The 144,179-nt window shown below is 36.3% G+C and overlaps 7 protein-coding genes, 1 long non-coding RNA gene, 3 other non-coding genes and 1 pseudogene across 12 annotated transcripts; 9 read left to right on the top strand and 3 right to left on the bottom strand.

Moving 5' to 3' along the window:
• The first annotated feature begins 1,280 nt into the window (after positions 1 to 1,280).
• Positions 1,281 to 1,353, top strand: TRNAF-GAA (transfer RNA phenylalanine (anticodon GAA)). Its single transcript has one exon. It is a non-coding gene; the product is annotated as a tRNA-Phe (tRNA).
• A 25,282-nt stretch (positions 1,354 to 26,635) lies between these two features.
• On the bottom strand, positions 26,636 to 28,279 carry LOC105172243 (stemmadenine O-acetyltransferase-like). Its single transcript, XM_011093616.3, has one exon. It carries the CDS (start codon positions 28,122 to 28,124, stop codon positions 26,796 to 26,798), a length of 1,329 nt encoding a protein of 442 aa, XP_011091918.1. The 5' UTR covers positions 28,125 to 28,279; the 3' UTR covers positions 26,636 to 26,795.
• A 2,265-nt stretch (positions 28,280 to 30,544) lies between these two features.
• LOC105172193 (LYR family of Fe/S cluster biogenesis protein) lies at positions 30,545 to 35,962 on the bottom strand. Its single transcript, XM_011093556.3, has 2 exons — positions 35,634 to 35,962; positions 30,545 to 30,916 (listed from the first exon to the last, which is right to left on the bottom strand). Exons 1-2 carry the CDS (start codon positions 35,844 to 35,846, stop codon positions 30,737 to 30,739), a joined length of 393 nt encoding a protein of 130 aa, XP_011091858.1. The 5' UTR covers positions 35,847 to 35,962; the 3' UTR covers positions 30,545 to 30,736.
• LOC148786689 (uncharacterized) lies at positions 34,629 to 35,622 on the bottom strand. The gene is made up of 2 exons (XR_016067988.1): positions 35,374 to 35,622; positions 34,629 to 35,110 (listed from the first exon to the last, which is right to left on the bottom strand). It is a non-coding gene; the product is annotated as an uncharacterized LOC148786689 (long non-coding RNA).
• A 2,776-nt stretch (positions 35,963 to 38,738) lies between the features above and the next one.
• LOC148786688 (uncharacterized) lies at positions 38,739 to 40,088 on the top strand (annotated as a pseudogene).
• A 1,635-nt stretch (positions 40,089 to 41,723) lies between these two features.
• On the top strand, positions 41,724 to 45,312 carry LOC148786687 (uncharacterized; the record flags this gene model as incomplete). Its single annotated transcript, XM_088886232.1, has 5 exons — positions 41,724 to 44,027; positions 44,130 to 44,496; positions 44,567 to 44,647; positions 44,727 to 44,798; positions 44,879 to 45,312. Coding segments are annotated over 2 exons (2,433 nt in total), but the record flags the coding sequence as incomplete, so codon positions are not given.
• Positions 45,313 to 80,045: 34,733 nt separating this feature from the next.
• On the top strand, positions 80,046 to 82,633 carry LOC148786686 (uncharacterized). Its single transcript, XM_088886231.1, has 7 exons — positions 80,046 to 80,495; positions 80,586 to 80,679; positions 80,811 to 80,947; positions 81,260 to 81,382; positions 81,483 to 81,614; positions 81,676 to 81,811; positions 81,996 to 82,633. The coding sequence occupies exons 1-7, from the start codon at positions 80,046 to 80,048 to the stop codon at positions 82,631 to 82,633; spliced, it is 1,710 nt and encodes a 569-aa protein (XP_088742357.1).
• A 1,039-nt stretch (positions 82,634 to 83,672) lies between these two features.
• On the top strand, positions 83,673 to 87,765 carry LOC105172195 (Cyclophilin-like peptidyl-prolyl cis-trans isomerase family protein). 2 transcript variants are annotated; one of them, XM_011093557.3, is made up of 7 exons: positions 83,673 to 83,959; positions 85,462 to 85,485; positions 85,714 to 85,804; positions 86,207 to 86,299; positions 86,970 to 87,002; positions 87,241 to 87,297; positions 87,459 to 87,765. In XM_011093557.3, exons 1-7 carry the CDS (start codon positions 83,781 to 83,783, stop codon positions 87,567 to 87,569), a joined length of 588 nt encoding a protein of 195 aa, XP_011091859.1. In that variant the 5' UTR covers positions 83,673 to 83,780; the 3' UTR covers positions 87,570 to 87,765. The 2 variants fall into 2 exon arrangements, with proteins under 2 accessions (XP_011091859.1, XP_011091860.1); XM_011093558.3 differs by having other exon boundaries at positions 83,674 to 83,959; positions 85,717 to 85,804.
• A 14,984-nt stretch (positions 87,766 to 102,749) lies between these two features.
• On the top strand, positions 102,750 to 111,164 carry LOC105172198 (uncharacterized). The gene is made up of 9 exons (XM_011093559.3): positions 102,750 to 102,939; positions 103,353 to 105,064; positions 105,226 to 105,452; positions 105,536 to 105,868; positions 107,310 to 107,556; positions 109,470 to 109,598; positions 109,676 to 109,891; positions 110,171 to 110,294; positions 110,691 to 111,164. The coding sequence occupies exons 2-9, from the start codon at positions 103,514 to 103,516 to the stop codon at positions 110,918 to 110,920; spliced, it is 3,057 nt and encodes a 1,018-aa protein (XP_011091861.1). The 5' UTR covers positions 102,750 to 102,939; positions 103,353 to 103,513; the 3' UTR covers positions 110,921 to 111,164.
• A 10,497-nt stretch (positions 111,165 to 121,661) lies between these two features.
• On the top strand, positions 121,662 to 126,430 carry LOC105172199 (putative exonuclease domain-containing protein At3g15140). Its single transcript, XM_011093560.3, has 5 exons — positions 121,662 to 122,014; positions 122,146 to 122,231; positions 124,396 to 124,988; positions 125,470 to 125,645; positions 125,771 to 126,430. Exons 2-5 carry the CDS (start codon positions 122,207 to 122,209, stop codon positions 126,222 to 126,224), a joined length of 1,248 nt encoding a protein of 415 aa, XP_011091862.1. The 5' UTR covers positions 121,662 to 122,014; positions 122,146 to 122,206; the 3' UTR covers positions 126,225 to 126,430.
• A 1,847-nt stretch (positions 126,431 to 128,277) lies between these two features.
• On the top strand, positions 128,278 to 128,361 carry TRNAL-CAA (transfer RNA leucine (anticodon CAA)). The gene has a single exon. It is a non-coding gene; the product is annotated as a tRNA-Leu (tRNA).
• Positions 128,362 to 139,674: 11,313 nt separating this feature from the next.
• On the top strand, positions 139,675 to 139,758 carry TRNAL-CAA (transfer RNA leucine (anticodon CAA)). Its single transcript has one exon. It is a non-coding gene; the product is annotated as a tRNA-Leu (tRNA).
• Positions 139,759 to 144,179: the final 4,421 nt, after the last annotated feature.

Below are 144,179 nucleotides of genomic sequence, written 5' to 3'. Positions count from 1 at the left end.
AAGGTCCCATTTGCCTCAGATCTGAGATGTGGCAAACGCTTCCTTACGATCCCCTAGATTCTCTACCGTCCAGCCCGTGTTCTTGCTGAACTTCCCTACTACCCATCTTCTTGTCCTTATCCTGATCTATTGGTTGCCCCTGAGCTACGATTGCAGTCCCCCCTTGCCCTGAGAAACCCGTCCCCTAACCTAAACCTTGTGCCGGCACGAAATTCCCAAAGGCAGTAGACCCTCTATGTTGTGCGTGTAGTGGTTGCTAATATGGAGTTGTTGTTCCGTTAGCCTGTTCTGGTGTTGAGAATCTGCCCATACCTTTGGTAAACAAGGACGCAGGCAGTCATGGACTATACAGTGTGTCTACTCTAGGGTTTTAGAAGTCATCGGCAAATTGCATCTCACAATATTCCGCAATGTGTCCCAAACACCCATAGATATAGTAGAAGTTAAACAGTCACTCATAAGTGAAAGTAACGAGATGTTCATCCCCCATCTATGTTCGATCTTTAAAGCACGTTTAAGCGGGACGTTGACGTTTTGATCTCCACCCTGATTCGTAGTGTCCCACCCCAGGGGCATCCTAACGAATCCATCTCCAAGTCTCTAAGTTTACCCAATTTATTCACAATGAACTTGGCTATGCCCAGGTTCATTTTACTTAGCGGCAACTCATGGACATGGAGAAAAAATTTGCAACAGTTTATATCCACACGCATGGGATTTTCTTTCCCTCCAATACCGTTGAGAAAGAGGATGTTTCTTTCAAAACTCCATAGGCACTCCTCTAGTGCTCTATTCCTATCAATCACGTGGTTGAACCGCATCAGAGACATCTTTAAAGCTATTTGATCTTCATGCCATGCACCAGCTGATTCATACTCTTGATAGATGCACATAGGCCTGCGAAGTTCACCAGACGACTGGACAAGAGTCGGCCAACAAGGCAAAGCTGATATCCCTCTGACTCCGAGTGCCATAACCCATCCAGGATCACCAACCCTGCTTTCTCATCCTCCCTCAAATGCAGCAAACCTCACAACTTACTAATATCCTTCTCCATCCCCCTTCCAATTCGGCGATACGTGAAAGAAGACACGCACAAAACTGTACCTTGGAAGGAGGTGAAAATGGCCCAACTCCAGCCCATAACCCTTGGGCGAAGCAGGCCACCCAGAAGGAAAACACAACCCTGCAAAACAAAACCTAAATTGCAGTAGTATGACAAATTCTCTTGAGTAAAATTCTATTTAACATTTGTTTACTAGTTCGACACAGGTCAACACGCGGGGATAGCTCAGTTGGGAGAGCGTCAGACTGAAGATCTGAAGGTCGCGTGTTCGATCCACGCTCACCGCATTTTCTTTCATATTTTGAACGCTGATCTTAGCTCTCAGTTAGCCATAGGATGCGAACGGTTGTCGATTCTCTTTCGTTACTAAACTCTACTCATTCATACCAACAGCCTTAGACTAAATTCAAGTTCATAAGTTTAATACAGAAACAAGTTATCAAGTGAAAAATTATACAAGATTAATTAGTTTAATGTTCAGCTGATAGTTTTTCAATCATAGAGGTGTGAAACTTTATCCAATAATAATTATCAGGTGTTTATGCAAATTCATCGGAATAAATTTATATATATATATATCTATATATATATGTCAAGTTGTGCCCATATCCATCCCATGTTCGCTTAGGACTGGGCTAGTCCTAGTCGGTCAGATATTGGTACCTAGGACCTCCCTAGGCCAGTAACCAACCACCTGGTTTTGAGCCTCTTTCCATAGTGAAGGACATATAATTTTTATTAATATTATTTTAAATTAACTATTCTAATAGATTTTTTATTACTTTTAAAATTCTAAATCTTTTAAATTTATTATCTATTTCTAAATTTTTAATACATTAATTCATTAATACTCTTAGTTTATTTTTTTTCAAAATTTATTTTAATTCCTTTCTGGATTCATTATTATCTAAGCTTATATTGTAAATTTTATAGTCAAATTATCTTCTATGTGGATTATATAGTCTTACTATTTTTTTCTAGTCATAATCTTTTGTTTGATTTAATTTATTATTTATTTATCTCATATGACAATCATAAATTTATTTAATTGTTCAAAAGATTACTAAATCTTAATTAAAAAAAAAAAAATAGACACATTCAGACCTAGTTGGGTCTGGTCCAGGCCTCTACCTGGGCTATTTCATGGGTTGGGCCTAGATAATAAAAATAGACCCAATTAGATCCTGTTTAAAGGCCCAAAACCAGTTATGAACAATAATGTGCCGGGATTTTTTGGTTGGCATGTGCCAGTCTTAAGCCGACTTGACCTACTGTGCACCTTGATACCTGGATATAATCGTTTTGAATTCTATTATTCATTTAATTATTCATCATATATTTTTATTTAATTGAATAATTATATAATTAATCTAATATAAACTAAAATTTGTAGTGCTATGTATTATATCTTGAAATAGTAAAAATATTTGCAATGAAATAAGAAAGTTAAAAAAAAATGGATGTGGAGTAAATAATTTTGGAATAGAAAGATTTTTTTTTAATTTAATCTTGGAATCATGATATTTTGTTGAAAAAAAATAAGAGAAGTGATTCTATTAGATTATCGTATTTTCTTTTTCGTGTTTTGTCTTAAGCCATGCTAATTAATAAGATAAATAAAAAATTCAATTATTTATATTTCTTTGTTCTAATAAAATTTGAATTCACAAAAATTAATTATTATATATAAAATATATTATGTGGTGAAGATAATCAACATTCAATATTGTTTATATTTTCTTTTTACGTTGTTCAATTTTATTCATTTGGCTTTATTGATTAGCTAATGGTTGTCCTTAAGAACTATATATGTGATGGGTATACATATATCAGCCCTACAAAAAGACTGAAACACCCTTCATTAAGGGCATTATGGTCATTTCCGCGATCAGGATCCGCGTGTTTTGTAGCGGGCGGGTCGCAGAGGACCCGACCCGGGTCGCATAGACTAACGGAAGACCCGGACAATGACGACCGTTCGATCAGAATGTGAATCAGCAAGATAAGGCCACGTGGCCCAGTATTTGCCGTACAACTGTGTACTATAAATAGACCCCGATACGCCATAAATGAGGTAACTGTTATGCATTAATTGAGATCGAACTCTGAGATCGCATACATTTCTCTCGATTAACCTAACTTGAGCGTCAGAGGGTCATTGTCGGGGACGTGCCCGACGAGCTCACGGTTCGTGTTTTATTCTCAGCGGACCTAAAGTCTGTTCCGGAAGAGTTGGTCGACCAGCAGTGAGATTGTCTCAGGAGATCGAATAATTCGACCCGAATTAGTTGGCGCCGTCTGTGGGAACATCTGAGAATTCTTTATCGTTATGGAAGGTTCATCGAGGAGAAATGCTGCGGAAGAGGAGACGCCCAGGAAGGGAACAGGTGCCACCATTCAAATAACTCTGGACGAGTTGCAAAGAATGATAGAGGAGGCAAGCCGAAAAGCAATTGTGGAATACGAAAGGAGAACAGCGACTCCCCTGGTCAAGGAAACTGCTAGAAGGCAGTTATTCGAAAATGTGGAACCATTAAGAGAGTCAAGGGTGCAAGGGGAACAAGAACATCGCAGCAAGCGACCGGCGTCGTCCGATGCAGGTTCTAGTAGCCACGGACGCGCGAAAGAAGGGAACCGGTGATATCCAGGGCCGAAGTAGAAAGTGTGGGCAAACAGATACACAGCTTGAATAAGCAGATCGACGAGTTGAAGAAGCGAGGGGAGATCGTCTCGCAGAATAAAAATTCCCCTTTCTGTAACGACATCCTCATTCAAACAGTCGAGCTAGGGTTCAGGGTCCCCGACCTGAGGAGATATGATGGGATGAGAGACCCGCAGGAACATGTGGTTGCCTTTGAAATGGTAATGAACCTTTACGGACAATCAACCCCAATAATGGCAAAACTGTTTGCGACCACACTCACGGGGAAAGCTTAAGAGTGGTTTACGAACCTGCCTCGAGGAAGCATTGAATCCTACGAGCAGCTCGTGCAAAAGTTCAACTTCCATTTTGCGAGCAAGAAGAAGCAGAAGAGGTCCGCCACACATCTCTTCAACATCTGGCAGAGAGAGGATGAAACTTTGAAAAATTTCATGGGTCGGTTCAACAACGAAACCCTGAAGGTGCAAGAGTTAAGGATTGACATGCTCGTGAGCATCCTCATTCACGGGCTCAGGAAGAGCTCTTTCGCATCCGCCCTCGCACGAGATCCGCCCGTCGATGTCGAGCAGTTGATGGCGCTAGCACAGAAATATATCGACGAAAAGGAGAGAACGCGATGAAAGACTCAGAACGAAGGGAGCGAGAGTACGTCCCTAGGCGGCCTCAAGAGGGCAGGGGAGGAGGAAATGACAAACCTAAAACAGAGAAACGGAAGGAACCCAAGTATGTTTCGAAGTACCACAATTACACTCCTTTAGCCATGTCTCGAGAGAAGGCCCTGATGATGGTAGAGAATGTCGATGTGCTGAAGTGGCCAAGACACACGAGATACACCCCCTCCAAGAAAACTTCTAACAAATACTGCCGTTTCCACCGGGAGAGGGGACACAATACAAAAGAATGCTATCAGCTGAAGGATGAGATCGAAAGGCTTGTTAGGCAGGGGCATTTCAGAGATCGCGTGCCCCCAAATTGTAAAATCGGTGGGGAAGGAAGGAGGAGCAGATCGAGAAGCCGTGATCGCGACAGAAACCCGGGCCCATCAAAAACCGACAGGGCCCCGATAGGCGGGAACAACGCTCCCACCAAGGGCGTTATATACACGATTGCGGGAGGACCGACCGCGGGAGATTTGAGCCGAACATGAAAGAGATGCGCTCGAACGGCCGGCTCGGTTCGAGAAAAGGAATTCGTGCTGAAGGTGGAGGACGAAGAGGCTATCTCATTCAACAGTTCGGACAGATTGGAGGAGGGTGGAGAACAAAACGACCCCATGGTCGTCAAGCTAGATATTGCGAACTTCACCGTTCACAAAGTGTTGATTGATAGTGGGAGCTCAGCGGACATCATCTTCAAAAATGTGGTGGATCGGATGGGGCTGGAGAACGTGAGGCTCGAACCCGTAAAAACCACGTTCGTCGGCTTTGGGGGAAGTGAAGTGGCCTCACTAGGAACGATTGAGCTGCCAGTGTCTATGGGAGAGGAGCCAAAAAGAAAAACTTTGATGGTCAAATTCTTGGTGGTGGATACTCCTTTCACATAGAACGTCATATTGGGTCGGCCGGGACTGAACTCATTCTGGGCGGTCATCTCCACGTACCATATGAAGATGAAGTTCCCTACTGAATACGGAATCGGGGAAGTGTCATGCGACCAAAAGGAGGCTCGGAAATGCTACAACTTGTCGGTAAAAGGAGAGCCGAGGTCGAAGAAGCAGAAAGTCAGGGAGGACGCGGAGCCCCGACCGTATGAAGCCGAACACTTGAAGCCCAGTGAGGAATACAAGGCTGTACAGCTCGCAACAGAGGATCCCAGCAAAACGACTCGGATAGGGTCCAGCATGAACGAGGGAGAGATGGCCATGATTGACTTCCTGCGAAAGAACGCGGACATGTTCGCATGGAGTCCATCGGATTTCACCGGAATTGACCCGGAGGTCATTGTACACCGATTGAATGTGGACCCGATGGCTCGACCTGTGCAACAAAGGAAGAGGACTTTTAGTAGCGACAAGAACGAAGCTATCAGGCAAGAGGTCGAGAAGCTGCTGAAAGCCGGATATGAATCGGAAGTCCAGTACACGAATTGGCTTTCCAATGTAGTACTTGTCCCGAAATCTTCAGGAAAATGGCGAATGTGTGTAGATTTCACGGACCTAAACAAGGCCTGCCCGAAAGACCCGTATCCGCTACCTCGGATCGATACCATGGTGGATTCGACCGCGGGATTCGAGCTCTTCTCAATGATGGACGCATACCAAGGATATCACCAGATCCAAATGGCAGAGGAGGATAGAGACAAAACTTCTTTCGTCACAGATAAGGGGATTTATTGCTACAACATGATGCCGTTCGGACTGAAGAACGCGGGTGCGACCTACCAACGATTGGTTAATAAGATGTTCGGCGATTTGCTCGGAAAAACCATGGAGGTATATGTCGATGACATGCTGGTCAAGAGTAAGAGGTCACAGGACCACATCAAAGATCTCTCTCAGGCGTTCAGCATAATGAGGTCGCATGGAATGAAGCTCAATCCGGACAAGTGTACCTTTGGAGTGACAGGGGGAAAGTTTTTGGGGTACATGATCAGCGAACGAGGAATAGAGGCAAACCCAGAAAAAATTTAAGCTATAATAGGTCTGAGATCGCCCAATTCAATCAAGGAGGTGCAGAAGCTTACGGGAAAGATCCCATCCTTAAGCAGATTTATATCTCGATCGGCGGACAGGAGCTTACCGTTTTTCAAGGTCTTGAGGAAACCTAAAAACTTCACGTGGACACCAGAATGCGATCAGGCTCTGCAGGAGTTGAAGGAATACCTCACAAAGCCTCCACTGCTCGCGAACCCGAAGGAAGGTGAGACTTTATTCTTATACCTAGGGGTGTCCGAAAACGCGGTCAGCTCGGTATTGGTAAGGGAAGAGGCCAGCAATCAAAATTCGGTGTATTATGTCAGCAAAATGCTCTAGGGGGCCGAATCACGATATTCGGAGATGGAAAAACTCGCCCTCGCCTTAGTTGTAACAGCTCAAAAATTGCGACCATATTTCCAATCGCACAAAGTGGTGGTACTGACGAACCACCCTCTCAAACATGTGATGTCACGACCCGAAGCTTCCGGGAGACTAATTAAGTGGGCGGTAGAATTGGAACAGTGCGACATTAAGTATCAGCCCAAAACGGCCCAGAAAGCGCAGGTGCTAGCGAATTTCGTGACAGAATTAATCGGCGATCAGAAAAGGCCCGGAACGGTCGAACAGCCTTGTTCGAAATGGATGTTGCATGTCGATGGGTCCTCCAACGCGAATAATGGAGGAGCAGGCATATTGATCCAAGGACCCGAGGGAGTCGAGATAGAAGTGGCTGCTCGCCTATCATTCCCAGTAACAAACAATGAGGCGGAATACGAGGCATTGGTATTAGGACTGGAGCTCGCATATGAGGCAGGTGCTCGTGATCTGGAGGTTTTTACCGACTCACAGCTGATCGCTATGCAGATCGAAGGAGCATACGAGATGAGAGAGAGAACAATGACACAGTATAAAGAAATCGTGCAGCGATTGATGGGAAAGTTTAGTAGATGTTCCGTTTCGCAAGTTCCCCGAGCAGAAAACGACAAAGCGGATGCTCTGTCAAAATTTGGAGCGGCGATGGATGGAATTCGGGATCGCAAAATCACAGCCTTAGTACGCGACCAGTTGGCCCTCGCGAGTAGAACATAAGTCCAGGTCGTCTCAGCGGCGGGGTCTTGGATGAGCGAAATCGTAGGGTATCTTGAGGACCGTACCTTGCCTAGCGACCCGGTGGCAGCAAAAAGAGTCAAATTTCGGGCTGCTCGATTCACACTGTTGGAGGGCCAGTTATACAAAAGGACGGTGGACGGCCTCTCTTGAAATGCTTGGATGAAGAGAGGGCCACGTACGTGATGCGTGAAATACATGAAGGAAGCTGTGGCAATCATTCAGGAGCGAGATCGCTAGCTCATAAAGTGATGCGACAGGGGTATTTCTGGCCCACCCTAGTCGAAGATTCAAAGAACTTGGTGAGAAAATGTGAAAGCTGCCAGAAGTATGCTTCCTTAATACATCAACCCGCAACCCCCATGGAACCGATCAAGATAGCATGCCTGTTCGACCAGTGGGGAATTGACATCGTAGGACCCTTTCCACCCGCGCAAGCTCAGAAGAAGTTCATCATCGTGGCGGTCGAATATTTCTCCAAGTGGGTCGAAGCGGAAGTGGTAGCCAAAATATCTGAGAAGGAAGTTATCAACTTCATCTCGAAGAACATCATATGCAGATTTGGCATACCCCGGATACTGATATCTGATAATGGCACGCAATTCCAGGGCAGGAAGATCACGGAATGGTGCAAGGAGCTAAAGATTGCACAACACTTCACGGCAGTCGCGAACCCTCAGGCGAACGGACAGAACGAGGTGACGAATCGGACAATCTTGCAACACTTGAAGACGCGCCTCGACAATAGGGGATCGTGGGTTGACGAGCTGCCCGGGGTCTTGTGGGCTTACCGCACAACGCCGCGAACCGCTACGGGCGAGACCCCTTTCTGCCTAGTATACGGGACCGAAGCCATCATTCCGGCGGAGATCGGGGAGGAATCGCAAAGAGTCGGGCAATATGAACCCGAGACGAATCGAATCGAACGAAATTTCGACCTCACCGTCATCGAAGAGAAGAGGGAGGCTGCATACGCTCGAATTTTACACCACAAGGGCCTAATGATGAAGAGCCACAATCGCAGAATTCGATCACGCCAATTGCAGGTTGGAGATCTCGTGCTGAAGAAAGTGGAGGTCTCAAAACACGTGGGAAAGTTGGAGCCGCCCTGGGAGGGCCCTTACAAAGTGATCGAGATCAGAAAGAAGGGCACGTATAGATTGCAAGACATGCAAGGTCGCGAATTACCACGCCCTTGGAACATGCAGAACTTGAAGAAGTTCTATGCCTGAAACTAGGAGCCTGTGAAAGGCCATCAACTGACGGATCAAACAAGGAGCCTATGAAAGGCCATCAACTGAGGGATCGAACAAGGAGCCGGTGAAAGGCCATCAACTGAGGGATCGAACAGGGAGCCTGTGAAAGGCCATCAACAAGACGATCGAACAAGGAGCCTGTGAAAGGCCATCAAACGAACAAGTTGAACAACAAAAGACCCACCAGCAGAGAAACTGTACGCGAAAAGTTCTAGCAGATTACCAATTGTATATTTCTAAGGTTAGGAAGATTGTATCCATGTTAAACATTGCGTTGTTAAGCATTTGTACCCACTGCAATTTACCCAAAGGGATTCATAAAACCGTATTTGTTTTCGTGCGTATATCCGTGTATGTATTCACCTCTTTATTATTGCTCGTTACTTGAATCTTCTAAGTACAAAGCGCGAACTGAAAAAGACGCGTCCAAAATGCGATTTGAAAAAGACGCACTCAAGCAAAATGCGAACTGACAAAGACGCGTCCAAGATATGATCTGAAAAAGACGCACTCAAGTAAAGCGCGAACTGAAAAAGACGCGTCCAAAATGCGATCTGAAAAAGACGCACTCAAGCAAAATGTGAACTGAAAAAGACGCGTCCAAGATGCGATCTGAAAAAGACGCACTCAAGTAAAACGCGAACTGAAAAAGATGCGTCAAAAATGCGATCTGAAAAAGACGCACTCAAGCGAAACGCGAACTGAAAAAGACGCGTCCAAAATGCGAACTGAAAAAGACGCACTCAAGCAAAACGCGAACTGAAAAAGACGCGTCCAACATGCGTACTGAAAAAGACGTATTGATGTCACTCGTGAACTAAAAGAACGGTTGAAAAGAGGCAAGCTTCATACGATCAGAAAGACATGCAAGGGGCAAATAAAGAAGCAAAATATGCGAGCTGCCAAAAGTTATATTAATAAAGTGTCATGTACAGGGGTCGTCAAAATCCTCACCCCGACGTCCTGTTTACAAAAAATGAGGTTTCTAAGAATCTCTAGGATTTACATTTTGATCAGTTAGCTCAAATCCTATTACAAAAATAGATCGGGATAGATCAGGCATCAGCTTCCACCTCCAGCTCATCCCTCAGGACCATAAACTCATCATCATTCAGTTCAGGATCCGGGGGAAGGGGTTGGAGGTCGCCATCAAGCGAGATGTCTAACTTGCTGCGGTCAAAAGACTCACTAAATCCGCCAAGCTTTTCGAGCTGAGACAAGCAGGTCTCATAGCCTTTGGCGAATGAGTCCGCAGACTTGGTCTCGAGTGCGGTCGTGAAAGTATCAGTCTTCAGAAAGTCACGAACCGTGGACATCCTAGAGCCGGCCAAGATGCGTTGATGTTCTTCGATCGGAATGTGGCCGGCTTGGCCCTCCTCCACCCCGCGTTTGCGGCCCTCCTCGAGTCCAGCTTCATGTCCGGCCTCGAATGCTTCTTTCTTGGCCTCCGATAGAGCCACTTCGTGCTCAGAACGGAGGATCTCTTTATCCTTCTTGGAAGCATCGAGCTCGGCTCGCAGCTTTTGGACCTCGTCACTCAGCGCCAGCAGATTATCCTCCTGTTTACGCTCTTCCTCGTCTCGCTCGGCCAATTGAGCCTTAAGATTCTGCACCTTTTGGTCAGATTGAATGAAACTCCTCCGGTAATGGGTGCATTTAAGACTCAGGCTCCGGACGAAGGTCATGACCTGCAAGGTCGAAGACAGCGGATAAGAAGATCGAACTGACGGAAAACAGAGATTGATCAGCTGAGGTGTACCTGGACCAAGAGTGAGCCGCGAACTCCTCGAGCCGAATGGGGCTGTTCGTCACCAGCGCCCCTTGATCGCGAACGGAAACAAAGGAGTTATATACAGCAAAAGTATCATTTCCTGCTTCGCCATAAAGGGACGAGCTCGACATGTCATCCTATTCCGGGGGCGGCACGTTACCGCGAAGAGCCGCCCGGCTCTCTTCCCAGCATGAGGCGAGCTGCGCCACTCGCAAAAACTTATCCCGATCTTCTTCAGCTCCCGTCTTGTCTGCGGTTTCCTTAGCCATCCTGCTTAGCACACGCGGGCCTTGCGATTTGGGAGGAGGGGGGTGAGAAGGCTCTGCAGGCTCCTTGCCTTTGCCTTTGTCGCTAGGTCCTAACTTGGATTTAGAACCATGCCCCTTCTTCGGGGAGGATCGTTTCCTCTTCTTGGATCCTTCCTCGGAAGGAGGACCTTGGTTCCCCTGGTCACCACTAGCCTCGTCCAAATTCAATTCAAGCTCTGAGGAGTTGTAGCCAAGGTGACCATGGGCTGAAGGCGTCTCCTCGCTGTCGACCGGAATAGGCTGCTGAACAGCCGGGTCCATAACCGCCAAGGCTTTCGAGGGAACTGGGGCAGGCAGGTTAGGATTCGAAGAGCCTGCGACCCCTTTTCCTTTCTTCGTCGCATCCGAAGGGCCTGCGATCTCCCCCCCCCCCTTTCTCGCCTTATTCTGAGATGCGGTCCTCCGCAAAGCCGTGCGCGAGCTCATGATTATACTATCTACAAAAAGAGAAGTGAGTACGCGCAAGCATGACAGTAGCCGCAACAATAGAACCGAAAGGAGAATCACCTAGAGACTCTTCGATATGAAGGGAAGCTGGAGAGAGCCCAGATAATTGCAAAACCTTCTCAGTGAGAAGCTTCTTGGGATCGTACTTATAGAACGTTAAGCTCCTTATCTGATCGCCCTCCAGCCCCCCTCCACTTATTTTTGGGGCAGGTTTATACTTGGTCCACTCATTTCTAAAGGGCCAGACACCTCTAGGAGGTCGAACAAAAATGTAGCGATCTAACCAAGCTCCTACGTTCGACTTCAGGGCGCTCAAATACCCGCAATCGGGCTTGGCCGAGAGATAGAAAAAACCTCGACTACCAGACCGCTTCGAAGTGGTGAAAGAATACAAACTCCAAAAATTATCAAAACTGGGTTCTAAGCCTAGAAATTGCATCATCACCACAAAAAGAACGATGTGAGTGACAGAGTTAGGAGAGAGCTGCATAGGGCATAGCCCCAACTTCTTCAAAATTGCGGCTACCGGAGGAGCCAAGGGAAATCGTAACCCGGCATCAAGGTGTTTGATAGAAAAGGCGCTAAAACCTTCGGGAGGGCGATGCATGCGATCGAAAGTAGCAGGGATGACAACATCAAAATCGGAGGATATATGGTATTTCTCTCTAATCTTATGGACAGGAGTTCTAACTTTGCTAACTACAGCCTCCCAAGGGTTCTTGGCAAGTCGGTCTTGGAATTTTGCAAGGACAGAAGGGCCAGCCTGTTCGTCATTGAGTTTTTCGGCAGGAAACTTCTTATTTCTTTTGGGGGAGGCAGAATATGACCCGTGAGAAGACCCAGACACCAACCCAGACCCTAACCCCGACGATGAGCCAGACCCAAACCTAGAAGAAGACCCAGACCTAGAGGACTCAGACCCAGACTCGGAGCCGGTCGAAGAGGACTCAGAGCCAGGTCGTGACTTAGAATTCGAGCTAGAGCGAGGAGGCATCGTACCTTTAAGCAAGATGGCTCTGGAAGCAGTAGATCGAATGCGAACTTGAAATCAGGAGTCCTGGTCGCTCAAAGTTTATGCGTGCGGTAGGTTGGGTGTTCAAACGGATGGCGTATTTATAAGCAGACCGCTCTGGGGAAACGCGCCTAAGATTGACCGAGGAAATTCTGCCACGTGTGGGCGATCAACGGACGCGACGGTTGGACTTCCTCAAAGGCAACGAACTTGCACTTTGAAAAAGTGGGGGAGTAATGATGGGTATACATATATCATCCCTACAAAAAGACTGAAACGCCCTTCATTAAGGGCATTATGGTCATTTCCGCGACCAGGATCCGGCGTGTTTTGTAGCGGGCGGGTCGCATAGACTAACGGAAGACCCGGACAATGACGACCGTTCGATCAGAATGTGAATCAGCAAGATAAGGCCACGTGGCCCAGTATTTGCCATACAACTGTGTACTATAAATAGACCCCGATACGCCATAAATGAGGTAACTGTTATGCATTAATTGAGATCGAACTCTGAGATCGCATACATTTCTCTCGATTAACCTAACTTGAGCGTCGGAGGGTCATTGTCGGGGACGTGCCCGACGAGCTCACGGTTCGTGTTTTATTCTCAGGGGACCTAAAGTCTGTTCCGGAAGAGTTGGTCGACCAGCAGTGAGATTGTCTCAGGAGATCAAATAATTCGACCCGGATCAATATGTAATGTTTAGGGTCTCAATTCACTTGCACAATCAAATAGTTGTTGCACAATATATACAATATTTGTTCTAATGTAGTTCATTTTTTAGATATAAGAAAACTTCAATTATTAATATAAATAAGATTATAGTAATGAAAATAAGAAATATTGAAAAAAGCATGAGTATAATCATAAAAATATGCAAAATCAAATTTTAAATTTATTTGTACAAATGGAGCCTGTAGTAAAAGACGACGATTTTGTTATTGCTGTCATCTACAAAATTGATGTTAAGAAATCCAATTTTAGTAGCAAATACCCTTGTTACGGCTATAACCAGACAATCGCAGCGAAAAATAATGATTTTTGCCACTATTTTCACTACAAAAATGATGCCGTGACAAAAGTCAATTCTTTGTGGCAAATATCCTTTTGCTACAAATTTTATCCGTAGCAAATCATTTGCTACGCTAGTCTTCCCTAAGCTTATAATGGTCGGAAAAACGTTTTTACTACGAATTTCAGCCTTTTGCTAAGATTGTTGCATGGTGGCTATAAATCATTTTTCCTATAGTGTAATAAGACTCCTACATTAAAAGATCATCTTATATTTCATTGGAAAGTTTATTTAATTTAAGACTAGATTGTTCTAGAGTAGGGTAATGGTAGCAAGGATTATTATTTTAATTATACAAATGATTGTAAGTAATGATAGAGATTAATTTATATTATTGACAATTTTCTGAAAATATATGACACATATATTATACAATTAATAATTTAGTTTATTTTCTGAAAATTTATTGTGAAATTATTATATTTGGTAAATTATATTTCTGCATTACTTCTTTTATTTCTTTCCTAAGAACACGAAAAGATTGCACTAATCATCTTGAGAATATCATTATATAAACTCTTTTTACATAACTTGAACAATAATAAAACAATAATTTCACCATTCTTAGTAGAAATATTTGTTGAATTTATCATCTCTATATTCAAAATATCAATTGTTATTCGTATTAACAATATTGTATATGTGAAAATATTGAAAAATCATAAGTTACTTATAATTATAAGTTATTGTGCTAGGATTCATAGTGCATAAGTTCTAATTGCTATGTTATTAGAGTTTAAATTTGTCAAAATCTTTGGTCTTTATACAATTAGAAGCTTTTCCGAAAAAATGCAAGCAACCCCCTTATAATATCGCAAATGAGCAAATTACCCCCTTATGAAAAAATAAATAACGATTTACTTCTCTGTATTTTTTAAAATACAATAATTTACCCCCCTATGATTTTTAAAATGAAGCAATTTACAAGGAGGTAAATTGCTTCATTTTAAAAAAGTATAGAAGGGTAAACTGCTATATTTTTCTCATAAGGGGGTAATATACTCATTTTTAATATAATAGGGGGATCAATTGCTATTCACCCGAAGCATTTCACATGTCTAGTTTATACAATTTTAATCCTTCAACTATTTGTAATCTTTGAAGCGCATACTTGTATTTTCAAAACATGCTCGTAATTTTTAGTCATATTTCAAATTTTATGCGAATTTCTATTTTATTTGTATTATAATTGTTAGCAAAAAAAAAAAATATTTCGTTATATCTATATTTTTCCTTTTTGAAGTAATGGAACGTAAATTTTAAATGTATATAATTAAGTAATTTCTTATCTTTTAAGTATAAGCAAAATTTGATTTAATAAAGTTGGCCATATTTTTTTCATTTTGATTCTCAAAGCTACATATTTCTCAGTTTATAACGTAATTCCAAATATTATAGAGACATGTACTTATTAACTTTCAAAATAATATTTGTTACCTTATGACATATCTTATAATTATACTTAAATTAAATAAAAATATATATTATAATTATTCTATCAAAGTAATAAATATTACATGCAACATATGTAGTTTCTATTTAGTAAAAAAAATACAAATAGGAATAATGGAGGCTACGAAAAAAAAACTTACTCCAATCAAACCATGACACCATGAATTGGGATATGAGATTAAGGGAGATCGGATAGTTTAATGATAGTATTGGAATATTTGGTGAGGTGATAATTAATATTATGTTTATTTTGTATGAAGTATTGAATAGTTCTTGTGTGATAGTTTTATATTGCATTTATTTTTGTAATTGATATAAAAGAAAAGTGTGAAACTAAACAAATATTTTAAAATATTTATATTTTATTTATATGGATCTTATATCTACATCATTCTACCCATCATCAATGCATTTACGTTAGGCCCCGTTTACTATGATATATTAGCTTATATTAGAAAATTAGTATAGGTTAATAAGATCTTACTTTGTAGAATGGGGTGTTTGTACAAATTGAAAGTCCGGTATTAATTACCGTTTCGGTTATATAACTCATTACACCTCAGGAGGTGTGATAAATTTAGTACAAGATAAAATTAATACACTCTTCTTAAAACAAGTAATTAGTAAACAACTTACTATTAATATAGGGCTTTTTAATCATCCATTTAGTAAAGGGTAGTCCTATCACTTACTTAATTCCATCCTCAAAGTAAATGGGGCCTTAATATATAATAATATAATAAATACATATCTAAGAAAAGAATTAATAAATATGTATATATATATACTATTATAAAAGAGATCCTATCCTCATATCAAATTTTAAATATTTAAATATATTCTTAAATTTAATTCACACAATAAGAAAATAATTTGCTAGCAATGAAAAAAAATTAACGCTGATATAATTAATTAGCAAGTAAATATTCTTATTGTTAAATTATATTATTTAATACAAGAATTTACTTGCTAATATTTAGCAATGAAAATTTACTTGTTAAAAAATTTAACAACGAATTATTTACAATATATATTAAATAATGTAGATTAACAATAAAAATTTATTTGCTAATTAGCTCAACGGTAACATTAGCATCAATTTTTTTTTATAACTATTGAGTTAGTTATTTTCTTGTAGTGTCATTCCTTCAATAAATTTGGTTATAATAGTTCTTTTATTATTAATTTTATAATAAACCCACATTCACAATTTCTTCTTTTTACTGTCTCAGCCCAATTCACGTTTCTTTCTTCTCGTGTTTCTTTTTTTCAAAATATAATGTTAATATTATATACTTTTTTAAAATTTGAGCTGACACGTGTCAGTCTAAGAGGCTAGCATTCAGTGCTTTGAGAAATCTTTTAAATTTTTATTTTATCATAAAATATCTCTTGTCGTGGACATCATCCGCGACTTAACTTTTTTCTTTTTTTTTTAAATAATATTTTTTTCATCAAGTCATGGACACTGTCCATGATTTGCTATATTTATGTTATATAAATTTATTAATTATATTCATTGTAGTATTTGTAATGATTGATTGTAATTTTTTTAATTCATAAATTTTTGACATTAATTATAATTAAAAAATATATAAATTTATAATAAAATAATAATAACATACAATAATAATCGATGTGTGCGATTTTAGCATGGGTCAATGGAGTCGAACTTGAGCGATGGGCCTGGATTAACTAAGAAAGGATTCGAAAGAAACGGACCTACAAAATAAAACGTTAGAACTCCCACACCCAAGTTAGTACTGCATTTGAAGAATAATAATTTGAAAGAATGAAACATATTAGAAAATAAAGCGTGATGATGGAAAACAAGAAGTAAAGTCGCGTGTGAAAGTGCAATATAAATGCAACAGAATAATAGCCAGATTTCAGCGTGTTGAAGGTAGCCCTCGCCTGGGGATAGGATCCCTATTAATAGAGGAGTGTCCTCCTTCATTAAGGAACTGATTATGCTTCCTATTCCTGAGGTGAATGGATAAAATTAGTTGAAATAAGACATGATCGGGCCCTATCTTTTAGGAATTTTGCCCGTTAGTGTCATTATTTAGGTGAGGGAGAGAGTCCATGGCTGAGGAGAACCCTAGTCCATAGGGAGTCTGATGGACTCAAGAGTCCAAGTTCTTGAAAGAACCTCCCATACCACGCACACTCCATGCTGGTCAGAAGGGTATACATGGAGGATCCAAGTGTTTGCCACATGGGCTTTAGAGAGAGACGTGTACATGGTGGCTGGGCCAGCTGTTGGTGCTTGGGCCACGATATTAGGCTACGTTAAGCAGGATTCCTCCACCATAGTGGTTGTATTTAGGGAAGGAGGTATTGGGCCTCCTAGCTCGTTCTTGGGTCGTAATTTGCTAGGCCATACCCATCATCTAGTCCCCCCACTTTAAGGAGGAGGGAAATTTTCAACTCCTTCTTAGAGTAGGGGTTCATGTCCTCTTTGATTAGAAGGGGAGATCTCTCTACTAACTTAGAAAGGATGCCTTGAGATGACTCCCTTCTTTGTTTTCTTTCTCCTGCCTGTGAACCCTGAACATCCTTTCTGATGCCTGCACTCGAGTACTGTGCCCTACCAGTGCCATAAAAAGGAATGATGGCTAGGCCTATGCCTGGCCTCCTTGATTGACGAGCTTTGGTAATTGCCCCTACCACATGCAAGAGCGGTTACGGGACCGCCCCATCACAGACGGTTACAGGGGTATGTCCTTAACTTCCCTATCACGTCTTTAAGCAGGTATTATTACCTTGCTTCTGCTTCTTTCCTTTTTCTTGGAGCATCAAGGTTTCACCTCCAAAGATTTTGTAAGTATCCTGCCCCCTTTTCCTTTGAAATTTTCTAATTATTTTTCGCTCAAAACATGTCTTCCTCCAATGAGTCGGTTCATTTTGTGGGTGAGACCTTTGCAGGTGATGATCCCTTAGAGGTTACTTCAAAAGAAATAGGCAGTTTTTCGTCTAGTTTTCCTCGTGGCCGGAGGAGGAGTCTCCGCCAAACGGCTGCTGCAGCCCATCATCTTATAGTCGAGGAAGACATAAATTATGAAAGGGGGAGGGAGAAGGCGAGCGTTCTTGGGAGGAAGAAAGGGAAATCTCCCCTCCACCTCTGGAGAGGGGATCGTCTATTCTCAAAACCTCGGGGATAGACCAACTAATACGAGAGTATCATGTCCCTCCCACCTTCATCATCTATACCCCCTTCCCTAGGAGTCGTTCTCACCTTCCTCCTCTCAACTGCTTATATTTTTTCTTAGCTCAATTAAAATCAGGTTTATGTTTTCCCATTTCCTCCTTCTATTCTGATGTGGCCTGTCTTTTTAGTGTCCCCTTGAATCAGTTGGTTCCCAACTCCTTGAAGCTTTTGGCTAGCTTTTTTATTATCTTTTGCTTTCATTAATTCCCAATTTCTGCGAGTATCTTTGCACAGTGATATTGCCTAAAAAGGGTGGAAACAGGTTTCTCTATGTTCATTCCGCATTGTGGTGTTTCCTTCTTACCCTCTTCGAGTCCCCAAAAAAATTGGAAGACAACTTTATTCTTTGTTTTGCCCTCTCATCTTTGGTCATTTCCTGATCACTGAATTCAGAAAGCAATCTATTGGATTAGATACAAAATAGACATCTATAAGTTACTAAATAAGCAAATACCAGTAGAGGGTTCACAAGTCTAAGGACTTCTGGGAAGTTCGGAGAAATTAGACTTGAGGTGGAAAACCAAACTGGTTATGGAGACAAACCCTTCTATGGGATCGAGGTGGTGCGTATTTAGTGGGAGTTCTTGAAGCATCCAAAATGAGAATGAAATTTTCATTCAGTGAAATTCCTCCAGAAGAGATGATGTTGAATTGTTTCTGGTAAGGAAGATCGAGACCTCGATTGGACACAGTTTGATCGGTGCTTCACTGAATAGTTGGGCCGTTTGGATGTGGACTATCGAAAAAACCTTTCAGTTGTAAAATGTGGCGTTTTCTTAAGTCGCAATCCAGACACTATATTCGATATGGATTGGCAAATCTCGTCCTACAAAAGTCTTGAGTATGAGGTATGGTCTTGCATACGTCAAATGACTAGTGGGAGGAAAATTAGGCTCGAAGTCTACTTTATACAAGTTAGATATGGAATAATGCAAATAATCTGTGCCCTACAAAAGTCTTGAGTATGAGGAATGGTCATGCATACGTCAAAGGACTAGTGGGAGGAAAGTTAGACTCGGAGTCTGATTTATATAAGTTCATTATGGAATAATGCAAACATCAGTTATAATCAAAACTTTAACTGACTATGTATTAGTTCTCCAAAGGAACGATCAGAAAACTCCGGTTACCCGAGAGGTACGAGTTTCTAAAATCGGACAAGGAGAAGCGATGTAGGACATCGATCCAAGTAAATGGCTTGGAGCCATAAAAATCCGCTATGGAGTTCAAATTAGGTTTGACAGTCCCACATACTTATTTTGACAAGATCATGAGGTACATGACTTGGTCAAGAATAAGGTGGAAGGTCAATGGGAGCTCAGTTGTGTTTTAGATATTAGATGTCTTTGATAATTTGGAATGATAGAAAGATGTTATGGAAGTCCAAAACACGAAAGCCATTCATAAAATTCTCCTTAATAGCAATTGGATTCTTATCTGGGGATAAGCTGTCCAAGACTCAGTCATGGTAGACTGATGAGGAGCTTAGATACTTGACATCCCCTACGTCTTTGCTGTAAGCAGTATGGAATGTTGTTCGATGCACTGAAATCGATGTTGCTTATAATTTTTTACCATAACAATAAATATCGAGTGTGCATCGACGAGGCAACAGAGAGGTGTTGAGGGGCTATCTTTAATACCTGATTAAGGATTGAAGAAGAGCCCATGACGCACATAAATGGAGAGTTGATTCTGGAAGGCTATAACGATAGTAGCTTCCAGGATCATATGAATAATATTTAATCTCAAAACAAACGTACATTCGAGATTTATATATAATGTGGTAAAATTGGAAATATTTCAAATGGAATACCACAAGGAACCTTATCATAGAAATTGAATGTATGGCAATTTTCAAATTATATTTAAAAATGGTTGGGACTGAAGAACAACGCCCAAATTGTTGGATGTGCTACCTAGCATAACCGCGCCAGTATTCACCTTGGAGGATGACAACTAGGCTATGGCACAAGGTAAAAGACCCGAGATCTCATCACAGGTCCAGAAAAAAATTTTAGACACCATCATCTGCTTGGTGCGATGATGGAAAAATGTAAAAAGTAGACCCATAAGACCTAGTTGATATCGCAGACTGCTTATAATCAGTTTAGTTTGAAAGATATGACTAATTAGCTTTAAGGTCAAGTGGGAGATTGTTGGAATGGGTGATCAAAAGCCAATTGGATTGGCAGTTTCAAGAACCATTCAAGTAATCTTTATTTAAGCAATGTTGTCTTGATGAATGTGGTAAGAATTCATCATTGGCACACGTATCTATTGTGTGTACCAAATTAGGTAAAGTACTGCTTAGATGTATCAACAGATGCTCACAGATCACTATAACAACCGTACAACAGTTGGACTGCGCATTGAATGGCGGTCATGAAACCAACTATTTAGAATTGGATCTGAAATGTTCCAAGTCGAGGACCTCGAGACTGGACATGGAGAGTCCTACTGAGACTTGCATTAAGAGTCGCATTCATATGATAAGTGTCGTGTTTCATCTGCGACAGACTTGGGACGTTTATGTGATCTTAATGGGTCGATTGGCTAGGTGTCGAATCGACTAAATTGACTTGCGGGAGTTGTCATATGGAAACCTTGGAGGCTTGGTCCGTATAATTTGAGTCGCCGGCCCCGATAGTATGGGAATAGTCCTTAAACTTGAGAAATCACGACAGTCACATACATGCGATGACTGTATCTTAGATTTGTGCAAGAGGTGATCGTGTCTGAGACATGGTAATCATAAGCCTTGTCCAGTGTAGTCAAAGTATGTAGCGAGGACGGTGAATTCCAAGAAGAGGAACCGTCCCCTGTCAAAACGTGACACAGGTATCTCCTATGCACTTTGAGATGCGTCTACGCTCCTGTGGCCAAAGTCATTGGTCGAATAGGAAGAAGAGGTTCCTATGTCGAGCAATTAGGTATAATGTGATCTCAAGTATTAAGCATGGACGCTTAGTTCAAGATGGGAACCGATGTCCAATTTCCTGCCCTAGGCTAAGGCCGGGAGAGGAGAGATGGAAGGATCATACCCATATGGACTCGGGAGCCTAAATGTTCACATGGAAATTCACCTAGTCTCTAGTGCCATGGACCGTTGCTAGACGGCCACCCATGGTGACGGGCTTTCTTGATCAAGGGTTGATTGAGAATTATTAATTAAATTCGATGTAATTAATAATAGTGTTGGACACTAGCCAAGTCTAGTTGAAAGGTTAACCTAAAAAGTCACACATAAATCATCGAGAAGGGACGAGGTATTAATTGGGAATTAATTCCATAAGTAATTTGATTACTTATATATGAGAGGGATCCATTGGATGGATAATCCCAAGGATAAATTAATTGGATTAATTTATATTGGGCTTGCCTTTATTATTTGATAAATTGGACTTATTATTTAATAAAGGGTTATTGGACTCATATATATTTAATTGAATTAAATATATGATGGACTTAATTAAGTGAACTTTAATTAAATTGAATTTAATTAATTGGACCTTGTATTTTAATTAATTAAAATTGGCCCAAACCCATTAATTAAGTTGGTGGAAATAGTTAGAAAAGGAAATTATTGACTAACAAATTCACTTTTGGAAAGTGTCATATTAGTCATCTTTTATTTGGAATAAAGGATTTTATTACCTTATGGATGGTTAAATAAACCTAGACATATTTTAATGCATCCATTCAAGGTATATATATGTGTATAGTTATTTTGGAATAACTAATGAATGAATATACAAAAGAAAATAATTTCCTCTCCATTAAACGCCATTCGGCGGCCTCCTTCCTCTCATACACACTTGGTGTGTTTCTCCCTAATTTTCTTGTAACATAGAGAATTGAGGGATCCCAATGTCGGTGTAGTTTGGACGCAACTTTAGAGGGTATCTACCTTGAATCCTTGCGTGAACAGATCAAAATGAATGTGGTTTAAAGTAAATCAAAGAAAGAGGTACTTCTTGATTTACGTTTTAGTGCCTCTCGTATTTCATTCAACCAATAGCGCTATTAATTTTATTATTGTCGTTTATTATTATTAACTACATCGAATGCCCGACAACTCCAAGGGTATACTCCTTGGAACAATGATTTTATTGTGCTCTCATTTTAATTTACGCACGTTTATTATCACCGCTTCCGCATGCTGATTCCCGGGCCGATCCCCTCGCACCTCGTGGTGCCTTTCAGCTACATACTCCGATTGTATTGGACAAGGCTTATCATGATCATGTTTGTGAACACAATCACCTCACACACAGATCCAAGATACAACTATCGTATGCACGTGAGTGCCGTGATTTCTCAAGTTTGAGGACTACTCCTGTACTCCCGATAAAACACAACACTCATCCAATAAATGAAATACTCAGCGCAAGTCTCAATAGGACTCTCGATATCAAGTCTCGAGGTCCTCGACTTGGAATCTTTTATACCGACCCTCAAAAGTTGGTTTATAGCGTCAGCGAATGCGCAGTCGAACTATATGGGTTATGTAAATGTTCTGTGGACATTTGTTATGACGTTAAAGTGACGCTTAACGTAATAAGTAAGCACAACAGACACATGTACCAAATATGAATACTTACCATACTCATCAAGGTAATATACTTAAATAAAGATTGCTCTAATAGTTTTCAAAACCACCAATCCAATTGGCTTTTGCTCACTTATTCTAACATTAGCTTCATCTGGTACTTCCTAAGTGTGTTGAATGTCTCAGCTAGGTCAGTGAGGTGTTATTCCATCTGTCGGTTGTTTATCAGCATGTCGTCAATGTATACCTCCATATTACACCCTAACTATTCTCGAAAGATGCGATCCACTAATTGTTGATATGTACCACCTGGATTTTTAATATGAAAGGCATAACAACATAACAATAGGTTCCCCCTATTGTGATGAAGCAAACTCGCTTCTGATCATTGCGGTCAAGCATAATTCGATGACACCCCTGTGAAAAGCATCCATTAAACTCATCAATTCATGACTAGAGGTGGAATCCACCGGCTGGTCTATACGGGGTAAAGGGTAAAAATCTTTAGAGCATGCCTTATTAACATCTTGAAAATCAACATACATATGTCACTTATTACCTAGTTTAGGCACTAGCACCACATTGGATAATCATTCTGGAAAGTGGATTTCCTTAATATGACCTGCTGCCAACAATTTACTTCCCGCTTCTTATATAATGTTATCCTTCTCAGGCTCAAAATGCCTCTTCTTTTGCTTCATCGGGGGAAGGTTGGATCTAAGTTCAGGCTATGTTCTCCCATGCTGAGATCAATTCCTATGAGGTTGCTAGCTGATTAGGTAAAAACATCAACATTCTGCTGTGAAAAGGCGGTTAAGTGTCCAGCTAGTGTCGAACTCAGCTGGGAACCAATCTTAGTGAGTTTATCTGGCTCTTCAGGTACCAGCTGGATACTTATTAACTCTTTGTCCAGCTTAACATGACATGACACCTTTTTTATCATCCTACTGGATTGAACCTCGACTACTTTCTTTGTCAGGAAGGTCCACCTCCATTTTCCACTGCTGCCTCTTATCGCCTCCACATAACACTTTTGAGTTGTGTATTGGTCACCTTTGACTTCTCCTACCTTGGTCCCAACTGGGAATTTCAACTTCATATTGTACGGAAACAATTGCCTGGAAAGTTTTAGAGAAAATTGCCCTAGAGTCATGTTGTATGCTGATGGCATATCTACGACGAAGAAGTGAACCATCCTAGTCCTCTTGGTGGGTACCGTGCCTAAAGAAAGGGGAAGCAAGATTTGTCCCAGCGGGTGTACAACCTCTCCTACAAAGCCATACAACAAAGTATCCCACCGGCTCCAACGGGATGTCCCATAGCTCCATTTATGGGTATACCTTGTAAAACAGGACATCCATAGAGCTACCTAAGTCCATTAAGATGCATTGAATAGTATAATTAGCAACTACAACAGAAATAACAAGTGCATCATTATGAGGTAAATATATTCACTATGTGTCAGGGACCAAAGTGGATCATTGGTCCTCTTGCTGACGCTTTGTCATCTATTTCTATAATGGTTCTGACAGCCCGTGCATGGGCTCGTCTAGCTCGTCCTGGTTTTCCATCTGTAGGTCCTATTACTATCATATGGATTACACCTTTAGCGGGGATTTTCTTCAACTTGGGCTTCTTTCTTTCTATCTTCCCTTTTAAGAGGGTTTTCGACTTGCTGCTTACCCTTACGAAATCTGTGGTGGTGAGAACAATCTTCTTTCCATTCGTGTATTTTCTCTTTGTCCACATAATCATTCAGGTAGCCGGCTTGAATGAGTCTTATCTCTCTCTTGTCTTAGCTAGCGGTAGTAATTAATATCATGTTCATACTCTCTATGATATCTACAGAAATATTTGAATTTTGGGAATTGAGGGTCTTCCTCTGAGCCTTTAGGCCATTGTAAGGCTGGAAGTCGATCGATTGCCATAAGCATCCTAGCAGGACTATGAAAGTATGTAGTGTTCATTTTTTGGATCAAGGGGGTTGAAACGTCCCCATGGCTCTCTTCTAATTCTGCGAGTGGAAGATAATGCATTCTCTTTTCTTTTGTCACGACTGTTCTTTTTCACCATCCAGGCATCCTCCAAATCCATATATTTTTTTGCTCGATCTACCACATCCAAATTGGTAGTTGGTTTCTTGGCTAAATATTAATAAGGGCCCTCCACGAAGTCCCTGAGTAAATGCGCTGACCAGCACCACTTGGTGGGCTGTAACTACCTCTACGATGGCTATGTTAAAATGATGGATGTATGCCCCTAAGTTTTCCTTCTCTTCCTACTTGATCCCTAAAAGGCTAATGGCTGATTTTCGGTACTTCTTGTTGCTATCAAATTGGTGTTGAAAGAGGGAGCTAAATTCTGCAAAAGATCTAACTGGTCCAACTAGAAGCTGGTCAAACCATTGAGAATTTGTTAACATAATAAGAAAAACACAATATTTAATACCATTAGTATACCTGTGGCCCAGGGCTGAATTTTTTAACTTACAGATATGCTCAGGTGGATCAAAAGTACCGTCATAACCAGCTAGGTGTGAGGGTGCCTAAAAATGAGCATGAAGTTCTTCCGCCATGATATGCTCACTAAAGGGAATTTCACGCTCAACAGGCCTAATCTCCTTTGTCACCTGTTGGCGAAGTTCCATTATCTCTTTCTTCAGCAACTGTTAGATACTAGGGGGTTGATGTCCAACTGCCTCCTTGCTTGCAAAATCAGCGGGAGTAGATAGATCCTGTTGGAGCTTGCAGGAATCTGGTCGTCCATACCTTGACTTCATGTGTTCCTCCTCTTTTCAGTTGCGAAAAGGGTCTTGCTCCACTAGCTTGGGAACCGCAAAGGGTCGAATTGATGGTCTCAATGATGAATTGATGCAACTGCTCTCGCAGAAGAGCAGATTCATAGCAATAGCTCTAACTATTGAGTTGAGGGCTAGATGTAGGGTTAGAGCGTTGGCTCTTGAGGTTAGATCTAGAACAGGAGCATTAATAGCTCCCAAAGTGGGATCTATAGGTGGAACAACAGGTCCAGCTGTAACAGGGAAGGAAGAGTTTCTTTCATAGAATCCGTTATCACCTCCATTGTTGGAATTAGCCATTTCTCGCGTCAAAGGTCAAGTGTTCTCACAGACGTCGCCAATATGCATACCAGGTTTTTTGCCACGTCACAAGGGTCGAAGGATCTTTCGTGAAATTTTAAGATTAATAGAGATTAACATTCTGATGCTTAAGCCAGTAATAGATCAAAGAAGAAATAAAAAAAGAAAAACTTGAAATAAAATGAGAATAATGGTGAGATATGATTAAGAATGATGAATATTCGTGAGGAGTGTAAAATATAAGCTAAAAATAGCCTAAGAACGAGAGGAAAATTGAGAGAATAAGTGAGAGTTTGAGAGTGAAAAATGGTGTTACCAAATGATTGCACAAAGCCTCTATTTATAGGCTTGTATAGAGCATGACACGGAGGTGATTGTGAAGTGCCGCACATAATTGGAAAACCATTTGAATTGGCTATCATCCAGAACAAACCATTGGAGATTTGGACTAGATTTGGTTGAGATACACGAGCTAGACTGAACCCTACCACGTCAGCCTAAAAAATCTAGGAATTGGTTATTTATGGATTTTCCAGCTCATTTGCCACCGATTTACTTGGAACAACCTAGAGATATTTTAGGGTGATGTGTACAAATATGCTGGCAAGCTGTATGACGTGTCCACTAGCTGCATGATGATGTTTTCGATTGGTATGGACCTATTTTTTAGGCCTACAAGTTCAGTAAAGTAGAAGGCAAGACCATGGGTTTTTCCTTCCTGCTAATGAGCCTTGCCCTCCTGCTGATTGGGCCAACTGGGTTCTCAACCTGCTGGGCTGGTATACGTATTTTTGTAGGCTTTGCCTCCCTACTAGTGGGTTTGGTTCGATAATTTTAGGGGCATCATGAATGTATAAAAAGTAGAAATATTTCACAAGAGTTATTATTTTAAAAATTATATTTTAATAAATATTAAGAGATTTTTTTTATCTTTTGTAATTATTCTGAAGATACAATGCACGCTAAAATAAAAATAACTCAAAAAATAATATCCTTAATGATATTTTTACATTTAATCATATTTTTGTTATTTCTTCAACCAGATACGATATAATATTATTACATAAGATACCAAACATACATTACGTCAAACTAAATACCGTTCAATGGATTATGGGATTAGTTATGGTCTCATTTCTCATACCATCAAATCTCATCATGCCAAATCCTATCATAAGAACCAGATTCTTTAATGTTGAGGAGTTTTATTTGGCTTTCAAGAATTTCTACGTTGTCTTCAGGCAAGGTAACGAATGCTTCCACCCCATCTCCTGATCTACTCTTCACCAAAATTGAGCTATTTCTCAAGGGTAAGGATGAAGTGCAGAATGAAACTGGTTTTCCCCACCCGTAATCAATTTCATACACAGCAAACCCACACCAACTGCTGCAGGAATATATCTCTAACCCTCCCTCCACAAGCAGACAATTTAGATTCATGATATCGTTCAAATAACTGTCTCCATTCTGCGCTTCCCCGATGTAATCCCGGTCGATCCTTCTGAACCCGCTTCTCAGTCGACTCACCAACTCATGAAAGTCCTCAACATCCTCCAGATTCGAGGTCGCCATTGCTGGCATGATGCAGTTGCCGAAAATGTTCTCCAAATGCAGATGTGGGCTTGTTCTTGGCCTCAGATTGACCGGATGCGATGCAAGAAAAGTCCTTTTTCCCACCGGGTTTTCAAATTTGGCCACATCTATGAAATGTTTCCAGATAAAAGCTGAGACGACTTCCACTCTGGTTGGATCCTTCACAGAGGGGGAAGTAGCAGCTTCTTTAAGAGCTGCCAATTTTTCCTTATCAAACACAAACCTCTTCGTCACTAGGTTCTCTTTCGATGAGGGAAATGGCAAGTTTGAATCAGAGCCCGGGAAGTCCCTGGACGGGAAGTACGTAACCAGGTCAAAACTGACCAGTTGAGAAAACTCAGCTTCCCCTCGGCACGAGGCTGCCCAGGCATTCATGAACGCCATTATAGACACGCAGTCGGCTAATTTATGCGATACACAAACTCCGACAGCGATTCCTCCACAGTCAAAGAAAGTGATTTTCACGACGATAAGAGCCACCCCAAGTAGGCTGCCCGCGGTAGCGTCTGCTGGAAGGTACTTCAACTGCTGAATGATGGGCTCTTGTAGAGCATCCTTGAGCTGAGCTTGAACTCGAGCTTCAATGAACTCAGCACCGGCGTCATTGCAGTCAATGAGCGAGCTATCTTGAATCCTTCCTGCCAGTGGGTAGAATGAGGTTAAAGTGTTTGATAGGGATTGTTTGAGGCGTTGAGATAGCTGGAGATGGTTAGAGGTAGTGAGGCCTCTTGATTCATCGGCTTCGTAGAAGAAGATGAGGGGAACATAGACAGGGGGTGCTAATTGATCTAAGTATGAAAGTTTCAGCTTTCTGAGGTGGTGGGGAGTTTGAGATGAGGGTTTGATGATCTCTTTGGAGATTACTTGTAGAGGAGCTTCCATGTTTGGTTGTTCTTCACAGATTTTCAAACAGTATTTGTATAAGTCGAATTAGTGTCTCTGGTATGAAAGAAGGTAATCCAGCCAATAAGACTTAGTTCAGGTCGTGAAGTAGAGATTTCATAACCTTAGAGATTGAGTTTAAACCTCATCAATACGTTGGATATTATTTAACTGTATAATAAATATTGTTTAAATATATTTTATCTGACATTGTTAACGACGGTATGATTAATTGTCTTTATTAGATATAAATATTATATATGATTAATTGAGTACAATTAATGATTATGGCAAATGGCATATTGGATAAATTAATGAGAAAGATAAATCTAAGGTTTTTATATTGCAGGAAAGTGAACGATTACTGACATTGAAAATGACCAGATTTGACTATGCATGAATTAATATGTAATTAAGTAACAATCAATTTCAATTAAATAATTGTGAATTTAAGTTTCTCTATTATTTGATAATTGTCTTAGGACATGTTTATTTTATTAGACTAATATGTCGTAGACTTAATAATATAACATAGTCCAATGTTCATTTTATTAAGTTGAAAGCATTATTATAACAAAGGTCGACTGCTGTTCACACTATTATTATGACTAGAAATGCCACTTAAAAAGGTGGGTTTCACCCAATCACTCCTTCTGCAATTGAAGTAAGAAAATAATAATAATAATAATTTTGTTAAATAATTGCATCACACTTATAATTCTATTTCAATTTTGATTAATCACATTTAAGTAAATATGTTCTTAGTGAATAATCTTTAAATATCTTTGTAAACATTTTATGATCTTTAAATTGTGTACTAAAGTCGTTGAAGTTGAAACCATTCAATTTGTTTTATAATAATAAGAGAAAAAATAATCTAATTAAATTAATCAATGATTCCTTGGAAAGATCCCTAACTTAAAGAGGGGCACAAAAGTCGAGGCCGGCCAGTTAAATACACCGCCAGTCTTGTTTTATTATCTTCTTTTAAAATGGCAGGAGTTCCATAGTTTAGAAACTTATCCAACAATCTACAATTTACAATTTACAATTTACATCCAAAATTCCAAATTTACCAGTTTTTCACGGTTTAGGTGCAATTAAATACAAGAAGTTGAATAAATAGGGTTATATTATTTTTTTATAAATTAATTATATTTAATTAATTTTTAGAATTATATTAATTTTTAAAAATATAATGAAACATACAAATGTAATAGTGTATATTTTGTTGTACAATTCTAAAAAAATAAAATGAACTTTATATTTAAAATAGCAATTTATCTCTTTGTAATTTTTTAAAATAAAATAATTTGTTTTTTAAATATAAAATAAATTGCTTCATTTATTATTATATTTGGAAAAAATAAATGAAAGTAAATTGATAATTTTTTATATAAGATAATAATTTATACATTTATAGTATCACAAGAATCACTTGCATTTTTTTCTAAAATTCTAAATCTGGCATCGGGTTTCAGCCGAAGGGTTTCAACATTGACACGAACTTATCAGTATGGTTCATTGTATTTTTTTAGAATTGTATAGAAAAATATACTATTATATTTTTATGCTTTATTGTATTTTTAAAATTAATATAATTTTAAAACTTAATTAAATATAATTAATTTATAAAAAATAATATAATTTATGTATTGCAATTCAACCAAGTCGCGGTTTGAAGCCACGACTTGGTTAAAATTTATTTAAAAATTTTTTTTTTATTCGAGTCGCAGTTTGAAACCTTGACTCATAATATTAATATTAATATATTAAAATAAAATACATTAATATAATTTATTTATTTTTTATTAATAAAAAAATAATTAACCTATGAAGAACTCCCAAAATCCAAATCCGAATCCGGATGAAATGCATGTGTAACAAACACACACACACACATATATATAGGGTGAATAGTAATTTATCCCCTGTGCTATTAAAAATGAACACATTACACCCCTATGAAAAAAAATATAGCAATTTACCCCCCTATACGTTTTAAAATGAAGCAATTTACCTCCTTATACAGGGAGGTAAATTGTTTCATTTTAAAAAACATAGGGAGGTAAATTATTGTATTTAAAAAATATAGGAAGGTAGATCGTTATCTGTTTTTTTCATAAGATGGTAACGTGCTCATTTGCGATATAATAAAGGGGTTGCTTGCATGTTTCCTTATCTATATATATATATATATATATATATATGTGCGTCTGCAATAAACCCGATATTTTCATCAACATTTTCTACGTTTATGATATATTCGTATAGATATCCCAATAAAACCTAAAATTTTACAAGATTAAATCCAAATGAACTTATATATAGATATACTTAGTAATTAGTTTCACATTCTAATTCAGATCCCTAACGGCCACAAACTGGAATGAATTTGAAATGAAATCAATTCTACCAAATGAAAGCAAAAGAAATCAATTCCCCGTTTCTTGAGTAAACTCAGCGCTCTTTCATAACATGCATTGTAGTAAAATAGATAAAATCACAGCTTAGTGAAATTCGAGCAGAAAATAGTTGTTCAATAAACTAAGTTCTTTATTACCAGTTCTACTAGCAGCAGCAGGAGCAGGCATATCAACAGGGAAACGGAATCAGAAGTAGTTGCTCTTGTAGAAATTTTTCAGGAAATCGGACACACCCTGATCCTTGGTTCCTACATCTAAGCCTTGACGACCTAGAACATACTGACCAATAATGTGGTGTCGCTGCTTTGCATGCTCCACGATGTTACTCAGTTCCTCTGTTGCCTTGAAGAGCAGCATATCAATAACCTGCACAATCATTAACAGAGTGTTGGCAACAGTTTAGAGAAAGACCTGCCCACTTTTTGTTTAGGAAAAAAAATTGCAATATCTGCTTCAAATTTTGACACTCAAACAAAAAGAACAGCAATTTCGAGCCAAAGGCTTATTCGCTGTCCAATATTAGGTAGAGTGAAGTCCACCATGACAATGGAAATACATAGCTTAAAGTAGGTACAAAGAATTTGATCCATTGTAACTTGAAATTATTTAAATAAGTTCTTTGGATATGTTATAATGAATTTGAAAATCTTAGCTCCCAACGTTCTATCGAAATGTAACATCAGAGTTCTTTCATAAATTGCTACCTTAGTTCCAAAAATCACAACATAAAGCATCTTCCTTTGTATCATAAGATCACAAAAAAACTGAATTATTTGCAACAAAAATGATGTTCAAGTTCTAAAATTCATTAATTTAGCATGGGGATGGGGCATTTGACCTTTGAACAAACCACATAGGACAATAGGGATATATGTGAACAACTCTGAAGACAGAAGATGTCAACTCTTTTATCCTAGTTAAACAAAACCATGTTATACCAGAAAATATACAAAAGAGAAGGAAACTTCAGATTCTTTCACCCATATGTTCAGATAGGTCCTACGCGTCAAGGCATCCATAAAAGCAAAATATGACTAAGGATGCCAAAACGTATCGATTGCTGGTCCGGCTTTCTACAACAGCTTTTGTATAGACACTAGGCAGCTAACTGGCATTTAATGTTGTATTATGTGGTAGCTGATAGATTGCAACCTTGGCACAATAGTACTAATATAAGAATTGCAACGTCGCATAGAGCAGGTTTTAGTAACGCAACTTGTCATCTAATCAATTATCTGGTGAACTTTAGGTAGTCATTTTTACATGACATCACGCAACCATAAGTTTAAAATTGTTAGAGAATATTTTTGTATGATTAAGAATAAAACTATACGCTTATAAACTTTAGGATAAATAAACCCCTTCACCATGTAAAAGGTTATCCGCACTGATCAACTTCTTAAAATCACCACTTTTAGCATAGTTTGAGATTTAACATGTAAGCTTAGAGTATAAAATCTGATTAGCAGCAGTTGAGTAGCTTCAAGCCAGTTTTTCCTGATGCCCAGTGCCACTTCCAAGAAAATAGGTCAGAAGCAGCACCAAAGGAAATGCCCTACCTGCCAGTACATAGAATCTCACATCCCAGCCAGTTATAGGTACTTCTTGGTCCTGATTCACTTCAAGGCATATCTGTTCCTAGAAATAAAATTTTACGAGTAGTTTCTCTAATGCTTTTTCCTTGGTATTTAGCAATACTAAGGCACCTACTTTTAAGTATCCTCTCAGTAAAGCTATTTTCCCTACCAATTTCGCCACTTCTTCTACACAATGTTATAGAGAGTAAATAAACTTGCAAGGAGAACTGATATTAGAAAACGTTCTTCTGAACTTGATTTGAAAATCTTGAGGCTCTGTTTGGTTTTTGTTTGGAGGTCTGGTATAATGTTTGGAATATGAATTGTCTAAAGAGACTTTATACTGTTGATGTCTGTTCAGTTTTTATATGGCTACTTCTACCCCATCAAACTTTTATATTATCATACACTGTTATTATAACAATATATTGATATATAAACATATAAATGTTGATGATTTTTATTTGCTTAAAGATATATATGACAATATATCATAATTGGAATGTGTATGTCTGTAGATTAATTACTGAAGCTTTTTAGTAAAATTTAGGAGACATGATGAGTAAGAAGGGAAATACTTTATTGTATTTTTGGCCATGGAAGTTTTTTTGTTGAAGTAAACCAGACAGAGAGCGAAGATTCTTATGCCTTTGAATTAGAAGTAGCTATTGGGGATGGGAAAATTAATCATTTCTTGTTGGTGGTTTGTGTTTCTATATAAATGAAGTGAGGTCTTTCTGCAACCATGTTTACATCTATCACACAAATGTATTTTGTTCCAGTGTCTTGCGGATTGATAAATAGAAAAAAACGAGTCCGCAAATGCACGAATGTGATTATTTCCAAGATAGCAGGTAATCCCAAAAGGCTAACTATGGTTGCTCTAAGCATGGTTTCACCCATGTGTGTATGCCATACAATAATGAAAAAAGTAAAGATGTTAATAATCTAGATGACAACATGAACAAGAAAATATAAGCAGTGCCTAAAAGGGGGGAGCAAGTGATCATGCTCAAACAATTTTCCTAGTGCACAAGTCAGTGGGACTAAATCTAATTATACTAGTGACTTTTATGTTATGCCAACTTGTATTGTTACTATAAATGTATTAAATGTAATGATCATAGTAGAAAGAATTCATGATTGCCCAATTTAATCTTTATGTCAAAAAAGCTAGTATCATTATCACCTTACAAAGACGCATTTCCAAAATCATAAATCTTATACATACATCCATCACTATTTGAAACATCACAAGCACATCCCAATTAGTAGGGGCAATTACAATTACAGAAACTTACAAAGTTACCCCTTACCATTGCACAAACAAATCTCACCATAATAGATTGAACAGTCACTAACAAGAATGTAAAAGTTAATTTGTGTGCATACATGACAACATGAAAATAAAGAAAGAAAGAGTCTAGAAGATGTGGTTTTTCTACTCGTCTTAAACGTATAGAAATTCTCCAGACCAAATCCTCCACACATTGTCCCAAACAGCAGGGGGGGAAACAGTTGTTTTTATTCTATTTTCAACTACAAAGACATCCCTTCAATTAAACAACTTCACAATTCTCAGGAAACAAGCACTATCAACACTTCCAGAGATAGAATGGTCATCTAATAGAATTGTTATTTGATTATTTCTTTGAATTTTTTATATCAAGATTAAACGGCAATCGTGTAACTTCTATTTTAGATTTACAAATGAAACATTCTTAGAGGAGGTCTAGATGTAATTTCCAAATTCAACAAGAGCGGTACAATTTAGTCTTCTTGGAGTGAATGTACATGTAATCAACCTTATATATGTGTTTATATGTATACGCACATATATATACACACATAGAGAGAGCGAGGGAGCGAGGGAGGAGCAGTAAGCAAGGGCTACCATGGTTACATAAGCTACATAACTTACAATTGTAACTAAGATACAAACTACTATTCTGTTACTAATTAGACTTCAAAGCACAGCTCCTTTATCCTCTTGATCCTATATTTTTGTATACTAACTTTTGCCATAATCCATTATACTTTTACATTAATGAGAAGTGAGCTTCTCAAACAATAGCTATACCCAGTATTGCATTTGAGATACTAAATATTTTTCAAAGACAATCTCCACTAGAAAATATAGTTGAGAGCTAAATGTGACAGTATAATCGTGAGTCTTAGGACAAGTCCTTTGGGTCAAGGTCTTCTTTCTCATGCCACTCTCTCCAATCCACCTACCTACCTCCCTAAGCTTCATCTCTGAGTTACTACCATGAATTTGATTAGACCATATACAAATCACATTTTATATGGCAGCAACATACTAGCATCCCTGTTCGAAATAAATATATACAAGAAAGCATGATGCTAACCTAACACATGAAATGGAATTGGATCACAAATGATTAAACTTTTCTGCTCAAGTACAATTGGAAGACTTGAGGAACCAATATATTAGAGACCTGCAGCGGTACCCTATGTTCAAACAAAACTATATTTCAAAATATAGATACATACAGATATATATGTACTTCCAGAGATAGATATCAAAATTTGGTTTTGCAAACCATACAAAATCCAGAAATGATTGTAATTAGAAAAACTGAAGCTTTATGTAGATAAATCTCTGAACTCTTTGCTTTCTAGCCTATCTTCGCATCATGGATGTTTATGTATACTATCCACTACTAAACTTGGGCAACTATTAGGCACTCCCTTGTTCACTTATGAACAAATTGCTGAAATGTAACTTGTAATATCTCATTTATATATTACAGTGGGTAAACCCTATTCTCCTCGGACCTAGAAATCAAAGTCTGATAGTTCATAAATTCTCTGATCTCTACAAGCTTACTTTTTTCCAGGTCGTTTTTCAGCAGAGTGTAGCCATCCAACAGTCTAAGTTCTCCAAAAACATGACACATTACAGAGAACAAAATCCATGTCAGCTCTAGGCTTCTCCAACTGCTAGAAATTCCCTTTCCCACTATTCAGCAAAACAAGAAGAAACAAAACATCAGACTACTTTCCAATTTCTGCCTGTCATCATTGCAACGCTGAACTAGTCCGGTGATTCCAATGTTATTTTATGAACAAACTCAACCATACGTGTATATATAAATACACACACACACACGCACATACATACATATAAATTTCTTAACAACACCAAGAAAACAAAAGGTTAGCAGCAATTGGTTGAAATTTCTTAAGCTCAACAATTTAACCAATTATAAGCTGATTACAAACAATTTGGGAGCACTTGTTGTTGCATTCATCCAAGGTTTGGTATCAGATAGTTATCCCTTCCACAGAACTGAGCTTTTGGAGTGGATTGGACTAATGAAAAACAAAAAAATCGAACCGGATCTGAATTAGAAGTATTCCTGATTACACTTCAAACCTATCAACCGGATTATTGATAATTATAACGCGTCATCTAAATAAAACTCAAATAAAGAACTCAAAAGGTGCAACAGAAAATAAAATAAAACAAGTTGTAACATAACCTTAGTGTTAGTAACATGAGCGTTCTTCCGGATCTCGGAGGCGATGGTGGAGCGGAGGTGGGAGGGGGCAACGACGTCGTGCAGGGTGTAGATTTCCATGATGGATGGGATGGATCTGCACGCAGTCTTGAAAAACTCGAACACGCGCTGACGCGCCTCCGCCAGACTAGCCGAGTTCGGCGGCACGCGCACGTACTTCAGCGACGACGCCATTGGATTTTAGTTTCTTTTACTACTCTACGAAATGTAGGCTGTGAGGGGAGTGGAGATGGGCAATCGGTTTCGCAGGCTGTTTAGTTTCTTTTTTCCTCTTAATTTATTTATGGCAAAGTTACATTTTCAGACTCGAAATTACGACGAAATAGTAATTTTGATCCTCTAATTTATATACTCTTCACATATTTGATCTAAATTTTAATATATTTAACTTAGAACATCATATATTTGGTCCCCAACATCGCATATTTAGCTGTGAGTTGACAAATTTGGTTTCGATTCCCAAATTTTATCCTCCATAAATATTGTCAGGGTTTAAATATATTTTTGGTCATATAATTTTAATACTTTTAAATTTTTATTATTTATCTTTTTAAAATTATAAAAGAATCCTGTAATTCTTTTGTCATTTTGTACCCTTCGATATTTGTAAAAGTCGTCGAAATAAATTATGTGCGCCTCACGTGGTTCATTTAAATTGGAGTTTTTATTCTAATTAGTTCACTTTTACCAACATGGACGAAAAATTTAAAAAAAAAAGGGGAAAATTGCATAAAACTCCCTTGTGCTATGAAAACTTGGCAAAAAACCCCCCGTGTTATTTTTTTTTTGCAAAAAAAAACCCTATAATTATAAATATTTCTCACTTGCCCAATTCCATCTCTGCCATCTAACGGATTTAATTTTTTGCTTAAGTCCCCATTATGCCCTTATTATTTATTACCGCAGTAAAAAAAAAAATGGTGAATGCTTCGTTTTCTTTCTTCAAGCACCGCAAAGAAGTTGGGAGAAGAGGGGAAGACGACGCCATACAGGTTAGAGCTTGCAATTTTGGTTAAATCTTTCAAAATTCTCCATTATTTGTACAAGTTTAGTTGTTTTAGCCTTAAGATCGAGTTTTGTGAAGCTATTGATTGGGAAGACGAAGTAAAGTTTAGGGTTTGTGAATTCAAATTTCTGGAATAATTTTAGCCAGTTAGACAAGACAATGATCTGAAGAGATTCTCTAGTCACCAGTTTCTTTGCTTCCCTAATTTGTTAACATAAGAACTTTAATATTGATAAAAAGTTGCTTCAGAAGAGAATCTCTGTTCAGTCTAACCTTTAAATTAGCTTTACTCTCAAAGACCATTACATAAGAAATTCTACTTGCATAAAACTATAAATAAATACTTTTACTTAGAAGAAATACAGTTAATTGAACCCTGAAGTACAGAATCATATCACCCATAGAATCTCTGTCAAGCGAACAATTAAATGTACCCAACAACTCAAGTTAATCTTTGTATACAAAACAATTTACTATTAATCACTGTGGAATATTGCTTTTCCTAAGATTCCACCTGGCACATCAAAAAATATTAAATTGTTAATCCCAAAAAAAGTCAAAGGAATAGGACAATTTGAACACCTGATGTTTGCTCAAAACTGGTCCAAGTATTAAAAGGAACTAAATAAACAAGATTAAGATAATGGGAACTATAACAAAAAATCATAAAGTTCTATTAGGAACAGTAAAAAATAATCAGAGAATTCTACATGGGTAAATGTATGTGTAGGGTCAGTTTTACTATTTGAAATTCGCAGGATTTCCTTGTTGAAATAGGGGCAAGTTGGAGGGTTCAATGGCTTCTAATTTTGTTGCTCTTGAAATTCATTAACATACAAGCTGTAATTTGGAGTGCCCATGTTGTATATGCAAATTGGTATAATTTCTAACTAATTTGCTTGGAATGATTGTAAGAGCATCTAATGAAGACTGTACTCTTTGCATGCTCCAGTACCCTTGGATGCTCAAGAGTAATTCTTGGTCAAAATCAAGCTGTTGAGATAACACGTTTAGAGGCATAATAGTGCGAAAAAGGTATATTTTCCTACCTTTTTGATCGAATATTTATTGTAAATTTGCACCGAATGCTTCGAACAGTGAATTCTTCCACTGTTGTTCCCCACACCGTAACCCCATTTGCTTCAAAAGTTGTATTTTATATTTGTTCATTTAATTATGCAAAGGGTTATCTGCAAAGGGTTGTGTCCCCACTTGCTTATTTAATTAACAGTTATTTGCAAAGGGGTTGTGTCCCCAATTGTATATGTTGGTTGCTGAATTTTTTATTTGTATATTTAATTGCAGAATGGTGTTGGCTGATTATGCTGATTTTGATATATGGCTTGGTGGTGTAATTGAATGGGTGCCTATAATTAAACATGTAGGTGGTTGTAGAGTATGGTTTCCAAATGTGGATAAGGAGAGATTATATTATGGGAACTTAATAGAAAAGTATGCTAAAGCAGGGGGTAAGGGGCTAAATGTGATTGTTTATTATTGCCTACCTGGACACACTTTAGATAAGGGGGTGAGGGGGAGCAGGGAGTTGAAGAGGGGGATGGGAATGGTTCCAATTATGGGGATTCAACGGCATCTGAATGTCTTTCTTGGATGTTGGAAGATCTAGAGGGTCCTCTAGATGATGATATATTTGAAAATAGACCACCTGGCCATGCAAGAAAAATATTTAGAATAATAAGAGCATTTGTGAGAGAACAAAAAAAAAGGAAAAGGGCAACAGAGCAACAGAGGCAGGAGGATGAGAGGAATATGGGGGCAGATGGTTGGTTTACTGATGCATCGGAAGAGGATGAGTTAGTTTCACTTCGGGGTTCAGATGACGAGGGACCTAGTTACCTAGTGTGGAATGAGAGGACAGACTTGGGGAATGAGGATTTAATAGTTGGAATGAAGTTTCCAACTAAAGAAAAGTACAAGGAGGTGTTGAGGGATTGGGCCGTTAGAAGGGGTTGGGACTTAATATTCCAACATAATGAAACAAAAAAGATAACAACCACTTGCAAGCGGGATGTGATTGGAGGATCCATGCATCTGAAGTGATGAAAACAACCACATTTCAGATCAAAACAATCAAAGGCAAACACACTTGTGCACACTTGACTGAAAACAAACAGGCAAATTACAAGTACTTGGGTAAGAGGATTGAGAATATCATTCGTGACAATCCTAATGAAGGCTTAATCTCATTAAAAAACAAAATAAGGAGAGATGTTCAAATTGATTGCAGTTTGCACAAAGTGTACAGAGCTAAAAGATATGCACTCCAATTGATCAAAGGTAACATAAAGCTGCAATTTGAAAGGTTGTATGATTATTGTGCCACTGTAGATAAGTACAATCCTGGAAGTTCTTTGGTATTGAAGGTGGATAGACAATTATGTCCACCTGTACTCCAAAGGATGTACTTCTGTCTGTCTGGTCTTAAAGAGGGGTTTTTAGATGAATGTAGGCCAATCATTGGCCTTGATGGGTGTTTCTTAAAGAGTATTTACAGGGGGCAATTGTTGACAGCAGTAGGCAGAGATGGAAATGATAATATTTACCCAATTGTTATGGCTTATGTTGAAATAGAAAAGTATGATTCTTGGGAATGGTTTTTGAATTTTTTGTTAAGGGATATAGGATCACTTGATGAGAAAGGATGGGCTTTCATTTATGACAGACAAAAGGGAGTACTTGAGGCAGTCAGTTCTCTGGCACCAAATGCAGAGTACAGATTTTGCTTAAGGCACATGTACAATAATTTCAAAGCAAAATTTTAGGGTCAACAGTTGAAAAAAATTTTCTGGAAAGCAGCCTCAACTTATAATGTGAAGCAACATTTTAGAATAATGTCAGAAATTGAAAGAGTGTCTCCAAATGTAGGATCACTTCAGACTGCTTATGAGTGGTTGTCTGAGGTGCCTACTCAACATTGGGCAAGATGTTTCTTTCCATCAAGAACTAAGTGTGACATAGTAGTGAACAACTTGTCTGAGTCTTTCAACAGCTACATTCTTGAGGCAAGAGAACAGCCAATAATTGATATGTTTGAAACTATAAGAAGAAAATGTATGGCTAGACTTCAAATTAAGAGAACAGGCATGGAAAAATATGATGGTGATGTGTGTCCAAACATCCGTAGAAAAATTGAGAGGCAAAGGCTTGAAAGCACACATTGTTTCCCCACTTAGGCTGGTCAAGATAAGTATGAAGTCATGCACTTTATGAAGAATCATATAGTGTACTTGAATGACAAACATTGCAGCTGTGGTATGTTTCAATTGGTGGGATATCCATGTTGTCATGTAATTGCAGCAGCCCAAAATCTGAAGGACAAAATGCATAAAACTCCCCTGTGTTTTAAAAAGTATGCAAAAAGCACCCCCCCTGTTTTCAAAATAGGCTAAAACCCCCCTCCTGTTTTATTTTAGTCAGCTCACGTGCCCTTTTTTAAAACGAGTACTAACGGCGTTATTTTTCTTCCTAACTTGATTGTTATAGCCCTGCTATCTTTACTGCTCTTTGACTACAGTCAAAGAGTGAATTCGAAGAGAGAGAAAAGAGTTACAGCGAGACCAAAGAACTACCAAAGTAAAAAAATTAGGGTTTCGTGGGTCTGCGATTGTGAGGGAGAAAACGAGGGAATTTGATCCAAAAATTTGTGTTTGTTTACCCTAAATAGAACGAAAAACACTGATTTTAGATTTCGTAGGTTAGATTTAGGGTTTGTGGTCGAGGAGAGGAGAGGTCGTTCGTGGTTGAAGAAGAACTGGTAAGTTTAAATTTTTTTTATGTTTTTTGAGAAATTTTTGTAATTCTTGCAGAGATGATGATGATGAAATTTTTACACTTGTATATATAGAAAAATTCTTGCGCTCGGTTCATCTTTTTAGCTGTTTATGATTTTTTTTAATCTGGGTTTGTCGCAATTTCATTTCCCTGTCTGTAGAAAGTGTCTCGCGCTGTTACTTCGTATTTGGTAGAAATAGAAGTCGTTCTTCAAATAGTTGTTTGAAGGTGCATTCTTTCTTCAGACTTTTTTGGTTTCTGCAGTTCATCATAGATGTTGCTTTGAAGAAGAATATATTTCATCGCTGGTTTAAGAAATTATAAAGTACAACCATGTTTTTGAAAGTACAACCATTGTTTTTGAATTTATCTCATAAAAAGAACAATCTTTTTAATGATCCAATGAGGGAGCAAATGTATAGATTGGTGTGCATGACATTTGTAGAGCAGCATGTCCTCTTTCTGTATGCTATTTGGAATATAAAATTCCTCCAGCCGAATTGTTTATGAACCTTTGGATTATTTAACATTTTCTCTAATCTTCTCCAAATAGAATTTGCATACTTGCAAGAAAATGAGAACATGTTTGTGTTTTACTGTTTTTACTGTTTTTAACCCCCACCCCCATTACTGTGTATTATTGGTTAATCATAGAAATTTTGCAGTTTCTGTAATACTTCATTGTTAATTTTATGTGTTATGACTAAGTTAATTTCTTAATTAATTTGCAGAATATGGTTTTGGGAGACTATGCAGACTTTTTTGTGTGGTTAGGTGGGGTCATAGAATGGGTACCAATCATTAGATATGTCGGGAGGTATACTGTCTTTTTTCCAGGGGTTGATAAAGAAAGATTATTCTATGATAACCTAATAACAATGTACACTAAAGCTGGGGGCAAGGGTAGTAACGTAGTAATTTATTATTCACTTCCTCAACAAACATTACAAATGTCTATAAAGAAGTTAGAAGGGGATGAGGGTATTAGAGAGTTATTAAGAGACTATAAAGGTTGTAATATTATATCAATTTACATTGAAGAAAAAGCAGGCCCTTTGTTGTCTATAGATGTTAGTGGTAATGTCCTTCATTGTGAAAATTCTATGCCACTGTTACAATATAATGTTGAACAAACAGGGAATGAGGAAGGGATTGAGGCTGAAAATGAGAGTGCAGGATTTGTTTTTGAGGGAGTAGGGGTTGAGAAAGGGGCTGAGGATGATGATGAAGGTGTAGGGGTTGAGGAAGGGGTTGAGGGTAACAATGAGAGAGTAGAGGGTGAAGAAGTAGGGGTTGAGGAAGGGGCTGAGGGTGAAAATGAGGGTGTAGGAGTGGAGGAAGGGGCTGAGGGTGAAAATGAGAGAGTAGAGGGTGAAGAAGTAGGGGTTGAGGAAGGGGTTGAGGGTGATAATGAGGGTGAAGAGGTTGAGGATGGGGCTGATGGTAACAATGAGGGTGTAGAGGGTGAGGAAGTAGGGGTTGAGGAAGAGGTAGGAAATGATGAGTTAGATTCTGATTCATCATTAGTTTCTGATTGCCCTTCATGGATGTTAGAGGATTTAGAGGGTCCTTGGGATGATGATATTTTCACTAGTAGGCCTGAAAACTACACAAGAACAATGCTAAAGACTCTAAGGTCTTTAATGAGAGAAAGAAAGAAAAAAAAACAGCAAGAGCAACAAAATGAGAGGGGTGAAGGGACTAGTAGGGGAGATGGACAGTGGTTTACTGATTGTGAGGATGAAGATTTTAGTAATGAGGGAGATGGGTGTCCAATGTGGGATGAGATGATGAATATGGCTGAAGTAGATTTGACAGTAGGTATGAAGTTTGAGACAAGAGCCAAATTTAGGGATGTGCTGAGGGATTGGGCTGTGAGGAGGGGATGGGATTTGAAGTTGGTGAAGAATGAAAAACACTTGATAGTTGCAATTTGTAAAAATGGGTGTAATTGGAAGTTGAGGGCATCTTCAATCATGAAATCCACAACATTTCAAATAAAGTCTATTAAGGGAGAACATACCTGTGCACGTAAGGTTGAAAATAAGCAAGCTAATTACAAGTACATTGGTAAAGTAATTGAAAAGTTTGTAAAAGACAATCCAAATGAGTCTCTTCAATCATTGAAGAACAAAGTCAGAAGAGAATTGCAGATTGACGTTTCAACTCATAAAGTTTACAGAGCCAAAAAACATGCTCTCAAATTGGTAACAGGTGATGTGAAAGAGCAGTATGCAAGACTTTATGACTACTGTCATACAGTAGTTAAACATAATCCTGGGAGCTCTTTAATAATGAAGTTGAACAAAGAAGTGAATCCACCTGTGTTACAGAGAATATATTTTTGCCTGAGAGGCATGAGAGATGGTTTTATTGAGGGGTGTAGACCATTAATTGGGTTGGATGGGTGCTTTCTGAAGGGGTTATTCAAAGGGCAGTTGTTGGCTGCTATTGGGAGGGACCCAAATGACAATATTTATCTAATTGTTGTTGCATATGTAGAGGTTGAGAAATATGATAGTTGGGAGTGGTTTTTGAACCTTTTGCTTAGAGATATAGGGTCACAAAATGAGAGGGGATGGGCCTTCATTTCAGATAGGCAGAAGGGGTTACTAGAGGCCATTGCTGAACTGGCACCTGGGGCTGAACACAGATTCTGTTTGAGGCACATGTACAATAATTTTAAAGGAAAATTTAAAGGGCAACAACTGAAAAAAATGTTTTGGAAAGCTGCATCAACTTACAGTGTTAACCAACACTTGAAGACAATGGATGAGATTGAAAAAATGTACCCAAAAAAAGATGTTGAACAAACACCACACGAATGGTTGGCTGAAATACCTCCAGTACATTGGGCAAGATGTTTCTTCCCAACTAAGACAAAGTGTGATGTGCTTGTGAATAACATGAACGAATCCTTCAATCATATTATCCTGGAAGCAAGGGAATTACCAATAATTCAGATGTTTGAGTGGATAAGGAGGAAGTTCATGGGAAGAATTCAAGTGAAAAGAGAGGGGATGGAAAAATACGAGGGGGTTGTTTGTCCTAATATCATGAAGAAAACTGAAATGCAAAGGCTGGAGAGTAGAAACTGCTTTCCTTCTTGGGCAGGGGAAGACAAATACGAGGTAATGCATTTTATGCAAAACCATATAGTTTACCTCAAGGAGAAGTTTTGCAGTTGTGGCATGTTTCAGCTTGTGGGATATCCTTGCTGTCATGCCATTGCTGCAATTGATTATCATAGGCTGAAAGTGGAGGATTTCATTGATGAATGCTTCAAGAAGGAAATGTATTTAAAGGTATACAGCCACATGATCCACCCAGTACCAGGGATGCATGATTTTGAAGATTCAAAGATGGGAAAAGTGGATCCGCCTGATGTAGTAATCAAGATGGGAAGGCCAAAAAAATGTAGAAGGAAGGATGCAAATGATGTGAGGGAAACAGCTTCAAAAAGAGGTCTTACCCACACTTGTGCAATATGTATGAGAAAAGGGCACAATAAAAGAAGTTGCACCAATTCCCCACACCCCAAATCCAAATTCAAGCAGGTAATTTTCCTTACTTTAATTATTATTTGTTCATTTATTATCTAACAGACATTATTTAATATCTTTACTTATTTTTGTCTAACTTTAATTATGTCTTTGCAGAATCCCAACCAAGGCAGACAAAGATCCAGCAAGTCACATGGTGCATCAGGATCTAGAAGACCTAGTACCCCACCCCATCCACCTTTTGATGAGAATGAGACAATTCAAGAAGAGGTAATACTAATTTAATATCAGCTTTTTGACTGTCATACACCAATTTTTGACTCTTTGTCTTGTGTTGCAGGTACCTCCAATTTATTCCCAACCATTTCAAGATTCCATACCCGAAATTGCAGTTCAGCCCCCACTTCCAGTTCAGCCACAAATTGCAGTTCAGCCCCCACTTCCAGTTCAGCCACAAATTCCAGTTCAGCCACCAATTCCACTTCAGCCACCACCTCAAACAGCTCCAAGACAACCTTTTAAGGTACGTAATTTTAGCATATCAACTATGCTTCAATTTATGAGGTTTTTATAATAAAAAATCTACTTTATAGATTCCTAAACAGAGTAGCAGAACAGCATCAGGTGAGACTATCACTAGAGGATTAAATGTGCATAAATCATCACATGAACAGGTATGTCACTTGTTGTATTAATAAAGTAGAATTTACTGGTTTATTTGTTCACACCAGTATCTCATTTACTATGTTTTAGGTTGTTCATTCAGAGCAAATAACTCAACAACCTGTCCAACAAGAACATCCACAATCCTCAACAGCTTATCAGGTAAATTTCTTAATGTTTCATTGTATATATGTCCCTTTAACTTTATTACTTTGGACTAAAATAATTTCATGCAACTACAGCAAAAACCTAAAGCTCTTAGAATGCACAAAAAGCCAATATCTTCTTCAACTAAATTGCTTAAGAGACAACAACAAGATGCTCCAGATCAGTCCTCCCAATTCAAGAGAAAATGTTGTGCAGAGAGAAATACATCTATTTCTTCACTGATCAAGGGTTTGGCCAACTCATATCGGCCAGGACAAACCAAGAAAAATAATGAAAATACTGATGGAACATCAAAGCCCACAGAAAATGTATGAGGTGCAATTGTGGTCCAATTTTTGTCTATTTTGTGATGTTTTAGTGATGGATTTTGCAAAACTGATGGTTGCAAATTAGAATTTTTGGATGTATAGTTGTAAATCAGGATGAAAATCTAGTTGTATACATGTTTCAGTGAATGCACTTTGTCCATTTTGAAGTGAAATGAAATTCATGATGGTTGTTTTTGTTGTTTTTGTTGTTTTTGTTGTTGGGAAATTATGATGATGCATTGATGCATTTTGCTGTTTTTTATTTGTATTATAGGTTCATTAACATTACACTAACAAATTCACTTAACAACATTACATTGACAAATTCATTTAAATAATACAACAATCATGCAAAATAAAATAGCTACAATTAGTGCCTTTAACGTTTTTTGATTGCCATCAAGCTGCTTCACTTTGCCAGTGAGGTCTTCGCATATAGAGATCAGTTCAGAAAATTTCTCTTCCATACCTCTTAAATTTGATTCCACCTCTTCTTCCATTTCTGGCATTTGGAAACTTTGTGAGTTTGTACGAGATACACTGATTGGCTCCAACCAACTAAAAAAATTGCATTGTCCAACTCTACAATTGCAGAATAATTTTCCTTCACTTTCTTTTGTCGGACCAACAACTCTAATAGCGGCATTTCTTTGACAAAAGCACTTTGGATTTTTATATCTCAAATCCATAATTTCTTCTCTTTTTGAAGTGGATTTCCTAGAATAGCTCATTCTACAAAAATAAAATAAAAAAATAATTTAATATAATTAAATTACCAAAATTAAACTGGACAAATGAAATAAAAGAGGAAAAAAAAAACAGTTTCATACCTTTTTTTGGGGGAGAAATGGCAAAAGGAAGATACAAAACAAGCAAAAAACCCCTTTGCATGTTATATAAACCCATAGAGGGGTATTTTGGTCCAAAAAGTCATTAAATATCAACCTAACTCGCAGAAAAACACTACCAAACGCAGCAGACGCGCGTTTTCTCCACCTCCCGTTAGTTTCTAACAGAATGGGGGTTTTTTGCTGACTAAAACAAAACAGGAGGGGGGTTTTAGCCTATTCTGAAAACAGGGGGGTGCTTTTTGCATACTTTTTAAAACACATGGGAGTTTTATGCATTTTGTCCAAATCTGAATTTTGTGTAGTATGTTTGTGGGAGGAAGTTAAGTGTATAGTGGGAGGGGAAGGGTATTTTGGATCTTTACACTACCAAAAAGGCTGAAATACAGTCAAAAAAGGCCCCCACTCTCATTCCCCCCGTGTGTACAGCACCTTCCGTCAGTTTTGGACGGAGGGGGTCTTTTTTGCAGGGTTTCAAAATTCACAGGGTCTTGTATGGCTATTGATTTAACACAGGTAAGTTTCGTGTAATTTTAGCATAACACAGGGGGGTATTATGCAATTTTCCCAAAAAAAAAATATGCCATGTGATTTACTCCGACAATTTTTATAAAATCCGACGCAGAATGGACCATAATTGCAAAAATAACAAAAATTTATAAGACTCACTTGCAATTCCTAAAAGGATAAAGAATAATAATGCAAAGTCAGGAGGGACACATGATTTACTCAGATAATTTTTTCAAAATTCGACACCGAAAGAATTAAAATGTAATATATTAAAAAATTATAGGATTATTTTACAATTCCTAATAAACTTATCTGTAAAATTTATTTTAATTCCCAATATTTTATTTCAATTTTAAAATATTCCATATTTTTTCAATTCACTTCAAGTTGGTCTAGCCAATGGGTAATATTTGCATACTATCCTTATAAAGAAAAATTTATTACAACACATAACCTACTATGGATCATCTACAACACATAATGTACTATTTTTTAAATATAATTAAATTCAGCATCTAACATTACAAAATATATTGTATGTTAAGGGTGAAGCACTAAACTAAGTGATTTTGTTAACAATATATTTATTAACAAAAGTATTTTTAAAAATATTTATTTGTTACAAAATATTCATTTTTTTATTAATTAACTCTCTCAATAATTTGTATCCATGCATATTAAGTACTAATTTATTTTGTCAAATTTTGTTGATTATTTAGTTTATTTTCCATTTTCTTATTTAATTTGGCACAAAGTATAATAAAACTTAAAATTATTCATATATATCGAGCATGTTTTGGTTATTAGTATTGATGTGAGCAAAAAGTTGTTCGTCCAAATTATGATGGAATCGAGTTGTTTAGGTCGGATTTCACAAGCCTTGATATAAGGACCTGCAAAAAAATATGTTATCACTTCAACGCCGAAATCAATAAATGATTTAAAAAAACAATAGCTCAGAAATTGAATAGGATGTAATATAAAGATAGCAATAATGTGTAGCAAGAAGATATGGGTTTTCTGCTTATGTATGCTATGCAACATTACCCTCTAGTAAGAGGCCTGTTTTTATAGCCATAGCTCCTTGTCGCTTGAAAGAGCATGATCCCTTTGGATTCGGGTCGATGGTTGTTGCTTTGATAAACCTCCACGGAATCCTACAAAGGATGGAGGATATATGTGAAGATAGAGCTTTGCTAAAAATTGTGATTGGTTAAGTTTCCTTGCAGAATATTCTCCCAGATTTCTAGGAGGTAGTTAGGAAGCATGAGTTGATCCGCCTAAATCCCTGAGACTTGTCATAGGTCATGTGGCCGATCTTCCTCTAGGTGGTTGAATGACCTTCTGCCAGTTGTCCGTGAAGACACACTAGTGCCCAAGTGTTCACCCCAAGGATACTATTGGCTTCTACCATGGTCTCCCTCCAATGCCTCCCCAAGGGTTTTCAAGGCTAAAGGTTACATCTCCTTAGGTTGTGAGCATCTTCTGGGCCTCTTTGCCAGGCTTTTCTTGAGTTAGGCCTCCAATTTGGGCCAAGGGTATTTTCGGGGCACTGATTAATAAAGTGGGAGCCTGCTCGCACCTTATTAGAGTAAAAGTTTTATGGCATACCATTCCCCATCTAGAATCCAATGGACCTTCTTCCAGATAGAGCATTCCTTTCGGTTAGCCACCCTCCATCCATCCAGATGTCCTAAGGGGGACATAAGCGCTTTCTTGGATGGGCCCGTCTTCTGGAAAACATCTCTATCAACAGGGCTAAGTACAATATATGGTGCTTGGGTATGGGTCTCAAGGCAAAGTGGATGGCAGTTGGGGTAACCACCCCCACATGTAACTATTTCTTAGGTAACCGCCAATAGGAGGCAAATTTTGGGCAGAAAGCAGGCGCTTTATCACAATCACAAACCCCCTTCTTTTCTCATGTTGCACATTTCCTTCTTCACTCTCCCACGATCTAGAGAGAGAACTAGAGCATTTGAACTTTCTTTTCATCCTTTATTCTTCCCGTAAGTATTTTATATTATTATGCTTAATTTCCTTATCTTCCTCCTTTTTGGGTTTCTTTTTTTTGTTTGTCATTGAATTTTTTTTATGTTTTAGTGGAGTTTTTGAATGGGTCATTCTGGTTTTGATAGAAACTCCTAGGGGAGATTGGGATGTGCCCTGCTTTGTCTTCTTATAAAGGAGATTGATTGTCGAGCCTAAGAAGGCAGCTGTCGCGCAATGCCACATGATAGATGAACCCTCTGATGATGAGAGAGGGGAATCAAAAGAGAATGAGGGGGAGACCTCTTCAAATGAGGAAGATGGTGAAAGAGAGTAGGTAGTCGCTGAATCAGAGAGCCGCCGGTGGTAGGTGACGAGGGACTGAGACCACCAATCCCATCTTAGTAGATGGATTGCCCTCCTCCTTTAGGGACTTGGATGCCTGCCAGTTCAAAGATAACTATGGAAGCCCAAAGTGATTTGTTATACTCCTCCTCCACCCTAATATTCAACCAGAACATCCTCCCACAACTGTGTGCTCTTTTACTGCCCAATTGTGGGCGGGTCTTTGTCTCTTTATTTCTTCTTCTTTTTTTTTATGTCGATATTTCTTGTCTTCTAGCAGTTCCTTTGAACCCGAATCCTTTTACCTCTTTGTTGGTTTTGACAGGTTTATAGTTAGCATGGTGTTTCCCCCACAGGCAGGGACATTTTCATGCCTGTTTTCAGTTACAAAAATCTGGGCCAGACATCATGCACTTTTTTCATGGTTATGGGTTTTGTTTCATCCCTGTTTTCAATGCCCGCAAGCATTGGAGGGGGGGTTTCCTTTATGTTCTCCCTCCCGCTCGATGGGATTTTTCCCATGACTGGATATCTAACCTTCCTTCTTCTAGACCATTCTCTATTTGGGAGAAGATTGAAAATTTGCCCTCCCTCCTGGAGAGGTTGAATCTCGACCCTATGACTATAAGAGGTTCGTGGATAAATGACTCTTCTTTCATTTCGGGCTATGTCCAAAGGAGGTCCCTCAACTGGAGCCCCTGGGTACCCCAACCTCCTGCGTTGCTTTTAAGTATTCTATACCCGATTTCCATGTCTAATTGTTGGCTAATTTTTTGCACTTGTCGAATCACGTTTAACAATTATATCAAAGAAAGTGCTCAAGGTAGCCCAAGGAGTTGATAGAAAATTCTAGTTCCTTCCACAAGGGCATCCAACGGGATGCCAACCTCTAGCAATTCTAGGAGGAAAAGGCCAACTAGCGCATCCCAAAGGGCCTCTAATAAGCGCAAAATAAGCTCTTCTAGCCACCCCATAGCAACGGTTCCTTTTTAATTGGTCACATGGTCTACAGCTACACCTCCTCCCCCTTCCAAAAAAGAAGGTTCCTACCCCTCTTTTTAGCGGTTTGTCCTAGAGTCAGGTCTGTACATGCACCACTTCCTGCTGAGGGAGCTAGAGGGGTATTTTTCCTTGTCCTTAGAGTTTGTTTGAAGGATGTTACTGCCAAGGGACTAACGGCTCGTCTCTTCCACCTCCAAGAAAGAGTTGGTTGGCAATTTGTCTAGCCACTTTTCTAGGATAGCAAAACTTCTCATTTTCACCTTGTTGATTGATATCTAACTCGATTAATGGGTTTTATGGTTTTCGTATTTCCTAAGTAACGGTTATGATGGGGAGCTCTTATCTTGCCCCCAGGCATCCTCCTCCTCCTTTGTTTGAGAACCAGCACAAGGAATCGTAGGAATGTGTCGATTGCCTATCTACCTAGGTGGTAAAGCTTAAGGAAGCCAAAAAGGAGGTTGGGTAGAGGTGCTAGCCGGCATGAGGCTAATAAGTTGAACCAACAGCTACTAAACCTCACCAAAAATTAGGAGTTGGCTCTTTGAAAGGCAGCTGACGACACCCCCCCTGGTGTCCTAATTCTGAGGAAGGCCAACGCTACCTGGAGTTGTACCGGCAAAGTTAGCTGTCCACCTACAAAGCAATCCAAAGGTTTTCAAAAGGAAGTGGTTCACTAGCGAGGCCATTTTTCACATATGGCTTGGTCGCTTGTCAAAAGCAATTTGTAACCAATGGATATCCCCCAATCGGAGTGAAGAATACATTCTTGAGTCTTAAGGCACCCTTAGAGTTTGCTCCTGTGACGCCCCTTATCTATTATATCAAGTATTATGTATCATCTTTAACAAATTAGCTTATTATCACCCATGATATTTATTATTATTCACCTATTTCTTCTTAAGGGTTTATTCATAAAAAAAGTTTATTCAAGTTAATTTAGGATAAAAAAAGAAATTATATGAAATGTGATTACTTAATTCGTAAGAGTTAGAGAGTCTCAAATTAGCTAGTAAATAAATTATAGGTTATAAATGAATATATTAAAACTTCAATAGATTCAATTGAAGTTTTATAAAATAATAAGGTCAAAATGTATAGGTTTATAAATCAAAGGATGAGCTTGTAATTTTTTAAAATTTATAAAAACAAAAAAAAAATAATTAAGAAAAAGGGTGAAACCTGAGTAGGTATGTCAATGAGCCAAATTACCCAGGCCCTATAAGTAAGGCCAAGACCTAGGCTCAGAGACATACTTTTAAGTCAGGCCCAAACCCATTATATTAATAGGTCTGGGTCGGGTAATACCCGTTGCTACCCGTGAAGGAAGTAAATCGGCTCGAGAAGCGCAAAAAATAGAAATTAAAGCGTATAAACCCGATCAAGGGGTGTACACTTGATCTTTTTTACGACTTCGGTGTACAAATAATAAAACAGAACAAGAATTAAAAGAAATCCCCTAGAGGATACACGAATTTAAATCGAATTCTTACTCTTGTCGTTTTTCTTTGATCGGCTTCTATCGTTGGCTTTTCTGCAATTAGACTCATTTACCTCAAGATTGTAGCATTGAAATCCTCTAAAGGTATTCACTGGAATCAACGGGATCACCTCCTTCTCATGCTAGCAAGACAAGAGGTAGGAAGGAGAACATGTTATAAGATTAACAATTTTGATTCTCTTCTCATTTCTTCTTTGATTCAAAACAACCACGGAGAACAAGCGTGGAAAGAGTACAGAGAAAGAGAGGGACGAATGTTTTCTATTTGACAGAGGAAAAGTGAGGTAGAGTTGTTAGGGAGAGAATGAAAGTTGATATGTGTTATTACCTAGTCTCCAAGCACTAGGAGAACCCTAAATTATCCAAACTCTCATTTCCCTTAACCACTTGACCACATATCCAAACTCTCATTTTCCTCAACCACTTGGACTCCCTAGAGCTGAAAAAATCGGCTCCCCTTCATCAAGAGCTTCCTTTTGACCTAAACAAGGTCAAATTGGGTCACGGACTTGGTCTTTAATGGACTAGGCTATAAAAGATCAAACCCATATCCAATGGACTCAAATGAAATCCAATTTAATTTATAAGTCCATTATCTAAGGTCCATATCTTTTATTCAATTAAAAGACCCAAGCCCACTCTCTCTTTTAAGTTATAAGTTCAATATATAAATTAATATGAGCCCAATTTAAATTAATCCAATTACTTTGAAAGGCCTAACCAAAAAATCAACTAAACCAATTAATTAATTTTTGGGAAAGTTCAACACATGAATTTTTATATAAATTATCAAATTATTTATTCTCTCGAAGAAATTAATTTAATCCAATTAAATTATCTCTTCTTTTTAAAATTTATTAGAGTGTGACTCTTTAGGTTCACCCTCAACTATACTTAGACATGTGTGACCGACACAATTAATTAAATATAAATAAATTAATTATTTTTTATTAACCAAACAGAATTTGCCCGTTAGCATGGGTGGCCGTCTAGCAATTGTTTATAGCACTAGAGACTAGGTGAATTGTGGTGTGAATATTTAGGCTCCGTATTTCACACGAGTATGGTCCTTCCATCAACTGTCTCCTGGCTTAATCTAGGGAATGGAATTGGGCATCGGTTCCCATCTTGGACTAGACAACTATACTCATAACTCGATTCCTTGGTTACCACATTGATTAACATGAGAAACCTATCCCATTCACTTAATTATTGTGGCCACAGATTCTTAGGGCTTAAAGGGGTCTGAAAGCGTATCGGAGACACTACTATTACATACTGACAGGGGACAAATTCTATCTTGAAACTCACTATCCTCGCTACATACTCTAACTATAATGGATAAGGCTTATGATGACCATGCCTTGTGATACAGTCACCACTTGCCAAATCCAAAATACAGTCATCATATACACGTGACTGTTGTGATTCTTCAAGTCGGAGGACTAATACCGTATTACCGGAATTGAGAATTTCAGTCATATCGACCAAGCTCTCAAGTCTTCCATATGATGATTCTCGCGAGTCAGTTTAGTTAGTTGATTACCTTGCTAACTAACCCACTAAAATTATATAGGCGACTTACGTCTCTTGTCGACGAAACATGATTGCAATACTTAGTGCAAGCCTCTATTGGACTCTCAATGCACTGTTTCGAGGTCCTCGACTTGGAACATGCCACGCCGACCCTTAGAAGTTGGTTTCATGCTGTCAAATCTATATGCAACCTAATTCCATGCTGTCAAATCTATATGCAACCTAATTCCATGGGTTTAACCTTTCGACAGTGAGCATTTTGTCGTGATATTGAGACACCATTAAATGTATTTAGTAAGCACAACAAACACAATGCCCAGTTTGATGAACTCTAACTGTTTTCATCATTACAGTATTATCAAGATCCACTTGTCAGTTCTGCGCATCCCATTGTTTGGGACCCCATAAACTCTACACCATCGGCCGTAAATTGAGGTTTTGTGATTTTATTTTTAGTGATTGTAGAGTTAGCAAAAGGCATTGCCAATTGTATTATGATTCTTTGGAGAAGAAGATTTATTTGTTGAATGGTTTTGTTTCTTGATTACAATGAATATAGTGATTCTTCTTCTAGAGTTTCAACGAATGGGATCTTCGTGAATGGGGGAATCAAAGAGATTGTTGGAGTAGGGGTTGGTGATGTGGTTTACCTTATTTTCAGAAATGAAGAAGCTTTTGGGTTGGCTTTAGTGTTGGTTTTTTTGTGGAAAAATTTGTTGTAGAGAAAAAAAAATGATCGAGTTCGAAACTGACCCAAAGATCTGGGTCTCCAAGAATAAATTCTAGGTCAACCTATCCTATCCTCGACCCATCTACACTAATTATTGTATTGAGCATTTCTAATGGACGAGCCTGGTTAGAATCTTGCCCTATTCATTGACAGGCTTAAATCAGATGGTAGTGCACGTATCCCTTGCCTCCATCACTTTATTCATTGCCAAGTTAACACCACATTATGTATGCATATTTAGATATATATCACAACCACACTTCTATACATAGACATACACGCTAACAAGAGGAAAACAGTGCAAGAGTTCCTCAACTTGGAACAGATTTGCCTCAGTCTCTCCTCCAATGTTAATTTGTTTCTTTGATTAGTTTACTTAATTATTAGTTAATAACTAATCAGTACATTAAATTAGCATAGACCTTCTTTCAATTGTTTGGGAATAAGTTAGTTTGTTTGTTTATTAGTTAATAATAATATATTATGTCTGATACAACCTTAATTAGCTAAGAATAATTTAGTTAATTAATTGACTTAACTCCTTCAAATAAAACTTTACTATCTAGTTTTACTAAAATGTTAGTTAGCTTTATAATTAATTTACTTTGATTTATCTGGATTATGTTATCTATCTACTTATTAATTAATAATTGATCAAATTTGTTTGAAATTAATGATGATTTGATTAGTCAGCAAAATTGATATTATAATGACTAATTATAATTAGTTAATTATAATTAGGCAAAATTTCACTTTTGGTCCCACTAAATAGGGTCATTCTCACTTTTGGTCCCGCGCTTTAGGTGCTCAACACTTGTAGTCCCAAAACCCTAATTTTTTAACACTTTTAGTCCCACACCGTTAAAAACTGACGGAAACGGCACATGACACGTCACGTGCCGTTAGTCAGCTGGTATGGTCATGTTGGTCAACGGCAAAATATCACTTTTGGTTCCATTAGATAGCTTTATTCTCACTTTTGGTCCCATGCTTTACGTATTCAACACTTGTAGTCCCAAAATCCTAGGGTTCGTTTGGTTGTGTTTTCATTTTCATTTTCAGTTTCCAACATTTGGAAATAGGTAGAAATGCTTTATTGGTTTTTGTGCGAAAACTGAAATTGGTTATAAGGGTTGACCAAATTGATTGAACATTTGTGTCTTTTTCTATTCATATTTATGTATAGATATATACATATATATTGTGAATGCCAAATAAAAATGTGAAGAATATACTTTATTCAATACTTTATTTAAATAAGTTAGGTTTAAATTAAATAAATAATTTAATATGACCAAGACATCAACAATACAATTCTGTTTATATTTTCAATTTCAATTAAAATATTTTTTTTGATTTTATATATATCAATAAAATAGTATTTTATATTAAGGTGCAATATAAATTTTTTAACACCTTTAGACCCACTCCGTTAAAAACTGACAGAAACGGCATGTGACAAGTCACGTGCCATTAGTCATAGGGGTGGCAGATGAGTCGAGTCGGCTCGACTTTGAGCTCGAGCTCATGTTTACTTGTTCACCGCTCGTGAGCTGGTGAATTTTTTTTATATATTTTTTTAATATTTTTATATATTTAATATTTGATCAGTTTTATAATCTAAATTGATCGTATATTATAATTATTAATCAATATCATACATTTTATTTTGTATAATAATAAATTATGATACTTTTATTTATATATTTAATCTTTATACAAAAATAAATCTAATCAACAACTTAGCAAATTATAATTATTTTAATTAAAATTATTATTTAATATGATGTATAGAACTTTATGTTATATTTTAATATATATTTGTATTACGTTAATATTTTTTAAATTGACAAGTAATTCACTTATGATTCTTTATTATTTATAAATTTATGTCCAAATTTAGTAATTCTTATGAATTAATCTAAAAATCATAATAATAATAATAATAATAACAAAAATAATAATAATGATGATGATGATGGTTGAACAATTCTAATTATTATTTTTATTAGATATATAATGAGATTAAAAAGTTTAATCAATAATTACGATATCTTAAAATTTGGGCACCTGATTCATACGAAATTTAAATATATACAAGATTGTGTCTATTAGATTATATTAGACGGTATGATTTAAAATCACATGGCCTGATTCAACGATACACCGTCTTGAATGATTACTCTTATGTTTCGATATCAGATGGTTTGGGTGTGTTTTTAGCATCTTGTTTAATTTTTTTTCTTGGGTTTGGGTGTTTTTTCAGGGGACAATGATTTGTTTATTTTTTGTTGTTGTTGTTTGGTTTTATAAAAGAGTTGTAATGTTGTATGGAAGACCATTATCGATTAGCAAAATTTCTGAAAAATTTTGTATGTAATGTTGTAAAATTCCTCTCCTTCCCACCTCTATTCTTCTGCAATTTCTGGAACAAAATCGAGCTCGAGCTCGAGCTCGAGAAAGCAAGCTCGAGTTCGAGCTCGAGCTCGAGCTCGAGCTCAAACAAAGATCCCTCTCACACTCAGTTTCTTTTTCCTTCCCAGCCTCATTCATGGCAGCTCTTAGGCCTCTCTGTCTCTCTACATTTTACCATACCAGTGGTATTTGACTGAGAAGTTGCAAGATTTGATCCAAAGGATGATTCAATGAACACAGCTCAAACAAAGAACCCTCTCACACTCAGTTTCTTTTTCCTTTCCAGCCTCATTCATGGCGGCTCTTAGGCCTCTCTGTCTCTCTGCATTTGCATTCTTCTCACTCTCACTCACTCTGCTTCAGATGTTGAGTTGCTTTTGATGAAGATTAAGCTTCCACTGCAAGGAACCGCCGAGAACTTGCCGTTGTTGTCCTGGAATGTCTCAGTCCCACTCTCCATTAGAGTTTTGGAACTACAAGTGTTGAAAACGTAAAGCGTGGGACCAAAAGTGAGAATGACCCTATCTAGTGGAACCAAAAGTGATATTTTGCCGTTGACCAACATGACCATACCAGCTGACTAACGGCACGTGACGTGTCACGTGCCGTTTCCGTCAGTTTTTAACGGTGTGGGACTAAAAGTGTTAAAAAATTAGGATTTTGGGACTACAAGTGTTGAGCACCTAGCTAAAGCGCGGGACCAAAAGTGAGAATGACCCTATTTAATGGGACCAAAAGTGAAATTTTGCCTTATAATTAATTTTATTTTCTGAAACTTAACGGTTAATTGAAATTTAGTTAATTGTTCCAATAAAATTTAAAATGCTTTTGAATAATTGTGTTTTCTTCACTAGTAAATAGTATTTGTGAATTACTCATTTAATCGAATTAAGCATCTTTTAAGTAAAAATAAGAATAATTTTTATTGATATTGGGTGATAAGTTAAATAATATTCTCCACTTGTTGAAGTTGTAAATCAAATAAATCGTAATTACCAATTAATTACATTTAACTAATTTGAATTGAATTAATACTATAAATTACAGATGGAATGGAATACTAAATTACTTATGGGTTGGCCTAGTTCACTAATTGTAATCATTTTTCTATTAGCTTTGCTAACTATGTTTGATTAATTAATTAAAATGTATAAAGGAACTATGATAGTTATGTGTGTAATTTCAAATTCAAAATACCACTATTCTATTCAGTATACGAACATAGATCTAGCTTGTATATAACAAAATTAGGTAGAAGTGGCTATGATGCATATACTCTTGAGGATATTGAAATTATAGGATGGACATGCAAATGAATTATCCACTCATTTTCTTTGTGATCTTTTGAGATCAGTCCTGTCGTGGACCGTACTGTGACTGTCCATTTAAAATTAGAGTTTGTAAAACTGGAGGAATATCATATCTTATCATGTATGCCATATATATATACAATAAGTGATTTTTTCCTGCGACAAACTTGAGTAAAATATTTCTTGAACTCATCCATTGATTAAACGGAAATGATTACGATATTCTGTCGCTTATATGAATTGAATGGGCCTTCGAAACTCTATGGAGCAAAGTGCTACAACATCATTATTATTTTGATCGTGTGGACTTCTAGTATTTGTTATGAATTTATATTGAGAGCCACTTTTAGAGTCCATATAAGTTCCCAAGAGGTCCCATTTATCTTGATATTGTTCAATTCGTCGTAATATTCAATACGTATGTGGTTTTTAAAAAATTAATTTTCTAGATGATTATTCGACTGGTTTTATGAATTTGTTCATGGGATTCTTGCTAAGTGATCAATGTGCCAGGGCTAGATGGTTCGAGAGGCAAGCTGGGGTAGTATTAGGTTGTTAGTTGATGTTTTTTTGTTCAGTTTCCACTTGAGTGTCCTTTCACAGATAGACTAGAGGTTGCCTGCTTATGATTGACGCAACCATGTACCTAGGCATGACAAGTTTTATGCGATCGGGGGCTGCTCCCTACGTGGAGGATAAGATAGTAAATGGTCATTCAGGAGACATAAGATGATTTTCATGTGATTCAGTCTTCGCCTAGGTTTATTGATATTGTCGCAGATTAATATAGTGTGTTTTAACTATTTTGATCGAGTTTTTTATTATGATTATTTTCTTTTACGTGCATTAACTTAGTGCCTCACTTACGTATTTTAAATCTTTTCCTCCAGGTACTGATTATATCGTGACCGATCAAGGCCTAGCTGATCTACGAAAAGGATTAAGGTAATTAGGAAGAAGGCTCAATGGTTAGGACTCGTAGTTGCTAGTTAGTTAGGTTGTAATTTTGGTGAGTATATGGTTGTCACAATTTCTATTAGGTCATGTCCCGAGAATAGGGCCTAAAGTAGGGGTCTTACTTTCGGGATATGACATGGTGGTTTCAGAGCTTGGGTTAGTGTCTTGGCTATACTAGTACAACATCTTTGGACCTAAGGTATAAGTAAGTACTTGATTGGAGTAAAGGTTCAAAAGCCTAGTTATTTTAGGAATTTTTTTTATTGTTCAGTGCTAAAATTGTTACAGATTATGGTTGAGCAGCCTTCCAGTACGCGATTTACTACAATTGGAGTACGCAGTTGATAAATTATGTCATTGATCTTTTTATGATAGCTTCCTTTAGAAATTACGTCATTGATCCCTAATCCACCAGCATAAACTGGTGCAACTGCCCGATCTCATACCACCTTTCCCGTATATCTTCTTCCTATTCTAGCCCACCAAAACCTTTTGAGTGTCTTTTCAATCATCTTCACTACCCAGCAAATAGGACAGATATAGAAGCCTAAAATGTTCATTTAATTTTTTTAAGCAAATATGTACGAGATATATATGGGTTCGATGATGATGATTTTGGTGGAATTATATCGATGATATACAAGAATTGATTAAGATTGATTCTCGAGTTCATTAATAGAGACCACATTTGTTTCTTGTATTCATTTATTGTGAAAATATTAACACTAGAAGGAGTACTGTATTAGAAAAATGTCATTTATATAATATGATTCGGTATGAGAAATATTGACTTTGTATATGGTGCTTCAATATGAGATAATGCACAGAGTGTAGACGGATTGACCTTTAGGGTTTATAGCTTAAATATAGAGATTAACTACTTTTAAGCCTAGATGAGTTTCTCTTATTGGTAAGTGAAATTAGTCTTGAGTTGATATGAACTGATCTACAAGTGAGTTTCACATGACCACTGAAATATTGTTATTCATTGAGACTGGATCAATAGATTGAGATAGCATGCTACACTTGTATGCTTATATATTTTGGTAAGACTATCTCGAAGCCTAGTAATTGATGGAAGTACTGTAGTGATGCAACTACTATGGCCCTACTGGCTCAAGAAATAATGTATAATAGAATTCAGAAAAATCGAACTTTTTAACGGGGGAGAGTACTACACATGGAGATCAATTTGGGACGCTCGGGACATATCGGCTGTGGGCATTCAATGGAAAGTGGGGGACGAGTGTGCAATCTCTATTCTTGGTCATCCTTGGCTACCAAGGTTAGAAACGTTTCAGCTTATTAGCAGGTCGGTTTCTCTCTTAGAAGATGCGAAAGTGTCTTCCCTTATTACGCCTGAGCACGAATGGAACGAGGAACTAACTAAAGCAGAATTCTGCATTTCAGATGCTTACTGTATTCTAGGCATTGGTTTATGAGGTAGAGAGGAGCGAGATGAGTTGATCTGGCATTTTGAGAAGCATGGCAGGTTCACCATACACAGTGATTACTGTGTTGCCTTTAGGCTCCGGAACGAGGCAGCAAGCTCGCAGTCAGGTCAAAAGCTCTACCTAAAGTTGTTCTGTTTGCCTGGCGGTGTGCCTTCGATGCTCTGCCGACCAACGTTAATTTGAGGCAATGTGACTGCATTGCATGTGATCTTTCAATGCAGTTTTGCCCGACACATCTGGGCCATTTTAGGGCTGCCGTGGGGTATGCTAGCATATGATTCAGTGCAATACTGAGGATTGGTTTAGACAAGTCTATAGGGAGCTGGGGAAGCAGGATTCGGATTTGTTCTTAATATCTGTTGGGCGTTGTGGTGGAGGAGAAATCGGAGGCTATTTGAGGGCCGCAATCTGGAGGCACAAGAAGTTATTCGACTAACTCGCCAGATATGTGAAAGACTAGGGCAGGTAGGGGGAGGATCATTGTAGGACTTTTGTTTTTGTTTTGTTTGTTGTGTGTCTGGTTTTTCTTTATTCTTCAATGTAAACAATCTTCTTCGTTTTATTTATCTACTGCCGTTTTCCTTGAAAAAAGGATTTATTCTTTTTCACCTATTTCTTGTTTAAGGCTTATTTATGATAAGTTTATTTAAGTTAATTTGGGATAAAAAAATATTATAGAAAACGTAATTACTTAATTTGAAGAGTTAGAGAGTTTTAAATTAGCATAGACCTTCTTTTAAGAATAGCTTAATCAATTAATTGACTTAACTCCTTTAAATAAAGGTTTACTATCTAGTTTTCCTAAATAAATGTTTATTAGTAAGAATATTTGTTGATAATTTTAGTTAGTTCTATAATTAATTTATTTGGATTAATGTTATCTATCCACTCATTAACTAATAATTAATCAGTTCTGTTTAAAATTAATAATGAATTTATTATTCAGTAAGCTTGATATTATAATGACTAATTGCAATTAATTAAATTACGCTTAGTTTCATTTTTTCAAACTTAACAGTTCATTGAAATTTAGTTAATTGTTCCAATAGAATTTTAATTGCTTTTTGATAATTGTGCTTTCTTCACTAGTAAATAGTATTTGTCAATTGCTCATTTAATCAAATTAAGCATCTTTTAAGCAAAAATACGACTAATTATCATTGATATAATTTGAGATGAGAAGTTTAATAATATATTTCAATCATTGAAGTTGTAAATTATAGAAATCTTAATTATCAATTAAGTACGTCTCACTAATTTGAATTGGATTAATTCTATAAATACAAATGAAATTGAGAATACTACATTTATTTATGGATTGGCCATTTTTCAATTAGCTTAATTTGCTAACTATGTTTGATCAATTAATCAAAATTAAATTATGATAGGTGTAGATGTGATTTCAAACTTAAAATGCCGTTATTCTATTAAGTATAAAAATATAGATGTAACTTGTATATAACCACATTCAAGTACAAGTGCTATTATGCTCATACTCTTGAGGAATTGGAATTATAGGATGGTATTTTTCTTGTGATCCCTAGAGACCGGTCCTGCCGTGGACCTTACGGTAAGTCCCATTTAAATTAGTACTTACAAATTGGAGAAACATTATATGTTATCATGCATGCCTATATATATATATAAAAAGTGGTCTTTTATTGTGAAAAACTTGAGTAAAATATTTCTTGAACTCATTTATTGATATAAATAGAAATGAATACGATATTTTGCCATCTATATGAATCGAATAGGCCTTCAGAACTCTATAGACCTAGAGGTCTCATTTATCTTGATATTGTCCAGTTCATTGTAATTTTCAACATGCATGTGGTTTTTAAAATATCTATTTTTTATATGATTGTTCGACTGATTTAACAGATTTGTTCATGTATTGCTAAGCGGTCGATGGGCTTGGGTTGGACGATTCACGCAGCATGTTGGGGTAATTAGGCTGCCAGTTGAGGTTTCATTGTTCATTTCTCACTTGGGTGTCCTTTTGGCAGGACAAGCGGAAGGTTGTTTCCTTGTGATTAGCAGCGCCATGTACCTAGGCATGACCAATTCTATGCAATCACAGGGTCGCTCTCTACATGGGGATAAGGTAGCGAATAGACTGGTGATCATGTGATTCGATCTTCTCCTAATACGACTTCACAGGCTTGATCGATATTGTCTCCAGTCAATCTAGTGTGTTTTAACTAGTTTGATAGAGTTTTCTTCAACATTACATTCTTTTATGTGTACCCACTTATGGTCTCACGAAGCTTTTGCTGACATATTTCGTGTCTCTTCCTCTAGATAACGGTGATATTGTGAACAATCAAGGTCTAGGTTACCTAGAAAGGAGATCAAGGTGATTAGGAAGAATGTTGAATGATTAAGACTCGTAGTTATTCTGGCTATTAGGTTGTAAATTTGGTGTGTATATGGTTGTTACGATTTTTGTTAGGCCGCATCCCGAGAATAGGGTCTAAATAAAAGTCGTACTTTCGGAGCATGACAGTCCTCACCCTTTCGTGGCAGCTCCTCAACCTCCTGCAACCAAGGAAGCCCTAGTGGACTCAAATAATAGGGTTGCTCATGTTTTATCTCTTCTCACGAAAATTTTCAAGCTGCTCAATGCATAGCTGGAAATTATTGTTCAAATGAAGATATGGAGGCCATCATTAAGATTATAATGGAGGAGGTGCAAAGCCCCATAGGTGACTTGGGCCTGTTGCCATGGATGTAGATGCCCCTAAGGATCTCTCGCTAGGTCTTCAGTTTGAACTTACTGTGCCATTGACCCCCAAAGGAGCCACGAAGGAAAGAGAAACCCCCCTGCTTGAGCCAAAGAAGACCTCGCATGTGAGGCAAAGTCATATGTTACCCCCCCCCCTCCCCCCTTCCCCTTGAGAGAGAGGTTAGAAACAAAAGCAACTTGGTTTTAGCTCCCATGTTGGGGATGAGAAATGGAGGATTGTGGCCCTAAGATAGACTTACTTTCTTTCCTCTTTCCTCCTCTTTTGTTGAATACTTCTACTTCTCCCTTTTCGATTGGTTTGGCTGAGAGAGGATTACATACATTGCTTACTTCTTGATATTTTTGTTGAGCGCTTGTTGGCTATAACTTTCTAATAACTATTGCAAATAGGACTTATCACCCTTATAGAAATCTTGCTTACGTGATTTGCAAGTGTTCTATTTTGTTAGTGATCTTTAGGGGATTTTCACTGATCCCTCATTCTAGTAGGACTTGGGGTATTTTTCTTTTACTCCACTTACTGAAAAATGAGCAACACATTCAGGAATTTAAATAATTTGTTATCTTTAGGCTTGTTATATTTAGCCTCTTCAATTGTTTAGACTTTGTTCTTTCTGGATGTGTATATATATAAGGTAGAAACTGGCCAATAAGAAGAAGAATTAATTTTAGGAGGTGTCGGCCTAAAGGTAGGGCCAACAGTATCAGTCTGAAAAATAGAGCTTATTTCGCGGGCATATGCTTGAGGGCAGGACTTATTGTTTTTTTTTAGAAAGGTGCTTGCCTACGGTAGGTCTTATTGTTTTAGAATGTGTCTGCCTGCAGGCAGGCTTATTTTTTCAGAAGATGCTTGCTTGGGGTCAGGGCTTATTTTTTTAGGAGGATATCTGCCTGGGTATAGATATTATTTTTTAAGAAAATGTGGTTGATTTAAGCGTAGAATTGTTTAAGGTTATGGACATTTCGCGGTCATGACAGGAGGCTACCCTCGGGTTCTTCTATTCATATGCTCCATGCCCTAAAATGCTTTTGATCTTGGAGGGTCCCTCCCAGTTTAGGTCACTGGTTTTAGCATGTCTACTCGCGGAGGACAAAGTCCCCTGCTCATAAATGTCGTAGTCTTACCTATTTATTATGAGCATTAATCATCATGCCCTTGTAGTACTATATGCGAAGGAAGGCCTTCTAGCAGCATTCTCAATATCATCTAAATTTTCCTTCAGGAGATGAGTGGTCTTTCCTTGAATAATAGGCTACCCTATGCGAGGGCGTTCCTACTTTGTTCATGATAACAACATCCATCCCGTATACTAATGTGAAAGCGATGTCCCCTGTGGAGTCTTTTGGAGTGTTCTATAGGCCCAGAGAATGCTATCCAATTCTTGAACCCATTTTTCTCCAGCATGTACCAACCTTCTTTTGATTATTCCTTGTATTAGTATCCGATTACTGACTTCTACTTGCCTATTGTCCTGAGGATAGGCCACGGATGTAAATCTTTATTTGATCTACAAGCTTTTAAGCCAGTCTTGCAATTTATGTCTTTGGAACTGTTGGCTATTATCCAAAATGATTTCTTGCGGGAAGCCAAAAAGGGAAATTATGCTCTCTATATAAACTTCATTACTTCTTACTCGGTAATTCAAGAGAGAGGTTCTGCCTCCACCCACTTTGTGAGTGGTCAGAGGTTTTTATTGTTGATGGATGAGGTTGAAATGACTTTGGCATCAACAACTCCGCACTAGCTGCCTTACATCCTGCTTCATAGTGGGCAAAAAATAACCACCTTATAGAGCTTTACCTGCCAACATGAGGTCCCCTATATGCGAACCGCAGCATGCGCTGTGTATTTCCTTCCAAACGTACAATTTTTCTTACTAAGACAAGAAAATTAGCAAAGATGTGTGAAAGATTTGATATAAAGGGTATCCCCTGTTAAAAGGAATCGAGTGGTCGAGTCTTTAGCCTAGCGGCCCCCTATCGATCAATTAGGAGGAGTCTTTCTCGCGGCCATTCCAGGACAACTTATTGAGAAGTTAAAATCAAGATTCTAGAATTTTCAACTTATATAGACTGACAAAGAAGGGTTGATTACTTGTCCAAGTCAGCTAGTGCGGTGGAGGATTGCAACATTAGGTAAATTATCATGCAACATCTCTGCCCCCCTATAGTCGAAGTCGCGACCTTTGGGGGGGACTGGCAAATTGTAGATATTGCACTATGCTATCCTCCTTGGCCTCATATGTCCCTTCAATTTGCTTAACTACATGTTGGAAGTCTGAGTAGGCTACCGGTGTCAAGCTCCCACCTCCTAGGCCATTCTGTGCGCGAGCCTACTACTGGCAGCGGCTGCTGCTGTCCTGTTTCGAAAAATCTTATTTTTTTCATTTTCTTTTCTTTTTAGAAAAAAGAACTAAAATAATAAATTTTCAGAAAATTCAATTTTCAAAAAAATAAACTACTCAAAATTTTAATTTACAAAATTAAACTATGCATTTAAAAACACATAATCATTCAATCAATAAAATCATGCTAACCAAAAGCTTGAAGGTTTGAGTATCTCCCGTTGGGGTCTCAATTGACTTTTAGTAAATACATTCCATCTTATAAGAAATTCACATTTAACCTAATAAAATAAACCATATGTTACTCAATATGTTTCGTAGACATTATGGACTAATATACATCATTAAAACTTTGTGTCTAATCCTCAATCTTTGGTTTTATGAGTATAAGAAAATGAGGAAAAGTGAAGTTTCTAATTATTAAAAAACTTAATCCAAACCCAACGAAAGTCCAATATCTATTCAATTTCGTAGCTAGGGCTCCCAAGTCAAGATTCACTGTTGACCCACCTTGTAATACTGATGATCCGCTTATGATGCAATTCAGCTAGTCATTGTGACATATATCCTGGAAGATATATGTCAAGGAATGAATTGACTACTCAATAAGTATAGCTAATTTGCTAATAAATATATATATACATGCATATACAGTAAGACCAATTTTATGCAATGACTCCAACTAATAAATTTTCAACATGCAATCACCACGAAATCATGAAATAACCAATACAACAACCATACAACCATACATTCATCAATAATACAATATATCCACAACCATCATCTATTTTATTAGGACCCTGATTTCACATGTTGGAATGCATCACTCAATGGTCTTTGCCGGCTATCATAATTTCAATCGTGATATCTGATCTTCACTTTTTCTCAATATCACATAGCACACAGCTCGTATGATATCCCATAATTAATCGTATCACGCAACATGTAGCTTGTATGATATGCCACATCGTAAATAATATCAAACTGCACACAATTTGTATGATATACATCATCTCCATTGATCAATAACAATATACAAGTCGTCATTAATCATATTATCATAAGCCATTGTAGTATGCACAACAGTCATGTAAGCCATCTCTTAATTTCAATTCACAATATTCAATAACATCATTGTCCAACTCCGTTCAACAATCAAATATAATATTACACAATAGTCCATCTATCTTTACTATACGCACACAATCACAATTACACACATACTGACAACTTCATACAACGACAAAGTAACCAAAAAAAATTAATCAATAATTGACAATCAAGTATATAACACAAGTAAATATATCCATATATATAATCCAATTAACTATACTTACCTTAATCTCACAAAATTATATTAGTAGAATCATATGTTTAGTCTTGTTACTTTATTCCGTCTACTATTATGAGTTATAATTCATATAATCACAAAATCAAGAATATCATAAATTATGAATAAAATATTAAATAATATTCTTCAGTTTCCATTATTTTTTTAATATTTCATTTATATATATCGAAATTCAAATCTCCATCCCATTTCTTCTAAATAATTAGACATTTTAAGCTTTCCAAGTATATATCTAATTTATCAATTAACACATAAGAATTTATTTTGTCAAACCCCTCATATTTTTATAGTTATCGTTCTTGATAACATCTCTAAATTAAATTATTACAAAAATCTCATAATCTATTATAATTTTCTAATATGATCAAAATTTGAATCTACAATTTAACTAAGTTTCTTAAATAATTACCAATTAATCCCACAATTATACATAAAAGTTTGTGGATGCTACAATTCTCCCCTCCTAATAAAAACTTCATCCTCAAAATTTAATTAGCTTACCCATTTCATAGATAAATAGGTATACTTTTCTCTCATATGCTCTTCAACTTTCCAAGTGGGTTCTTTTGGAGAATGATCACTTCACTTTACTTTTACTATTTGTATCTTTTTGTTTCTCAATTATTTTATTGTTCTCTCAAAGATCTCTATTGGCTCTTCTACATACTTTAATTTCTCTTAAGTTTCTATTTCTGGTCATGCACGACATGGCTAGGATCAAATCAGTGTTAGCAAAACATAGAACCATTAAATACTTCATGTATTTGTGACAATTCTACTAGTCATGCTAGTTGATACGCTAGTGATCTCTATAATATCGTATAGTCCAATATATCTCGAACTCAACTTTTCTTGTTTGCCAAATTCCAGTATTCCTTCCAAAAACATACTTCCAGAAAAGCAATCACACTTATCTCATATCCAATCACTCTTTGGTGTTCGTTGAAGAAATTCTTCTACCGATCTTGTGCTATTTTCAATATTACTTAATTATTTGTATCTTATTTATAATTTCTTACACCAACTCAGGACCTATGATGGTAGAAAGAAAGTTGTTATTATAACCAAATCTTATTGGTAGTAGGTGATCATCTCAATTTCTACTAAATTTCGATTATACAAATTCTTGTGATATCTTTCAGTGTCTACTCTTTAAAAACTTTTCTAAAAGTGTGGAATAAATCGAGGATCTCTTCTTGGTACAATAGAAGTAAGCGTACTATTAAATCTTACAATTTCATAAACTTACAACTTAACTAATTTATTCAAAGAATCACCTTGTCGTATATATAAGAAATGAGTTTGTTTAGTTAATCTATCCATAATTTTCCAAATAGCATCATGTTTTCTGTGCATATGTAGCAATCCGATGATAAAATATAATTAGGGAAAATTATATGACATATTTTCATATTGATGTCCCTATATTCTTGTGATATGATGCTTGTTCTTGGGTGTATTTGTGACATTTTAGGTACTTTTATGGAAGAACCAAAAGTTGCAGGAAAATGGCTAAAAAGTGAAAAAAAAAAAAGAAATATTCCAGTAACAGCGCTGCCAAAATTACCCGTGATCCATGGGCTATCAGAAATCTGCAAGACAAAGTCTGGTGTTACTTTTACCCATGCCCATGGGCTATCAGACATGCAGTAGGCGAAAATTGAAGATGCCTAAGTTGAGTGTTGATATGAAACTTGTTGTGGATCACTTTATTTTCTTGTAAAATATTTTGAGAAACTTGGTAGGAATAAAACTAAAAAGGGAAGAGAAAAAAGATTAATTGAAGGTAGATTTCTTGTCCCTCCTACCATATTGAGAAACTAGCATAAAAGGAAGAAAGGAGGCAACAGAAAGACATTTTTTTTGCTGGAGAATTTTGAAAAATATGGAGAAGAAGACGAGAAGATAAGTGGAGGAGCAAGATCCAGCATCGGAGTGACAGACCGTTCACACCCAACTTTCGACTCCTTGGTTCTTCTCTTTTTTTTCTCTTTTGTGTTTGATCTAGATAGGATGAACTAATTCAATTTTTCTAAGGCTTTTGGGAAGCCTAATTGAGACAATGTTCTAAGTATTTTTATCGTATTAATCAACTGCGTTCTTTTCATGTATATGCAAATTATTGTGCTTGTTCTTATAATTTGAGAGTTTGATCATCTTTTAGACTGAATTAATTATGTTGATGAACTGGAAGTGAATTCGACATAGTGGATATGATAATTTGCTGTTTGAATTGAATGATATGTTGACACACATATGAATGATTCATCTGGTTGCACAGGTTGTTCACAAATCTTAATACATTATTGTCACGAGTTTTAGATTGGAGAGATCCACTATTTCTTTGATAATAATAGATTTGGTATATCTCGAGATAGTATATCGAATTAACTTGTTAAGAACCTCAGTATATGAAACACTTGCTTGTTAGATTTATTTGTTAAATTTTGCATTCATTAGATCAATTAGGTGGACCTATAGTCTTAGCATCTTTCTCATTATCAAATCTTCTCCAACACTTTTGTTTATCTTGTTCTTATTAGCAACGTTTTTTTTTTCGAAGTCATAATCCATCACTTGATTATCGATTATTCAAATAATCTTAGACTAGTCATAGTTTCGGTAACAATTTCATTTAAATCTTTGTAGGATCGATATTTATATATTATGTGATAGCTAGTACACTTGCTAGTGGCTTTATTTTCGTTCAAACGTAGATAAAGATTAAAGCGTACTACTAGCACTTGATGTTTTGGTTATTAATACCTAAGTGTTGTTATAATAGTCAATATCACGCCTGTTACATAGTCCATTTTCCACATGTCAAACACACTATGTTTCCAAAGACTTCTTATCAAATTGACACCAATATCGAACTCAAACTTTTAATATTTCCACAACACTAAAGAGACTTATTGGTAAAGGAAAAAATTCACAGAGTTGGTACTTTAGTTGCAGTAAATCACATATTAGTCGGCCGCCCCAAGAGTGATCTATAAAAACAAGATGCATCACATATGGTGGATTATGGGCTTCCTGCATAATCTCCTGACTCATCCTCCTATAGCAAGTGTACAAACACATCTCTCATTCTCTATCACTTCATTAATCCTTATTAAAAAAAAAAAAAGAATCTAATTGGGTCGTAATAGTTCTGTTACTATTTATTTCTACCAATAAATCAAGTTTCAAGGTATTCTTTCTAATACAGAAAAGCAACAAGTAGAACACATTATCCAAGTGTACTAATCTAGTCCTAATGTATGATAATAAATTTATGTTGAACCAATCCTACTTCATTATTTTTTTTCTTTTATACCAAAACTTGTCCATAAATAAAGACTCTATCAGTTAGCTTTAAACTCAAATATTTAGTTTCTTTATATCTCATCAACATAATTTCACCAAAATTTTTCTTCCTTAAACGCAATTATTTCTCATATATTGACTTTATAAATTTATTGAGGATCAACAATGTCATCTCATCTATCTAATAAGTGCTACAGAAGTTTAAATCATCTTTTAGAAAAACATCGTAACAGTATTACTTACGTAAAATTTAGTTAGTAAATGTATAATCCCGAGACACCTATTACAAAAGGAATCTCTTATGTCAAATCATGACTCGTTTAATTAGCTAAGGCACTTGAACTCTTTCTGTCAAAAGCATCTACTACTACATTTGCCTTTCTAGGATGAAAATTAGTCGTACATACATAATTCGTTAACGATTCTATCCACCTCTATTGTCTCAAATTCAACTCTTACTGCGTCAAAACATATTTCAAACTGTTTTGGTCATTGAAAATCTGAAATCCTTCCCCATACTAATAGTGTCTTCAAATATTAAATGCATGTATAATTGTTGGTAATCATAAGTGGGGTAATTTAGCTAGTGGGCTCTTAATTAACAAGACGCATACAAAATCACCTTCCTATTTTGCATTAATACATACCCCATACCTTGTTTTGAAATATGCTTATCCACTACTACCGGATGGAAAAACCAAAATCAAAGTTGATATCAACCTTTTCTTTGACTCATTAAAACTTTGTAGACACTACCAGTCAAGTGAAAGGTTATCCCTATTTGTAATAACTTTATTAAAAGATTAAAATTATGGAGAAATCCTCGACAAATCACTTGTAATACCCAGCTAGTCCCAAGAGACTTCGATCTTCAGTTGCATTCTCCGTTATTCCTCATCCCATAATAGCCTTTATATTTGCAGGGTCAAACATAATCCTATCACCAGATATCAATGTGCTAGAAAACCACATAATTAACCCAAAATTCACACTTACTTAACTTAACGTATAACTCTTTCTCTTTCAAGATTTTCAACATTTCTGTTTTTTACCCAAACGATCTTCATGTTCTTCCACATTTCTCGAATAGACTAAGACGTCATCTCTAAAAACTATCATAAATTTACCCAAATATTTTTTAAATTAATGATCGATTCATCAATGTCATGAACATCATCAATGCATTTGGAATTTGAAAGGCATTACTAAAATCTCATAATGACCATAACGAGTGTGCAATATTATTTAAACTATACGCATCTCTACTATTCTTAATTTTCAATAATTAATCCTTATATCTATCTTTAAAAATATTACAGCTTCTACTAGTCTAACACATCATCAAATTTCAGTAATAGAAATTTATTTTTCACTGTCACCCAATTTAGTTAACTATAATCAGTACACTATCTCATATTGCATTCTTATTGTTCACTAACAATACTATTACTCTCCACATTAAAGTACTCGATCTAATGGGTTCATCTCTAACTATAGGAACATTTACACCCAAACTAACCATCGTAGTATCATGTACATTCGCTTATATGCCTCACACTCTTCTTTAACTAAATTAAAAGCAGTCACAACAATATTATATAGTTAGATATGACTTTACGTTTTATCAAAATTACGGCCTTCATTTCTCATTGATTTCTTTTTTTTTTTTTTTGACAGTTAACGACAATATGATTATGAAATAACCAATCCATTCCAAGAATTATGTGAAAAACTCTACAAAGTTTATCACAACCCAAAATTCGCATATAGTGTAACACCACCTACTGTCACTCGATAAGATCTTACAAATGTATTGAGCTATAAATCACACCAAGAGGTATAAATACACATATCATCCCCTAACGATTCTAGATCATCATGTACAAATTTTAATGATTCCTTTGAGCCAACAACATATTCACCTAATATTTCATCCTATATGAACTCTATTCATAATATAGGTTTTATCAATACAATGCCACTACTCTTCACCAAATATCCTCAAAGAATCGAATCCCTACTCTGATACCACCCAATGTGACACCCCCTTTCTAAATACATTATATATTGTAAGAAATTCACATTTAACCTAATAAGGTAAATTATATGTTACTCAATATGTTTCATAGACATCACAGAATGATATACGTCATCAAAACTTTGTATCTAATCCTCAACCTTAGCATTTAAAAATATAAGAAAAAAAAAAGAGAAAAAGTGAAGTTTCTAATTATTACAAAACTTAATACAAAGCCACCAAAGTCTAATATCTATGCAACTATATAATTATGGCTCCCATACTCAAAATATCACTGGTGACCACCTAGCAATATTAATGTTTCGCTTATGATGCAATTCGGCTAGTAACCGTGACTTATATCGTGAAAATTGTATGGCAAGGAATGAGTTGCTACTCAATAAGTATAGTTCATTACTTTATATACATATATACGAGCATACGCATATACAATAAGATCAATTTCATGGAATGGCTCCAACCTACAAATTTTCAACACATCACAAAATTATCAAATAACCAATACCATAACTATACATCCATACATCTGTCTATAATACAATATATCCATAATCATACTTTGTTTCCTTATGGCCCTACTTTTCCAAGCTGGAGTGCATCACTCAATGGTCTTTGTCGGCTATCATCATCTCAATCGCAATATCTCATCTTTTCATTTTCTCGATATCACACAGCATGCAGTTTATATGATATCTCATTATCAATCATATCACACATCACACGGCTTATATAATATGTCAAATCAGCAATAATATCACATAGCAAGCAGTTTGTATGATATTGCATCATCTCCATTGATCAATGAAAGCACGCAGCTAGTCATTAATCAAATCATCGTAAGCCATTGCAGTATGCCCCCAGTTAGGTAAGCCATCTATTTATTTCAATTCACAATATTCCCATTAATAATGTCGTCATGCAACTCCATTCAACAATCAAATATAATATAACTATAATCCATCAATCTTTTCTATACATACATAATCGCAATTAAACACATACCGGAAACTTCATAGACCAAACAAATAACCAACAATTAACGAAGTATCCATATATATAATCAAATTACTATACTTACTAAATTACATTAGTAGAGTGATGTGTTCAGTCTTGTACTTTGTTCTCATTTCCTATATGAGCAATATTACATATAATTAATAAATTGAGAATATCATAAATTATTATTAAAATACTAAATAATACCCGTAGATTTTTCAGTAATCTTTAAATATTTTATTTTATCGAAGTTTAAATTTTCGTTCTGTTTTTTTTCTAAATAACTAGACATGCTAAGCTTTTAAGGTATATATATAATTTAATTAACTCATAAGAATTTATTATATCAAACCCCTCATATTTCTACAATTGTCGTTCGTGACAACATCCATATTTAAATTGTTATAAAAATTTCATATTTTGTTATAATAAACATAATATTTCTCAAATATTATTTTCAATATTTTTTAAATATAATTTTCTAATATTTCTATCAATTTTCATGAATTCTTCACTATTATTGTAATTAATTAGACACTTGTGCATATAATTAGGTATTTGATTAATAAATCCGGTAGAATTAAGTAAATCAATTATATAATGATTAAATCTAACAAATCAAGTAATTTAATTATCCCACTATAAGATTCTTAAAAATGAATGGATATTTAATTGATCGCTAATTTATAAATAGTCAAAGTCATAAAAAATTTGTTACCTATTAAAATGAATAGTATAAATTACATTTAATAATGAATTAATCAAATAATATAATCATATAAATTAATAATGATTTAAATTTTCGTACTTATTTTCTTCTCTCGTAAGTGTGCTTGTGTGTGTGTGTATAAATATGTATGCATGTGATATAAAATGATTGAGGGTGGGTGTTGACCAATCCATCCTCGTACCTTTTAAAATTTTATTTTTCAAATACCCACCACATCATTCCTGAATTTCACAATGAATATAATTTATTATTAGAATAGATGACCAAAAGTCAATTGGATTGGTTGTTTAATTACCATACACCAATCTTTTTCGAATAATATTGAATTGATGAATACGGTAAGAATTTATCAAGTTGGCTTTGTGTATTTTGTTATGCTTACCACTAACGTTGAACGAGTTTCAATGTTACAACAAAATGCCCACAAACAGGAATATTAAACCCATGAAGTCGGGTTGTGCATAGGTTTGGTAGCTATGAAACCAACTTTTGAGGGTCAGTTTGAAATGTTTCAAGTCGAGGATCTCGAGACCGAACAACAAGGGTTTGATAGAGGTTGCACTAAGTACTGCAGTCGTGTTTCATAAGCAGGAGACTAGATCGTCTATGTAGATTTAGTGGCAAGGTAGTCGACTAATTAAACTGACTGGCATGGATTGTCATATGGAAGCCTCTTAAAGCTTGGTTGGTATGATTGAGATTCTCGATTTTGATACTATGAGATTAGTCCTCGAACTTGAGGAATCATGGAAGTCATGTACATAGAAGACTATGTTTTGGACATGATGAACAGTGGTTGTGTCGTGAGTTATGGTCATCATAAGCCTTATCTAGTGCAATCGGAATATGTAGCGAGGATGATGGATTCCAAGACAGAATCTATCCCCTGTCAATATATGATAGTGAGTTCTCCTATACGCTTTGATTGGTTTACACTCTAATTTTTTTTTCCAAAGCAATTGATTGATCAGGGATAAGTTTTCTAGATCGGATCAGTAGAGTAAATGCATCTCGAGTATCAAGCATAGTTGCCTAGTCAAGAATGGGAACCAATGCTCAATTTCATGCCCTAGGCTAAGGACTAGAAACACTTAACAGTAGGACCGCGCTCGTATAAATTCGAAGCCCAAATGTTCGCGCTGCTATTTATGCCACAGAGTGTTGCTAGATAGTCACCCATGGTAAAGAGTCACATTGTACTGCTATAATGGGATGGAATTAATTTGGTATTAATTTCAAAAATTCGAATTAATTTAATTGGATTAAATTAATTCTTAGAGAGAATAAATGATTGGATCATATATTTAGACCAATCCATTGGATGGATGATTTGAAATTTAATTAATTGGATTAATTAAAATTTTATGTTAGCCGTTAAAATTAACTAGATTACAATTGGGTTTGGTCAAATTTATAAATTGAATTTAGAAATGAAAATGGAGATAAAAGGCTTTGATTCTTTAATTGGACTAAAAGATATTTTAATGTTGGGAATGAAATTAAAATAGGTTTAATTCAAGTCCATGATACGTGCGCTTGATTTAATTTTAATTAATCAAACCCGATTCATTAAAATGCAAGCGCAAGTCTTGGGGACCTTGACTAAGTCAAGGACAATTTTGATGAGAGGATGGCCAAATTTTTCAAGAAAGAAACATCGGCCACTTTGATGCGAGAGTTAGGGGTTTTGATATTTGGAGTCTAACTAGGTTAGGACTCCTTGTATATGTATGACTAGGTTATATATACCTACATTAAAACCTAGAAACACATACTAATCTTTACACCTCTCCAAATTTCGTCTCTCTCTTTCTCCAATTCTCTCCATTTATTTTAGGTATTAGAGATCAAAGAAAAATGAAAGGAGATCAAAAGACATTAGTTGATAGCGGTTGTTTTGATCTCTACTCTTCCATGATCATTCTTGCTAGCACAAGAAGATCACGTTCTTATTGTGGGAGAGTGGACGATTTTTTAGGATCTCATCGTTGAGATCTATTCGTGAATGGATCCGGAGACGAGGAACCAACGCTTAAAGCCGAGCAAGAAAAAGACAAGGGTAAATTCATTTCATATTTGTGCATCTCATTTTTCTTGTGATTCTATGTGGCCTCATTTTATTATACACCGAACGCCCAGAAAAAATCAAGGGTACACCCATTCATCTGATTTATTGAATGTTTAATCGTTAATTATGATTTTTTTTGTGCCTTCGGCACGTTTCCGGGGCTAATCCACTTCCTTAATTTATTCTCAAATATTATAATAAGCTCCAATTTACCCCATTCAAGTTTTTTATATGATCAAAATTTGAATCTATAATTTATTTAATATTTAACTAAATTTGTTAAATAATTATTAATTAACCCCACAATTATATATAGAAAATTGTGAATACACTTCTGATTCTTTATTCCACTATTGGTGTTTCCATTTATCTCATGTTTTAGTTATGTGTTCCTATAGACCCCCCACTTCATGTGAGCAAAAATTTTCTCGTTCAAGTTGTGATGGATTCGAGTTATTTCGGATATGATTTCAGAAGCCTAGATATGAGGACCTACAAAAAACACGTAGCTCTTTGATGCCCAAATCAGTAAACAATTTAGAAAAACAATAGCTTAGAAATTGAATGCTATATACAGATAGCAACAAGTGTAGCAAGAAGATGTAGTTTTGTGCTTATGTGTCCTATGTAACGTTACCCTCTACTGGAGAAAGAGGCATGCTTTTATAGCTCTAGCTCCTTACAACTTAAAGGAGTATGACCAGGGGCGAAGCTAAGCCCTGTCGAGCCCCAGCAGCCGACAGGGCTTAGCTTTAAGTATTATGGAGCATTAGTTGATGTTGATGAAATAACTGTAGTGAATAAGTAGTTTAATTTGAATGTCCTATTGTAACTTTTTGAAAATATTATGAGAAAACAACTTCGAACAATGTTGATGTAACAAGAACTACTAGTATTGACAACTTACAACCTTTTGATTGTCAAGTTGTTGTAAGAATTAATTGTATTCGAAATAATTTGGTTTGATGATTTCATAACTAATTATAAAACTTTTTATTATGATATAATTAATTTAGAATAATTGATTTTCAAAATAGTCTTATTATTAAAAAAATTCGACGCATTTAGTCTTATACTTTACGAGATTTTCAAAATAAAAAAAACGTGACATATTTAGTCTTATAAATCCTGTAAAATAGAGGACTGGAAAAATATATTTATATTCAAACCGTAGGTTTAACTTGCTCAATCACAGGGTCAAACGAACACTTTATATCACTATATTTGTATTTAATTTGTAAAGCAATTATATACTAATTTAAAAAATTTGTTAATTTGATACTTATTTAAAGTAATTGATTAGATTTTGATAGGGCCAAGTCAATTTTCTGGCTTTGCCACTAAGTATGACCCTCTTGGGACTCGGTATGTGGTTGTTGCGAGTAAACCTCCAGGGAATCCGATAGAGGATCGAGAAGATCTATGGAGATAAAACTTTGTTGAAAACTTGTGATCGGATAAGTGTCCTTGATAAATTCTCCAGAATTCCTAGGGGGTAATTAGGAAGTGTGAGTTGATTTGCCTAAATTACAAGGCTTGTCACAAGTCGCGTGGTTGACCTTCCTCCAGGTGGTTGAATGGCATGTTGGAATCGATGATCAAAAGCCAATTGGGATTGGCGGATTTGGGAACCGTTCAAGAAATTTTTATTTAAGTAATATTGTCTCGATGAATATGGTAGGTATTCATCTTTGGTACACATGTTTGTTGTGCTTATCAATTACATTAAGACTACTTTGACGTCACAACAGATGCCCATAGACCATTTAATAACCCATGTAGTTGGGCTGCACATTGGATGACAGCTATAAAACCAACTTCTGAGGATCTCAAGACTAGACACCGAGGATCCTACTGCGACTTGCACTGAGTATTGCATCAATTGAATGAGTGTCGCGTTTCATCGACGACAGATGTTAGACATCTATGCAATTTCAATGGGTCAGTTGACAAGGTGGTTAACTAACTGAACTGGCAGGGATTGTTATATGGAAGCTTTGGAGGCTTGGTTGGTATTATTCAAATCCGGCTAGTACGGGAGTAGTTCTCAAACTTGAGGAATCACGGCAGTCAAGTGCATACGATTACTGTATCTTGGACCTGTGCAGAGGTGATTGTGTCACATACATGATCATCATAAGCCTTGTCCAATGCTGTTGAAGTATGTAGCGAGGACGGTGAGTTTTAAGAAGAGGATTCGTCCCCTACCAGTATGTGACAGAGGTATCTCCTATGCACTTGGAGATGCGTTCACGCTTTATAAATCTGTTACCACAGTCGTTGATCGAATAGGAAAAAGAGGTTCCTATATCAAGAAACACGGCGTAACATGATCTCAAGTATTAAGCATAGACGCCTAGTCCAGGATGGGAACCGATACCTAATTCCATGCCCTACACTAAGGCTGGTAGATGGAAGGACTGTACCTGTATGGACTTGAGAGCCTAAATGTTCACATGTAAATTCACCTAGTCTCTAGTGCCATGGAACGTTGCTAGATGACCACCTATGGTGACGGGCTTTCTTGATCAAGAGTTAACCAAGAATTATCAATTAAATTAGATTTAATTAATAATAGTGTTACACACTAATCCAAATCTAGCTGAAAGGTGAACCTAAAGAGTCATACACAAATCACCAAAAAGGAACAAGGAATTAATTCCACAAGTAACTAGATTACTTACAAAGAGAGATCCATTGGATGGAAGAAGACCCAGGAATAAAGTAATGACATTAATTTATATTGGACTTATCCTTATTATTTAATAAGTTGGATCTTATTAATTAATAAAGATAGTTTGAGCTTATGTATTTAATTAGATTAAATACAAGTTGACTCAATTAAATGGAGTTTTATTAAATTGAATTTAAATAAAAATTTATTGGGCTTATTTTTATTCTATAAAAATCAGCCAAGCCCCCTAATTTGAGCCCATGAAAATTCCATGAAAGGAAATAAATGGCTAGCAAATTGTTATTTTTGAAAGTGCAATTCTAGCTATTATTGAGGATCTTTTTATTAGAATTAAGAGAAAGCCTTGTACATAAAAGAATGTATTAAGAAACTTTCTTAATTATCAATACAAGATATATATATATATGTATGTATATGATACTTAATTATTTGGAAAATAATTATGATCATTATTACAAAACAACAAAAAGGAAAAAAATCCCCTCCTTCCACCTACAATTCAGCCACCCCCTCTCTCTTGCACATTTGGTGTATTTTTTCCTCTTGTTCACTTCTAGCAAAGAGAACATTGAGATCCCGACTTCGGTGAGGTGTGGACGAATTACAGGGTTCCTGCGTTGGATCCTCAAGTGAAGAACATTTCAACTGAACGATAGAAAAACGAAGGTATCGTTTTTCACCTTCTTTAATTTTTTATTTTTGTGGTTTCACCTCAGCCCCATGTTCGTTTTATTTTTATTATATATCAAACGCCCGAAAACTCTAAAGGTACACTCATTTGATTCATTATTTTCTACCCTTTATTTTTGTTATTATGCATTTTTACTCACCGCTTCCGCTAATGCGTTCCCGAATCGTACCACACGATCCTTCATGGCCTTCTAACAGTTGTCCATAAAGACACGTTAGTGTCCAGCTGTCCGTCCCATCATCTTAATCCAGGGCACACAAGGATACGGCTGCGCTTCTACCATGGTTCGGCTCCAAGGCCTGCCCAAGAATTTTCAGGGCTGAGGGTTACGTCCCCTTGGGCCATGCACATCCTCTGAGCCTCTCTGTCAAGTTTCTCTTGAGTTGGCCCTTCTAAGTAGGCTAAGAATATTTTGTAACATCAAGTATAAATTTGCCACCTATGATGCAAAATGGTGAAATTATTGTAAGACCCACGTTGGATATGGTTCGAGATGGTTCACGTTGCTGGAATGCGACAGCAGTGGGTTATTTTTTGGGCAAAAGACCGTATTTTCGTCAAGTAAAGGACTACGTCAAATCTATTTGGCCATTGTTAGCAGAAGTCACGGCCATGGCAAATGGATTTTTCTTCTTTCGATTCAAAACTATAGTGGCAATGGAAGAAGTTATAGAGGGCGGACCATGATTGTTCCAAGGATAACCAATCGCATTGCAGAAATGGGAGCCGGCATGGTCCTACGTAAGCTAAAACATACCCAAGTCCCAATTTGGATTAAACTTCGACACTTGTCAGTTGAATTGTGGACTAATGATGGCTTCAGTCGGTGGCAAGTGCATTGGACGGCCTCTTTATCCAGATGCGATCACACGCGCATGCACGAGACTGGATTTCGCTCGTGTATGTGTTATGCTTGACATCAATGCCAAACTCCCGAAGGATATGGTTATTATGTCGCCAACAGAGGAAGGTGGAAAAATTGCATGCAAGGTTGACATAGAATACGAGTGGCTGCCCCCTAAATGCACCATTTGCATGAGCCTCAGACATGCAACGAAAGACTACCCTTCCATGAAAGTACCGAAACCGCCAGTCAATGTTTAAGTGCAGAAGACACGAGTGCAGCCGCCCATAGCTGAATCGGGTAAGGCTGTGGAGGAAGACAAGAATAACTCATGTGGAGATATTAATCAACAGCCTATCGTACTTGAGACTCTAAGTACCCATGTCGCACAAGGAGTCAACAAAGGAAGGAACAAGGGTAAGGAGTTAGTCATCTTTAACACTTTTGATGCACTTAACTCCCTTAATGATGCAGACAATACCATTTGGGGTCCTAACATAAGCAGCCCCGCCACGGGTGATCCATGTTAAACGCTGCTGTGTGGAACGTGCGTGGCCTGAACAAAAGGGACCATCAGCTGGCACTAAAAGACGTAGTAACTAAGTTCAGGTTACAATTTATTGGCCTTCTTGAAACACGTGTACGAATTACTAATATTGCTCGTATACAATCTTTCTTACTGCCTCAATGGAAGTGGTTTGTTGATCCTGTGTCGGTTCGGAATCGTATATGGATTGCATGGGATGACACTATTCTTGATGTTAATTTGATTGAGTTAGGTGATCAATTTGTACACTGTCGTATAACTTTTAGAGCACTGCATACGAATGTGATTATTATTGTTGCGTATGATGCCACTGAAATTGTTGAGCGGCGTGAGTTGTGGCGATCACTTGGGGTGCTTGCGGGTCAATGTGTGGATGACCCATGGATAGTAAGTGGAGATTTTAATGTTGTTCGTGACCTCGGTGAGGTGTGTGGTAATTTTGGTAATATCAGATTGGCGATGGATGAATTTAATGCATGCATACAGGATACGTGATTGCTACAAATGCCTATGCAGGGTGAATGGTACATGTGGCATAACCGGAGTTCGAATTCGCAAAGTTTATGGAAGCATTTGGATAGGATGCTCATAAATGACATATGGCTTGCGCGTTTCCCTAACTCATACTATTCAAGCCTCACCCCACGCACCTCGGATCATTCACCACTGGTGCTTTGTGGGGATCAACAACAACAACTGGGAGGTATGTTTAGATTTGATAATACCTTACTCTTTCACCAGATTTTATTCCCAGTGTGCATAATGTCTGGAAACACGACATTATTGGAGTGCCTATGTACGCTATTACGCGGAAACTAAAAGCTTTAAAGCCAGTATTCCGACAGCAAAGGCGCAATAAAGGACATCTTTCGGAGAATGTATGACTGGCTAAAGGATTCCTTGAGGAAGCACAGATCTTCGTTAGCTCGGATAGACAAAACGACCCCTTTCTACTCCTGGAACACTGTTATCGTCTGGTATACGCCAAGGCGGCAAAAATAGAACAAACCATGCTACAACAGCAAGCTAAGATGCAATGGATGAAGGATGGGGATCAATACTCACGAGTCTTCTTTTGCAAGATAGCTTAGCGACGTGCCACTCGGAGAATCTTGCAAATAAATGATGAACACGGGACCACCTACTCAGAGCCAGGAGCGGTTATTCATGAGTTTGTCTCCTTCTATCAGGCTCTGTTAGGCGGAGAAAGACGGAGGCATGTGATAGATATCCGGTATCTGAGGCCATGGGCTAGACATGTCCTCAATGAGGAGGAAAGGCTTCAGCTCATTACACCCGTCACTGCAGTTGATGTGAGACATGCAGTGTCGTAATGTTTTATATAAGATTATTGTCGAACTTATTGTGCAAAAGTTGAGTGGGGTGTTGGATAAGTTGATAAGCCCTTGTCAGGCTGCCTTTATTCCTGGTCGTAGTATTGTAGACAATATACTATTAGCACAAGAACTATTTACAGGCTACAATCAGGCGCGCTTACCTCCTAGATGTGCACTGAAAGTGAATATCCGAAAAGCTTATGACTCGGTAGAATGGGCTTTTCTACTTGCAGTGTTACGCCTGTTTGGATCCCGACTACGTTCATTAGGTGGATAGAGGAGTGTGTCATGACAACCTCATTTTCCGTCGGGCTGAATGGGAAACCTCATGGTTTCTTTACGGGATCGAGAGGGCTATGGCAGGGGAATCCTTTATCGCCATATCTGTTCGTTCTCGTAATGGAGGTTCTGCATTTGATTCTTTTGCATATGATTGATTAGGACATGCGTTTTTCTTTTCATTGGAAATGTGAGCATTCTCGATTATTTCAGCTTGGATTTGCAGATGATCTGTTGCTGCTCTGCAAAGCTGATATGGACTCTATAGGGATCGTTAAGTAGGGGTTCGACCTATTCGCCTCCTGATCAGGTCTCTGGCTTAATGTGCATAAGAGTCATCTTATCATCTCTGAATCTGCGCAAGAGATACGGGAGCAGCTGTTAGAGATGCTCGGCTTCCAGGAAGGGCATCTTCCGATGAGGTACTTGGGACTTCCTCTACTTTCCTCTAGATTATCGTTAACAGACTGCCAGCCTTTATTATTGAAAATTGATCGACGCATTAAAGGTTGGGAAGGAATGAGATTATCATATGCTGGGAGGGTACAGATTATTAAATATGTTCTTATGGCGTTAAGTATATATTGGGCTTCTACATTCATCCTACCTAAAGGTGTTATAAGGGAGATTGAGAAGCGTCTGAGAGTTTTTCTATGGAAGGGCACAGGGACCAATGGATATGCCAAAGTAGCATGGAGGGATGTCTGTAGGCCAGCGTCGGAGGGGAGTCAGGGCCTAAAGGACATCGCTACTTTAAATTGTGCCTTGATGAGCAAGAAGTTGTTTGATGTTATTCAATGTGATAGAACATCAATCTGGGTAGAATGGTTATATAACGGGCGGCTACGTGATAAATCTGTATGGACGGTCACTGACAATAGGGGTTCGTGGGGTTGGAGGAAACTCCTTCGTCTACGCCCCTTGCTTCGATCGATGGTGGACTATTAGATTGGTGATGGAAATTCATTTTATCTTTGGCATGATCCATGGCATCACCTTGGTCCCCTTATTGAGAGATTCCCACAGGGTCCACGTATGCTTGGGCTTCGGACGACGGACAAGCTCAGCAGTGTTGTTATAGAGAGACAATGGCATTGGCCTCTCATTATGGACATCGAGTGCTTGGCGATTTTACATGCATTGCCAATAATTCATGGCGAGACAAATCGCATTATTTGGCGATTTGAGACGGGACGACCTACAGTTGCATCTCTTTATAGGCTATTGGACCCACCGGGACCCAAGGTAGGTTGGTCTTCACCACTCTCGGGTTCCCAGAAGGTCCCCAGGCATAATTTCATCCTATGGCTTGCGATTTTGGGAAAACTATCCACAATTGATAAACCATGGCCGTCATACCTATGCGCCTGTATATTATGTGATGAGGGCGCAATGGAGACACATACTCATCTATTCTTTTGATGCCGTTATGCCAGAAGATGCTTGACAGCGATTCGACGGATTGTTCGGTTTGAATGGCCTAATAGAGAGTGGTCACGGAACGTTGAGTGGGCAGCAAGAAAATGGCAAGGAAAACATATCATTAACTTGGCTTATCGTGCACTCCTGGCTGCTTGTATTTACCATATTTGGAGGGAACGAAATTTGAGACGCTTTGAGCATACGGAGTGATTACCGAATATCATAGCTACCATTATTGTGTAAGATATTAGACAGAGGATTATCAGTGTTAATTTATCTCGTTCTGTTAGTTCACGTGCGTTATATAGATTATAGTGTATCCCTTGGCCTGTCGAGGGAGAAACCACCAGTTGAACACTGTTGTACTGTACGATCTTGTTTTATTAATGAAACTTATATTTACCCAAAAGAACAAAAGTATAAATTTGCCTCTCGATGCTTTTATAATAAAAAAATTTTGTACTTAATGTTTTATTTTGTTCATAAAACATAAATATATATTTTTTTAAATTTTTACATTAATCAAATATGCTGCTAATTTTAAAAGTATTACATAGCACGCTTTGTGCTGGTACTTGGAAAAAACAGAAACCCCGAGAGCCAGAAATCCCGACTTTTTGCAAAATCATATGTGCGTTTGGTGAGTAATAAGCACTAAAGAAGTAAAATTTAGATGGCCTCGGGAGGCGGCGGCGCCAACGGCGGAGGAGCGGCGGTGGAGTGGCACCAGAGACCGCCGAACCCTAAAAACCCCATCGTCTTTTTTGACATTACTATTGGCAACATCCCTGCTGGCCGTATCAAGATGGAGCTTTTTGCTGATATTGCCCCAAAAACTGCAGAAAATTTCCGGTAACACCAAACCCACCACCTCAATTACATGCTCCAATTTGTATACTTAACATAATATTACTATTTTTCAGGAGATAATAAGTGCAGAGTAGCAAATCCTAGTTCGAATATATGCGAGTAACTTTTGTTGTTCTATCCATGTTTTCTATTATCTGTGGGAGAAATGAAGTTGGCAGTGATTGTGAGTTTGAAATGTTAATCAATCTATACTTTTTGAATTTGGTGTTGATTAAGGGATGGGAATGGAACTGAAAAATGATAACCACATGCCTTTGTTGGCTTTTAATACTAAAGCTGCTTGCTGATCCACTTGATGCTATGGCTGAAATGTATACTTGAGGAAAGGTAATTCCTTGTACCGACTGCAAAAGAAGTTGATACGCATATTTTCTCTAACTCTATGTTAATGTTTGCTCTGCGGGAATCACTGAGCATGTTACTGAACCACTCAATCATGTAAAAGACTTGATTCTATAAACAGGAACTTGCAAAAGATGCTATGTGCAGTATAATATCTTCTGTTCATGTGCAGAACTTAGTATCTTCTTGAACCAAATTTAGTTTGGAGTGGCATAGAGCAACCAGTTGACAAGTAACTTCTCTGTATTTTAACAAAAAAGGGTTCTAATATCCTTGTATTTTGCTCTGTTTTTTCTATTTGGAAGTTGTTGTCTCTCAGAAAAGGTTTGTCAGATCCTTGTATAATGCTTACTGTCTGTTATATATTTGGATCTCTCTCTCTTTCTAGAGGGCAGTGGAACAAGCTCCAAGTAGCTGATCCAGATAGGGCAGGATGAGCCTTTCTTAGTTGTGTAGAGTTGAGTTGACTTGTTGAATTTTATGCAGACAGTCTGAAGATCAAATGGAGGCTGTAGACTGCTCCATCTTAGAAACAGTTACACTGTCATGCTTAGGGATGCTGAATAGACAATTATAACTTTTTTCTTCAGCTAACAGGAGCAATAGACGGTAGTAGAGTATGTCATATGAAATAGCAACAGAGAAGGCGTTCAAAACTACAGGAACATAGTGGTGCTGCCAACAATTTCATATATGTGAAGCAACTTTTTGAGTTGATTGCTTTTCAAGTTTGCTTTGTTATTCTTGTTGATTTGCTTAAACTATTTTTGTGAAGATGTATGGTTTTAGTTCTTGTCCAATCCTATGCCGAAGGGCGGATGTCGCTCATATATGTTAAGCAATCTGTTTTCAATCAATTTCTTGGGAGTTATTCATGAGAATCCCCATTGTTGTTCCTGTTCCTTCCAGCTGTAGTAAGTTGAGATGCTTGTTTAACAGATGACTTGAAGTGGACTGATGTTCTTGTTTGTTAAGTCTGCATATTGTTGGTTGTGACGCTATTTAACCTTTTTGTTCAAAAGGGAGTTCCAAATTTTCTTGGCTTGCTTGTATGTGTGCATGCATGTTCGTTAGTTCGTGTGTATCGGCTCTTTAAGTGGTATACTGTAACTAACCCTTTTTCTCTTACTTTGCTTTTCCAGGCAGTTCTGTACAGGTGAATACAGGTCTGTTCTTCTAGAATTTCACGTTATGATTTTGTATCTTGATACATTTATTGAATCATCCTGCAATTTTTTTAAATTTACTTGTATTTATAGGCTTGAGTTCAGCATGAGGTTCAGAAAATGTAGTTTTCATGTTTCCTGAGTTGTCTTAGAGTGCTTGATTGTCCGTGTTTTTTCCGGTTGATGTTTACACCTTGTTATCTATTTTCTTTTGCTGGCTTGAATTAGCAGAAAAGCTGGATTACCTGTTGGGTACAAGGGTTGTCAGTTCCATAGAGTGATCAAGGATTTCATGATTCAAGCTGGTGACTTTCTGAAGGTCTCATCCTTCCTGTCCTTTTTTGTCCCGTATTTCCTTGAAGTCTATTGTATGTTCTAAGAAAATCTATTCTTCTTTATGTTCATAAAGAAAATTAGCATGAAGGAGATCCAATGTGACAATGTCCATGGAGCATATATTGTATTGAGAACTCCCATATATCTGGAGAATACCCTGTCATGAGCATAGTGTTCGGAATTAACGAGCAAAGGTCCTTTTACTGATCAGACCAATCCAATATGTTGAACGCCGTTAATAACATAAACGATCAAATATTTGGGTCATCAAGTTTAGTCACTACAGTATCTGAGACTATAATATATGGAATTAGTTTCATTATAGTTTACCCATGAACTGCATTATGTAGTCCACAATTTTACCAGGTATGTACTTAATTGGCAGGGTGATGGCAGTGGATGTGTATCCATTTATGGAAGTAAGTTTGATGATGAAAATTTTGTAGCGAAGCACACTGGACCTGGGCTACTGTCAATGGTATGTCATATTTTTTTCTGAAATGGAATTTATATTTTCATTCCATAGTTAAGGTAGCTACTATAGGTTAAGTTACATTAACAATTCAGAACCCAGTTATTTGCCTGGAACTGAAACTCTTGGAATTGTAAATTCTTGAACTCAATGGTTTCGGCAAAAAATTTCAAATGACTCTGTATTAAATAGATTGGAAATTCATCAGTTTCCACAAAATATAGTTTAAAATGAGAATTGAAGGATTACAAATTTTTGTAATGTGGAATTATCCAAACAAGTTCAAAAGATTTGTTATTAGGGAAATGAAATCCATAAACTTCAAATCCATCAACCCAAACACAAACAAACAGAGTGTTGAGATTTAAGAACCTCAATACAATGTTAATAATGAATGCCCAAATCTTATATTATTCTGGAGAATTTTGATTTCCCTGTACAGTTCTTTTAAGCAAAGGAGCTGATGGATTTACTTGTCTGGTTGTCTTTACTATTTGGTTTGGTAACTGTCGATGACTTTTAAACTAGTCATATCTATATCTTGTCATGCTAAGTCACTTAGCTTGTAGTTGGTTCTTGTTGCCATCGGTGTAGATTTTCTGTGGTGAAAGTGTTATCTACTCTAAATTTGTGATAGTATTTTGGTTCTGACTAGATTATCTTACTATCTTGGCAGGCAAATAGTGGGCCAAACTCTAATGGGTGTCAGGTAACAAATAGAATTAACCTCATTCATTGCAATACATATTCAATTTAGGCTATGTATCCTGAGAAACTGTAGCATATGATTTTCTCCCCATACTAAGGTGAAAGTATAGACACAGTTTCGGATACATGAAAATAAATTGAAAATAAACTACTACTTAGGCAGCTTTATTTTACTCCAATAGCTGTTGATCTACTCATCATTTTTTCACATTACTGATTGTGCAAATTCCCTATGGCAGTTCTTCATAACTTGTGCCAAGTGTGACTGGCTTGACAACAAACATGTAGTTTTTGGGGTATGTATTGCTGTACCATCTCGATTCTTCAGCTCCATCATGATCTGTTAAGGGAGCTTTATACTTTCTCTCATTATCTACTCATCCATGCTCTAAAACAAGTGTTTAAATTTTGGTAACCGAAGGAATGTTACTAAAAATCTTACCTGATTTTGGTGCAGCGTGTGCTTGGAGACGGTCTTTTGATCGTAAGGAAGATTGAGAATGTAGCCACTGGACCCAACAACCGACCTAAACTGGCTTGCGTTATTGCGGAATGCGGAGAGATGTAAAACACATATGCTGTGCTCAAAGGGATCACTTTAACATATTGATCATCTGGTGACTTACCAACACAACTTTCCTGAACTATACTTGCTGTATTAGTCAACACTAACTAATTTCAACTTCTACTGGCCGAGCAGATGCTGATAACTGTATTAGTTCTGGGATGCCTTACCAAACCTTGCAACAAAGATTTGTTGCTCATTTCTTGTTGAATATTTAACGAAAACCTGCATCTCTGAATATCATACGTCTACGTTTAGCCCGCCTTTCTGTCAAAACGCAGATTACAAGGCTTCAATTGTCTAAGCTCTTTTTCAGAAAGCAAAGATAAACTATGTCAAAGACACAGGGAGAATGCTAGCTACGTTTAGAGTTAGCAAATGAGCTGAACATGCCCGAAATTTTTTCTCGCTATGAACTTTTTCTCACAAACTATCTGCGGAACTTTTTGACTGTTACATCCGCTTGCTCACCACCGCCCCAGAGCCGGCGATACCTCCATAACCATTGTCCTCACCTCAACTCACTGATTCATTTTCTCCGATCTATTTCCTTCTTTGCTGCACGATGTGCCCACTTCCCACTTCTTCTCCCTCTTCACCCCTTCCCACGACCTCCATCGCCAAGCGCATCAGTCGGCGACACCTCCCTCACCATCGGACTTAACTCACTCAGGCGACTCATCCCTCTCACTAAACTCCTCCCTTACCCCCTTTTTCTTCACTGATGCCGTGCCACTTCGTTGTCCTTGCTCACAAGCGGAAATGGCTGAATCACTACCAACCTCTGACTCAACCACTTCCTCCACAGACCCACCTGACCCTCTAGCTGCTCCCCAACAAAAGAAGTCATTTGCACACATTGTACCGAAATCTACGGGTTCTCACTCTCAGTCAGACCCCTCACGAGCTGCAAAAAAGTCCTTCCATGAAGATGAGCTCCAAGGCATTGGCACCACTTTCACGTTCAAAGGCGAGCCCGGCGTTAGATTTTCCAAGGAGGAAACAGGTTTTCTAGCCGAATGTCTCAGGCTTGCATTAATTGGTAAATTTTCACATGGATTGTCTAGTGCTAGTTTGACTAGTTAAGCTTGCTGTACGTGGAATTGTTTCTGTGGGTCTTATTAATCTTAAGCATGTCCTTATTCAACTGTCACATGAGGAGAATTTCTCCAGATTATGACTTAGGATAGATTGGCAATTTGATAGGTTTCACATGAGAGTAGTTAAATGGACTCCAGAATTTAATCCCCAAATTGAGTCCCCAATAGCACCTGTTTGGATTAAACTGCCTGAGCTCCAATGTCACTTATTTGAAAAAAAGAGCTTTGTTCGGACTAGCTAGCTTAATTGGAAAACACGAATGGATGAAACCACAGCAGACTTGTCTAGGCCTAGTCTTGCAAGAGTTTGTGTCGAACTTGATCTAACTCCCTGTGTTCCTGCAATCTTCATTGGAGTAGATGATTTTACCTTGAGGCAACCTATTATCTATGAGAACTGTCCTCAATACTTTAACTTGTGTAAACATTTGGGACATGAACTGCATGCCGTGTGGGATAACAGCAAGATGTTGGCATAGAGATTGGGCCTCGGACTTATGATGTTGTCCTACTCGGGCGAGGCATGGAAGACAGCCATGACGAGGGCCAGCGCCTAGGATGTATCGAGTGAGTGTTGGACATGAGATGGGCGTTGCGGGCGCATGCGTAGTGCCGTAATGCCGAGGCAGAGCAAGGATGCTCCTTGCCATTGAGCAATGCGTCGGTAGGTTCCGAGATAGTGTGCGAGACGCTAAGGCACGAGTGCCGAGAGCCTCAGCGAGCATATAGACTGTCGCTATACTCTGATATGTGCGAAGGCTGGTCGAAGGTTAGGCGTAACCTTAGACACCGCACAAGCGAAAAATATATGAGAATTACATTCCGTTGCAAGAAAGAAGAGCACGCCTGTGACAGTTGGTATCAATATAAACGACCTTCCACAGCGACCTCTTATACAGCCACATACTCTATCAAGACAATGCTGGATCCTAAGGACAAGAAAGCACATGAGGCTTGCCGGGTTCGTCCCCCGACTTTGACCTTCCGACGCTCAAATTAGTAAGATCGAATAGCAAATATGCGATCAATAGTTAAGTAGACCGAAGATAACTAAAATGCCAATTATCTCAAATAACATTGCGTCGAAGTATTTATAAGGCCCAGGTGGATACTATTGTTTGGGCCACGTGTCCTTATCTGAGAAGAGGACGTCCTCGATCGGACGGTCCTTAGATTTCAGGGTTTTCTTTCTCCAAATGGGTCTGGGTTTTCGGTCTATCCGACCTAGTTAAATCTTGGAGACGAGATTTTTATTAGAAGGGAAGAGTTGGGACATCCATACAATTTTGTACATAATTGAGAGACTAATTGATAATTATTAAGAAAATTCAAATATAATTATAAATAAATTATGAATTGAAATTGAAACATAATAAAACTTGAACGGAGTAAATTGGGGGCCATTTTAATATTTGAAAGTAAATTATATTAATTAAGAAATTTAAGAACCAACGCAATAGGTATTTTGAGAAAAATTTAAATTAAATTTAAAAAAAATAAACTAACTAAAATATAGAAAATGGTGGGAAGTGGCATGTGCAGCCCCTCCTACCGCCGCAATTTATTTTCTTTAAAAAGGACATACACATACATTTTCGCACACACAAACACACACACACACACACACACATTTATATGCACACACTACCGAAAACAGGTACGAAAAGTTTTTTATTTTAATTTATATTAGTTTATATAATTATATTATTTGATTAGTTCATTTACTAAATATAATTTATATTGATCGATATATTATTTAATTGAAAGCTTTATGGTTTTGATTATTTAAATTAATGTTGAATTAAATATCCTATTTGACTTAAAATATTATAATTGATTAATTAAATTACTATATTTGATAAATTTAATCATTACTAAAGTTATTTTACTCAATTTTATCGAATCTATTGATTAAATACTTAATTATATATTTTAGCGCTTTTTTAAATTCTATAGTAGCGAGAAATTGATAGAAAATTCACTAAAATATTTGAAAATTATATTTAAAAAATATTAAAAAAATACAATTAGAATTATTATGATTATTAAAAAGGAAATGATGAGATTCTCATGATAATTCAATTTAGAAATGTTATTAAGAACGATAACTATAATGATATAAGGGGTTTGATAAAATAATTTTTTATGAATCAGTCGATAAATTAAATATATATCTGATAAGCTTAAAAATTTAGTTATTTACCAAATATGGAAAGGAGGGTGAAGTTTTGATATAAAAGAAAAAATATTAAAAGATTTGGGAATAATATATGGATATAATTTAATATTTTATTTAAAATTTATGATACTTTCTATATATTGATTATACGTTTTATTGGACGTAAAGAAGAAGTAGAAGACTGAACAACCCTTTGTATTGCTGTAACCATTTGACATTTGAGGTAAGTATAGCTAATTGGATTTATATATATGTAGATATTATATATATTCATTGTTTATATATTTGATCATAAATCACTTGTTGGGTTGCCTTGATATCTGTAAAATTATTATTATGTGTTTATATATAGTTGTATTATACAAATGTAAGATGAATGATTATGTGATCGTATAATTGATTGGTGAATGAAATCAAATAATGGGCAAATTGTTGATGAAAAAATAATTATTAAATAGAAATGAATGATGAAGTTAATAATATTGTTGTTGTGAATTGGAATAGCAGATGGCTTACCTAACTGGGAGGAAGCATATTCCAATGATTTATGATAATATGATTAATGACGAGTTGTGTGCGGCCATTGATCAATGAAGATGATGTGTCATATCATACGAGTTATGTGTTATGTGATATGAGTGATGATGGGATACTATACGAGGTGTGTGCTGTGTGATATAAGTGATGATGAGATATCATACGAGTTGTGTGCTAAGTGGTATTAGTGATGATGGGCCATCATACGAGTTGTGTGCTGTGATATCAAAAAATACAGAAGAAGTATTGTGATTGAGATGATGATACCCGACAAACTCCATTAAATGATGAACTCCAATTTGGTTGAGTAGCGCCCTAAGAGAGATAAATGATAATGTCAAATATTATGTCATTAGCTAATTTATGATTGTGGGCAAGTGTTATTTTCTTACTTCTGGTGTTGCTATATGATGAACATTTATTGGTTGGTGCAATTGCATTATACTTGACTTGTTGTATACGTATATGTATATATAGACTGGTTAGCTATACTTATTGAGTAGGGAACCCATTCCTTACTATATATTTTTCAGGGAACAAGTAACAAAGCGACTCTCTAATTGGACCATAAGTCGATCATCAGTATACTAAGTGAGTCATTGGTGTCATCTTAGGTAGGGAGTTCTAGCAATATAATTGGATAAGTATTAAACTTTTAGTAGATTTATATTTTAAATTTTGTAACAACTAGAAACTATGATTTTCTCCTTTCTCTATACATATAAATGCTAAGTTGAAGATAAAATACAAAATCTTGATGATGTATGTCATTATATGATGTCTACACAATATATCAAGTAAGGTCGTGTTTACCTGGTTGCGTCCCATATCCGTCTTTGGATTAATTTGGGACTATTATTGGGCTTGTGCCAATTGGGATAAGTACTGGGCTGTTTACTTCCCAGACAAGAATGGCAATATATCCTTACAACTCTATTTACCTACAAGGATTAAATCGATCATTTACTAGTTGTATTACCTTTTTGCCCCTAGAAATTTTTATCACTTCTAGTTGAGTTTCCCTCCACATATGCTTGACTTCCACCAATTTTTTGTGCGAAGAAATGAAAAACAAAAGAATCAATCCATTATTTTGATATGAAGTAAAAGAACAAAAGTGAGGACCAAAATAGAAATTATTAACATACATTTGAAAGTGTAATAATTTATCAAAAACTTCATTAACTCCTTAAAGCACAAGTTGATAAGAAATTGAAATGAAGAAAAACACAAGCAGCTGGGAATTGAAGCCATATTTAGAGTGTTTTTTATACAATACAATCGAGCGCAATAGTATAGCAAATCTCTCCAATCATTACATAGCAAAAACGGTAGCAATACATTGCAGAGCTCAAGAAAAGCAACAACACATGCAAATTGTAGTGCTTTTTACACAACTTCGCATGCTTCCTCTCAGATTGTCCCTAAGACCACAACTATTTGGCAAGAAACTCTGTTAGTGATGTCTTGTTGGAGGCCTTGCCAACATTCTGTCCGGTTTGTAATAACAACAAAATGTCCTCTTAATTTAGATGACAGCCACTGAGGATAACCAGACTCCGAGGGTACCACAAATCCATTGCAGCAATTAGGATGCCACAAATGAAGTCCTCCAGAGAAATCATGGTTAAGGATGATGTTAGTAGCAGAACTGCTGATTGAATCCTTTACCTCTTCATTTAACTGCGGCCAAAAATATAAAACATCAGTTAATGAAACTGATAATCAGTTTGATGAAGGATATTAAAAATAACATTTCAAATAGAGAAAATCAAAGCTACAAAGAAACATACAAACGAGAACCCAAAAAACTCCTAAAATCAAAAGTTTTATTACCTCAGACTGAAAGCTACCATTGACATTGCTAGTGGAAGGCTTCTCCATAATGTCTCTTGATCCCTAAACACCCAACATTAGAACATCAAAAAACTAGCTTATATCAAACAAAATTCACAAATGGGTAGTCATAATTTCCAAAAAAATGTGCACGAAATTCCAAAATTTTCACTCGCTGAATCAAGAACCCCATTGCCAGTACCTTTCAATCTGGCTTTGCCTTGAGACTGCACTGATGAAGCAGCACTTCAAGAATTGGCTGCTGTCAACCAAACAATCAAATTCTTTGGTTTTTGGGTTGTCGCTTTTTGTCTCCCAACAACATGTATTTCCATATAATCTTTTTCTCTTTGGAAATTAAGAACCGATTCAAATTTAACCGTGAACCGATGCCGGATACGCCCTCGCACGCCGGCCGAAGTCGACGGGATCGCCCCTTTTCGTCGGAGTCTTCTGTCTAAGATTTCTGCGTCGTCCCAATGAATTTCTGGGCATATCATATATCGTTCCAACCCTCTCACCAAGACGAACATTTTCATACCATCAATTTGGATTTTTATTGATCGGAAAGAGTGGGTTCCGACCACGAACTCTGAACGGTTTTTGCCTCGATTCATCGCCATTCGGACGAATTCCGGTTGCAGACTACCATCATTGGATTCACCTCGTCCTGGTGGTTCTAACGCGACCAGCCTCGTCCATTTTTATCAAGGATTGGCTTAGATCCGAACAATTTCCTTGTCGCGTCGCCGCTCAATGTCGTGCTCAAGGTAGTAGAGCTCCCTGAATACCGACCTGTCCAATGTGGATTAAAATGCACTCTCTCATTTTTGCTTTGGTTTTAGGAAGAAGATCAATGGGCAATAGAGATCTAGATTGGAAAAGGAAGGAGAACAACCAGAGGCAGTATTTGGGAATATAATTTGAAGAATGAAGGGGCAAATTAGGGAAAGAAGAACGCAGAGTTTTCGGGATAAATTAATCACACTCTTGGAGGCCGAATTGTAATCCAACAACTAGTAAAGCATCTGACCGGGCTTTGGTCATCAGTCACGGGCTGGCCAATTTGCATGTAAACGGGCGTATATCGACGACTATGCCGGATATACTTCTTAATACTTGCAAGTAAACACGACCTAAAGATATGGTTTATCTTATTTGGTTAAATATGAAATTAACATAAGATGTAATGTAATTATGGAGGGGTTGTGAGATTCGTGGCCATACTGCGATTAACAGAGTTGTTCGTCAAAATTTGAATTTAAATATTGCTGACTTCAGGAGCTTTCTAATTGTCGGAATTATGCTAAGTCTAAAGGGAGTTAATTATTTTTTTATTATAAAAAAAAATTATTTTATTATAATTTTATTTAAATAAGTAACACAAACATGACGAGTCGCGATTTGAAATCGCGACTCGTCATTAAAATAATGGGGAAAATGGCAAAAAACCTGAAGTCGGGGTAGTAAATCCCGACTTCAAGTTGGGATTTTGAATCACGACTTGGTATTTTGCATTTTTTTTTTCGTTTAATTATATTTATATAATTTAATTTATATATAATTAATTTTAACAACATACTAAAATCCAAAAATTAATAAAATTAACATTGCATTAACTTAAAAAATTACAATTAAGGGTACAAATGTAATAGTTATTTATTTTGTACAATTGTAAAAAATTACATTAAATTATACAATTACAAATATAAAAAATGTCCACCCGTTCCACAATGTCGTTTGTGGCGTTGACGTCGAGGTCTTCTTATTTCCTCGCCCACATTTTGAACTGGCTCATTTTGCGCCTCATTTTCTTCACCACCAAACCGACTTGATGTTTCGGAACTTGACTCCACATTGTCACGATATGCACCAAATAATGGAAATGGAATTGGTGAAATATTATATCCTTGTATATATGGTTGATTAAAACCAAGACCAAGGTCAAGAGAATAATCTTGTGTTTGGTTTGACATATATGGAGTCAATTGAAACCAATCACCTTGAGACGGTTGAGGCATATATAATCTTGAGGCGGTTGAGGTACGTAATAATCTTGAGGCGGTTGAGGTACGTAATAATCTTGAGGTGGATATACTGTAGAAGGACTAGCTATATCCATCCTAATATCATGACGTTCAACTGAACCAGTTAACATTCGGTTAGAACTTCTTCTTTGCCTGTGGGATGTTGTGGGAGCATCATCCGATGGAGAAGCAATTTGTTGTGGCTGTTGGGTTATAGCTTCCTTGATAATATGTAATTCATGTTCAAATCTATCCACCAATTGACTATATCCTTCGATATTTAGTGGTCTAGATCGACATAAAGTTTCAAGGGCATTCACCTCATTTGCCTGAAAAGTGTAGAAAAATAATGAGCCTTGTGTTGTTAAATATATATATATAATAAAACATGTAATATTATATAACAACGTACTACAACTTGCAACATAGGTGCTTCTCCAGGTTGGTACCCGCTTTCTACACGTCTATCAGTAGATGACGATACGAAATTTCTTGTTATGTTGTAGTACCACTCCAATAACCTCGTTCTGTTTCCCTTCTATTGGAAATGAGTGGCCTATGTACAACCGTGTCATATCGTCTTTGCCATCTAGTGATATATTGTATGTGTTGCAGGGACCAATCTGTGCCCGCGTGATTTTTACGGGAAATCTAATGGAGGCTCATATCACGGGTATTCGTCGATTCTGGTACATTCTGCCTCATCCCGAATTGGCGAACAACCCGTTCGGGACGATGCATTTCAACTATTGCATAGAATATCAACGGAATGGATGACCTCCATAACTGGGGGTTCAATTTATCGGCGTAAGCCATAATGACATCCGAGTCCATGTCATACGGCTGCCATATGAACTGTAATAAATACAAAGATGTAAATTAATACGAATTTAATTCACGGTATAAATATACGAATAATATTAAAAATAAGTTACCTGATCCGCCTGCATCTCATCCAAAATTTCTCGTATGACTCGTACAGTTCCCCGAACTATAGTGGTGAAAGTGTGCTGACAATTCCAAGTAGCACCATATGGTGTTGCTAGGAGCCAGCGATTGTTGTCCATTTGCACTTGGCCCATAAATAGCCGTTGGGCACCAAGTCCAGGACAAAGTGGCGTAATCCGTGACCATGCACAAATTTACACGAACAATACAAATATGTGTTATTAATGAATATCAATAGCAAAAAAAAAAATGTGTAAGACTTTTTAAGTCAATTTTACCTGTAGCAATTGCAGCGCTCCACCAATTGCCGCTTTGCCTTTTGTGCTGGCATTGCACAATTCGCAATATAAAAATGCCAGCACAGCACTCCCCCAACTATAGTTTCTCGCGGTTTCTATATCTTCTAATTTTGAAAGATATAGCAATGAGACATAGTTACTTGAGGAATCTGGGCACATCAATCCCCCAAATAGAAGTAATGCAACGGCACGTGCGTACTGGACGACGATAGCCTGGGGAGTATTATAAGTGATTTCGACCGCCGCCAAATGAGATATAATTGCGGATGTCTGTAGTCTCGAGCCCTTCAACACATTTGCATCCGGGCTAAAGCCTATATAAGTAAGGCAATATTCTTGCCATTGTTGTGTTGTACGGTCGAAATCAATTTCAGTCACCGGCTCGCCATCTATTGGGAGTGCCCAAATTATTTATACATCTTGTAGAGTAATTGTGGCTTCCCCTATACGAAAATAAAAAGTGTGCGTCTCCAATCGCCACCTCTCCACTAATGCAGTGATGAGGTGTTGATTTAATTGAAGGCGTCCGCACCTGTAAACTCCATAAAATCCTAGTTGGTGGATGACAACTCACAGATGAGTCAACAGTGGGGGGAATACATGGCGATGTTATCGAGCCAAGGATTTTCGTCATCCTCCAACTATGAAAATTTCACAGGTACCTATAACTCTAATTTCGATGCAGGTACTTCTAACACCGATTTGGTGCAGGCACATCAAATTATGATACAGAGTGTTATACTCCGAATGTGGTGTCTGTCATATAAGGGCTCGATAATATTGAACTTAATTACACAAAGCCCACCCACTCACATACTCCATCCACCTTCCATTTTATACCAACTTCTGCACAAGATATTGCCGAGCCAGAAGACCCTATTGCGGACAGCCTGGCTAATGAATCAGATGCAGCTTCCGAACCGGATGAAGTGGATTATCCAATTCCACCGGAGGATGGAATAGAAGATGTTGACATAAATGTTGTGGCCGAAAATGTTGCACAAGGTACGTCAACATCCTCTCAACCGGTTACGCCACATCGAACTACTCAGCAAACATTTTACCGCTCCATACCATTTTTCGAACAAACATTCCCGGAGGTACCAGTGGATTCCATTGATGTACCGAACTTAAGATATGCAAAATTTTTATGACAAAAATGAAGGCAGACTTGATGTGGGAATGCTTTTCAAAAATAAAGAAGCTTTAATCGAGGCGGTGAAAGATCACTCAATACGATATGCCCGACGGGAGTATTGGGTACCTGAGAGTTCAAAGACCAAGTGGAAAGTATTGTGTAATCATACCACCGAAGGTATATATATATATTTTTTTATCGTATATGTCTAAGCATACAAAATTATTCGGCTGATTCGTGTTTATTTTTTTCAGCTATGCGGTGTAGATGGGAGCTGCGAGGCATTTACAAATAAAAAATGGGAAGGTAGACAATAACAAAATACGGAGGGGACCATACATGTATATTGAATCAAATGCCCCTCGAACATGGTAATTTAGATAGAGTATATGTTGCTTCTTTATTGTTAGGACATGTAAAATGCAACCCATCGTACGGAATCAAGCATGTCATCCAGACTGTGAAAGACCATACCGGATATGATATACCATATCAAAAGGCATGGTACAGTCTGAAGATGGCACATGAGATGGTTTATGGCACATGGGAGAGCTCCGTTCAAAAGCTACCCAAATACTTGGGAGCTCTCCAAAAATATAATCCAAGAACGATTATTGAATGGCAACATAAAGCCCGCGACACATCAACCAGTGCATATGTGATAGGATACGTATTCTGGGCGTTCAAGCCGTGTATTGAAGGGTTCCAACCCTGTCGCAACCTTATCAGTGTAGATGGGACCCATCTATACACAAAGTACAAGCACAAGATGTTGATTGCTGCTGCCATGGATGGAAATCAACAGGTACTTCCTCTTGCTTTTGCAATTGTCGATGAAGAATCACATTTATCTTGGAAGTGGTTTCTTAGACAATTGAGCAGACATATTATACGAGGGCGACGGGGTATCTGCCTTATTTCTGACCGCCATGCTGGTATCACAAGAGCTGTACGTGAATGTCCGAATTTCGTGCCACCTAACGGCATGCACCGATATTGCTTGCGGCATGTGTGTTCCAATTTCAACAGTAAATACAAAAATATTGTGTTGAAGGATCTTTGTTGGAGAGCTGGCTCTGAATATCAGATCAGAAAATTCAAACGCATTATGGAGGAGATAAAGAGCTCGTCACTAGAGGCGTTTCAGTGGTTAGATAGGATCGACAAGGAAAAATGGACAGCATCACATAACGGTGGATGACGATGTGGAATTCTGACGACAAATATGTCGGAATGCATAAATGGAGTATTGAAAGGGGCTCGCCGCCTACCGTTGACAGCAATTGCTGAGATGACGTTTCAGCGAAGTGTCCATTATTTTCGTGAGAGGTTAGCAAGAAGCACTGTAATGTTGGCCAACAACCAACTGTGGACGGAATTTGCATATAAGATGTTCACACGTTGGCATCAAAATTCTGTTGAACATACCGTCACCAAATACCATCAGTTCCAACAGTCCGCCTCGATTGTTACAAGACGTCACGGTGGACATAGAGTCAACACCTATGTTGTCAAAATTGCGAATCGAGAATGTTCTTGCGGCAAATGGACTCAATTTGGTATTCTTTGCAGTCACGCTCAAAAGGTATGCGTTGCATACATGATTAATGCTGCATCAATGGTGAAGGATTATTATGATATAATGACTTATAAGAATACATATTCTAAGTCATTTGAACCTGTGCATTCCGAAAATTATTGGGATGTACCGGGATTTGAGTTGGTCCACGATCCTACTATTCACATCTCTTCACGCCCTGGTCGAAATCAAACAACACGTATTCACAACGAGATGGATTGGGCGCAAAGGCGTGCACGACAACAAGCACAACAAAGAAATTCTTCAATACAATCAGATGTGCCAGTACCGGGTAGCCAGGATTAATTGTATACTTTTTGTATTTTTTACAATTGTACAAAAATATACACTTTTAATTTATACATTTAATGTTATTTTTTACAATTGTACAAAATAAATAACTATTAAATTTGTACTCTTAATTGAAATTTTTTAAGTTAATACAATGTTAATTTTATTAATTTTTGGATTTTAGTATGTTGTTAAAATTAATTATATATAAATTAAATTATATAAATATAATTAAACGAAAAAAAAGGGAAAAATACCAAGTCGGGATTTAGAATCCCGACTTTTAGAATCCCGACTTGAGGTCGGGATTTAGAATCCCGACTTGAAGTCGGGATTTTGTATCCCAACTTTTGGGATTTTGCATTTTTTTCGCCATATTTTAATGACATGTTTTTGTTAGTTAATTAAAAAAATTATAATAAAATATTTTTTTTTATAATAAAAAATTAATTAACTCAGTCTAAAGGTATCCTACTGACTACTTATAAAGCTCCATATATGGACACAACTTAATAAGTGGGGGATTTTTTTATGTGGAGATACATATTAAGAGTCAGCAAAGACCTTAAGAAGCTACAATAATTTAGGGGTGGCAGATGAGTTGAGCCGGCTCACGGGCTCGAAAAATTTGGGCTCGACTCAGCTACGAGCTCGACCTCAATCTTCTCTGTTCACCGGCTTGTGAGTTTTTTTTTTTGTTTTTGTATATATTTTTATCTTTTAAATTTTTTATATATTTAATTTCATATTCAATACTTTATCAATTTTATACTAAAAATTGACCATATGTTATAAATATTAATCAATTTCATACATTTTATTTTTGATAATAATAAATTATGGTACTTTTATTTATACATTTAATCTTTATACAAAAATAAATTTAATCAACAACTTAGTAAATTATATTTTTTTCTATAATTAAAATTATTATTTAATATGATACATATAAATTTCATGTCATATTTTAATATATTTTTATTTTGTTATACTTTTTTTAATTGACAGGTAATTTACTTATGTTTTTTTATCAACTTTTGAGTTTTATATTTATATCAAGATACATACTATGTATGATGCAATCTATTTTATTACTTATAAACTTATGTTGAAATTTAGTAATTCCTATGAATTCATCTAAAAATAATGATAATAATAATAATAATGATGGTTGAATAATTTTAATTATTTATATTATTATTTTATTATGTATATAATGAGACAAAAAAATTTAAACAATAATTACTATATCTTAAAATTCGGGCACCTGATTCATAGCAAATTTAAATATATGTAAAACTGTGTCCAGTAGATCATATCAGACGGTATGATTTAAAATCATGGCCTGATTCAACATACACTCTCTTGAATGAGAACTCTTATGTTTCAAGTATGACATCTCGACATCCATATATTCAATAAGTCTAAAATTTTGCCAAATGTATTTTTCTGTAAGTTTGATCATATCTAACAGTTTGATTTGAATTTTGATGGCCCCAATTAACCCATGTTGTTCAACAATGTAAGATGATAGTTACATTAATGTAATACTAATATTTATAAATATATAAATTTATTGCAGATTGTGAGCATATATTAATCTCAACTATAAAATATTTTTATGTATTCCGATTGCATAATTTCATATAATTGATACTTTTCTATAATTTTTAAATTGTTCAGTATGAATTTTTTTGGTATATTTTACTAATTATATTTCTACTAAACTAATTAATACTTTATATTTATAACAATAAATTAAAATTTCATACTATATTTTGGTATATTTATAACATAGTATACATTATGTAATCTAATTTATTACTTATAAATTTATGCAAAAATTTAATGATTTGATCCCATGATTTAATCTAATAATAATAATAATAATAATAATTACCAAGCTCGAGCTCATCATGTAAGAGTTAAGCTCGAGCTCGAATTCGAACTAGTCGAGCTCAAGCTCGAGCTCGAGCCATCCTACTGCAAATCAAGCTCGAGCTCGATTCGTTTACACCCATACAACATTTGGTATTGTAGTAGTTTTCTACCGAAGGCTCTTTCAAGCGTCATTCCAGACCCTCTTTGTTAGGGTCATCTTAGCGATCTTCATAATGATGTCTTCAGACTAAGTACCCAAGGTTTTAGATGACTATCTCCGTATCACGTGCAAAGAACTCACTTGTGACTGTCCTTAGATCTATTTTCATTAGTTATTTTGTTATACGGCCCTATGACTAAGTACGGCCCACTATAGCCCATAGATCTATTTTCAGATTCAAAGCGCTAGTGATATCGTATAATTAGACCGACAATTATAAATATTGGCTCTCCCCAAACTCAGCTTTTGGTTCCTTGTCTATTAAACTCTCTCTTTGAGAATTCATCTCCAAACACTGACTTGAGCGTCGAAAAGCTATTGTGAGGATTCCTCCCAGCTCCATGCTTTTGTAGTGTTGTTTTGCGGGAATTACATCTTGGAAGAGAAATTACCCAAGCATTTAGAGTAGCGAAAACCCAAATACTTCATTCAAAATACCTTAAATACTAGTTGTTAATTATTTGTTTTTTTGGTGGAACAACACTTTTATAAGGGATAATTACACTCCCCTCTCCTATTTAGTTCAATTATACGTAGACCCCCTTTAATTTGAGAAATTACATCTAGTACCCTTAAGTTTGCTTTAATCTAACAAATAAGCCCATCTATTAGTCAAAATTTACCAAATTTACTGATATAAACAAAAAAATCATAAAAAAAATCTATATTTGCCCCTGAATGACTTATTATTGATTTATTAAAGGTCAAATAAATATTTTTATGATCAAATTACCCTCATACGTCTTCATGCTTTAATAAATATAATTAGTATATTTACACAGTTATAAAGATAATTTAGTCCAGAAAAAATTATTTGACCTGCAACAAGTCAGTAATAAGTTAATTGAGGGTTAATATCAATTTTCATTAGTTATTTTGTTAATATCAACAAATTTAGTGAATTTTTGATTAATGGAGGGACTTATTTGTTAGACGGAAGCAAACCTCATGGGTGCTAGGTGTAATTTTCTAAAATATGAAGTTTATGTATAATTACACTAAAACCTCAAGGGAAGGGAGTGTAATTATCCCTTTTTATAATTTAGGGGGTCAATGCAACTATAGCATACTTTAGGGGTGAAATTGTATTTAACCCAAAGTGTTGGTTTACCTATTAAACATCCTCGGTTCAAAATTAGTCTGAAAAATTTTGAAGGGAAACTGCAGTAAATAAAAGTATCACCGTCTCCAGAAGCTTTTGGAAAAGGAAAAGTATGGAAACTTCGGTCAAGAAACGTGAAAGTTGACAGCCTTAAACCGGAAAAATAACAAAGAGAAGGCATTGCGGATTTAGGCTTTAATTTCTTACTCCCAGGCCATTTTCTCCCTGTTTCTGAGGTATCATTTCAATCACCCTTGATTGATTTATTGTTATCATGAAAACAAATCTATGGTGAAAATTTTATACGTAATGCCATATTTGCTGAGGTCTATTCTGCTATTGATTTGCCTGCCAAATTTTTTAGCAGTTTCTATTCAGTTTTCTGCATCTATTTCATGTGGGCTCGATTTATTTTGTGCAGCTTCATAGTTCAATTTCCGGAGCTTTCTGATATTTTCAGTTTCTTTTGAGTTCTTTTGTTCGAATAGTTTGATTTGGTTGACTGTTCGTCGGAATTATTATTTTAACTGGTATTGGGAGCCGTTACGTTGTGATAATAATATTCGTGTACGCTAAATATTCCGCGAAGAGACTTATTTTGTTTAATTTTATGTCACTGTGCATTTATTGGTGTTCGTTGTTTGATTAGGGTTGCTTAGAGGCAGAATGACAGCCCAAACTCCTTAATTTGGCCTGAAAACCCTCGAATTTTGGATATTAAGTCTCAGACTTCTTACTGATTTAAAAGAAGTCTCAGACTTATTACGGATTTCAAAGAAGTCTCAGATTTCTTGGATTTGGTAAATAGCAATGGCCTGGTTTAGAGCTGGGTCTAATGTGGCTAAGCTTGCTGTTAGGAGAACCTTATCACAAAGTTGCTTGTACTTAACGCCGATGCGGATCACTCCTGCTCGAAACCAATATTTCCATACCACAGTTTTTAGGTCAAAGGCGCAATCTGCTCCTGTTCCTCGTCCTGTTCCACTCTCCAGGTTGACTGACAGCTTCTTGGATGGGACAAGCAGTGTTTATCTTGAAGAGTTGCAGAGAGCGTGGGAGCAGGATCCCAATAGCGTCGATGAATCATGGGACAATTTTTTTAGGAACTTTGTTGGCCAGGCCACCACCTCGCCTGGAATTTCTGGCCAAACAATTCAAGAGAGTATGCGGTTGATGTTGCTTGTGAGAGCTTACCAGGTTTATGGTCATATGAAAGCCAAGTTGGATCCATTAGGTTTGGAAGAGAGGCCTATTCCAGATGATCTAGATCCAGCCCTTTATGGATTTACAGAAGCTGATCTTGACAGAGAATTCTTCATTGGTGTTTGGAGAATGTCAGGGTTCTTGTCTGAGAACCGTCCAGTGCAAACCTTAAGGGCAATATTGAAAAGACTAGAACAGGCTTATTGTGGAAATATTGGCTATGAATACATGCATATAGCTGATCGTGAAAAGTGTAACTGGCTGAGAGACAAAATTGAGACTCCAACACCAACTCAGTACAGTCGCCAGCGGCGTGAGGTGATCCTTGACCGTCTTATTTGGAGTTCACAATTTGAAAACTTCTTAGCAGCAAAATGGACTGCAGCCAAGAGATTTGGACTTGAAGGTTGTGAGACATTGATTCCTGGCATGAAGGAGATGTTTGACAGGTCAGCCGATCTTGGTGTAGAGAGTATTGTCATTGGGATGTCGCACAGAGGAAGGCTGAATGTTCTTGGTAATGTTGTCCGGAAACCACTTCGGCAGATCTTTAGTGAGTTTAGTGGTGGTACAAAACCTACGGATGAGGTCGGCCTTTACACTGGAACTGGTGATGTTAAATATCATTTGGGAACTTCTTATGACCGTCCAACAAGAGGGGGTAAGAGAATTCACTTGTCCCTCGTTGCAAATCCTAGTCACTTAGAAGCCGTGGACCCTGTTGTGGTTGGGAAAACTAGAGCCAAACAGTATTACTCTAATGATGTTGACAGAACAAAGAACATGGGTGTTTTGATTCATGGAGATGGTAGTTTTGCTGGACAAGGTGTTGTGTACGAGACCTTGCATCTTAGTGCTCTTCCAAATTACACAACTGGAGGTACCATTCACATAGTGGTCAACAATCAAGTAGCATTCACTACTGACCCCAGATCGGGAAGATCTTCGCAATATTGTACAGATGTTGCCAAAGCTTTGAGTGCTCCAATTTTCCATGTCAATGGTGATGATGTAGAAGCAGTTGTTCATGTCTGTGAACTTGCAGCAGAGTGGCGTCAGACATTCCATACTGATGTTGTGGTCGACATCGTCTGCTATCGTCGGTTTGGCCACAATGAAATTGATGAGCCATCATTCACTCAACCAAAGATGTATAAGGTCTTGTGCTGTTATCTGTTTCCTTACAGTATGATTTTTAACTTTTATATGAAGATCCTCTTCTTTGGTTGACTTATCTTTCGGAGCCAGATATTAAGTTTTACCATTTCTTTTATAGTCTGTAGAAGATACTTACTTTCCTACTTGAATGCTTTTTCTAGGTTATCCGGAATCATCCTTCAGCACTTCAGATTTACCAAAACAAACTTCTAGAATCTGGTCAGGTTACAAAAGAAGACATTGATCAGATAAACAGCAAAGTCCTTTCAATTCTCAATGAAGAATTTCTGGCCAGCAAAGACTATGTACCTCAAAGAAGGGACTGGCTTTCAGCTTACTGGTCTGGATTCAAGTCTCCCGAACAGCTCTCACGCATTCGTAACACTGGGTAATTTCTGTTGGTATACTTGTATTATGGAAGTTCTTATTGCTAATTTTGTTTCATGGCATTAAACAACTTCCATTTTTCAGTGTCAAACCAGAGATTTTGAAAAATGTTGGCAAGGCTATTACAACTCTTCCAGAAAATTTTAAGCCTCATAGAGCAGTGAAGAGGATTTTTGAAGACCGTGCAAAGATGATTGAGACAGGTGAGGGTATTGACTGGGCAGTGGGAGAAGCACTTGCTTTTGCAACCTTGCTTGTAGAAGGAAATCATGTCAGATTGAGTGGACAGGATGTCGAACGAGGTACTTTCAGCCATAGGCATTCTGTTATTCATGATCAAGAAACCGGGGAAAAATACTGCCCCTTAGACCATGTTATGATGAACCAAAACGAAGAGATGTTTACTGTGAGCAACAGGTATTTTCCGCTTTATATATATGTGACCGAGATATTCTCCTTGTATGTTCTGGTTGATCTTTTTTGTTTCAAGTGGATTATCTTTGTTACATAGATTTAGACCAATAGTCTTGAGCATTTAACTGCGGAAGATTTCTAATTGCCATTAGTTTGTTCAATTCTTTAGTTTACAAATAAATCAATTGCTAACAAGTCTCACCTTCAACAAGTGTCCCAAGGGAACAATGGTATATTTATTTGGAATGGTAATAATTTCGATTGAATTGCTTTCTTTTTAGGTATTTTGTGTATCCATTTGGATGTACTGCTGGTGTTTCTCTGTACGGTGCATAATCTCTGTATTGAAAAGTCACATGCCATAGATTTTAGGATACTGGTCGGTGCAACTTTATTTGTGTTAATTTCTCTGGAAATTGTTATTGCTCACAAAAATAAATTTCTGTAGTTTTACCAAATATCATATGGCCCATAAAGAGTTGATGGGATATTCTTTATGAATGCAGATAATGCTGATTTGTTATTGATCACATTTTCTGTATTTGGATATCCCTGTTACACTTTCTCTACACAATATCATATCAGTATTGGATCCACGTCATCTTCACATATCTTGCTCTATTGCATAATCTCTATTTATCTTATAGATTTCTCAACAACTGACACCAGGGAAAGGGAGTATTTCTATGTGCTTCTAATAATTTTAACTTCTATAAGGAGAACACAGAATAAGCACCCTGCAATTTCCAGGTCCTGAAAGGCAAAAGCACTCAATTGTTTCAAATATATAAAAGTATCAAACTAGTTTAGGTTAGCCTTCCACATTCGAGAAATATAGCTTCGTATCTTGACATACTGGTGTTTAGCTTTAAGATTATATAAGAGTGCATGTGATGAGTAGATGCTGGTTGTTCAGTACTGGTAGGATCTGTTGTAGAATTTGCTCGTGGGATCAGGAACGACATTGATATTTTTAATGCTAAAATTGTTTTCCTCATTTTCTTTAACTATTTGTCTTGATTAAGGGGTGCAGTCAATTGATTTATTTGGTTTTGTTTCGTAACCATAGTAGAAAAAGTTAATGGTTGAACTTCTTGATTTTTCTTCTCTATGAGTAGTGAAGATTGTGATTAAGATGATATCAACTGCTTATTGTTTGTCTAGGGCTATTTGTATACTTCTGGAGGCTTTGTTGAATTTACTGCTCGTGTCTGACATTGAATTATCTGATGTTTGGACCTTTGCATCATCTATGTGGCATTAATAGTTTAATTTAACTTTTTGTCTAATTTTTATTTAGTGAAAATGATTGGAGTAGCCACCTTTGTTTCATGTTTTTTATTTAATACCATAAATATTGTTTGGTCCTTCAAGTGCTTTCTTCACTCTTAAAGAATATCCTTATGGATCAAGTAATCCTAATTATTTGTTGGCCTCTATCCAGCTCTCTGTCAGAGTTTGGAGTTTTGGGTTTTGAATTAGGTTACTCAATGGAAAATCCGAATTCTCTGGTACTCTGGGAAGCCCAATTTGGTGATTTTGCCAACGGGGCTCAGGTGATATTTGACCAATTCTTGAGCAGTGGGGAGGCGAAATGGTTGCGTCAAACTGGACTGGTTGTCCTGCTACCTCATGGATATGATGGACAAGGCCCTGAACACTCAAGTGCTCGTTTGGAACGTTTCCTTCAGGTATTGCTCATTTTCTCCATTATACAGTAGCTTATCCAGTGCAGATTATCTTGGATGTATTGGTACATCTTCATATGCCGAAGAAGTATTACGTGTTAACTATGTTGCACGTTTATAGATACAGGGATACGGATACAGGTGAGCAATTTTCATGAGATACATGATACGATGCATTTAGGATACGGAGCACACACACACATATATATATTGTACATATTAGTACTACAAACTATAGATAAAAAGATTTAATTTTGCATTAATATGAGTCTTTGAAATATTTTGATTTTAAGATAAATTTTATAACTAATGATGTTATCTGGAGATAAATTGAAGTATTAAAGGCAACTAATGTTCTGTTCTCTTAATTGATTAAGAGAATTGAATACAAAATACTACTAATTTTTAAACCGTATCAATGACTTTTTAAATTATTCATATTTTACTCAAGTATGTTTTTTTTTGGTTTTTGCTTCTTCATACAAAAGTCATATTTTTTTAAATATAATATGATTATACATATTAATATTAATAAATGATTATTATATTATTTATAGAGAATGATTATATATTAGTACATTGATATGGTAGGAATATAATATAGATTGTATATAACTTTTAATTTGTCTTTTAACCTTCTTTTTCTACCTTTAAAACTTGATAGCATTTTAACTGAAAATGGTAGAATAAAAAAACATATGGTCCTTATGGAAGATGAAAATTAAATAAATTATACGAAATTTACTGAAAACAAATTTTTAAGATTATTATTAATTTATTTTTAATTTTTTCTAAAATTTAGTTCCAATATCTATAAAAATAAAATAAATATCTGGTCGTATCAAAATTGTTTCAGAAAATACTGGATGCTCAGCCGTATCAGATACTGTTCCAATTTTTCGTTCTTTCCTTTCATTTTCTGGATACTTGAGAAAATATATACAATACCTATCCACCGTTTATTCACTCTGTATCCGTACCCAGAAGGTATGTGACACTCTGGGACCATTTCTAGGAGTATTCTAGCTACATAGCATGTCATTGAGCCTTTCTTCGCTTGTTCTTTTTCCATGGATTATTTGCCTTAGTATCTCTGTTTAAGTTTTATTTGTTGGCTGGCTGAATGATCTTTTTTGCGTGTTGGCATCAAGATAAGGTGTAATAGGAGGACCGAAAGGCCAATGAAGTAAAAATGTTACTCTACCACACAAGAGATTAACATTGACCAATGCCTTATTCTTGATGACCTACACAGTTCCCTAACACACTGGGTGAAGCGTGGTATTGAAAAGCAACTTCTATTGGTTCTAGGAATATGGTCCTATTTCTTAGCTACTTGTGGCTTGCTGGTTGTGACAATTAATGTGCTATGTTTATTCCATGCTCTCCTTTAACAACCCTAACTTATTTCTATCCACACTGTGATGAAATCCTTTTCCGGTTTTTCTGGGTTCTGATTTTCATTTTGGGATTTTGGGTTGGATTGGGGGGACCGGCGGGAGTACCAATTCTAAAGGATGGTTCTTATTTACTACTGTTTCAAACCAAAAAAGTAATGTTACATCAGATTGCAACCACTAAACTTCTTATTGCTCCCTATTTTCCTTTCTTGCAAAGGTCAAACAGTTTCGAATGTTATTTAATATTTTTGGGAAGGTTGAAATGTAGAAATTACATGAAAGTTTTTCTATATTTTGACAATTGGTGACATTTGAATTATCATATTCATGCCTAGTCCATTAGTGTTGGCATTACCATGATTGGAATTAAAATTTTCAAGAAATTTTGCACATTTGTTAGGCAGCAAATTGGCATTTGCTGCACTTTCAGAACAATGTATGATGCCTGACCCCCGTTTTTCATTATTTGTTGTTTCATCCAGGAAAGTAAATTTGATGTTTCCTGCCTTGTTGCAGATGAGTGATGATAATCCCTATGTGATTCCTGAGATGGATCCAACCCTTAGGAAACAAATTCAGGAATGCAATTGGCAAGTGGTGAATGTAACTACTCCTGCAAATTATTTCCATGTTTTGCGGCGCCAAGTGAGTTGGTTTATTTACTAACCTTGTGTGACTTACAGAGTTGTTGAGTATCTCATATTTGCAATTTTATGTTTCAGATACATAGGGAATTCCGTAAACCTCTAATTGTGATGTCACCAAAGAACTTACTTCGTCACAAGGATTGTAAATCTAATTTATCCGAGTTTGACGATGTTCAAGGTCACCCAGGTTTTGACAAGCAAGGAACAAGATTTAAACGCCTTATAAAGGACCAAAATGATCACTCAGATCTTGAAGACGGTATCAGACGTCTGATTCTGTGCTCAGGAAAGGTGTCAAAATTTTTTCATTTCCGCTCCCCCCCCCCCCCCCCGCATCTTTTGGGAGGTTGTGTGTGTGTGTGTGTGTTTTTAACTGTGGGTCCTGATGTTGGAGTATTATTTCATCATAAGTTGCAATAACTATGCTGTCAAATTAAATGCTTCTAAGTAAAGAAAAATCATACATCAGTTATAATGTCATTGCTGTGAAGAATGTAGTTCAAACTTTTGTTATTTGTTACATGTATACCTCTTTTGTTTAAGTTCGTTAGGTTTGCTGTTCGTTTGCAGGTTTACTATGAGCTCGACGAAGAGAGGAAAAAAGTTAATGGAAAGGACATTGCGATTTGTAGGGTCGAGCAGCTTTGTCCCTTCCCTTATGATCTCATCCAACGAGAGCTGAAGCGATATCCAAGTATGTCCAATAATTGGTAACTGTATCATTATGCTCTTCAATAAGATATTGGGATAATTTCATTGTTACGTTTTGAGGTCTTGAAATGCCAAATAGCTCGGTCTAAAAATAGTGACATTGGTACTCTGCAGTGAATCTTGATGCTTACACTATAGATTCCCAGCCTTCTAATGGCTGCACTATAATTATTCAAGACGGATGGTTCTTGAATATGGGAACATGGGATTATCCTTGCTGGTCGAACTACTAGCTACTAAATGCTATTTAGGAACAAGTAATATGGCTGGAGAGTCATGTTTCAATCTCTGATATGAAACAGATTAAGCACCATTGCAGTCTTTTGAAGTCATAAAGACTACTCTCATGACTTGAGTTCTTCATTTGTGATTCTTTCAGATGCAGAAGTTGTCTGGTGTCAGGAAGAGCCAATGAACATGGGCGCATACAACTACATTTCTCCACGCCTTGGCACTGCAATGAAAGCACTCGGTAGAGGTACTTTGGAAGACATCAAGTATGTCGGGCGTGCTCCATCTGCAGCCACAGCTACTGGCTTTTACCAAGTTCATGTAAAAGAGCAAACTGAACTCGTGCAGAAAGCCATGCAGCCTGATCCAATTAATTAGCGAGTTTCAATTGAATATATTTGGTGATTGAGTGGATACATCTTTGGTTCATTTTTCCACAAACTCTGAAGTGGCCATACTTGAACTGTTACTTTTATGAGAATAAAAGTACTGCCCGAGCTTAATGTTGTGAAATAACTTCGACATGAGTGTGTGTATAAAGCTCTGAAGGAGCAGATTAACATCATGTAACACCATCTTTGATTCTTTTCACCTTTATAAATGGTGATTTGTTTTTGGGGTTTGTGAATGTCTATCTGGATACTCTCTAGGTTGGCTTATGGATCGTTAAGCTTGTTTATTGAGATATCCGTATTTTATTTTATGATATTCTTCACGAATGTATAGAAACACTTTCGAAATGGAAGTCTATCTAGAATATGATCTCTTAATAAGTGCTTTTAGAAACTTTTGGCATTAATAAAAGTTTGGTAAAAGATGCATAAAGTGCTTTAGAACTAAAATTAGAAATGTCAATTTTGCAGTACTTTACAGGATAAAAGTACAGAAAACGTATTTTGGTAGCTATAAATTCTCATATTGTGGAAGTAGTGTTTTCTTGTAGGGTTGATACAAAAAAATTCAAACTCTCGAAAATCGCCTGAATCAAAGCAAACCAAATCGTTTTCTATAATTTATTTTTCAGATGGTAATTCTAAATTTAGAGCAGAATTACAATGAACAATTGGTTTGGTTTCAATTTAGAGCTTAAAAATTCTGCAAATAACTGAATGCACTGCCAAATATATAATTAATTTTCGAATTATATATGATGCGTGCGATTTTAGCAAGGATCAACTAAGCTTAGACCTTGATAATGGACTTGGGTCAGTTAAACAAAAGATTTTGAAAAATGGAACCTGCAAAACCACATGTTAGCATTCCGACGCCCAAGTTAGTCTTGAGTTTAGGAATAAATAATCGTGAAAATAAATCGTAATGAGAAACTGAGACGTGAGAAGAAATTCGTGGGAATATTATAATAAAAATGTAAGTTGATAGCTAAAGCAAGAGTAGAGATCAATTTTCCTATATTCTAGAAGGTGTCTCCGTAGGGGGACTTCATTTGTATATATAGAGGGGGCGTCCCCCTCCGTCAGGCTCTGCATACTACCTGTATTCCCCACCCCATGTCTAGTCTTTCCCTAGTCAATGGGTCAAGAAATCCCGCCTCTTGTGCATGTGTAGGCAAGAATAGTTGTTTTATCTTCGTTGTTGGCTAGGTTAAATGAGCCCTCTATGACTGCCGATCCTTTATTGACGAGAGATTCCTAGGGTATTTTTGTGACACCCCAAAGATTATAATTCATAATTGTAGGATTAATTGATAACTTTTATAAAATTTAGTGATTAGTAAATAAATTATAGATCATGACGGGAATATAATAAAACTTGAACGGGTTAAATTTGAGTTCGTTATAATATTTGAGAGCAAATGATATTAATTAAAAAAATTAGGAAGGAGTTAATGGGTATTTTTAAAAAAAAAATTAAATTAAAAAAAAAGAAAAAGAAAGGATAAAAGGATTTTGGGGGTGGGCCATCACCCGCCCCCCACTTCTACATATATATGTATATATATATATATATATGTGAGTTCAATCACAATTATACAATCTTAACAATTGCAATTTTCTTTTTCTGTTCAGTAGTTCGCGGCGGAGGTAAGATTTCTATTTTAATTTTTATTAATTTATATAATTATATTATTTAATTAGTTTTTTTATTAAATATTGTTTATATTGAGCGATGCATTATTTACACAGAATATTTTATAAGTTTGACTATTTAAAATAGTGTCGAATTAAATATCAAATCGGATATAAAAACAATATCATTGGTTAATTAGATTATTAAATTTATTAGTTTTGAATATTTCTATAGCTAATTTATACAATTACATTGGAATTATTAACCAAATACGCCAGTGTACGTATTGTTGTTTAATTACATTATATAATAGAAATTGGTAGAAAATTCGTAGAAATATTCCAAAAATTATATTTAAGAAATAATATGTTATTAAAGAGAAAAAATGATATTTTTAATGATAATTTAATTTAAGAATGTTATTAAAAATGATAGTTATAAATATATAAGGGTTTGGTTAAATAAATTTCTATGAATTACTTGATAAATTATAAATATCTTTATGAGGCCTGAAGTGTTTCTCATTCCACTTCAGGCTTGATAAAAATATCTTCATAAATATTTTTAAGGAGTGGTAAATGATAGTTGTGGAATGAGAAAATATGCTGAAATATTATGTTTGTTGTTTGATGTGTTGTGGATGTCTGAAAATGAGAATATGTTGATATATTATTTTATGTTACTAGTTGCTTACAAGAATGGTGATACGTGAAAATGAGGTAGTGGTGGAAATTGAATATAATTGTGGTGTGAATACCCCTTGATGTGTTGAAAAACCTATAAGGTAAAATGAAATGAAAAGAGCTATGATGCTATATGAGAAAGAAATAAAATGAAAAGAGATTTGATGCGATATGAAAAGAGCACGCTGCGATATAAAAGAGTAATGCTGCGAAATAAAAGAGTTATGATGTAAAATGAAAGAGTTATGATGCGAGTTGAAAGAGCTATGATGCGAAATGAGATTGATGAGTCGGCTGTCAAAGGGATTCACTTGAACTTATTTAACAGTGAGATTGAGTTGAAAGGGAAAACATGATATCACCTTCTGGTAAGCAAACTAAAAGAAAGGGAGTTTAATTGGTTATTTTATTGCGTTAGCTATGTGGTGTGATGAAGTTGATTATGTTGGAATTAAATTGACTGTATTCCGTGCATGTTGCCTACTTATTTTGTTTGGGTTGTGTTTGATATACATATATAGATAGGACTAGTTATTTACTTACTGAGTGGCAGACTCATGCCTCTGCTGACATTTACTTTCAGGAGTAGACTTTGAGGTGTCTGTATGTTGAAAACTAGGTCTACATGTTATACTCAGGCAGGTCCGGCCAGTAGGCAATTTTCTCCTCTTTGTCAGTTAGAGTACAAATCATATTTTGTTTGTATAGAGAGAACGTAAGCGTGGGGATTACTTGTGATGGATTACTTATGGTGTTTGAAATTTATATATGATATTGTGGGTTGATTATGTCTGTTATGACGTTGGGATTACGTATGCATATTGATTAGATGATTATGTGCATATTTATATATGGATACATAGGTTATTATAAGTATGTCGTTTAGGGAAGATATGACTCTAGTAGCGATATGGGAGCTACAATTTTGGTTCGGCTCCTCAAACGGAACCCTTGGGAGATTCCTTGGGTATCTCTTTGTTTTCTGTTTGCTGTTGTGTATTTCCCTTGTATATCCTTGGGTATTCACTTTTTTCTTTGTATTGATAGAAAACATCATGTTTAGTAAGCTTATGAGGATAAGGTGAAGCACCTAGGGAATGAAAATGTCAAGTTGAGCGAGGCGGGGAAAGAGGCTACAAGGTGCTGCCAGCAGTTAGAAGAGACTTGAAGAAGCTGCCAAAGGCGGCCACGAGGGGGACTTAAGGCGGCTTTTTATATTCCTAACTCAGAGGAGGGCAAGACCTACTTGGAAGCTTACTGAGAAAGCTGTCTCAAGGAGTTAAAGAAATCCGAGGGCTACCAGCAGGAAGTGGCCAAGATAGTCGGGCATTACTTTGAACATTGCTTCATGGTCTACAAGGACCAATTCTAGGCTCAAGGGTATCCCCTTTCAGGAGAATGGCCTACCTTTGTTGACCTTGCAACCATTTTGTATAATGCGCCTGATCCCTTTGTAGAGCCCTATATTCCCAGAGATAGGAGTCCCCCCTTGATTCAGGTTGGTTTCTCCTTCATCCTCCTCTTTATGTTGGCTGCAAACAATTTAATTTTTTTGTTATGCTCCTTTCCCCCATTTGGAATGAAGAAGAGCATGAGGAGGTTACAAACTTTGTATACACTAGACAGGAATTAAAGTTAAAACCCCCGGAAGGTGTTTCTTTTGAATGAATCTACTCCAAATCAAAATGTAAAACCACCAGTTGAAGTATCGTACAATTGGAAAAAGGATAGTGACGACAAATGGCGTCAGCCTAATAGGAAGAAGAGATGGAGGAACCAAGTCTACGAGAATGCCAAATTGTACAAGGAACACACAAAGGCGTGGCATGAATCTCATTCTGGTGACAAGTAGAATCATAAAGACAAGTGTCTTATTAGAGTAGATTGGCAAAGACTCAAGCACTATATCAAGGGAACACCACCACCTCCTATTGAACCCCCTCCTTAACTTTCCACTAACTGAAAATTTTATCGTCAAGCTAATGACGTTAAAAAAGCCCTACATGGGAGGCAACCTATGAGTGTTTTTTGTTTTTTTTTTTGTAGGGTCACTTTTCAACTTAGTCAAGCGAATTTCTGATAGCCCGTGCCCACGACATATAAAAAAGACACTTGTAGTCTCCCAAATCTCTAATAATCCGTGCCCACGGCTTACCACCAGCATGCTCGACCTGATGCTTAGTCCCGAATTATTTTCACTTTGAATTTTTTTCCTGATTTTGCTTTTCTTAGTTTACTTATCACTTTTCCCTTATTTTCCTTTTTCAAAAAAAAGTAAAGAAAAAAATTTCAGAAAAAAGACCTAAATTAGGCATAAGTTCAAATTGGGGTTCTAACTCTTTCACAATTGTGCAGCTCCATCTCCTCCACAACACTCAAGACTGCCGCCCAGCACAACCCATAGAGTTGGAAGAATTCAACTCGGTAGTTGAACTCTTCATCCCCGTCGCACTCTAACCCAGCTGCATGGAGTCGCAATGCGAGCTGTTCATCGCCATACTCCTCTCTGCCCCAACAAGCCGCCACACCCCGACCAACTGCCTCAAAATTGTTTTTCTTTGATATCTTTTTCTTTTTCCCTTGTTTCCCCCTTTTGTGTTTTTTTCTCTCTCCATTTCTCTCAATCTTTTTATTCTATTTTTGTTGTTTTAGTTCTCTCCCACTAAAACATGATTTTTTATTTTTTTTCAGATTATTTTTTTATTTTTTTTTTTGACAATATCTTGGGCGTTTTACAGGAAAATGATGGACACCTCAAGACTTTCTCAGTCGCATCGTCATCTCAGCAAAAACAAACGTCACTCTTCCCTGGCTGACAACGACCTCGGCGGGAACCTCCATTTTGTCTCTCAGCGTCATCAAGGGTAGTATGATACTCCTGTATTTTGAGATGTATGACATTGAAGGTAATGTCATTCTTAATTTGGGGGGGGGGGGAGGGAATTTTATAGGGGTGTCCAAATCGGTTAACCGAACCGAATGTTTGGTTCGGTTAAAACCGAACCCAAATTCGGTTTTTCGGTTTAAAAACCGAAAAAAACCAATTTTTTTCTTTTTTTTTAAATAATATATTTTGATATTTTAAGTCGAAATTGTGAAAAGAAAAAATTTCATTGATAACAACAATGCCAAGAATCCGAAAAGAGAGAAAATAACAACATATTTTTTAACTTAGGCATTTTATCAAACACCTTCAAAGCAAAATTGTAAGTTAAAATTTTTTCATTTTTTGTAAGAGACTAAGAGACTAAAACTAGAAAACCTACCTATCATGACTCGTCTGAGGTCGTCTTTGCAATATTCCGTTCTCAGTCGTCGCTGGTGCCAAGGTTCAAGAGTCTCTCTTTCTTTCTTTATTTTCTTTCTCTGTTTCGTAACTTCTGTTTCAGTGTTTCTCACTTTCTCTTCTCTTGTTTGTCTTATTCTTATTTTATATATTACTAATATAATATTAATATATATAATTATATAATATTAATAAAAATAAAAATATATTTTATTATTTAAAAAATTCAATTTTTCGGTTCGGTTCGGTCACCGAAACGGTGACAAAAAACCGAACCGAAAAATTGAATTTTTTTTAGAGAAAAATTGAAAACTGAATTTTTGATTCGGTTCGGTTCGGCCGGTTTTTTGGTTTTTTGTACGCCCCTAGAATTTTATGCCTCCATGACATTCTTGGTCGACATGAACTGGTTGATTTATTAATTGTTGAGGTGCATGTTAAATTTGTTCTGTTGAATCCCAATTTGCCTCTCGTTGATGTGATTAATGAATGTATTGTTAGGATTGCAAGACACTATTTACATGAGTAGGAAAAAATTCAAACGTGCCACACTTGTTTTGATTGTCTTGATAATTGTTTTGAATGATGAATGCTTGTAAGTAACACACATGAGCAAATTTTCGTGAGCTTTAGGGCCTATGAGCACTTATCTTATTGCTTTGATATTTTTATTTGGTTGTGTCATTGTCATCTTTGATTTGATTTTCTAAAACTTGCTCAGTTATACATGTTGAGGTTGCATTCTTGAGTTTGATGTGGTGAAAGTGATAAGGACATTAGGAATAACCTAATTCTTCTTGTTAAGTCTACACAAATATTCCACCCATAGTAGCCCAATTGAGCTTGACCCTAATTTTTTTTATCATCATAGCCAAGATACAAACCTTTTATGACCAATATTTTTGCAGTAGACCTTTGAACCTTATTTTTAAAGGACTAGAACAACAACTTGTGGACTGTTTCCCCATCCACATATGGTTCAAATGCACAATCTCCACTCTTTCTGAAAAACAAGGGACAAAAAGAGAAAAATGGCTTGTGGAAGTTGATGGGAAAAAAAAGAGAGAGAAAGAAAGTTGAGAAAAGAAAAGAAAAAAAAGAAGGAGTGTGTAGTCAACAAAGTATACACTTGAATCATAAGAATTCATAGAGTGGCAGACTATGCAAGCACCGTCATCTAATTCCTTCAACCCAAAAGAACCTTGAGTGTTGCTATCTTTTTTTCTCTTCCAACCCATACCTAAAACACTATTACGTACAACCCAATAAAGACTCTTTGATTCCCGCACCTAATTCACTATTAAGCAATGGAGATGTGATAAAAGACAAGCTTATGGTAAAATTTTGCCATTACATGAATTAAGAGTTGTTGTCACCATAAACACTTTGAGCATATTGAGTGAATCTCAAGCAAGGTGTTGACTTTGAATTTTGATTTTGAAACAATTGCTGAGACAATTGATTCATTATGTGGTTTGCATGAATTTATACTATGAAGTTTGTTGTTGCTTACACCTGGTCAGTAAATTCATCTTGAAACGTTGACATGAGCCGAAATGGGGTGGACTGAAATGAAGGGGATTTTGTTCTGAAAGGGGGTAATTGAATTGAATTATTATATGCTTGAGGACAAGCATGACTTAAGTGTGGGGGAATTTGATTAAGGAAAAGTATGTGATGTATTTTTCTATTGATATCCCTACATTCTTATTATATGATTAATGTATTATACATTAAGATCTATTATTGTCACGAGTTTTAGATTGCAGAGATCCACTATTTCCTTGATAATAATAGGTCTGGTATAGCTCGAGAGAGTATATCGAATTAACTTGGGAAGAACCTAAGTATATGAAAACACGTGCTTGTTATATTAATTTGTTAAATTTTGAATTCATTAGATCAATTATGTGGGCCTATAGCCTTAGCATCTTTCTCATTGTCAAATCTTCTCCAACACTTTTGTTTATCTTGTTCTCGTTAGTAATTATTTTTTCATAGTCATAATCAATCATTTGATTCTCAATCATCCAAATAATTACAGACTAATCATAGTTTCAGTAATTATTTCATTTCAATTCTCGTGGGATCGATATTTATAAACTACTTGATAGCTAGTGCACTTCTTAATAATCTATACATGTTTTAGCAATCAAAGGACATGCAGTGCCAACTCGTCGTGTCTGCTTCTCGATCTTGATCCCATCAAGTTCGATAGGTGGGGCAACTAATAATGTGGGGATCAACCTAGACATTCTAAAATGACATAATTGCTCCTAAGTTGCTATTTAATAAAAAAAAATGGCCTAAGATTCGGCCCAACCTTATTCAGCTCATAGTTACCAACCCAAAATCGAACTGAACTAGGGTATCTACAGACTCATGATGAGCACACGATCAATTCTATATCAATGATCCTCATGTAATTCTATAATATAAGTGCACTTATAAATACTAGCGCTTGATGCACCATCTGCTAGTTTCGATATGAGCTCACATTATCTTTCTTATGATATCACTAACTCAAGTATCAGAAGACCGTAATTGGGTAGTAAGTAAACTTTCGCCATAAAGCACCATGACAACATTGCCCCCAGTATGAGTGTGTAAACTGAACAAGTTTTGCCCAAGCACCCAACTCATAAGCAAAAGAAGTGAAGCAAGATCGCAAGGATACATCCTTCAACTCTGGTTGTTGTTTTTGCAGCACCTCTTTGGTCAAACGATGCATAAGAGTTCATGAATCCATTTCAAGTTTTGAAGCATACCCAATCTTTTCTCTTTCAGTTTCTGCCCCGGGGAAAGAAGTTTCATTAGGGAAAGCGTCCGAGCTAATCACTTAATTAGCTATCTTTACTTGAACATAACCCAGGTAAGGCCAACTTCTCATGTGTTTCTTCCTTGCATATCAAGTGAGCAAATTTAAAATCGGATCTTATTACTCCAAAACATACCTAATATAGATTTAATACTTAAATCTTATACAATTTGGAGACACACCATGCACAATCACATAATAAATATATCAATTTAGATTAGCCAGATCAAATTTGAGTGATAATTTTCGATTCCAATAAATTATAATAAAACGGTTTTCTTGGAACAAAAAGACACTAATGTGCGAGCAATTGCTGGAGCCCATGAGGGAAGAATCTTAGCCTGGAGTACAATGCTTCTTAGCTTCAAAGCTAAAGAAGAAACTATTGGAGCTCTAGCTGCGAGTAATGCTGTGGAATTGGGATTGCGACATGGCTGCCATAATATTGCACTGGAGGGTGATTGCACGACTTTAATTCGAAAGCTGAACTAGGTTGTTGATAAATAGTGATATGGACTCAAAGGATGAATAGCAATTTATTTTCATGTGATATTGAAAATGAGTACATTATCCCCACTATGAAAAAAATATAATAATTTATCCCCTTATACTTTTTAAAACGAAGTAATTTACCTTCTTATAAAAGGAAGTAGATTGCTTTATTTTAAAAATCAGAGGGGGTAAATTATTGCACTTTAAAAAATACAGGGAGGTAAATCGCTATCTATTTTTTCATAAGGGGATAGTTTTCTCATTTGCAATATCACAAGGAGTTTTTTGCATTTTTCCCTTGACTCGAATGGGAACGAGATAGCTTTTATCTATCTAACTTCGATTTATTTTAATTAATGAAAGTAAATCATTTTTCCTCTCAAAAAAGAAAAAAAAAATGTGACTGTTAAGAAATAAGTTTTCACTAATTTCTAGTACTGAATTTTAGTATAAAAAAAATTACTTTTTCTTTTATTCAATTTAAAAGATGTTATTAAATCAAGTCCATTTTGAATCTTCGAATAACAAATATTTAATTAGGAAAATTGCTGAAAACTCTATAAAATTATATTTCCATGTAAAAAAAACCCATAAAAGTATTTTTTTCAATATGAAGGAAAATATTTTCATCATAAAAAATGTCCCAAAAATTACTTTTACTTTAACACCCTAAAGATTTTACGATTCTTATATAGAAAATTTTTAATCTTTTTTATCTATACTATTTATCAAGGAAAAAATCTATATAAGAATTTCAATGGCCGATTTTGGGTTGGGGGGTCATAACACGGGACCCCTGAACCTACTTTAGTCTTTTAAAAATATTAAAAAATATATATTTTTAAAAAATAATACTATCATAATTTTATAATTACAAAATAATAATATTATTAAAAAGATAATTATTTTTAATAAATTTATATGCGTGTGCTTTAGGTTTCAAAATATGTTTTACTTATATATACATTAAAACTTCTTTTTACGTTATTGTTTAATTTATAAAAATATTAATTTTATGTACTTACATATAAGTACAACTAAAATATTCATATATTTATCGTATATGTATAAATATACTTTACATAAATATATAAAAATATATAAAAAAAATTAAAAAAATTGAATTTGTTACAATTCCAAGTCCAAAATATCAAGAACGATTATGACTTCAAAATTTGCCCGAAACAAAGCGAGTCCAAATCTATCCCTAGACCCGTACAGTAACAACTTATTGGTTGAATTTGTATAGAGTAAAATGCCTTTACATATATTTATTTCTTTTAGCAAATAATAATCATTTTATCCAATTGACTTTATTAATAAATTTTTATTTATGCACATATAAAGTAACATCATTTTATTGATTTTAATTAATTTATTCATTTTGTCTTCATTCTCTTTGTTTATTTAATTACATAGATATAATAAAATTTTGTAGTCTACACACGACCAGAGCGTGGTCTGACAGCTAGTATTAAATAAATTCAAAAATAATTAAATTTTTTAGATACAATTTTTTGAAAAAAAAAATACTAGAAATCCCTTAAAATAAATCTTTTAAGGGTTTTGTTTAATTCATCCACTAGTGTTTTTTTTTTTTTTTGGAAAAAAAGTTGTAATCATATGATTTCTATGAAGATTTTAATAAATTGAACAATATATCGATTATATGAATACATTACTATAATTAAAAAAAATATAGAATATATTACCCTATAATCACATAGATTTTATGTATATATCATATTGAAGCGAATAATGTTATGTATATATATAGACACAACACAGTTCAGATCAATTTTTATTTAAATTAATGGAATCGAATCGATCAAGAAACTCAAAAAATTATCTCATCTCTAATTATTGATTTGTTTTGAAAAGCATTGAAGGTGGACGGGTTGTTGATAGAGAGAGAAGCATTAGAGTATTAGTAGCTCCGATTGGATGTTGGGATCAATTTTTCAAAATTTTGCAAAATCATTTGTTGTTAAAACAAATTCGACAAGTAGATTTGAGGAGTTTAGGATTGGTGGAATTTGGGCGAAATCAAAATTCGATTCTTACAAATATAACTACGTTAATCGCAAACCAAAACCTCTTCTTTACCTTAAACCAAGAAACGCTCTCTTTACGACTCCACTCCTCAAAATCGCAGCAGCAACAAGGTACTCCGCCCCCACCCACAAGTTGTATGCAAATATCTGTATCTATGTCCCTATATACATTATTTGCTTTACAGTTGTAGTGGTGCAGTACGTAATTCATGGTTGATTATGTGTTTGAACTGTAACTGCAGACGGAGTTGAAGAGGGAGATTTTGATGTACTTGCTTCCGGATCTTCGTTGCGTTCAGAAACATGATGATTTCCTTGGAACATAAAGGTATTTTTTCTTGCTCTGATATTTGTGCGTGCAGTACTGCGGATCGTTTGCCCAAAGATTTGCGTAACTTTCTTCTTGTTGCTGTTCTTCTTTTAATAAGTTTTAAGGTGATTTGAGTGTGGAATTTAGGGAAACTTGATGTTTCTTTAAGATTTAGTGGCGATCGGTATCTTTTTCATTTTTCCATTTTTATCTTTTGGGCTTGTTGGTTGAAGTGGAATTTGGTGGAGGGCTTTTGGGTTGCATCTTTCTTGAAGTACTAAGAATGTTGGGGTTTTGGCATAGACTTTTGTGCTGTAATCTATATATCAGTGATGGATGTCGGAATAATTTGGAGTAGTCCCAGAATAATGTGCATATGTTGTTGCTGACCAAGTAGAATTTGCACAAGAAGGTTTTATAACTGAAGGCATTTGTTTTGGGATGGTCCTTGTTTTAATTTCTCCTAGCTTGTGTTTCCAATCATATTCGATTTCTTATTTCTTGGTGTAGACTTTTAGCTATTTTAAGGCTTAAAAGTAGGATTTGAGGAAACACATCGAAAGCATTAAGGCAAAAGCATTTGAGAAGTATGAAGTGTATTTTAATGTAGCCTCGGCCAGTTTCCCCATTTTTCCCAATGTTCAAGTAGACTGCATGTTGGCAGTTCAGATGTGACGTATGGTGATTGTCCGTGTAATGAACTGTGAATCGAAGATAGTCATAAGTCCAGTGGGCATGGCTTGATTTTACCGCGGCTTAAAGGAGGTTTCACCTGGTTCTTGGACATCTAATCTGTCTGATTGTGGATATGGATGTTGTATTCGAGGGACAATGCTACTTTAAAATATACTTCCAACTGATCCTTTATCGCGCTTGAATCAAGAGAGACTTTCTAGGAGTACATCTCATGAGGGACAGAATTATAATTGAAACACAGACTTTCTTTGTGTTTAAATGGAACACTAGAAACTTGAAATGGTCCGTTTTGGGTACAGATTGGAGAAAAACTTAATGTAGTGTTTTGCAAGAAAGAAATTCAACCCTTGTATTAGTAAATGCATACGAAATAAAGGAATACTTCTTATCCTCTCTCTCTCTCTCTCTTGTTTCTCGATCTCACTGTGCAGACCATACAGCAGAATGTGTCATACATGTGATCTTTATATATTCTAGCACAAGGAGAGATATGCCAAAGTTGATGAAGTAGATTGGCCAGTTCAGGGATTTAACAACTGAAGTGGTGCCATGATAGTCAATAAGAGCTTATTCTTCTTCCTGAGTTGATTAGTCCTATAGTTACCACCACTGTTCTGATGAAATTTGTAGGCGATCTGAGGTGCAAATTCAGCAAAAAAAAAATTAAGCAAACCATCCTTTATGCGCTTTGTGTTAATCCTTACTTAGAATTAGTTTAAACATGTAAACAGGAGTTGATTCATAAAAACATTAGCTCTAGCATGGAAGATTTGGTCAATACGCTGTTTGATTTTTAAAATAAAATGTAAGTTTAAATAGAAAATATTGTCATTTATGATTTTGTTGATGATTAAGATAAGAAATTTTAGCGAGTCCAAGATGGTTTTGATAATTGATCCAATTACATTTTTAAATAGAAACCTTTTTTGGACCTGAAATGGTTGTTCCGGTGCTCATAGGTTTTTGATTCAACATGCAACCTGCTCTCCTAGAATTGGGATTGATAAAACCTTTCTAACATTTAGAGAGAGATGCTTTAAGTTTCTTCCAAATATAACATCTACAATTTTTAAGCTCTTCTCGATGTCCCAATGTCTGATATTGGAACGAACTTAGCTCTTGTCACGCTATGTGAGAGAATCTGCTAACTACCAATCTCTCCCGAAGATGACTTCCTGTGGTGGTTAAGCTAGAGCTAACTTGCAATAATGTTAAGGCCTAAATAGGTAAATTATCTACAACCTGTGTTCGTTGCTGAAATTTTATCATCCAAGTTAGGGATGACATGAAACTCTGCCTAAGAAGTACTTTTACATTTTTTTTGGTGTCTCAAGTAGCTAAGTTTGTTGTTCCCACTCCGTCGATTTCTGTAATTAGAAGTTACTTCTTGAGTTACTCATATAATAGTCGCTGCTAGCTTCTGTCTGTCTAATCCTATTATACATGCTATGCACTGATGTTGTCTGTCAATTCTTTTGAGATGCAGATACTATGCAGAGTTATCATAAGGCATCTATAAAAAGCCTTGAAAATAAATGTTACCCCTGCACTCCACAATATAATGGCACCTACTTTGAAGGCTTTAAGGAGTTTGAAGGTGGTCTTCATGCTCAACCGGGTTGGAATGCAACAGATCCAGACTGCTCCTTAAGCAGTAAACCTCTAGAATCTTCAGAAGACTATATGCAAAGGCCCGTATATCATCATGACTATGGCACATGGTCTCCCAACCTTGACCCTGGCAATGCTCCAAGGCGCCAGCTGAATGCGTTTCAGGGCCATTTCCACCCTTTTGCAGTAAATCGCAGATTACAGTGTGCCCCAGTAAACATGTTCCCTCAAACTTATCCATATGATTATCGGTTCCAAGATTTTCAGTATTTTGTTGTGATCGACTTTGAGGCCACATGTGACAAAGAAAAAGCTCCTCAGCCACAAGAGATAATTGAGTTCCCATCTGTAATAGTCAGTAGCATTACTGGGCAGTTAGAAGCTTGTTTCCAAACATATGTGCGGCCAACATGCAATCAGCACTTGAGTGATTTCTGCAAAGATCTAACTGGCATACAGCAAATTCAGGTTTATATCCATTTATTCAACCTCAATCTATGTGTCAATGTGTCTGTTTATGATATCATTGTCAGGGCCGCACCACCAAAATTGACTTGTTTCATGAAATGTGGACAAGAAGTATCTTTTTAATGAATGAACAAAGCTACTCATGATTGCATTGTAAATAGAAATACTCTCCCTTTCTCTACCTGCGTTACCATAAATCCTCCATCTTTTACTCCGGCAGAATTTGTTGGAAAATGTAGAAAACGTAGAAAATCTAAAGTTAGAACTTGAGATAGACTCCTCATGACTAGGTGAAGATTCGGTAAATACATGTTATGACATTCTGAACACAAAATTATGGGAGATAAGAAGGAAAATGAGCTAAATCAGTAATTTCTGAATAGTTCGGATACTTGTCTATATCATAAACTTGCTTTTGCTTCATCCGACTGTCTTTTGTTTATTTGTAGTACCTGATATAGATATATTTTGGCTTTTGTAGGTGGACCGAGGGGTTACACTGAGTGAAGCTCTTCTTAGACATGACAAATGGCTTGAAAAGAAGGGAATTAAAGATGCCAAGTTTGCTGTGGTAACATGGTCTGACTGGGATTGCCGGGTGATGTTGGAATCAGAATGCCGATACAAAAACATTAGAAAGCCCCCATATTTCAATAGGTATACAGCTCCACCATTATTTTTTATAAACATTATTTGAAATGAAAAGTCTCTTAAAATCTTAATTTAAGATCAAATCAATTGTATGCTGACATTGACATGATCTTTCACTCTTCTTTACCCAGATGGATCAATTTGAGAGTTCCTTTCCATGAGGTATTTGGTGAAGCAAGATGCAATTTGAGAGAGGCAGTGGAGAAGGCTGGCTTAGCTTGGGAAGGTCGTGCTCATTGCGGTCTGGATGACGCCAAAAACACTGCTCGCCTTCTTGCTTTAATAATGCACAAGGGCTTTAAGTTCTCCATTACCAACTCGCTAACTTTCCAGTCTTGTGATGACTCCATGACATGGAAACCAATTCCAGAGAAACCTCTTTTTGTTCCACCTCAAGCTCAGAAACTCGACAATCCACAACCTCAAGTATTCCAGTACCTTCCCTTCTGTTATTGTGGGGTGAAAAGCAGCAAAGGAGTTATTAGAAAACCGGGTCCTAAGCATGGGAGCACCTTCTTCGGATGTGGAAACTGGACTGCCGCAAGAGGCGCTCTTTGCCAATATTTCAAATGGGCTTCTCCTTAACTAGATGGGAGCAACCAATCTCTCATCTTTCATGACATTAGCATATGGATTATTACAAATCTGTAAAAATATTGTTGGAGATTGGATTATTTCGTAGAGAAAGCAAATGCCAGTTTGCTGGGTTAGTTATCAATGCTGTTTTAGTGGAGGCACAGGATCTGAACAACGGTATACTTATGCGATGAATGCATAAATTTGTGCTATTACATGCTTTGACCTTTATAATCTTGTTAATAATGTATGACATATTGACAGCAATAGGTTTTCCCTATGTATTTAAGACAAAGGAAGACTGAGTTGCTTGAACGAAAACTTCTGTTAGCTCAGGGAAGAATTGTTCTCTCTGTCTTTCTCATTTTACCCAAAATCTTCTATATTTTGATGGTAAATCCCCTCAGTTTGAGTAAAGTATCCATCAGGCACTTCTCTAGCATTATTTGATTAGTATGCTATAGTAGGGTGTGACTGATATCTAATATAGAGGCAAATTTGAATATGAAGATGAATTTGATTATTTCTTTAAAACGTCAGGGACAGGAATATACTGATTCCATGTAGTGTAGACTAAGATTTAAATGCTTGAGAGAGGAAAATATTGGGCATATTGTGTTCTTTGGAGATGAGACTAAGGTGAATTTGGTCTGATTTCTGAATAATTGATTATTCAAATTTTTTTTTTGATATTTTTATTTAATTTTTATAATAATTGATTTTGTTAAATCGTGGTTGGTTAAAAATTTCAAATTTTTAATTTAATTAAACATAAATTTTTTCATTTGAACGACCCAGAAGTGATTATACCTTAAATTGCTAAACGCCTTCAAATCATGATCAATCAAAAGTTGATTTTGTATGTAGACTATCAATTACTTTTGTTATTGTAATTGAATTTCCAAGAGTGAGTTTTACTGCAGGGTCAAATTCACCCACTTGTTGCAAGTTTTCTGAATTTATAGTTGACTTAAAATTCACTTCTTTCTAATGTGTTTTTTGAAGTAAAAACTCATTCATCAGATTAAACAAAGTCCAGAGATCATACAAACCATTACTCAACACATCATGCTACAACCCAACAAACCCACCCTCACTCCTCCTCAACAACTCTCTCTAGAATCCATGGCGATCTACGCAAGGGGTCCCGCTGGTTGTTGTCGTGAATAACCTGGTTCCTTTGCCCCCCAAACCGCCCAGCAAACCACTAAGGAGACTGCGAGATTTCAGCGGGGTGCGTCTTGAGCAGACATTCCTCAACCCCATGCACATCACCCCACAACGCAGACCACCTATTCCATAGATGTGTAACAACACCCATCGATATTAGCCAGAGTCCCGACCAGTATGCATGGACGTTTCTTCAACCCATGCACATGACCCCACGACGCAGACCACCTATTGTTCCACGATGTTACCGATATTACATACAGTCCCGATCGAAGAGCGTTGGATGTTTCTTTTGATTGTTTAAGTACTAATGAGCTAATGATTAATTCTAATGTTAAGGTTCCAAGAATAAGTTTAAGGTTATAGGTTCGAGTCGCATCAGATGTGTGGATATAATTTGTGTCACTTTATACGAGTTATTATAATTTGTTTATTCTTGGTCATATTAAAATATTGATTGGACCGACGTAATTTATTTATTGTATTCGTTTGTTCTTAGTCATATTGAAGTATGATTGAATAGTTGTAATTTGTTTACTGGTATTCGTCGTATTGATGTATTGGTTGAGTTTTTGTAATTTGTCTGCTTTTAGTCATATTGATGTATTAACTGAATTGATGTGATATACGAGTTATTTAATTTATCTATATATTCTTAATTAGTCATATCAACTTATTGGTTGAATCAATATAATTTGTTTACTGATCTCTGTAGTTTCTAATTTTCAATTCTTCAACTCCCACCTCTCTTTCTTTCCATAATACCTCTTTTCATTTTCTTTTCAATATTTATTTTGATTTCTTCAATTTTTATTTTTTAACATTAATAAAAGCTTAAATAATGTTCTAAATAAAAAATCTTTAAAACCAATTCCAGCACAAACTAGGCATTGTCAGGATGGCCGAGTGGTCTAAGGCGCCAGACTCAAGTTCTGGTCTTCGTGAGAGGGCGTGGGTTCAAATCCCACTTCTGACAAATCCATACTCTGTTTTCACCTTTTGTCCTTTTGCCTCTCATTTCTTCACACTCACAAAGATTTTCATTAAATTCGAGTTTCTACAGAACTTCACCATCTGAAACTGAAAAACAGCAAATGAATACATGGACATAAACAATCTCTTCAACATTGCATGCAGTGTTCAAATTTTGTGATTCAGATGGTGTTAGGCGGATCTTACAAGTTCTTAAAAATCATTTGATAATTTTTTTTTTTTTTTGAAGAGCTGAAGTTTGTTTTGGAATTTTATAAAATCTTCTAAAAAAAAGTTAAATCTACTCAAATTTTGTCGAACATTTTATAGGCTCTATAAGATTAATATGTCATATGGCAAAAATATCTTAACTATTTTGCGTACGTTCCATTTCTGCCCTTGACGTAAGATTGCTGTTGATATTATATACATTCAAGATATTATAAATTGTATGACTAGAAATAGCGGGCATTTGCCTAAATTTATAAGCTTTCGAAAATCATTTGTTATTTTTCCGAATAAAGGAGTTTATAAGATCCAAAACATCTGAATGATTAATATTCCATAAGATAAAAAAATATCCTCATTATATTGACTATATTCCATTTTCTTTTCTTCTTTTTTTCTGAGTAATATAGGGGTTGGGGACAATTTAGGTTTGAACTCAGCTCCTTCTCCTTTACGGAATGTCAACTCAACTAATTGATTCAAAGAGGACAACAGTATCTTCATTAGTTTCTCTCTCTCTCACACACGCACATCTTCTGACACATAACTTTGTATGAAAATTCAACATTAGATCACATCTGTATTAATTATCATGTCAATTTTCTTATTTTTGTAAAAAAAGAAGATCTGTTAATTTTTATTTAATGTTAAACTAATGTGTAATATTTATGAGAATATTTTACAAATATAGGCACAAAATATTTCAAAAATAGCTACTTATATGATGTTAATGGTGTTACGTTCTTTTTGGTCATTTTACCAATAAAAAAAAATTATTACGTCAAACAACCCGACTCACTTTGGACAAGTTGTTGAGTCCACAGCTCCACAAAAAGAACACCTTCTTACAATTAATGTAATAAAATTGTATGTAGATATCTTATATATGTGTGTATTTAAATAAGTAGAATGATGCCTCTATTTATAAGACGTTCAAAATAAGCTCTGTGAAACACCTTCTAAAAGATATTAGAAAATCATGTAATACTCTAGTCGGGTTTGGGCACCATATTGGGTGGGTTCAATGAAGAACGGGTCAGACAGGGACGAATTCGTAATCGAAAGTCTAAGGAGCCTAAAAAATTATTAAATTAACATTTTTATTTAAAAATTTTGATTACTTCTAATTTAATAAATAAGTATAATAATTTGACATCTCTGATAAAATAATTGTTCATAAATAAAACCATCATTACAATAGCCGTTCCAATAAAATGATTTTTTTGCAGTGAACCGTTCTAGTTTATTAATTTTGACTTCAAATATTTGCAGTAATGTTTTAATATTTTCATGCATCATTATAAAGTTTTATAATTTACTACTTAGTTTCATTTTAATTAAGTTTTTGAAAATAAACTACTGAACTATTTCTGATATATTTTAATTATGGGAATATTCCAATATCGAAAAAGATGACTTTCTGTCATTTGAAATTTTATCATAATAAATCCAAATGTTTCGAAGTTTTTGGCAAAAATACTTATTAAGTTTTTCATGAAATTTAATTTTCAAAATCTTTTACAAACGCATCTGTCCACTAAAATATTTCATTTGATATCCTTTTATGGTCGACAGATTTTGCCCAGATTCAACATAATTATAAATACGCACTGATTGTTTGAAAAATTATAAATATTCTCATAATTTAAAAATTAATTATATAGCCCCTAGATAATAAGGTGGAAATTACTACACTCTCTTTGCTAATTTTTGTTTTTGAAAAAGGACTTAAAAAAAATTTTTAGAAAAAATTGAGGGTGTGTAAAGTACATAACTCATACTTAAAAATTTTTAGAAAATATATAAAATTATAATTTTTGATAAAAAATGGTGTTGAATCAATTTATCATAAAAATTGAATAAATATCTAGCGCAAACTAATGAAATGGGCTCGTTGTTAAAAATATATTAAAATTAAAGAATGTTTGTAACTTTTTAAATAAAAAATTTTTTATAATTATACCAAATTTTAAAAAAAGACAACTATAATCTACCAAAAACAAAAATAAATTGATGGACCTCGACGTGAGCCAAGGCTCAAACTAATCCCCGGGCGCCCAACTTGTTAGGAGCAATTGCTGGCATGGCCAAGGCCTAGCCACTAGTGAAGACAAAATAAAATAATAGGAAATATACCCATATCTTGGCAGTAGGAATAAAAAAGAGATAATTACACTCTTTTCTTTTGAGAATTGGTATAATTATACATAAATATTTTATAATTTAAGAAATTATATTTAGCACCCTAAAATTTATTTTCGATTAATAAATAAGTTCCTTCGTAAGTCAAAATTCACCAAATTTGCTTATATTAACGAAAAACTTAAAAAAAATTATATTTACCCTCAATTGACTTATTACTAACTTATAGCAGGTCAAATAAATCTTTTTATGATCAAATTATCCTCATACGTCTTTACGTTAATACATGTGAGAAGGTATATCTTCACAGTTATAAGTATAATTTAGTCCGAAAAAAATTGTTTGACCTGCAATAAGTCAGTTTTAAGTCAATTATGATAAATATCAATTTTCATACAGTTTTGTTTTTGTTAATATTAACAAATTCAGTAAATTTTGACTAACGGTGGGATTTATTTGTTAGATAGAAGTAAACTTCAAGAATGTTAGATATAATTTCTCAAATCACAGAAAATTTACGTGTAACTACATCATCCCGTAAGGGAGGGGAGAGAAATTATCCCAATAAAGAAAATAGATCTGAGGACACTTGTCCCCTATCCCTTAAAATTATGAAACAATCGTTGTACCTTTGCTGCTCATAGGAATGGCATCTTTCAACGGCAAAAAGTAATGAAAAATTTGGCAAATTTTTACTTTGCTCTCTCTCTCCTTATCTCTCAGCATTTTGAATATCTCTAATATTTTTGGTGCTTTCTGTTGAGATTGCACAACAGAAGAAACTTGCGGTTGCTACAGACCTTCAGTAAGCTGTGGAGGAAGTTGATGTTAAAGACGATGATGAAGCTTTTGCCTTTGAAGTTGGATCGAAGACGCAACACACGAAGTTGCATTCTAGAGTCACGTTTTTCTTAGTTTTGGCTATATAAATTGCCGAGTCATTTATTCGTAGTTTGATTGGTCCATATCACCCATTCCATCCGTTATTATATTATGGGGCGGTTGTCTTGTATTTAAGTTGGGTTCAAATCCAAACTGATTACTTCTTGGATATTTTTTCAATGGCAGATTTGTTCTTCTTGCTCTGCATTCTCTTTGTGTTTCTTCCTTGTTCATCTCCAATTTTTTTTTGCTAGTTTTAACATGGTAGTAGAGCCTTCCTTGTGAAGGTCTCTATATACGTATGTTGTATTGTACCTGTAAGTGCTGCTCTTGTTTCAGCATTACAATGCAGACATTGTAGATTCAGAAACAATGGCACAGAGACCTACTGAAGAATCGACTCAATATGAGAAGGATGTGTTGTTTATCCATCCATCTGAACACTCTAGCCTTGCATTGACTTCTACACCTTTGGACAGTATGAAACTTTTGGTATGGAGGTGTGCGGTGAATGTATCACTGGGAACAAAGATGAAACTTGGCTTCATAGATGGAACTTTTCCAAAACCAGCACCAGAATCAGTGAGTTTCAAACAATGATAACGTGTTGATTTGATGGTGGCATCATGGATCTAGAACTCAATGTCTAAGGACATAGTGGAGTCGTTTATATAGTGTGGGAACTCACGAGAACTTTGGCCCGCTATACAGGCCAGATACAACTGAAGTAATGGATCTATGATTTACCAATTGCAGAGGGAAATTGCCTCTGTTTCGTAGCAAGATTTGAGTCTTACTGCGTATCTAAAAAAGGTGATCAAGATCTGGAATGAGCTGAATTGTTTGGTTTCGGCGCCCAAGTGTAAATGTGGTAGACATTAACAAGGAGATTGATGACCTTACTTCGATGACTCAGTTGATGCAATTTCTTATGGGCCTACACGAGAGTCTCAACAATGAGAGAAACCAAATTCTTATGCTTGATCTACTGCCAAACATTGAAAGGGCGTTCTCTATGGTATATTCTGTTGAGCAACAAAGATTGATACAAACACATATGGAGGCGGCCACTAACAATGTGGCTTACCAATTCGCCTTGAAAGAGAACAGGAGAGAAGGCGACGAGAACTTCCAAAGGAAGAAACATGTTCCTGATAAACAGTATGTTCTTACTGCAGAAAGATAGGACATGGTCAAGACACTTGTTTTCAGCTACATGGTACACCAGACTGGTATAAAACGATGAGTGAAAGAAAGAAAAAAGGGGAAGGCATTTGCTGCAAATGTGGAGGCTAGAGCTGACAATTTGCAAGAAGTATCAACATGGAGTGCCACGAAATGATGCCTGATTTGATCAAATTGTTATAGAAGAACAATGCACCTTCAGATCCCATTACAGACTATGCAAACTATGCACACTTTTGATTTGAACTACTGGATTATTGACACTAGGGCCACTAGCCATGTTTGTGCTAACTTTGATTTATTCCGCACCTAGATTAAACCACCCATTCCTCATTATATACACTTGCCTGACAGTTCAAAAAAACTTGTGCAATACATAGGGACTGTTAGGTTGAATGAATCAGTCACTCTTGAAATTATCTTCTTCATTCCTCAATTTACTGTTAACTTGATTTCATTCAACTAGCTATGTTCTCAAAAACACTGTCAACTTTAGTTTACTAAAGAGGGATGTGTTTTTCAGGACCATGATTATAAAGAAAACCTACTTATAGGAATGCTCTTCAAGAATTTGTACATATACCAGCAATGTCTCATTCCTCATAAATCTAAACTTGTTACTTCTTCTGAGATGTCCACACATGGTATAATATGTTCCAATTCTATTCTTTGTACCCCTAGCATATGGAGTAATCGTTTGGCCATGCTTCTATACAGGCAATAAATAAAATACCATCTATTGACTGTAACGGTGAACATATTGATTCCCATTGTGAAATTTGTCATAAAGCTAAACAAAGTCGAATTCCCTTTCCACTCAGTTCATATAGATCTATGGGGTCCTTACACAACCTTAAATCTTTGTGGGCTACTTATGTCTTAACCTTACTGGATGATCATACTAGAAGTTTGTGAACCTTCCTTCTTAAACAAAAATCACCGATTCTCTCTACCCTCAAACATTTCTACCTCTTAATTAAGAATCAATTCAATAAAAGGATTAAGGTGTTAAGGTCTGATAATGGGCCAGAGTCTATTAATAAAAAATGTCACTCCCTTTGTTCTAACCTTGGTATTATGCATCAAACTTCAAGCACTTACACTCCTCAGCAGAATGTCCGCATTGAAAGAAAGCATAGACATTTGTTAGATGTGGCCAGGGCTCTTCTTTTCCACGCTTCACTTCCCATCAAATTTTGGGGAGATGCTATATTTACAACCACTTTCTCAATCAATAGAACTCCTTCAAAATTGATGGGTTGGCTGGCACCTTATGAGTTTCTTTATGGTCATTCCCCTCAATATCAGCATCTAAGAACTTTTGGATCGGTTTGTTATGCCACTAACTTAACCCCTCACAGGTCTAAGTTTCACACCAAAGCTATAAAATGCATTTTAATTGGCTACTTCATGCATCAAAAGGCCTACAAATTGTTTGATATGCACAATAACATAGTTTTGTTTTCCACAGATGTTCATTTTTATGAAGTTGTTTTCCCTTTTTCCCATGCTTCCTCTAACTCTGTTTCTCTGCCTCCTTTGCCTGCAGTGACATTACATTCAAACAACTCTATAATTCTAGCTACAGAGTCCACGCTTTCTCACTCAACCACAACTTCATCTTCCTCTAACCATGCTCCACCTATACTTAGACGGTCTACCAAATACACTTCCAAACTTATTTAGCTTAATGATTTTGTATCTATTGTTTCTAATCCTACTTCGTTGTCTCCTTGCAATGTTTCATATTCCTCGTTTGTGGCCTTCTTGTCAATTTTACAGGAGAAGTCTTATTTGGAGGCTGTGGAACACAGAGAATGGCAAGATGCAATGAAAGCTGAACTGGATGCCTTAGAACAGAATCATACTTGGAAACTCACTCCCTTGCCTGCTGGAAAGAAACCCATAGGCTGCAAATGGGTTTTTAAGACCAAACTCCATGCTGATAGGTTTGTTGAGTGTTATAAGGCATGTCTGGTCGCGAAGGAATTCCACCAGGTTACAGCACTCTCTAGTCACGAAGCCTATTACAGTCCGTTTGTTTCTTGCAATAACTACTGCCCGTAGCTGGCCTCTGAGCAAATGGATGTCAACAACGCGTTTTTACACAGGTACTTGGATGAGGATTTGTACACGATCCCACCAGAGGGTTATGCTGAAGTTGGCCTTGTCTGCAAACTTCAACGGTCGATCTATGGGCTGAAACAAACTTCCAGACAGTGGAATGTGGAACTCACTTTGAAGCTAATAGACTTTGGTTTTAAGCAATCAGGACATGTTCATTGTTTGTTCATTAAGGATACTGATGGTGATCTAATGGCTCTTCTAGTATACGTTGATGACATTTTAGTCACTGCTTCTTCTTTGGATCGTATTCAGTCTGTCAAGCAGTACCTTCATTTCCTCTTCACCATTAAGGATCTTGGGGATGCTTATTACTTTCTTATTTTAGATATTGGCAGGAATTCTGATGGTCCCTATGTTGCTCAGACTAAGTACATACAAGACATCATTCGTGATACAGGGCTGAGTTTTCCTAAATCTGCCTCTACCCGCTGCCTTTGGGACTGAAGCTTAGTGGCTAAAAGAATTAGTATGGCCCGAGAATGCGATGGAAGCGTGAAATAAAAAATTTAAAATCAGTTCAAAGGGGTGTTCCCTTTAAAATTTTTGGGTGTTTAGTGTTTGTCAAAAGCATAATAATAACCATATAAGCATACTAGACATGTGGCTAGAAGATGAAACAAAAAGTATAGAAACATAATATGAAATTTTACCTTTTGTTTCTTTAGAAAAACTGCAATGTGCGTTGTTCCCTTTATGTTCTCCCGTTCCATTCACTTGAGAATTCAAACTAGAATTCCTCTAAGTTGTCCACACCACAAAATGAAAAAGATATAGTTCTTTTTCTATTGCTAGATAGAACAAAAAAAAAAGGGAAGAGAAATAACTCCAAACACAACACTATTGTTTAGTGCTTTTGCATTGTTTTGTGTTCTGATTTGAATCCAATTCAATATAGAATAAAAAAGAGAATATTTTTTAAAGAAAATGGATAGAAAATTCGTGGCTTTTGTGGTGGTTATCATGGATAAGTGTGTAGTTTTGTATATCACATACAATTGAATTCAAAATTCAATAACTACTAAGTTTGCCTTTAAGGCAACCTATACAACCATATTCATATAACCTCCAACCATGATAAAATAACTCCTTCATCATGTTCATCATGGTGAGGTTTTTCAACTCCTTCTTAACTTGCTCCAATCACCCTCAAATGGGCTTGGATTTCAAATATGCACCGGGCTTGATTTAATCAAATTAAATAAAGCCAAACCAAAGTCCATTAGACAATAATTAATTAAATTAATTTTAGCCCAACTAAGTCCAATGATTCATTTAATCCAACTAAATAAATCTAAGCATAAATACTAATTAATTGATCCAATCAATTAATTAAACCAAACCTAATAAATTAATCTAATTAATTTAAAGGTGTTAAGCCCAAAAAATTAATTAATTCAATTAATTCTTGAGCCATCCATCAAATGAATTGCTAAATAAATGATCCAATAATTTATATATATTCTCCTTAAATTAATTTAATCCAATTAAATTAATTCGTTTCTTCTTGAATTAATGCCAAATTAATTCCGCCAATTCCATAGTGATTTATGTGTGACTCTTTAGGTTCACCCTCAGCTAGACTTGGACTTGTGTCCAACACAATGATTAATTAAATCCAATTTAATTAAGTTATTTTTAATTAACCATTAATCAGAAATTCATGTCACCATGGGTGGCCGTTTAACAACGGTCTATGGCACTAGAGACTAGATGAATGTTGGCGTAAATATTTAGGCTCCCGAGTAACATTCGAGTACGGTCCTTCCATCATCCATCTCTCGATCTATATTTAGGGCATGAAATTGGATTTCGGTTCCCATCTTGGAATAGATACTATGCTCAATAACTCGAGATGCGTTTGCTCTATTGATTGACCTAGAAAACCATTCCCTACTCAACCAATCATTGTGGCCACAAATTCTAAGAGCACGAACCATCTCAGAGCCCATAGGAGACTCGACTGTCATATACTGACAGGTGACGGATTCTATCTTGGAACCCACCGTCCTCACTACATATTCTTATTGCACTGAACAAGACTTGTAATGACCATATCCAAGATACGGTCATCTATCGTCAAATCCAAGATACAACCATCATATGCATGCAACTGCCATGGTTCCTCAAGTCCAAGGACTAATCCCGTACTGTTGGAGCCAGGAAGACCTCATACCGACCAATCTTTCAAAGCTTTCATATGACTACTTCCTGCGAGTCAGTTCAGTCGGCTTGACAACCTTGTCAACCACCCACTAACATTGCACAGACGTCCAACGTCTGTAGCTGATGAAATACGACACTCATCCACTGAATGCAATTTTAGTGAAAGTCTCAATAGGACTCTTAGTGCCCAGTCTCGAGGTCCTCGATTTGGAACATTTTAAACCTAACCTTTAGAAGTTGGTTTTAATAGCCACCATCCAATGCGCAGCCCAACTACATAGGTCGTACAATTTGGTTTGTGAGTTTTGTTGTGATGTTAAGCCTATCAATATAGTCAGTGAGCACAATAAATACAATTGCCAGATAATGAATACTCACTTTATTCATATATAATGTTACAATTACACTGAAATTGTCAGAACAGATTATATAAAGGCCAATCCAATTGGCTTTTTGGTCACCAATTCTAACATAGTGGGGATTGTGGTGCTCTGCTCCCTGATCTTGAGCGCTTCAGGAAGCTGGTTGGACGTCTTTTATATTTGGGTTTCACGCTTCCAGACATCTCCCACTCTGTATAGAAACTCTGCTAGTTTCTTAATCGTCCTTGTGATACGCATTGGAAGGTTTCTATGCACATTGTGCGCTGCCTTAAGGGTGCTCCTTCAAAGGGGTTACTTCTTCCCTCTATGTCTTCCTTTGAACTTGTGGATTATTGCGATGCAGACTAGGCCTCTTGTACAGATTTGGGGCACTTACTTATGGGTTTCTATATCTTCCTTGGTGGTGCTTTGATTTTCTGGAAAATAAAGAAACAGTCGACTGTGTCTTGCTCTACCACTGAGGCGGAGTACAGAAGCATAGTTGCCACTGTGTGTGAGATGCACTGGTTATTGTTTCTTCTTTCAAACTTTTGTATTTATGTCTCTCTCTTTTGTGACAATCAGGCCGCTGTGCACATAATGGCGAACCCTGTCTTCCATAAATGCACGAAACATATCAAAATTGACTGTCACATAGTCAGAAATGCATACAAGGATGGATTTATTGCTCCTTCGCATATTCGGAGTTCTCTGCAACTAGCGAATATGTTCATCGAGGTGCTTGGTTTGAAGGTCTTTGTCTCTTTCATGTACAAGTTTGGGTTGGTTGCCTTGCACCCACCTCCCACTTGTGGGGGGGGGGGGCTGTTGAGATTGCATAGCAGAAGAAGCTTGCCATTGCTACAGACCTTCAATCAGCTGTCGAGGAAGTTGATGTTGAAGACGATGATGAAGCTTTTGCCTTTGAAGTTGGATAGAAAACGTAACACACAAAGTCACATTCTAGAGTCACATTTTTCTTAGTTTTGGCTGTATAAATTGCTGACTTATTTATTCAGCATTTTATTGCCCATGTGTATGGAACGGTTGTCTTGTATTTAACTGGGTTCAAATCCAAACTGATTACTTCTTGGATATTTTTTCAGTGGCAGATTTGTTCTTCTTGCTCTGCATTCTCTTCGTGTTTCTTCCTTGTTCATCTCCAATTTCGTTCGCAAGTTTTAGCACTTTCATTGCGTTCTCTTCCTTCCTCATCATGCACACTTGCTCCCAACAATCGCAATCTGAGTATCAACAGCTGCAAGACCCGGTTTCAACCCTCATTTATGCCATCCATGAACTCAAGTCCACCATGGATGTTCAGAACGAGTCCACCTTTGCTATCAATGTTTTTAGAGTCGGATCGGGAATTGAGTCGGTTAATGGATTATTGGGTCATTAGTTCGATAGATCGAATTGGATTAAAAAACTCGATTAAGCATATGTAGCATATATTATTACATTATATATAAATTTTCAAATAAATTAAATATACAACCCAATAAATTTTCCAACAATAATTTAACAAGAAATACACAAACTCAATATAAATTCAAGACATTTATAATATTTTTATGATTTCATATTTATATAATTTATAAATTATATATAATTTATGTTATTCAATTAGTAACTATAATTAATACAATTAACTTTTTCACAATTATAACATTCGTCCTCCTTCGCTTTCTCTTTATAGTCACTGCTCAATCTCTTTCTATTTCTCCCTCTCTCTCTCTCTCTTACAGAATTTTCAGTTCTTTTTTTTTTAAAGTGAAAATCGATTTGACTGCTTTCTGACCACTTCGCACTGAATTTGGACAAGTTGGTTTTACCACATGAGCCGAACTGGATACATGGCCGGTTCCCAATCGAACCGGCCGGTGTTTTAAAAATAGTGTGTGCTACTATTGCAACTACTTCACCTCGAATTTACCTTCGCCACAAAAAATCTAGCAACCTCCCAATCCCCTTGATTGGATTTTTTAGGCTACTCAATTCTTCGAGTATTACTCGGCTCCAGAGGACCAACGACTGCAGCGTGTTTCTTGGTATCTTACGGGATAGGGGTGATGCTTTAGGTTGGTTCCATTGGATGCATAAAACGGCCCTCCTCTCCTTTTGGGCCGGGCGCCTAAGCTAAGGTTCAGTCCCTCTTCCTATGAAAATCACCAAAGGCTCTTTTCAAAGCGCAAATTAATAAAATTCAAATGTTGAATAAGGCATATGTCAGGATGGCCGAGTGGTCTAAGGCGCCAGACTCAAGTTCTGGTCTTCGAGAGAGGGCGTGGGTTCAAATCCCATTTCTGACAATGCGCTTTGTTTTCTTTCTTTTCCTATTGGTAACTCTCTCTCTCACAGATGCCCGTGTGCGTATGCATACATTTTTATGTTTTTATACAAATAAATAATTGAGTAACTATAAATAAATACAAAGTCCAAAACATATAAAATGAGCAACTGAAAATAGTTTGAAAGTTAAATTAAAGTAATCAATATATATAAAAAATAGAAACTTATTTTCAAATGAAAACTAAATTTAAATTTAAAAGTATCTAATCAAAATATTATCCTTAAAAATTAAAATATAAAAATATCAAATGAATTAAATTAGAAGACCTAAATTATATCTAATCCAATAAATAATATTTTCGATAAAATGTCTCCCAACCACAAAACAAAGACAAACATGTTTCCTAATTGCACTCCCAATGTTTAACATGAACATTTACCCATTCATATTCAGACACATTAACATAAAATAAACATTTTTTGACATGACTTGTACATTTAAAAAATATAGAGTGATAAATTATTATTTATTTTTTTATAAGCAGATAACTTACTCGTTTGCGATATAACAAGGGGTTGTTTGCATTTTTCTCCTTTTATCTATTTTAGTGGACACTTCACGAAAAGACAACTCGTCAAAGAATCAATAGTTTGAGACTAAGATTGTTATCACTAATTGTTTAAGAATCAAAGTCAAATTAGTGGTTATGTTTGAGGAACCAAAGTGTAAATCGGCCGGCAAAGATTCTTTGGACGTTAAGTTTTCATAAGGTGAAAGCGCAAAAAAATTGTTCCAAAATGCATGGGACATGAACAATCTCTTCAGTATTACATGCTGTTGGAAAAATTTTTGGTTTCAAGTAATTAAAACGATGTTTTGAATATTACAATCAGATTTAGAAATCAAAAGCAATTAAAGCCACGTTGGAACAAATAATATAAAGTAATTAGAAACGCTGTTCATGATAAGAAATTTAAATCGAAAACTTATAACGAAAATTATATCGTAACAATTCTCAGTCCAATTTGAAGTCGTTAATTTAACCGAATCGCAGAATTACTGCTTGCCTTGAAGTAAATATACGCCCGATATCAGTGGTGCACCGGGTTCAATGTAATTTCTCTCAAGATAAGACGGTTACAATTCTTTCAATTTTAGCACTATATCGAAGAATACCTCGATCAAACACTCAAAAGATTATCGAAACAAGAGACTCAAATACCAAAATTTGAAAGAAATATGAATGCCAAGCGAAAGAGAGCACCGAGAGAGTGATTAGGGAGAGAGTGAGAATTGTGTGTGCTCAAATAAAAGAATTGCAGACTTTATATAGAGAGTCATTCCTTCCCAGTTTAATGCAGAAATTGAAACCGGCCATTAAGGCCTTTAATGTCCAAATTGAAACTTTCAGCACTACATCCACTAACGGCTGTGCAATGAAGAATGGTAATCAATCCAAAATTAAAACTTGAAACAGTAACTATGGGAATTTGATTTGATTAAAGAAAACCATTTGAATTTTGAAAAGAATGTTCAATCCAAATATGTTGCAGTAAATCAAAACTTCTTTCTCTCCCTCATTCTAATCTTTGAATTTCAAGAAATCCTTTAATAAAATTTCAACTCAAGCACTGTTCAACATTAAGCTTGTTGCTGTATATATAATATTAGGGACTCTAATTTGCGATTAGGAAGGTGTTTGGCTAAATTTATTTAAAAAATATTGTAAGTTCATGCATTTTATAAAATATTTTTATAGTTTAAGATGTTAAATCTTATTTTAAGCTAGCAACTGTTTTCTTTTTTTAAAGCATCTTATAAAGCCCCCAACATCTTATTTTTAGAACTTATAAACTCTTTTTTTAAAAAAAATTCCAAACACTTTACAACATCTTATAAAATGTGTTGAATAACTTATAAGCGCAACAAACACCATGTAGATATTAGGAATTAATATAATATTTCTGGTGCTCCACATTGGGTGGGGTCAAGTAAGAACGGGTTGTAACTGCTACAAACAAACATTAAAATAGGTACTGGGTTAAATTCGTGCTCGTTAGGCCAGCTGTGATAGCCTCCAACTAAAACTCATATAATTTATTAATTATATCATTAAAGAAGTATGATATATTCTGTAATTATTATAATATAAATAATATATTTATTTCTATTTTAATTATTATAGTTTTCTACGTGTAGTGCACGTATCTTTTGCTATTATAAGAAAAAATTATATAGTATTATTATTGTTATAATAGGTGATCGGAAAGTCATTTAGATTGATTATTTTTTTATTCGTCAATTTTTATCAAAGTAATATTAATTAGATGAATAGAGTAAGTATTCATCATTGACATATGTGTTTGTAGTGCTTATTACTTACATTAAATGGCGTTTCAATGTCATAACTAATGCCCACAAATCGAAAGATTAAACCCGTGGAGTTGAACTGCGCATATGTTGACAGTTATGAAACCAACTTCTAAGGATTGATTTGAAACGTTTCAAGTTAAGGATCTCGAGATAGGGCATGAAATGTTCTATAGAGGCTTGTACTAAATATTACAGTGTAAGCCTTGAGGCTTGCTTTGTATGACTGAAAATCCTAGTTCCAATAGTTTGAGATTACTCATAGAATTTGAGAAATCATGGCAGTCACCTGCACACGAAGACTGTATCTTGGATTGGCGAGCTGTGACTGTATCACAAGACATGGTCATCATAAACTTTATCCAGTGCAGTTGAAGTATGTAGTCAGGATGGTGGATTCCAAGAAAGGATTTGTCCCCTGTCTGTATGTAACAGTGAGATTCCCTATGCCCTATGAGATGGTTTAGACTCTCAAAATTTTTGGCCAAAACAATTGATCAATTGGGAATAGGTTTCCTATATCGGATCAATAGAGTAAACATATTTTGAGTATGAAGCTCAGTCATTTAGTTAAGGATGGGGACCGACGCCCGATTCCATACCCTAGACTAATGCCGAGATATGGTTGACAGTAGGATTGTACTCATATGGATATCAAAACCTGAATGCTAACGCCAATACTCACCTAGTCTCTTGTGTCATGACCGTTGCTAGATAGCCACCCATTGTAATGAGCATTTCACTATAAAAAAAAGTGAGATTTGGCACGGATGGGACGACCGTTCCAAAGCCCTCTCCTTACTGGTCGATGACGTCATGATCCTCATTTCTTATGTTTTGTGGTTTTGGGATGACAAAACCGTTATCAAAGATGTTCCAAAATAATAGTTATAGTTTCTGTTCCTAAAATCGATCCAAACTTATAGCGGTAAATAATTGCAATTCTTTTTGGAACACATTATCAAAATCAGGGACAATCTTGAGTTGACCATTTCTACATATGAGATAATTGGTGTAAAAAAAAAAATAACAGTTGGTAAATCTATTCCAAAATAAAGTACAATTCATAACGGTTTGAGTACACAGCTGGTCAAATATTACAAAAATCATTCCTAAGTATGAGTTTTACTTAAAACGAGATGTGTTACAATGACCATGACTAAATAAGGTACAAGTTGTAACAGTTTCAGTGTATTATTAATATTATATTACTAACCCATTCCGAAGATAGTACAACGACTATAATTTAATAGATACAAAATCGTTCCTATATGTAGTCTAAGACTGTTATAGATTGTAAATCAACAACTATTTTTTAACAGCTATTTACATAGTCTAATAACCGTTTCAAAGACCGTTCCAAATTTCCATTATATATATATATATGTTCCTCTATTTTCATTTAATCTCACTATTTTTTTCTATTCTTCTTATATTCTCTCTATTTTCTCAATCTCTCTTGAATTTTCTTGATCTCTCACTATCCCACTAATATTTTTATACTCTAGTTTGTAAATTTGTCTCGAATTTTTATTGATATTTGAAGTTATTTTGATTAGGTAGCAAATTTAACCCTTTATTTGTTAATCGATTATATTTGTTGTACTTTTGTCAATTAAATTTAATATTATAATAATATATGTGTGCATGTGTATGTAGGACTCACATGTTTAGATAGTTGGGAAGATAGAATTTATAAGAAGAACCTGCCGAGGAGGGAGAGTCTTATTGTGAAGTTTGAGGATGGTGTTACTGCATTTATAGAATGGGCCAAGTCTCAACATGCATATATAGAGGGTGAGAAAATTAAGTGTCGTTGTCGGAAGTACAAAAATGAAGTTTTCAAAATCTCGGATGAGGTAAATTTTGACTTGTATATGAAAGGTTTTATGTCGGAGTATTATAATTGGACTTCTCATGACGAGAAGAGGGTGCAAGAAAATTTTGAGGCCGTCATCACATCCCCTTCGCACGAGGACCAAACTCCCGCTGCTCATGAGGTGGAGGGAACGAGTATGGACTAGGGTGATGCCGAGCAGATGGATTGGGCGCAGAAGATGGTTTTTTATG

The sequence above is a fragment of the Sesamum indicum genome, linkage group LG10 (assembly GCF_026168435.1).
Source record: "Sesamum indicum cultivar Baizhima isolate 11 linkage group LG10, ASM2616843v1, whole genome shotgun sequence".
NCBI classification, from domain to species: Eukaryota; Viridiplantae; Streptophyta; class Magnoliopsida; order Lamiales; family Pedaliaceae; genus Sesamum; species Sesamum indicum.
This window is presented reverse-complemented; position numbering and strand designations above follow the sequence as displayed.

Excerpts from the sequence above, each read along its gene's own strand:
- LOC105172243 (XM_011093616.3), bottom strand. The coding sequence starts at position 28,124 with ATGGAAGCTCCTCTACAAGTAATCTCCAAAGAGATCATCAAACCCTCA.
- LOC105172193 (XM_011093556.3), bottom strand. The coding sequence starts at position 35,846 with ATGGCGTCGTCGCTGAAGTACGTGCGCGTGCCGCCGAACTCGGCTAGT. Across the intron at positions 30,917-35,633 it reads CTCATGTTACTAACACTAAG|GTTATTGATATGCTGCTCTT; the intron begins GTTATGTTACAA and ends ATGATTGTGCAG.
- LOC148786686 (XM_088886231.1), top strand. The coding sequence starts at position 80,046 with ATGTTAAACGCTGCTGTGTGGAACGTGCGTGGCCTGAACAAAAGGGAC. Across the intron at positions 80,496-80,585 it reads TTGTTCGTGACCTCGGTGAG|GGTGAATGGTACATGTGGCA; the intron begins GTGTGTGGTAAT and ends ATGCCTATGCAG. Across the intron at positions 80,948-81,259 it reads AAGGACATCTTTCGGAGAAT|GCTCTGTTAGGCGGAGAAAG; the intron begins GTATGACTGGCT and ends TCCTTCTATCAG.
- LOC105172195 (XM_011093557.3), top strand. The coding sequence starts at position 83,781 with ATGGCCTCGGGAGGCGGCGGCGCCAACGGCGGAGGAGCGGCGGTGGAG. Across the intron at positions 85,805-86,206 it reads AAGCTGGTGACTTTCTGAAG|GGTGATGGCAGTGGATGTGT; the intron begins GTCTCATCCTTC and ends CTTAATTGGCAG. Across the intron at positions 86,300-86,969 it reads GACCTGGGCTACTGTCAATG|GCAAATAGTGGGCCAAACTC; the intron begins GTATGTCATATT and ends CTATCTTGGCAG.
- LOC105172198 (XM_011093559.3), top strand. The coding sequence starts at position 103,514 with ATGGCCTGGTTTAGAGCTGGGTCTAATGTGGCTAAGCTTGCTGTTAGG. Across the intron at positions 105,453-105,535 it reads TCACGCATTCGTAACACTGG|TGTCAAACCAGAGATTTTGA; the intron begins GTAATTTCTGTT and ends TCCATTTTTCAG. Across the intron at positions 109,892-110,170 it reads TGATTCTGTGCTCAGGAAAG|GTTTACTATGAGCTCGACGA; the intron begins GTGTCAAAATTT and ends GTTCGTTTGCAG.
- LOC105172199 (XM_011093560.3), top strand. The coding sequence starts at position 122,207 with ATGATGATTTCCTTGGAACATAAAG. Across the intron at positions 122,232-124,395 it reads GATTTCCTTGGAACATAAAG|ATACTATGCAGAGTTATCAT; the intron begins GTATTTTTTCTT and ends TTTGAGATGCAG. Across the intron at positions 124,989-125,469 it reads CTGGCATACAGCAAATTCAG|GTGGACCGAGGGGTTACACT; the intron begins GTTTATATCCAT and ends TGGCTTTTGTAG.